This window comes from Schistocerca gregaria, chromosome 4 (assembly GCF_023897955.1).
Source record: "Schistocerca gregaria isolate iqSchGreg1 chromosome 4, iqSchGreg1.2, whole genome shotgun sequence".
Classification (NCBI taxonomy): domain Eukaryota; kingdom Metazoa; phylum Arthropoda; class Insecta; order Orthoptera; family Acrididae; genus Schistocerca; species Schistocerca gregaria.
The window spans coordinates 254,347,761-254,491,939 of NC_064923.1; the positions used below are offsets into that span (position 1 = coordinate 254,347,761).

Consider the following 144,179-nt stretch of genomic DNA (forward strand, 5'->3'; position numbering starts at 1 on the left):
TTCAAGCATTCTTTTTTTTAACGCTTCCAGGAGTACTGTCCCAGTTAAATTTGTATGAATAGAAAGGTTTGTGATTTTGAGATTAGTTTTATTGGTGTGGAGAAACAGCTGAAACTGATAAAACTGAACAAAGCTCCAGGGCTGGTGGCATTCATGTCAAAAGCTATATAGAATTTATGATTTTGTCATCCTCTGTTTTAACCCTTCTATACTAAAGGTCCCTCCTTCAAAGGAAAAAAATCTGTGTCTGATAGCTCCAAAAACAAAACAAACTCAAATGTAATGAGGTATCTCAAACAAGTAACATCTTCCACACCAACCAGCATGGATTATGCAGTGAACAGTAATGTAAAAATTAAAGCCACATGACATCCTGTAAGCTATAGGTCAAACATCATGTAGATACAATATTTATTGACTCCCAAACATGATTTGACTCAGTGTCACGATAATGTTTCTTGACTAAAGTATAAATGTACAGCATATCAAACAAAATTTATGATAAGGTTAACTATTCATTGGTAAGCAGAATGCAGCATATAACTTTGGATGGAGAGTTGTTTAAAGGAGTGGAAATAAGTTCAGGTGTGCTCTAGGGAACTGTGGTAGGATCCTTATTCATGCTGTATATTTCTGACATAGTAGATAATATTAACAGCAATCTCAGGATTTTAGCAGATAATGAATTACTAATTACTGCCTGAAAACAGATGCAAAGATATTCAATCTTTTGTTGATAAAATTGTAAAGGGCAGAAAGATTGGCAGTTTGCTTGAGGTGCTCTGGAACATAAAAATGTGCACTTTACAAAACAGAAAAGAACAACTTTGTAATCTATGACTACAGTATCAACAACTCACAATTGGAATCAGCTGACTCATACAAATACCTGTGTGTGACAATTGGTAGGGATATGAAATGGAATAGTCACATATGCACAGTTATAAGTAAAACAGGTGACAGTCTTTGGTTCATTAGTAGGATACTATGAAACTGCAACCAGTCTATGATGGAGACTGCTCACAAAACATCTGTGTGAGATATCTTACACTCTTGCACAACTGTGAGTGATATATATCGAATAGGACTATCAGAAATATTGAACCTGTGCTAAGAAAAGCAGCACATATGCTCACAGATTTATTTGACCCACAGTTTTTGCAGTAATCATGTAAACTTAAATAAAGATATCACAGAACTTTCAACATATTGAGCCTGGTTAAAATGGAGGGCCATCATAAATTATCAAAAGCTCCCTGAGTGCCAGTCATTACTTCTGTCATGTAAATCAGATTTTTAAGAAGTCATCATGACTGAATTATTGTGTCCTCAATAGATCTTCTCTTCCAGAAGCCATATTGATTGAAATTCAGTTGAGTTAGCTGTCTGTAGACAAGTGGCCACACACAGTCAAATGTTTCTTGGACTTACCCTGAATATTCAAGAGGCATTTTGGCTGGTAGGATTCTCACAAAGTAGGGCCTTGTGTTTTTTAGCATTAACCATTGTGAGGCTGTAGATTGGTCAGAGTCTTGTGAATAATCTCAATGATAGTATCATTAGTTCTAAACACTAGGAATGGAGCCTCTACATATTATAACTAGTAGGGATTACAGTATCTGACATGACAGCTGTAACACAATAGTGCAGAGAAGTGAAGTGTTTGGGTAGTGTTTGTACATACAGTGTCATGAAGTGACAGCTGAATCACAGCTGTCAATGTAGTTCCACATTGGTTGAGAGAGACGCTGTGTTTTCACATGCTATAAGTGAGTCACAGCTGTGAGTTCCACACTCGGATGCTAGGGGGTGCTGATTTTTCTTGTGTGTGCTTGTGCCTTCTCCATATGTGATGTTTATTCCTGTGTTTTTCCTGTTCCGTTATGTTTTATATAATCTATAATGTCACTCTGGATTACAGTTCAAATAGCTTCCTGCTCTCATTGAATAAAGAGTTTGTTGTTAAGTGTAATTCTTTGGTATCAGATTAATCAGTATTATTAAGTTTAGATTGTTGTTGTTGTTGTTGTTGTTGTTGTTGTGGTCTTCAGTCCTGAGACTGGTTTGATGCAGCTCTCCATGCTACTCTATCCTGTGCAAGCTTCTTCATCTCCCAGTACGTTCTGCAACCTACATCCTTCTGAATCTGCTTAGTGTATTCATCTTTTGGTCTACCTCTACGATTTTTACCCTCCAATACTAAATTGGTGATCCCTTGATGCCTTAGAACATGTCCTACCACCCGATCCCTTCTTCTGGTCAAGTTGTGCCACAAACTTCTCTTCTCCTCAATCCTATTCAGTACCTCCTCATTAGTTATGTAATCTACCCATGTAATCTTCAGCATTCTTCTGTAGCACCACATTTCTAAAGCTTCTATTCTCTTCTTGTCCAAACTATTTATCGTCCATGTTTCACTTCCATACATGGCTACACTCCATACAAATACTTCCAGAAATGACTTCCTGACACTTAAATCTATACTCGATGTTAACAAATTTCTCTTCTTCAGATACGCTTTCCTTGCCATTGCCAGTCAACATTTTATATCCATTCTACTTCGACCATCATCAGTTATTTTGCTCCCCAAATAGCAAAACTCCTTTACTACTTTAAGTGTCTCATTTCCCAATCTAATTCCCTCAGCATCACCCGACTTAATTCGACTACATTCCATTATCCTCGTTTTGCTTTTGTTGATGTTCATCTTATATCCTCCTTTCAAGACACTATCCATTCCATTCAACTGCTCTTCCAAGTCCTTTGCTGTCTCTGACAGTATTACAGTGTCATCGGCGAACCTCAAAGTTTTTATTTCTTCTCCATGGATTTTAATACCTATCCCGAATTTTTCTTTTGTTTCCTTTACTGCTTGCTCTATATAGAGATTGAATAACATCGGGGAGAGGCTACAACCCTGTCTTACTCCCTTCCCAACAACTGCTTCCCTTTCATGTCCCTCGACTCTTATAACTGCCATCTGGTTTCTGTACAAATTGTAAATAGCCTTTCACTCCCTGTATTTTACCCCTGCCACCTTTAGAATTTGGAAGAGAGTATTCCAGTCAACATTGTCAAAAGCTTTCTCTAAGTCTACAAATGCTAGAAACATAGGTTTGCCTTTCCTTAATCTTTCTTCTAAGATAAGTCGTAAGGTCAGTGTTGCCTCACATGTTCCACCATTTAGATTATACTGAATTATTTAGATTATACTGAACCTGACAAGCGGTAATCATGATGTGACCCTTTAGCTGAAGGAACTGAACTATATATATTTTTTACTATTCAGCTCAGGAGATGTCTGAAGAACACACTGCACCAAGACTAATGGTCTATTTGCCACCATTTTGTCCCAATAACCCCATCTAATCGTTCATGCAGGTGGAACCAAGTTTACGTTGTGCTGCAACTATGGCCAATACCACAAAGTTCGCACTCATTGTAAGACATTTGGAAGACTATTTCACAGCCGAGATGCAAGACATCATTACTGTATTTCCAGTGGCCAATTCCTATGAGACACTCAAGGTAGACCTAATGTGGGAGTTGCAGCTTTGCAGGAAGGTCAAACTCACCATGTTCTTATACAAGCAGACATGTTGATTGCAAGTCATCACAATACCTCAGGCATGTGTTCAGTGAAGTGAACACTATCATTGTACTAGACAATGTTGCATACACTGTGGAGCAGTAATTACCACAAAAAATTTAGGCAAAAGCAGCATCACAAACTAACATGCCATTGGAAGCCATAGTGGAATTGGCAGACTACGTACAGGAAGCCATCACACCTGCCCAGACTATCGTGGTCATGGAACAAAGCAGCAGTACAACAGCCTAAGCTATGGTCACACATGCCAATTATGACTCGCTTGCAGCAAAAGTAAATATGTTATGCTTACAGGTTATCACACTGTGTTGCAAGGTGACACCAGAAACAACAGAGGATGTTACTGTTCAGAGAGCCAGTCTTCAAGCAGTGCTGTATCTGTGCAAGGTGAGCAGCATGTGTGTCAATTCCAGTGCAGATTTGTCAAGAATGTACAAAAATGTATGTTACTGTGCTTCCACCCAAATGATAGCATCAGTTAATCGTAGGTGCAACTGACTGGCCGCACTGTACAAGGCCTGGTCATCAGCAACAGGGGTTTCGGCCTGAAATTCCTTATAGGCACTAGTTTGGACTTCAGTATCCTGTCACTGTTCTTTGATGTGTTGCTGTGGACCACCAACAGCCTTCTGTATATCACTTATTACTATGTGACTAAACCCAGCAAATGGAGCTGAATTTAGGTCCACATTGTCTGTTCTTATGGGATTTCACGGTTGCAGATGTCAAGGAAATGATCATCTGTGCAAATCTCCTGGCACATTAAAACCTCTTTCTGGCCAAGGCAAAGGCCTAATTGGTGGAGAGAATTACTGGTTTTGCTGTCAACAGCTTTTATCACAGTGCAACCATCCACACTGCGAAGCTCATGCAAACACCTGAGTGTGAATACACTTTGTTGTTAAAACAGTTTTCCCACTTGACCAGGCCACCCAGTGTATCTAAACAATTTCTGTGCAATATAGTGTAACACATCAATGTGATGGATGGTCCACCAGTGTCATACTGTCCCACACGTTTAACACCAGACCATCTCTCAATTGCAAAAGCTGAATTCAATGCCATGATGTGAGAGGGCATTATCAGACGGTCAAACAGTCCACAGCCTCCTACCTTAAACTTGGTGCTGAAAATAGTGGGCCTAGCATCCATGGGGAAACTATCATGTACTAAATGCAAGTAGAGTGCCTGACCAATATAATGCACCATTACAAGGGGACTACAACTTTGCATTATACTTAGATACCTGTGGCTAAAGAGGACATTCAAAAGACCATAACTATAGCTTGTTTGGACTGTTTGAGAGTATAGATATGACCTTCAGATCACAAAACACAGTGTAGAAATGGAAAAGATTCATTGATTCTGTTCTTTGAGGACTCTCATCCTGTTTTGCCTACTTGGATGACGTGCTCATGTTCGTGGAGACTGAGGAATAGCACTGACAACACTCACTGGAGATTTTCTAGCTTTTGGAGCATTGCAGTGTCACATTGAACATGCTACGTATGATTTTAGACAACCTGAAGTGACCTTCTTGGGATATAGAAACTCTACTGTGAGTTTTCTACTTCTGATAGAGAAGGTTGTCACAATTTTACAGTTACCTAGGCCAACCACAATGAAGAAATTGTGTCAGTTCCTTGGTATGGTGAATATCTTCATCACCTGCTTCACACAACAGAATTGCAGGAACCATTGACTACATCACTGACTGGGCCTAAGATGAAAGGCAACTCCCCAGTGCAGAGGTCTGAGGCTATGCATCCCACATTCAAGGAAGTGAAACCAAGCAAGACTAAAACAGAGCATGTAGCTCAACCTAAGCTCGATGCATCTCTTGCATTACTAATGGATGTAAAAAATGGCTCTGAGCACTATGGGACTTCTGAGGTCATCAGTTTCCTAGAACGTAGAACTACTTAAACCTAACTAACCTAAGGACATCACACACATCCATGCCCAAGGCAGGATTCGAACCTGTGACCGTAGCGGTTGTGTGGTTCCAGACTGTAGCATCTAGAACCGCTAATGGATGTAAACCAGATGGCTACCAGCATGGCACTGCAGCAGTGATCAGACAGTTCATAGCAACCATTGGCATACTTTTCACGAAAGCTTTCACCAACTCCGAGAAAGTGGAGTTCCTATGACTGTGAGCTCCGGGCAGCATATGAAGCAGTGAAATGCTTCCACCTTCAAGTTGAAATCTGAGTATTCACAATGTCCGTGGATCATTAACGGTTGACTTTAGAATTCAAGCAGAACTTTACCACCAGTTCAACCATCTAGAGCTCATAGCCCAGTTCACTACTGACATAACACACATTTCAGGAATCGGTAACATAGCAGTAGTCTTCTTTGATACATCAGCAGCATGAATGAGTCCTATTGACTTTTCTGCACTGGCCAAGCACAACAAGATGAGGATCTCTGAACATTCATTGACAAGGCTATGTTAGCAGTACAATTGCATCTCATAGACATTCTAGGAGAAGATGTCAAGCTCCACTGTGATGCCTGGTTCTTCCATCAGTGGTCAGAAGACAAGCTTTCCACAGCATCCATAACTTGTGCCATCCAGGAGTATGTCCCACTTTCTGACTCTCAATGTTTTGTGTGGCCAGACATGGAAAAGCACTGTCAAGAATGGATGACGACATGTTTGCAGTGCCAAAGGTGTAAAGTCTCACACCATGTATATGCCCCAGTTGCTGACTACCCAGATAAAACTGTATGTTTCAACCATGTACATCAAGATGTTGTGGGACTGCTTTCTCCATCAAACAGTCCACACTACCTTTTCACAATGAGTTATCATCTTACCTGCTGGCCAGAGGCAATGTCAATTACTAATGTTGCTGCCAAAATGTTAACCTCCACTTTTGCATCAGGGTGGTTAGCAAGGTGTGGGTTGCCTCAACATATCAATACTGAACGTGGATGGCAGTTTGAGTTGGATCTGTTTGTGCAGTTTTCCAAGTTTTCTGGGTATGTCCACCATGAGACCACCAGTTACCATCCCGCTAACAATGGCATTGTCAAACAATGACATCGTTCCTCCAAGGCGGTGCTCATGTGCCATGGAAACACATGGTCTTCAGCTCTTCCAGTGGTTCTACTTGGCCTACCAACAACTTATAAGCCAGCATTGATTCTTTAGTTGTGGAATTAGTCTACAGACAGATATTGCATCTGCCTGGGGAATTCATCAATGCTGATACACTGCAAACTTCCTCACAAGACCGGTTGAATTTGTTATGTCACCTGCAGTACCATGTCGCACAGAACCGTCATATCATGGTGTACCGCTTTGTTATGAACATCAAGAAATGGATCACTGCTCACATGTCAAGCTCCACACTCAAGGCATAAAACCACCATTACGACCTCTGTACATTGGTGTATTATCTGATGGACATACTAGTGAACAGCTACTCAGAAACCATTTATCTGAACAGAATCAAGCCTGCATATATTTTTCAAGATGCGGCACCATTTGCTATCCAATGGAGGCAACAGAACCAACCTCAACAAGACACCCAGCCACAAGTACCACCATCACCACAGATGCCTGCAGAAAGTCCACCAACACAGAGTACCAGCTCCAGATGTTGTGTCCACTTCCCTGTTCATTGCCTGAATACTGAGGGAGCTGATATAGTGCCCAGCATGACAGCTGATATGCAACAGAGCTGAGAAGTGAAGTGTATTGTCCATGTACATGCAGTATTGCATGGTATAACAGCTGAATCATGGCCGTCAATGTAATTCCACACCAGCCACTAGAGGTGCTGTGTTTTTGCATGTAATAAGTCCATCACAGCTGTCAAAGAGTTCTGTGTCTGGCTACCAGGGGGACTGGTTTTTTGCATGTGCTTGAGCCTTCTCCATGTTCAATGTTTGTTTCTGTGTCTTTTATGTTCCATGCTTTTTTATGTTCTATACTGTCATTCTGGGTACAGTTCAATCAGCCTCCTTCCTTCATCGAACAAAGAGTTTCCTGTTACGTGTAAGCTTTTGGTGTCAGAGTAATTATTATTATTGAGTTGATCAGTTTGAATTACAGTGATACAGACAGGATAAACAGAAATAGGTTGAATCTCTAGGTTACTCAATGAAAATTGTTAGAATTGTTTAACTAGACGGGCACTACACAGGGACGCTGGTATATAGTCTCAGGGAAGAGAAAAATAGTTGAAAGGAAACTGTACTCAGAAAAAAAACTGAAACATTGTAAACAGTCTTCACTAGTTTGCTGCCAGATCTTGTTGTGCAAATTCTACAATATTTCATTGGAGCATTTTCAGATGATTCAGCCTTGATGGTGGCTAGGTACAACTGATGCTATCTGCATGTCAACTCCCTGATTATAGAACACGCATGAGAAGAACACTCAGGTGCGGAAATCACATGTGCACTGTGATTTGCAGATAGAAGATGCCATACTCTAAGGCCCTCTGCCGAAAATCACAGAGTGGCTCTCCTGTGTGTGCACTGTATGCTGTGTTTCTTAACAGTGTGGCAAGAAGTTACTCACAAAAACCATACTAGGCCAATGCTGTGATGGGTCTGTGTCAAAATATTTTGATTTTCACATCGTGATTTAATAGCAGCCAATCCAGGGTTCCTGGGTGCACACAGTTGAAATCCCACATCCCTGTTCATGATATTAATGGCTGTACATATATGTATTGCTTCCTTAATGATGCAATCCCAGAAAGATGATGCCAGGGATAAAACTTAAATTTTTTTTTTAAATCATGCAATGTCCTACATTCAGACAGCGTTCTATAATTGCTGACTTTCTGGTTGACGAAGGCGTGTATGATGCTGATGTTCATTGGAGTATTCTTCTACCGTGTGACATGTCTGGCCTATATACACTGTCCCACACTGACAGGGAATCTTGTACACACCACATTTCCTCAGACCTTAACTGAACCCAACAAGTTTCTCAGTTTTGCAGGTGGTTGAAAAACACACTTAAACCGATATCTTTTGAGGACTCTTCAGATTCTTGATGATGTGGGACCAAAATATGCCAAAAAGGCCACAGTGATGAGTGTCTTCATATCTTCATTCTGCTCCATAGATTGAACTCACTTGGGCCTGAATCCATAACAGATGTGTCTCTCAGAATAACCATTTTGTTGGATCACCGTCTTCAAATGTGTTTCACTCAACAGGCTTTCAGCATCAGGTACCACATGTGCTCTATGAACTAACATACTTAATGCTCTATGCATTGTGCAGGATGATGGCAGCTTGTGGCCGGCAGATATAGATCTGTATGCATTCTTTTTCAGAAGACACTGCATGCCAAGGTTCCATCTGCTTTCATTCATGCCAAAACATAAAGTACCACCTTTTTCCATTTCTATTGTGAAGTTTATATTTGGATGGAGTGAATTCAGATGCTGAAGAAATGTAGGTAGAATATCAAGTCCATGTGGCCATACCACAAATGTATCATCCACATACTGCAGAAAACAAGAGGTTTGAGAGTGACTGACTGTAGTGCTTTTTCTTCAAAGTTCTCCATAAAATAACTGGCCACCACAGGAGACAGAGGCCATCCCTTGGAAACACCATCCTCTTGTTCAAAATATTGGTCATGAAATAAGAAGTATGTTAAAATAAGCACATTTTAAAATAATACTACTATATCCTCATCAAACTTGTTGCTAATGAGCTCTAAAGAGTCCTGCAAGGGCAACTTTGTAAATAAAGACACAATATTGAAACTTGATCCAACGATTGCAGTCTAAGAACTTTCGGCCAGATATTTTGCACAGTACAAGAGTGCTGTGATGGACATCAGTGTCATACACGCCTTGTCAACCGGAAAAGTTGGCAATTGCAGTACACTGTCTGAATACCGGTCATCATCACATGATTTATGAAAATAAGTAAGTTTTATCCCTGGCATCATCTTTCTTGGATTGCATCATTAAGCAATACATATCCATACAGCTGATAATCTCATCAACAGGGATGTGGAATTTCCCTGAGCACACCCTGGAACGCTGCACTGGCTGATATTAAATCACACCGCAAAAATCAAAATTTTTTGACACAGACCCATCATAACATTGGTCTAGTACAGATCTTAGTGGGTAACATCTGGTCACACTGTTAATAAATACAGCATACAGTGAATGTGCAGGAGAGCCGCTCTGCGATTTTTGGCAGTGGGCATTTGAGTATGGCACCTTCTATATGCAAATCATGATTTCCACACCTCCACATTCTTCACGAGCGTGTTCTAGAAATAGAGCATTGATCTTCAGATACTTTTGGTCGTACCTAGCCACCAGCAAAGTTGAACCACCTGAAGATGTCGGACAGTTGCTCTGAGGAAATATTGTGGAATTTGCACAACGTGATCTGGTGGCAAACCCGTGACAACTATTTACAACATATCTGCCAGGAAAGCCTGAAGAATCACAATAAAACTTTGGTCATAAACATTCTTATCATGTGGATTGAGATAATGTATTGGAGGAAGTCAAAAAGTTAGAAAATAAATTCCAAAAAGTAAATATGCTGTTGCTCACTGCAACTATATCAAGTAAAGAAAATGCTGCACCATGAAATGTGTTCCAAATTCTGAAAATAATTGCACACACCTATATGTCATGAACATCTGCACAATCTACATCTACATCTACATTTGTACTCCGCAAGCCACACAATGGTGTGTGGCGCAGGGCACTTTATGTGCCACTGTCATTACCTCTCTTTCCTGTTCCAGTCTCATATAGTTCGCGAGAAGAACTACTGCCTGAAAGCCTCTGTGCACGCTCTAATCTCTCTAATTTTACATTCGTGATCTCCATGGGAGGTATAAGTAGGGGGAAGCAATATATTCAATACCTCATCCAGGAACGCACCCTCTCAAAACCTGGCGAGCAAGCTACACCGCGATGCAGAGTGCCTCTCTTGCAGAGTTTGCCACTTGAGTTTGTTAAACATCTCCATAACGCTATCACAGTTACCAAATGACCCTGGGATGAAACGCGCCGCTCTTCTTTGGATCTTCTCTATCTCCTCCGTCAACCCGATCTGGTACGGATCCCACACTGATGAGCAATACTCAAGTATAGGTCGAACAAGTGTTTTGTAAGCCACCTCCTTTGTTGATGGACTACATTTTCTAAGGACTCTCTCAATGAATCTCAACCTGGTACCAGCCTTACCAACAATTAATTTTATATGATCATTCCACTTCAAATCATTCCGCACGCATACTCCCAGATATTTTACAGAAGTAACTGCTACCAGTGTTTGTTCCGCTATCATATAATCATACAATAATGGATTCTTCTTTCTATGTATTCACAATACATTACATTTTTCTATGTTAAGGGTCAGTTGCCACTCCCTGCACCAAGTGCCTATCTGCTGCAGATCTTCCTGCATTTCACTACAATTTTATAATGCTGCAACTTCTCTGTATACTACAGCATCATCCGCGAAAAGCTGCATGGAACTTCCGACACTATCTACTAGGTCATTTATATATATTGTGAAAAGCAATGGTCCCATAACACTCCCCTATGGCACACCAGAGGTTACTTTAACGTCTGTAGACGTCTCTCCATTGATAACAACATGCTGTGTTTTGTTTGCTAAAAACTCTTCAATCCAGCCACACAGCTGGTCTGATATTCCGTCACACAGCTGGTCTGATATTCCGTAGGCTCTTACTTTGTTTATCAGGCGACAGTGCGGAACTGTATCGAACGCCTTCCGGAAATGAAGAAAAATAGTATTTACCTGGGAGCCTGTATCTAATATTTTCTGGGTCTCATGAACCAATAAAGCAAGTTGGGTCTCACACGATCGCTGATTCCAGAATCCTTGTTGATTCCTACAGAGTAGATTCTGGGTTTCCAAAAACGACATGATACTCAAGCAAAAAACATGCTCTAAAATTCTACAACAGATCGACGTCAGAGATATAGGTCTATAGTTTTGTGCATCTGCTCGACGACCCTTCTTGAAGACTGGACTACCTGTTCTCTTTTCCAATCTTTTGGAACCTTCCGTTCCTCTAGACACTTGCGGTACATGGCTGTTAGAAGGGGGGCAAGTTATTTCGTGTACTGTGTGTAGAATCGAATTGGTATCCTGTCAGGTCCAGTGGACTGTCCTCTGTTGAGTGATTCCAGTTGCTTTTCTATTCCTTGGACACTTATTTTGATGTCAGCCATTTTTTTGTTTGTGTGAGGATTTAGAGAAGGAACTGCAGTGTGGTCTTCCCCTGTGAAACAACTTTGGAAAAAGGTGTTTAGTATTTCAGCTTTACGCATGTCATCCTCTGTTTCAATGCCATCATCATCCCGGAGTGGCTGGATATGCTGTTTCGAGCCACTTACTGATTTAACATAAGACCAGAACTTCCTAGGATTTTCTGTCAAGTCGGTACATAGAATTTCAATTTCGAATTCACTGAACTCTTGACGCATAGCCATCCTTATGCTAACTTTGACATCATTTAGCTTCTGTTTGTCTGAGAGGTTTTGGCTGCGTTTTAACCTTGGAGTGAAGCTCTCTTTGCTTTGACAGTAGTTTCCTAACTTTGTTGGTGAACCACGGTGGGTTTTTCCAGTCCCTCACAGTTTTACTCGGCACGTATCTGTCTAAAACGCATTTTACAATTGCCTTGAACTTTTTCCATAAACACTTAACATTGTGGGTGTCGGAACAGAAATTTTCATTTTGATCTGTTAGGTAGTCTGAAATCTGCCTTCTATTACTCTTGCTAAACAGATAAACCTTCCTTCCTTTTTTTATATTCCTATTAACTTCCATATTCAGGGATGCTGCAACGGCCTTATGATCACTGATTCCCTGTTCTGCAAATACAGAGTTGAGAAGTTTGGGTCTGTTTGTTGTCAGTAGGTCCAAGATGTTATCTCCATGAGTCGGTTCTCTGTTTAATTGCTCGAGGTAATTTTCGGATAGTGCACTCAGTATAATGTCACTCGATGCTCTGTCCCTACCACCCGTCCTAAACATCTGAGTGTCCCAGTCTATATCTGGTAAATTGAAATCTCCACCTAAGACTATAACATGCTGAGAAAATTTATGTGAAATGTATTCCACATTTTCTCTCAGTTGTTCTGCCACTAATTCTGCTGAGTCGGGAGGTCGGTAAAAGGAGCCAATTATTAACCTGGTTCGGTTGTGGAGTGTAAGCTCCACCCATAATAATTCACAGGAACTATCTACTTCTACTTCACTACAGGATAAACTACTACTAACAGCGACGAACACTTCACCACCGGTTGCATGCAATCTATCCTTTCTAAACACTGTCTGTACCTTTGTAAAAATTTTGGCAGAATTTATCTCTGGCTTCAGCCAGCTTTCTGTACCTATAACGATTCCAGCTTCGGTGCTTTCTATCAGCGCTTGAAGTTCCGGTACTTTACCAACGCAGCTTCGACAGTTTACAATTACAATACCAATTGCTGCTTGGTCCCCGCATGTCCTGACTTTGCCACACACCCATTGAGGCTGTTGCCCTTTCTGTACTTGTCCGAGGCCATCTAACCTAAAAAACTGCCCAGCCCACGCCACACAACCCCTGCTATCCGTGTAGCTGCTTGTTGCGTGTAGTGGACTCCTGACCTATCCAGCAGAATCCGAAACCCCACCACCCTATGGTGCAAGTCGAGGAATCTGCAGCCAAATGGTCGCAGAACCGTCTCAGCCTCTGATTCAGACCCTCCACTCGGCTCTGTACCAAAGGTCTGCAGTCAGTCCTGTCGACGATGCTGCAGATGGTGAGCTCTGCTTTCATCCAGCTAGCGAGACTGGCAGTCTTCACCAAATCAGATAGCCGCCGGAAGCCAGAGAGGATTTCCTCCGATTTATAGCGACACACATCATTGGTGCCAACATGAGCGACAACTTGCAGATGGGTGCACCCTGTACCATTCATGGCATCCGGAAGGACCCTTTCCACATCTGGAATGACTCCCCCCAGTATGCACACAGAGTGCACATTGGTTTTCTTCCCCTTTGTTGCTACCATATCCCTAAGGGGCCCCATTACGCGCTTGACATTGGAGCTCCCAGCTACCAGTAAGCCCACCCTCTGTGACCACCCGGATCTTGCAGACTGAGGGGCAACCTCTGGAGTAGGACAAGCAGCCATTTCAGGCCAAATATCAGTATCAACCTGAGACAGAGCCTGAAACCGGTTTGTCAGACAAACTGGAGAGGCCTTCCGTTCAGCCCTCTGGAATGTCTTTCGCCCCCTGCTGCACCTTGAAGCGACCTCCCACTCTACCACAGGTGAGGGATCAGCCTCAATGCAGGCAGTATCCTGGGCAACCACAGTCTGATCAGGGGATGCTTGTGACAAGCTGGCTGTCCCCGACAAACCCCCATCCGGACCCCCACAGTGATGCCCATTGGCAACAGCTTCAAGCTGTGTGACCGAAGCCAACACAGCCTGAAGCTGGGAGTGAAGGGATGCCAACTCAGCCTGCATCTGAACACAGCAGTTGTAGTCCCTATCCATGCTAAAAACTCTTGTGCAAAGAACGTCTGAGCTAATCTACAGAGAGCGCAAACAAATCAACATAAAATCATACCAATCACACCAATTAAGGAAACTCCATTAAAAATGATTTTCTGTACTTGGAAACTGAAAGAACTTAGAACATGTTTAAAAAGAAGAAGAAAAAGAAAGGGATCTATGTTTTAGGTAATATTCATGGCGATGAAATTTATACAGTGCCAATAGAAAAGTATAGGATCAAATGACATCTATAGAAACAAAATGTACAAAGCTACCACAAAAATGAGGAAATGTTTAAATAATTTTATCCATACAAATGTACTAATTGTGACTGTCGTGCATTGTTATGATTTACCATCCTGGGCAAGTGTAAACCATGAAATTAGTGTTGCAAACATGTGTACCACTGAATATATATTGACTTGAATGTTGATGTTATAGACATAACCAATGAATATTCCACACAGTTCATGGATGATGTTTAAATACACAAGGAAATGAGTTATCAACCTATAAAATATGTAATTGTATTTCAAGGCACTATCTATGAAATAGGATAAGTAGCAAACAAAAGTAGATTACTAAGTGTTTTAGTCGAACTGCAAACAAAGTCATCAGTCAGGTGCTAGTTACTAAGTGAATTAAAAAAAAAGAAAAAAAATAGTCATCAGTAAGATGCAAAGTGTGAATTGGTTTGGACCAAAAAGCAGAGGTAATTAAAGAACATTTTTTACACACTCCAGAAGTTTCACAAAGCTTAAACCATATTCATATCAAGCATAGTGAAGTGTCCCAGACTAGAGGAACAGCAGCAGAAGCATTAGCATCAGCACTATCACCAATAATACTATATGCAACAGTAAAGAGGTACTGCACTTTTGATTGTGAGTTACAAGAGAGAAAAACAATCCAAGCAAGATGAAACATATCTCATGCGTATACAAAATGAGCCCCCAGTGCCTACAGCAGAGCAACAAATATATGTACTAAAATAAGCTACTCTTGCACCAAACAAATATTTTAATGCAAATGTTACTAAGACTCAAACTTTGTCTGTATTGAATGAAAACAAATCTTCCTGCTGTAATGAATGGTGTAAAAATGAACAGAAAAGACCAATAAATTCGATTCATTTATAGACATACTGTAATATTTAAGAAATAAATTGCACTTGTTTCAGGCTTTCATGGCTGAATATACTCCAGATGTTCTAGTGGTAATAGAACATGATATTAAGCAGGATGAAATGAGATACATTAAATTAGAAGCTATTCCCTTGTAATTATATACTGCATGCATCAATTAGGGGTTAAGGTAGTTCTTTATGTTAATCAACATAATAAAGCAAAAGAACTGCTATTTCTTGAACGGCACTGCAGTGTTTGGCCACTTGAATTAACTGGGACTATGATACGTTATTAAGGCTTCAGAGAAAGCACTGTGAAACACAGAGTTTTAGGTGTCTATTGCACACCATATGGAGAGTTGGATGATTTCCTCAACAACCTCAATAATACAGCTGGTCAAGTCCGATGCAAAAAGCACACAATACTGGGTGATTTAAATATCGATACAAATTGTTGTAATATTAGTGATTTAAAATTATTAGATTTATAGAATTCACACAATCTTGTAAATGTGATAACCTCAGACACCAGAGTAATAGATTTAATTGCCAGTGGGATAGACTATTCAATAATTACCAAAGCTGATAAAGATTGTATTAAGTTCTGTAACATAAGATTCCAATTCTCTGATCATTATATCCAGCCAATTGATTATTTAAATGTGAATATTCCAATTCCCAACACATCAGCACCGGAGAACCTACTAAGATCACTACTTAAGAAAAGAGAGGAAGAACCAATGGAATTCTGTGGATCCGGGGCCATGACTGACCGCTCTTGGAAAGCGGCAAATTTTGAGATGAGACACGTACTTACAAGACTCGCAGTACACGAATTCCACCATGAAATTTGTGCAAATACAACATACCACGAACCGTCAAATCTTTACATGTGTACACTATGTGGACAGTCTTGTGAGAGATACCATATAGAAATATGCAACAAGAGGACCAGATCAATTAGAGACTATGCAATAAATGGTTCAAATGATAATCTGTTATAATACCTGCAATGAATGTAATCTACTACTAATAATTATGCAAACACTCAATACATCCTTGTAATTCACTCTCAAATGATTCTAATCTAATGTATAACCATAATGGCTACTTTGCTGCAATAAATCGTTTACTTAATATCCCAGAAATTGCAAAAATAATGCAGCAGAAATGAAGCTGAAGCACCACGATCATAACCAGGTTCAAAAAGACACTAGCTAGAGAAAATTGCGACAATGTCTATGAGTTTAAAGGATCAAATAATAAATGAGATGAATTCTACTCCATTCAGTTGAAGTATTTTAACACTTGTTGTCAAATTAAAACAAAAACAGTTATCAATAAGTGGGAAAAAAGTTAAACTACAAACCACGAGCTAAATTAGTCAAGCTTCGAGAGAATATCCATGAATTCTATATGATGCACAAGTCATCTGGGCTGCATGTTTCCAAAGAAAAATATGTCGGTACTAAACAAAGTTTCAAATCAGAACTTCTAAATCACTAGGAAACAAGTCCACAGTGAGGCAACAGCACAGTCTGTAAATGTAAGCCATGGCTCCTGGAATCTCATTAACAAATGCCATAAACACACAAATGAGGAAGCAGTAAATATCAGAAACGAATGTTAACTAATACAAGACCACACCAAAAAATCATTGCTAACATTCTTAACAAACATTTTATCTCCCCAACTGGAATAATAATTTCAGATGCAGATCTACTCAACATCCCAATACAATGCTACACAACAGATAAAGGTTTTGAATTTATGGGAGTAAAGGAACAAAAGATAAGAAAAATTATTTGATTGCTAAAAAAACAAACATTCGAGTGGTTGGGATGGTTTATCTAGCACAGTAATTAAAAAAATGTGCAAATGTTGTGATAAAACCAATTACATATCTCATCATTGGTAGCACCAATGTATTAAAAAGGAGCATTGTCAGAACAATACATAAAAAAGGATCATAGGAGGAAGCATCAGACAACAGGACATTATCTCTGATTCCTACATTTAGTTAGATTTTTGAATCAGTGATGCTGGCACAGCTTAAGGCCTTCTTTTTTACTAAAAACAGTCTCCTAGCAGAAACTCAACATGGATTTCAAAAAGATCACAGCACCTAAACAGAAATTTTGCACCAAATCTATAGCTATCTAGATCAAGGAAAGCATACTATAATCATATTTCATGGGATGTGGTATCGATAGATACAATGCCACAACATAGATCCGCTCTGCTGGTACTACCGACACCAATGACAGCGCTCTCTAGCTGGCGCTATGTAGCTCTGCAAGAGCCGCTCTGGGTTCAGCCCATTTGATTCTGAGGAGAAAACCTAGCAACATTGTTTCTACTTCATAGGGGGCTAGCCATTACAGACTTTGTTACTTCAGTTACTTCAATTATAGTTTGTCCAACTACTAGTAGCTATTAGCAGATACCTGTACAACTTCGCAACTATGTGCTCATCTCAGCCAAAGTTACGTAAGCAAATGCAATCCTAATTCTTCCTATAGTAAAGGTGATTTAAATTCACACTGCAGTACTGAGATTTTTACATCACCTTCTCCTACTCACTTCCTACATTCGGCCTACCCTTCAGTTTACAGGAGCAGACCCACGCGCTGCCTACCAGGTGGAATACAAAACAATGGTGATGAGCAGGGACCTAAATTTTATTTTCCTCTCTTACCTAGGTTTTTTGGTCAGTACTGCTTTATATTTTTTTTGTTATATCCCCATGTGACAGTGTGGCTGTATCTGCATGCTTCCCCCATTCACTATAAGACTTTCATTTGTGTAAGCCATGGCTTCACCACAGGAACAGGCTTCACTGTCCATCTTGTATGTTTTCAGGCTCAGCAAATGATGCAGCTGCTTGAATTCATAAATGGACTGGTCACACTACAAACTGCAGTTACTACGGCACCTCCGATGCCACCGCGTGTCGAACGCAATCGCTGATGGCACCACTATTTCGTGCCTTCAATCCAGACATTGAGTGCTGGCCAGAATATGTCGCCCAGCTCAAGGCACAATTCATAGCATACAACATACCAGGTACAGGGCAGCTTGCCTTCTTCATTGCCAATGAGGGGGTTGTGTTATACCGTGTGCTTGTGAAATTGTTTACCGCCACCTGCCCAGAAACTAAAACTTATGACAAAGTGATTGATGCTTTGAATTTCTATTTCTGTTATAGTGTCAATGTGGTAGCTGCATGCTACAAATTCTTTCATCTCTGGTGTTGCCCTACTCAGTCCAATAAATCATGGTTAGTGGACCTTCAGGGACTAACATCTGATTGTGACTTTGATTGCTCATGTGGATGCTCATATGGGGATTTCATGATTAGAGACACTATTGCATAGAATGTGGTGGATCACCACATCCACAAACAAATCCTATAATTTAAAAACCCATCTTTGCAGGAAGTAGTGGACTTGCTACACAGACAAGATACATTGGACATGGCTACTTCCATATTCGATGTGACCCTGCATTTTTGTACTGTTAGTGTGGCACAACATGTGCCCTCCTGCCTGGCCCCAACACAGCACGCCACACCATGCCACTTGCACACAAGTAAACAAGTTTCAAGCCTGGCACTCTGTAAGAAACTGAAACCATGTCTGAACTGCTTTTGTGCCCACCCATGGGACAGCTGCCCATCCTGTCAAGCAAAGTATTGTTTTTGTAAATATGAAGGGACATGTGCAAGCTGTTTGCAGTAAGAGAAACTCTACTTCACAACTTGTCTCCCATTTGCGTGACTCTCATGGGCATCACTACAACAGAAACCGCTGTGCTCATGATTCGCAGCAGCCTATGGACGTTAACGCCATTTTTTCAAAGTCTTATGCTTCACGTGCTTCTACAGCTTGTTGTGGGAATCAAGTTTTGCCAGAGACTTCCTCTTGCATTCAGCATGATGCGAAGAAACTTTTCTGTGACTTTGAACATTTGTGAATGTTCTGTTCGCATGCAGCTGGACACTGGTGCATCAGTTTCCTTACTGAACAAATAAATGTATGACTTGCTTGGTTCACCCCCACTTTGTAGTTCACATTCCACACTGACTGCATTTACTGTACAGGAAATCTAAGTGCTTCGTGTGCGTAGTTTGCTCGCCACTTGTGGTGCAACGACCCATACAGTGTCTTTCCATGTGATCCACTCTAGTGATGCTGCGAACATTTTTGGCATGGACACATTTGAACATTTTGGTCTCGCAATTCAGGACAATGTCCTTTGCATCAACGCTAGTGACCATGCAGACAGTGTTGCCATATTATGCGATGATTTTGCTGAACTCTTTTCTGATGGTCTTGGTTTATGCCATGGGCTTTGCACTGCATGTTGTAGTTAAAGACAATGCTTTGTCTATTTTCTGGTGTGCACACTCAGTACCACAGGTGCTGTGTGATGTCATAGCTGCTGAACTTAAGTATTTGCAAGACAGTGGTGTCATTGAACCTGTTCCTACTTTGATATGGGCTTCGCCTATAGTGTGTGTGAAAAACAAAACGGTTGTCTCCGTATCTGTGCTGACTTTAAGTCTACAGTAAATCTCTAGACAGTGGTAGCTATGTTTCCCTTACCATGTCCTGAAGGCAGTTTTAATAAACTTGGTGCGGGAAAATTCTTTTCAACAATTCACTTGTGGGACTCATACTTTCAAATTCCGCTCGATGAACAGTCGCTGTGCTATTTTTTGATCAACACCCACCTTGGATTGTTCAAGTTTTGCTGCCTTCTGTTTGGTTATGTCTCAGCTCCTGCTATTTTTCAGTCTTTTTTGCAGTAGTTGTGTGCCACTGTCCTTGGTTGCTCAAATTATCTGGATGACATAGTTGTATCAGGCTGCACCCCTGACAAACATTTGCAGAATTTGCGTGCCTTATTTACTGTACTTTTCCAGGCAGGACTCAAGTGTAATAGAGACAAGTGCAATTTTTTTCAAACTGAGATTCAATATTTAGGACATATGATTATCAGACAGGGTATCCACCCTTTGCCATCGCATCTCAGTGTGATTAGAAACTTGCCAGCACCCAGGAACTTGAAAGAACTTCAGTCTGTGTTGGGCAAAATTACATATTATATTCGGTTTATACCAAATGCAGCACAGATTGCAGCACCTTTGCATCACCTTTGGCCTAAGAATGTTCCTTTTGTTTGGTCTTCGGAATGTGATGTTGCTCTCCACAAGCTCAAATCTGCTTTGTTGAGTGATCACTGTTTGATTCCTTTCGATCCCTCCAAACCAGTTGTTTTGGCTGTCAATGCATCTTCTCAAGGCATCGAAGCAGTTCTCTTACACCGCATTAATTCTGTTGATTGCCCAATTCCTTTTGTGTCTAAGTTCCTCCATTCTGCCCAGCAAAACTATTCTCAAGTCAAGAAAGAAGCTTTAATGATTGTATATGGAGTGACAAAGTTTCATGATTTTTTGTACAGTTGGAAGTTCTATTTGGTCACCGACGATAAGCCTTTGACGCCTTTGTTTCACCCGTCAAAGCCAGTTCTGGCCCATACTGCACAAAATTTATGACATTGGTCCTTGTTTTTGTCTAACTACAATTACGAAATCTTGTTTCGGCCAACGGCCCAACATGGCAATGCTGATGCTTTATCTTGTCTGCCTGTCAGTCCTGACAAAGTGTTTTATTCTTCCAAACTGTCCTGCATGTTTATTCATTCGCAAGATGAGGAATTAGCTGTTGTGTTTCCGGTGGATTTTTGTCGCATTGCTGCCATGACAGCCACCAATGCTTCTTTGCAAATTCTTTTGCAGTATATTCAAACTCAATGGCCTCCATCTGTGATGCAGATTCATGATCCACTTGTTTGACATTACTTTGCACAACATCACTACTTGTCTGTACACCACAGTGTTATCTTGTTGTGAACTGACAATGATCAGTCTTGTGTGGTTGTACCTCATTCACTGGAGTTGGAAATCCTCCAATTACTGCATGCTGGTCATTGTGGTATAGTGTGGATGAAGCAATTAATGCATTGTCATTCCACTTGAGCTGGCATTGATAAACAAATTGAAAATTTGCTTGCTAACTGTCGCTATTGCACAGAGCAGAAATCTGCTCCCCGCCAGAGCTTCTTTGCCGACTCCTACTGCGCCTTGGCAGCATGTTCATGTTGATTTTGCGGGTTCTTTCTGGGACACCCCCTGGTTGATAGTTATTGATGCACATAGCAACTTCCCTTTTGTTGTACCTATGTCTTCTACTACATCTGTGAGTACTGTTCGGGCTTTGACATCTATTTTCTGCATTGAGGGCCTTCCTGAAGTTATTGTATCTGACAATGGTCCCAAATTCGTGTCCTCAGAGTCTGAAGCATTCTGTGCTGCTAATGGCATTCGCCATCTGACCCAGTCGAACGGTGAGGCTGAACGTTTTGTGCGTACATTTAAATTGCAAATGAGCAAACTGTGTGCCACGCACTCTCACGAGCACACACTATGGACTAGCCTTGTTTCATATCACTCCCAGCCATGCGGCACTCATTCCCCAGCAGAAGCCCACAACTCTGATGGCACCTCTGCCACTCGCACCTCTGCTGAGGGCACTCCTGCCAACACCACTGCTGCTGGTCCCATCACCTGACTGGCAGACACCTCTCCCTGCCACCACGGCCCCGTCTCAAGCTGCTGACATTTTCCTCTGTGGTGCCAGAATTTATGGATGCTGAGGTTGCCGTCACACCACCACCACCATCGCCCGTGGAGGTTGTTGCTCCGCCTCCTCATCTGAGCATACCCAGTGGCAGTGCGCAGCCTGGGCAGGTTTTCCATGAGGCATTTTCCTCACCCCCTCGCGAGCAATTTGGGGACATGGGTGGACAGTGCACCCCAGCAGTTCCGCTGTCTGCCCCCTCAGCAGTGCCACCCTGGGTCCCTCCATCTGCTGTCGGAAGCCATACTCAAATGACAGTGCATCGTTTTAGGTGGGAGGGATGTGGTATCAATAGCTACAATGCCTAAATGTTGGTGCACTCTTTTAGGTTGGCGCTACGACACCAACTCCAATGACAGTGCCCTCTAGCTGGTGCTGTGTAGCTCTATGAGCGCAGCTCCGGATTCAGCCCAGTTGATTCTGAGGAGATGACCTAACAACATTGTTTTTACTTCATAGGGGGCTAGCCATTACAGACTGTGTTATTTCAGTTACTTCAGTGATAGTTTGTCCAATTACTAGTAGCTGTTAGTGTTGATACCTGTATGGCTTCGCACCTATGTGCTCATCTCAGCCGAAGTTACGTAAGCCTAATGCAATCCTAATTCTTTCTATAGTAAATGTGATTTAAATTCACACTGCAGTGCTGAGATTTTTACATCACCTGCTCCTACTTGCTTCCTACATTCGGACTACCCTTCAGTTTACAGAAGCAAACCCAAGCGATGCCTACCAGGTGGGATACAAAATGGGATACATGAGATGACTAAATATCAAGTAACAAAGGTCTAAATGTAAAAACCATAGTTTGGAGACTATAAAATGCTATGAATTACAAGACACACCTTTAATTTTAAACAACTTTTAAAAAAATAACATTTTTACCATTGTTGTTATCATATTGCAAAGCCACACAAAAAATTCTTAGTTTGTAAAACCAAACTGACCTTTAAAATACCTGAAAATCATCATCTTAACCTTCCTCTTCTTCTCCTTTTCCTTCTTCTTACTCTTCATCATCATCATTGCCCTGCTCAGATATAAAATGGTCTTTGCTGCCTTCAAGAGCATGACTTATGCCACACTTCTTAAAAGATTTAACAATAATGTCTTCTCTCTCTCTAGACCATGATTGTTTTATCCACTGACAGACTTGTTTCATTGAAAATTGTTTTAAAGCTCCTTTCACTGTGAATTCATAATTGAATTTCATCCATCATCCATTTGTTCCATTCCTCTCTCATAAACACTTTAAATGCTTTATTTTTTAGGCATATATAAGTTGCAATTTGGAAGAAAGTCCTCCTGGAATAACAGTAAGCTCCATATTTGTCTGTCTCAATTTCTTTTCCACTGAGTTTTTCAAGTGACTGCTACACAGATCTAGCAAAGGAAGAGAACTATTCTTCAGTGAAGCATGTTTCATTCTCTCCCACACTCTGTTATGCCATATATTCATGCCAGCCTCATCCATCGAACCCTTGTCATGTACATGAAAAACACCTGACAGTTTTCGGAAGGTTTTGGCATTGTTTTGTGCTTGAAAATGATCATTGGAATTAAGTTTAGCACTGTCAGCAAAGCATGAAACGACAAAAGTGCATTGCATTTTTTCATTTCCACTTGTTTGTATAGTTATGGTTTTAGCACCTTTCAAGGCAACAGTTTTGTTATTTGGCACATGAAATGTCAGAGTTCCATCCATTTTCACTGTTTTGCTTAGCTCCACACTGGTTTTCTTTCAGTATTGAATAATAAAGCAATGGAAATATATTATTTTCTCATCATACTTTTGTGTAATTTTCTAAGATGTTTTGATCTCGGTTCACGTGCTAAGTCCATGATGCTTCATAAACCTATAGCACCAACTAACTCCTACCTTAAAGTGTGTTAAGTTCCACTGTAATGTTAGCTTACAAATATGTATTTAAATAATTTTTGCATTTATGCCAATGGCATTTTGATGGTGTCCTCAAAACCTTTTCAACATGTCACCTTCTAGTTTTGGCCATTTTGCATTCAGTCTTCTATTTGCACATTTAGCCTTCCTCATGTTTTTCATTTCTTCTTTACTAGCCTGCCAATCACGAAGGGTTTCTTCTATTGGTGGAGGGCTGAAATGCTGCTCATCTGCTCTGTCTCCATGTTCTTCTGGATGCTATTACTTTCAATTTATAGCCTGCATCATATGAATACCTTTCATTATTTTCCATTACAAAACTATCTACTAACAAAAATACTGTAGTGTTACTGATGACACAAATCACTTTCAATTCAAGTTTACTGTCACCATAGACTGCAATGACGCAACTTAGGCTAGACAGTGTTCTGGGTTTGTGATGACAGGGTGAGACGGAGACAGTTTTAGCAAACTTGTGAAACCCCGGAACTTACGTTCACTGCATCAGTGCACTGCTGCTGCCAGTTGAATCCAATGTTGCCAGATACAAGGTTTCCTGTGGTATTCAATACATGGCTATTTTTAAGACTGGTGGAAAATTTAAATCAAACACTGGACAGTTTTATATTAATTTCGAGTACAAGATACACCTGAATTTTGGAGGCCAATTTTCAGAAAAAATGAATATAGTATCACATAATTGCATGAAGTTCAAAGCAAGCAACTCATGCCACAGATGTGTAAGATATTTATGGAATATCATATACAGACAATAAAGACTGTAAATTCCTTCATTTGCACTTGGATGGCAGTCTTCAGTGGGAAAACCATGTTAACAATGTATTCAGGAAAATAACGAGTACACTGTATTTGCTCAGCCATCTGTCAAAACTGTATGTAATAAAACACTGAAAACAGTGTACTGTGGGAGAATTTTTCCATTTATAAGTTACGGGATAAAGCTGTGGTTGTGTGTATCACTGATGTGCACTTGAACATAATATTGGTGGTACAAAAGAGAGCTGTTAGGCTGGTATATGGTCTGGATACATAGAAACCTGTCGTGATGCCATTATCAAAAATAAATATGTGACTGTATACTCATGCACCCACTTCAGTGCATTAGTTGCTTTTTCTCTAGGTCTAACAGTCTTCCTGTGAACACGTCTCATAGTTTACTATCTGACGCATTCTGAATGGTCGTTTTGGTCGTAACTGCACCACTAAAATGACAATACCTAGCAGTGTACACTAACCACCTGACATGCTGCCCAGGAGAAATTCAGTATTAATTGCTTGTTCTTGCCATATGTACTTGGAGGTACTAACTGACCTAAGAACATCTTACTCCTGACAGCAATAATTACTAGTGTCCAACTAAAATAAATACTGATGTAATGTTGTTCATCACACTGTTCTCAGTTACCAATAAAAATATCTGCACTTACACACCTACCACCCTATATATAGATTTATCACTGTTTTGAAAGCTGTCAGGATGACATACCCAATTGCTATGATGTACATAATCACAACATAACAGATAAGAACAATTACTTCAGACAAAGAAAAAAACTAAAAGTAACCTACCACAGTGCATATATCAGTGGTTCAGTGTGCTACAACAAACTCCCAGAATCAATAAGATCATTCCTGGGAATCCATTTAAAGCAACATTAAAAACTTTTCTTGTAAATAACTGTGTGTGTTAATTTAAATAATTCTAAGCTGTATATATTATGTATTAAGCTTTATAGTTAATTATGTTATTTATTAAACCTTCTTACACAAATACAATATGTACTGTACCTCTGAAACAATGTGACATTTGCAACAGCTGTCATTTGATGACTATACATGAAAAAAATAAAAATAAAAATAAAATAAATAAAAACTGTGGCTCACTATCAAAGTAAGACTTCACTCCTACAGACATCAATAGAAAAAATCATGTAAAATCAATTTGGTATAGATAAAATCATACAAAAAACAATTTTGTAAACAGTCAGATGCCTGTATTTGAAGAAGTTGCAGAAAGGCTGCATCAGTTATTCAGTATTTACATCAAGTAATGAAACCAGATTTATGATATAAGGCTACAATAACAGCAACAAAAACAACATTAAAAAACGTACAGACAAATAAGAGATTTCTTTGTAACTGAATACCTGATCAACAAAAATTTATATGACGATTCTGTGCTTGCAAAACAGAATATAATAAAATTTCTAAACATTTTCAGCATATTACTGCACAGAACCTGAAAAAAGTTCATATTAAAATTAACTGTCATGAACAAACCTTTCACTTTTCACCACTATTGTTAGAAGCTGCTCCTGTAGACCCTCTATTGGGAGGTAAAAGTTCACAAGTGTTATTTTGTTGTAGTCATGGAATGAATAGCGCGGCTTTTGCAACTTTGTAGTTATGTAAAATCTGAACTTTGTATTATATTCAACCTCCTTACTAAGCATTATTTTGAGTGATCCATCTGGAACATTGGAAGAAATATTTCAATCGAAAAAATTATATATGCTTAAGATGGTAGATTATTTACAAATGAAAATGATTTTAATCATAAGTAAAAACTGTTGCATCTTAAAGATTGTTTTGATAAACTTAAGAGTATATTAGGTAATCTGACCCTTTAAATATATTCTTTTCAGGAGCACAGGATCTAAGGGTGGTTCAAGAGTTTCTCCAATGTTTTCAAGAAGAGCTGGTCGTCCAAACATTATGCAGTTTTCAATAGTACCCACATAAGTGGCATCTGTGAACTTTACTACTTCAAGACCATTTTTCTTTTCGACATTTTTGATCCATTTGTTACCTTGACTTTGAGGATCCACCATAATTGACCATCTGTAAAAAAAAAATACATACCATTTAAAATCACTCTTTCCTAGCTGGATGTCGACATTGTACCAATATACATTCATATAATTACGAATGGTCAAACTGTATAGGAAATAATTCAGTCCTAAATTACTGGAAAATCATTTCTGCTTCTTGCATAACAGATTATTTGTAAAGACTGGTATTGTTTTAACAGAAAACCATTGCCCTTAGTATACTTCTATTATTATACTTTGCCTTTGCATGAACAAGCAGCATATTCCTCAAATTTGAGCTGTTTCGCGCATGTTTATTTACTCAGTCAGGATTAACAAAGGCAATCATTACACAATTTATTAGTTAAGATTTCTTACAGCTCTATATTGAATTATGATACTCCTTATATATTTTCTGATTATATTATGCTGCATCACAAATATTATTGAGCAACTGTATGGCAGAGTTACAGTGTTTGTGTATGTCCTTCAGTTCACCCTCACAGCCTTGCACTTCACACACAAATAAATGGTCCATTGATTGGATTTCACCACACTCACATTCAGGACCATCTGACAGTCATATGTTCGTCAGCTCCTTACAAATACCAACACTTGTTCTGAAAGGGTTCAATGTTGTTGACAATTTCTTTGGGATATTGAATCCATCCCACCAAATTTTGGTTCTTCTATTCGCTTAAAACTCATAGTTCTTTCAAAGCTATCTTTGAGTCAAAGCCTTCTAGTTCTTTGTTGATTTTCCATAAAAGTGGTCTGGGTGTAAGTCTGTTTGTAGGTCCTAGGTCTTGGTGCATAGGAAATTTTGGGTTGTTTAAAGGTTTCCTGTATGCTCTTGTGGCTAACTGTGATCACTTAATTTTTTGGTGGTTCTATGTTTCCTAGGACAGGAAGCCTGGCATATGGGAAAGGCCCTGAATGTTTCAGAGATTATCACCATTGTCTGTTTGAGTTGGATATCCACTTTAGCTACAAGTGCACTTTTCATCCAGACTGGTGAACAGTATTCCACCAAGCTGCAGGCAAGAGCTGAAGACCTCGATGGGCTCACTCCAAAACACCATAACATTCCAGTTAGTTTTGCGAGGATAGATGTATGGAATTTTAGTTCCTGTTTTGTATCTTTTACATGTGAGTTATATGTTAAAGTGTGATCTAATTTCACCCCCAAGTATTTAGGCTTATTCTTATGGCTGATGTGTTGGACATTCATAGAGAGTTGTAGTTTTCTAGTTGTATATCTTTGGTTAAAGTGTGTTCTGATGCTGGTCATTTTATTAGGATTTGGAATAGTAAGTAGTCATCACTTCCAGGTCTGCATATTTTGTTGAGGATTATCAATTTCATTCTTTGATATTTGATGACCATGTTACCTGTGTACACAGTTTTACTTGATTTGGTGTCTGGCATCAGCAATATATAGACTGAAAAGGATAGGTGCTACTGAAAACCTCTGCCACTTCAAGCCATGAACTGAAACATTGATTTTTCATATCTATTAACATATAAATTTGGTTGCATTTGATAATTTTAGTTAGCTAAAACAGTAGCCCCTTAAACCATACCGTATCATAGGCTGATGCAAGATGAGAACCAGGCAAGTTTTTTTCTTGTTTTGGAAGCCTTCCTCAATATAGCTTCTGATGGATAAGATTTGATCACAACAGTTCTTACCTGTCTGAAAACTCACTTGGTATGTTGGAAGATTGCTTTTGATGTACAGAGTTAATCTAACCAGTAATATTCTTTCAAATAGCAAGGCATGGATTCAGTCCTAATTCAGTAATTAACAACATTTAGGGATACTTTGTGTTCAATGTTAGTGAATTCTTTGTCATTCTCACGTTTTGGTGGTACACAATTTATTGTCTGTAATGTAGGAAAAGGCAGATTGCTACTTACCATAAAGAAGACACATCAAGTCACAGACAGGCACAATTGAAAGACACTTACATAAAGCTTTTGGCCACAACCTTGATCAGTAAAAGAGAGACACATACCTTTCACACACACAAGCAAGCACACCTCATGCACACATGACCACCAAGTCCAGCACCTCAGGCTGGCATTCCAGCCACACCTCCCTTTCAATGTCTGCACATACAAAATGAAATGCCTGTGCACAGTATATGTTCTGCAACTTACCCCCTTCTTAACTTTATTCTGTCACAATCATCTTTCCTTGTACTACACAAGGAGTGTCAAATGCTTTTTGCCTAAATTGCATGTTTATACTTTATATTCCCCCCACTTCTAGGAAAGACGTTGGGACCTCTTTCTCCAAAAATCTCATTAACATACAACTATAAACAAATGAATTACTTTAAAACACTTGATATGATTTCCTTCTTTAAACAGGGATCAAATTTTATTTTTAAATTAATGTCTTTTCTACTTCATTGTTTCAATTTATGTAAATTGTGCTGAATGGTGTTAATCTACTTTGTGTATCAGCCTTTCTACATATCAAATATATCACTGTAATATATGAATGTGTATCATGTCAACTTACTTATGGTTTTTATGTTTATTTATTTAACAACATATTGCATTCATGCCAGTATACTCAAGGATTTCTTGTTTACTCTTGTATATTTACACACATTATTATTACCTAAGGAGTTGCTTGTCTGGTCTCTAGAGTCAAATTCCAGTACAGGCATTAGTCAACAAGGATGCAACATTCCTGCTCAAACCATTTTTCTATCTACTATCAGGAAGTCTATTTGATTATACAACTTGTTCAGAGAAAATTTCCATATTGTAACCACCAGTCATACAGCTTCATACTTTGTATTCACTCGCTTACACTCCATCTAAGGTTAGTCATTGTGTCAAACCTCTATACCATTATACATGTTAGAGTACCCTTATACCTCCATGGATTCACTTGACTCAAGTTATAGACCATTCCTTCTATGGGTCCATCTAACCTTAGCTACTTCCTACTTACATAAATGGTATAGGTCATGTCTCCCATGGATTCACCTGATGAAGGTATAGGCCATTCCTCCTACAGATCGCTAGCCTCTTCCTCTCCTACACCTTCTCCGCTATTTTGGTATGACCCATCATAACTTCATCTGAAAACTCTTTCTATTTTTTCTCACTGTAAATGATACATTTCTCCCATAACTGTTGCTTTCTCGTCACATTACCTGATTGCTCTCTGTCTAAATATCTTAGTTCCTCTCTTCTAACTTTTTTCCCCTTACTTTTGTTTATGAGATATATAGCATCACTACATACACAAACTTCTCATAATTATGTATCTTGCTTCTACTCACTGTCTCATAATTACTAGATTTAGTTAATACAAAAGAATTTAGTAAGGTTTTTCTTATGAATAAATTAGGATAACATTAGCATTTCATCTCTTGTTATTAAAATTTATTCCTCATGGACATACTCCTTGTTGAATACTAGTTATCAAACTTTCTTGCTCTTTTGTTAACTTGTAAGCTCTTGCTTCTTATTTGGCTATGTATGTTAGCATGCCATAAAAAAAAAAAAAAACAAAAACAAAAAAAAAAAAAAAAAAAAAAAAAACGTTGGTGGTCTTTTCAAGAGCACAATTGAAGAGCACTGGGGACAGTCCATCTCCTTGTCACACTCCTGTGTCTATTTCAAATTCTGTGCTCAATTCTCCCATAAATTTTACTTTTGATTTGGCCTCTGTGAGTGTTTCTTTCTGATGTTTGTTGCCTTTTGATCTATTCCAAATTCTGCTAACACTTCAAAAAGGGATTCTCGGTCTATACTGTCATATGCTTTTTTAAAGTTGACAAACGTGATGAAATGACTTTTGTTTGAAGTACTATGCAGATATTTCATTGAGTTTTTCAAGTTAAGGATTTGTTCTATGCATGATCAAACTTTCCTGAATCCACCTTGGTATTCTCCTAGTTTTGAATCCAGCTGAGGTTCTGCTTGGTTTGGTAGGGCTTTAGACAGAATTTTGTGTGTTATTGACAATAAAGAGATTCAGCAATAGTTGTTGGGGTCTATTTTACTTCCTTTTTTGTACAGAGTATGTATGATTGCTGTCTTCTAATATGTGGGGATTTTTTCAGTTTTCCAGATTTCATGTATAATTTCTTTGAGTTTTGCAATAAGATTTTCTCCTGCATTTGTCCATAATTCTGTGATGATTTGGTCTTCTTATCATGCTTTGTTATTTTTCAGTGGCTGAATTATCTCTTTAATCTCCTGTAAAGTTGGTGGCTTTGAGTCTGCGTTTCGTTATGTATGACAGAACTCAAATTTTTCTGCAGGCTTTCCACAATTCAGTAATTTAGAAAAGTGTGGAGATTACCCACATGTTGACCATATAAGATCTGTTTCTACACTACATGGAATGCATCGCCTCTATCTAGAGTGATCTGATGGTGCTGTTCAAAATCACATGTTTATTTATCATCCATTCAGAATTTTCTAACTGAGGTAATGATACTTTTTTATAACACTCATACCTACTGATTCATGATAATGCTTTGGGAACTATATTCTGTGGTCCTTTTATACAGTTAATATGTATATCATATTCTTTTAAATACATAGCTGAACACACGAGTCTTTGATGCAATACCTGTTTTCCATAAAAAATGACATACCTAATAGTTCAAATAGATAATAATCGGTGATCCCCGTGTTGGACCTGGAATTTCTTAATACTCCACACAATTGCTAATAGTTCTTCCTCTGTAGCTGTGTAATTCATTTCATGTTTTGTTAAAATTCTACTAGCAAAGACTATCATTTTTTGTTCCCCCACTTTGGCATTCCACTCCGCTTGGAATAATTCTGCTGTGATTCCATACTCTGAGGCATCTACAGCCAGCTTAAAACGGCTTGTTCATTACAGGATGATCAAGAATAGGGGCATCTACCAGTGACTGTTTCATATTTGTAAATGCTTCTGCTGCACCCTTATCCTATGACCAAACAGACCATTACTTTAAAAGATGTAGTAACCATGGATCTTTCAATACTCTCCCCTGAACATGTCAATTGTAGAATCCCACTACTCCTAAAAAGAAAGCAATCATCTTAGGTTTTGAGGTTCCAGGCAATTCTGTATAGCTCTTTTTCTGTCTGGGTCTAGTGTTATGCCCCTACCCCAACTAAATGTCCCAAAAATTTTAATTCCTCCCTTGCAAAATGTGATTTCGACCATTTTGTAGATACCCCACTTTTCATCCAATCTCTGCAAAGTTTTCATGAGTAAATGTCAATGGTCTTCCCAAGTTTTTGACACTAACAAAATATCATCTACATAAATAGTTAGTTCTTGTAACAGTTCTTTACTTAATGCTTCATCAAGCAGCCGTATGAAAACCAGCACTGAACTATTTAGCCCAGATGGTAATACTCTAAATTGGTAAGATTTTCCATCAAATAAAACTGTCGTATATTTTTTAAAGTCATTGTGTAACTTGATCTGCCAATAACCACTTTGAGATTCATAAAGGTGAATATATTTTGTCAGAATGTTACATAACTCTTGCTTTTGTTGTGTAGTTATCAATGGCGATTCATCAGCTTTCTTATATATCAACCTTCACTAGTTAGTACATCATTTGCCATTTTATCTTGAAAACCTAACTGAGCAGTTGAAAGTAAAATGTATTTTCTTGTTTAAGATAAGGGTTGATTTATCTCAGCAACTAACTTAAATGGTACTTCACCATTGCTTCAATTGAAAGTACAAAATAAAGTCTCGGTGTCAAAGGTTACAACTACTTTATCCTTAACAACCAATCAATACTGAGTAACACAGGTATATTTATATTTGACATTATTAATAAAGTTTGCCAAAATTCATGTTCTCCTATTGTAATAGATATTCTCGGTTCATGCTTTACAGGCTTACCTTTGATTCCAGTAATGCCTACTAAATATACTCCCGTAACCAGTAATATTCTAGATACAGATTTCGTTTACATAGTACATGCTAGTTCTTGTCAAACTAATGATACTTTACTATCTGAAGCAATATAAATATCTACAAAGTTTCCAAAGTTTCCATAAATTCCCCAGTTACTATAGGTTTTAGTTGAAAACTCCCCTTTTCTGTTTCTTCTCCTTCTAATAACCATTTCTTGTTGGTATGTTATGGGTAAAAGAAACTACTTTTCTATGTATGGGCCTAATAGCTGTTCATTATATGGGTTTTAGTGTTGTAGGACTGCCGAATCCAATGATGCACATTATATCACATGTAATAAACACGATTTTATTACTCAGAAGCACACATATACAGCAGATATATACATGATTCTCTGTACATGTATGTAAACTTTCAGGCACAGCTACAGACTGCTGCAAAGAGCTTGGTAAAACCAAGATATTACATGCGACTTAGTTGATAGTCACCACAATTACATCCTAGATGTTGGCCCCTGTTCCAGGACATGCTCCACTTTCTGTAATTATTATAGAGTAATGCTTTGCGATCACTGTATGCTCTGTTCCTCTTTGATTTCCCTGTATTCTCAATACTAGCTAATACTTTAGGCACAAATATTATTGAAGGTATATTGCTGTTTTGACACTACTAGAGGTATGAAATGGTTTGCCCATTCATAGGTCTATTCCCATTTTTGTTTCTTCTTTGTAGTTGGTAAAGATAAGTATTTTTTTCTTAATGAACTTGTTTGGGAATCATTTATTATCCACACTATTACTTCCCCTGTTAACCCCTGGTATATGTTCATTTTTCTTTGTTCAGTGAATCTAATCCCCAACAAAAGTTAATAAATCATTGACCATCATCCGGCATCTATATGCCACCTCCTTTTTAACATAATATGGTAACTTAAATAACAATATTTTGACTCTTTTGGCTTATCTAAATATTTAGAACAAGTCAAGTGCCATTCTATATATTTCTCGAAATTCCCTCAAGAGTTATTATAGAATTTTGGGTCTAATAACTCTAATGTAAATTTCCCTTGTGCATTAGTAGACCAATATTTTCTCTTAAACTTTTACTTAAAATCCTCCCAAGAGGAAAAGTCATCAGAATGGGTAGTACCCCATTTTGCTGCATCCCCTATCAAATAACTCAAGGTAAAATCTATCTTTTTTCTGTTCCCTCAGGTTTTTGGTAAAGATCTAGAAAATATACTAAATTGGGGGGGGGGGGGGGGGGGGGGGGGGGGAACTTCTCCATCAAGTTTGAATTTTAGAAAGTGCTTTGATAAATTCATGTTACTTCCCACTTCTAACTCCTCTAATAAACTACTTGATAATCCTCTGTTATTTACACCTGCTTTCCTATGAATTCCCTGCTTGGTACTCTTAGTAGCCTCCTATTTCATGTTTGAGATGTTCTGTTATCTCTAATTTTGGTTCTTCTTTTGTATTTTACATCTTGATAGATTGTTCATCACTTTTAGACTCTGCTTTGTTAGATAGTTCCATTTGTGATTTAATTCCTTAATAATTAATCTAATTTGTCAGATAATTCCTTATAATAATAATGTCTCTACTAATTCCTTGAAATTGGAATTCATTTCATCACACATTTGTTGCAAAAATCTTTCAACCATTCTGGAGCCTCCACAGCTGTTCTTTCAGTAATGTCTGGCATATAGTGCAAATATTCTCTATTATGTACCCTCTATTACTGCACCATTTTCTTAAATGTGAAAACACTGAAAAACTGTGTCACTGTCTAGCTGAATAAAAAAGGTTTCTAAGAGGACTTTTGTATTTTCTGAGCGACTCACCCTTTCTGATGAACTGCACTCTCTCATTGAATAGCTGATGCAACTTTGTGTATGTGGCAGTTTATCATGGTGAATTGCACCACCCAGCACAGCCAATGCCTCAAACACAGTGCTAGGTACACTGCACTGTGTTGTAGTAGCACTCCTGCATCATTTCTCAGCTACTACTGTATCCCTGCTCATGTTAGGGTTTCAAATCTTCTTCTCCATACCCACCAAATAATTCTTCTCCTCCAAACTCACCAAGAAATTGCTCTGACATAGTTAAAACATTCTTTTTTTTTTTGCATGTCATGTCAGTGTTGTTTACTTGACATGTAAATTTAACTTAATTTGCCTAATACTTGTACCACAGTTGTGTACGCATGATTTGTCACCAGGTTTTGTGACTTGTTCCAATATTTCCTTTTGATTTCTTCTTAACAGATTGTTACTGAGTTTAGACAACATTGTTATGTCCATTAACTTATAGTTTCCCCTTTCATTTAATCTTTGTTAGTCTTTGCAACAACATAATTCATCACCCATTCAGTTTCAAATTTTGCAAATTTATAGTGCTGTATTTTCTTCATTTTTGGTCCAATGCTCTGTGTGCTATACACTGGGAGCCAACTGAAGTGTCTTTTATGTTGGTTTAGGGTTTTATGTAGATATTGGATTCCTCCTTGTAGCTGAAGCTGAGTTAGAACACTTCATGCGATCTGTCACCTGATCCATCATCTGATGAATTTACCTTTTCATCTTAATCCAGTCACTGTAGTTGATTGTTTTGAAGCAGAGGTCCAGCTTTTCATTGTCTCTGAAATCCCTTGTGATGCCAAGGAAAGGCTTGCCTTCTTCACATTCTGCACCTGTTAATGGAGCAAAAAAAGAAAACTTCTACTCATATAATGACATATAATGATAAAGTATGTCCACTACTTTCCTTTTACAAATATATATTTCCTTGAATGGGTGGACAGATCGTTACAGTAATTTGTGAATATGAGTAGAACACAACTCTTTCATATGACATATGCCTCAAAGGCTCAACATGAGCATCAAGATTACAATAAATTTTGTTAGTCACAAAACCATCTTATATTTTATTTTCATTCCTGGAGAGAGTAGTTGCTCTTTGATAATCAAGCCACCACCATGCCATGATGCCAAAAAGTAAAAGACCCCACCCACAGCAGGTAAAGTCATTTATTTGTTGCTACCCTTTGCTGTTTTATCATATTTCACACCTCCCATTCCATGTCTGCATGTACAGAAACAAACACTGATGCACATTAGATGTTCAACAACTTACTCCTTACTTAATATTATTCTGCCATGGCCATCTTTCCTCACACTACACAAGGAGTGTGAAGTGTTGCTTTCCTAAATGGCATGTAACACTTCAAAATGCAATAGATTAACGGTAACTTCAGTGGTGATACTGATTTTATGAACACAATATCATATCAGTTTTATGGACACAGAGTACACATGTGTAAATTAAGCTGATAATGAAAAATGAGAATTTACAGACAACTACAACAGGAAGGAGGAAACAACGAAATACAAATCTCCCTGATCGAAATTTCACCCGAGACAGTCCATATCAGTGGCAGATGAGACACATTCCATCTGGTGAGAGGCACTCTGCTTACCACCTTTTCAGCCACAGGACCCAAAACCTTTTTTCATAGAAGTTGAAGCAAATTTTTTGTGTAGAGGAATAATGAATGATAAAACAAGCACATCTATGTGGTCAGTTACCTTACATCTATGGTGGAAGATAACATTGTTGCTCCACCAACTTCCAAGTTTATGTATGTAGTCAGCTAACTAGTTCAAACCTTACATTTACAATGGAAGATATCATTATTGCTCCACCAACTTCTAACTATTATGAGAACTGGAGGTAAGCATTGAATCAATGGTTTCCAGATGAGTAGAAGAACAAATTCTCCATTTATTATATCATGAAGAGATCTCACACAAAACCATGTCACAATACCTCTGGTGCATAATAAGTCTAGCATCTGACACAATAATGCCAACCTCTCTGCTTTAGGTGTTGTGCAAGTCACTTGCAGGTACCAGTCCGAATTATCATGAACTCAACAATGTAGGAAGAAATAGATTGCTACTTACTATAAAGAAGGCATGTTAAGTTGCAGACAGGCACAATTAAAAGACACTTACACAAAGCTTTCAGTCACAGCCTTCATCAGCAAAAGAGAAACACACACCATTCACACACACAAGCAAGCACACCTCATGTGCACAAGACTGCCAACTCCAGATTGCATTCTGGCCCGAGCTGCCACAGTTGATGTATGCTGGATGGGCATACTTTCTACTTTGCTGATGTCCTACTGGATAACATCTATGACACCCATTAAGAATGTATGTTGTATCTGCTCTTCTTGCAGGTAGAGTTTAGCAAAGAAGTCTGTCATATGTTCTTCTGACAAGGGGTGACAATAATACCACTTTTACAGGTAACTTAAATACAAATATTGTGACACATTATAGTATTAGAAAACTATATTATTTGTTTTCAATTGTAAGTGTCTCACATAGATACTCTTCCTGAGCTGCATTACCGTTTGATGTACTGATACTATACCTTCATGCTTGGTTGTTGCTTGTGAGGTCTTTCTTTCCCTTTTCCTGTTTTGTATGATAAACCAGACATACTTCTTTTCTTTTCCACCACTCTCTTACTAACATTTTCCCATTGTCTCCTCACTGCTTCTGGACCTTCATAGTATTCAGAGTCACAATGCATCATAACCTCAGCCTTCTTCACTAACAAATGTCAACTCCCAAACAGCAGAATAGGTTGAACGCCATGTGGGAGTGGCCCTAGAAAGCTAACAGGAGCACATATGGACATAGCACCTCTTGTCAGGCAATGCTCTTGACACGTACCTGCTATTGACAGCAAAATCTTGTTTTTCACAAAAATAGTACTTAGCCACTTCTGAATTTTTAGTTTTCAATTATGTTTTGCTTACACTGATGCTAAATTGAGTTTTTTCTGAACCAGCAAGCAAACATGCTGAGTATTTGAGACAGGTCTTGCAATGACACTGTGGCTGTCATGGAACCATCAGTTATAAGATGTCCCTTCTAGGGCAAAACCTAGTAGCCTTTTTGTGATATTTGCTTACAGCATCAGGATTACCTCCACTAGTAGAAAACATGCAGGCTATAAAGCAAGTGTCACTTGCTATTACATACCAACAATTACCATTCTTGAGAATCAGAAATTTTTACCATCAACAGCTATCAAGGCAGCAGAACTACCAGCACAGTAGCACTTGCAGGTACCAATGCCAAAAGTAAGCCTATTACTGTTTTGTAATCAGATATGCAACAGTGTTTCAAGGCAGTGAAAGAAGAAAGTGTAGTTCATGTGACACTTTTAGCTCACCCTGTTCTCTAACCACCTTTAGCTATTGTGGTATGCGTTAATCACACACCAATAGGCACAGTCTTGCAACAATTCATTAATTCTGCTGTCATCCCCTTGCATTTTTTCCCTACTGGAAATTGTGTTGCAAAGAGAGAGAGAGAGAGAGAGAGAGAGAGAGAGAGAGAGAGAGAGAGAGAGAGAGAGATAGAGAGAGAGAAAGAGAGAGAGAGAGACAATGTGTGTATTTGGGGGTCATTGAGGGCAAAGGATTTCACTACATTCACCATCCACAAGCTCCTAACATATGTTTTTGAGGTTTGCACTGAGCGCAGTTCTCCAAGTCATTACTAACAAATAGAACTGTCATACAGCATGTATCAGAAGAAGAGAAATTTGGCACCCATTTCCTTTCATACATAAGTAATAATTCACAGAGCACTGATTTTAATGAGTTAAGTTATTGTACAAGGCAACAAAATGCAGTTGCAAGATTTCCTTTCTGCTGAGATGACTGGCCTGCATCTAGTGCAAGTATGTGTGCCTAAATCTAGTCGGAAAATTTGGTGTGACATCTCTACAGGAAGACACTGACACTTATCGTGGTGACCTACTGCAGGAAGACATTTCATAGTATTTGTGCTCTGGCACACCTCGGTACTAAAAACAGGGCACATACAGTGGAATATTGATTTGTGTCGCTTGTTATAATCAAAGATTGTAAAACATGGGCACGGGAATGTTTGGCCTTCCTAAGATGTTAAGTGGGGTTTTACATCCACCGTCATTTGGGAAGATTCCATGACAGTTGTGAAGAATTTCTACATGTACATGTTGATTTGGTGGTGCCAATACTGCCATCACAGGAGCTCTTCTTTCTGTTTACAGTTGTTTATCAGTTTACACATTGAGCAAAGGCCATTCCTATCACTGATATTTCAGTCAAAACGAAACCAGAGACCTTTTTGAGGCCATAGGTAGCATGTTTTGGTTGCCTGATACATGTCACAACTGACAGATGATATGAGTAAATTCTATTACAACGGTTAAAAAAGATGTGTGGGATGGAGCGCCATAAAACTATTAGCTATTACCCACCAAGCAAAGAAATTGTGGGGACATGGCACAGGAACTTGAAGGCTGCTATAATGTATCATGTGGGGCACTTGGACATAGGGCCTAGCTTGCTTTTTCCATTGCTTAAAGTCTAACACTGGAGCGTCTGTTATGAAAATGGTATATGGCACCAAAATCTACACCCCAGCTAATTTCATCAAAGAGTTGATGTCCAGGACAATGGGGAATGACATCTTGCCGAAGTTTATAACTCAGTTATGATGATAGGTGTCTCACAATTTGAAGAATCATATATGGAACCTAAAACATAACCAGTTTATAGGGCTACTTAACTCTTTGATAATTAACAATCTTGAATGAAGTGTGTAACACAGATTTTTTGTATTTCCTGCACTGAAATAATACCTGCATCCACATACGTCAGGTGCTTTGCATCAAGTTAATCAAATAAATGGTGAATCTATGATTACAAAAAAACTTTTACAATGTGTTTATTGCATCACAAACTGACAAAGACTGACATGGGTTTTCTACCCAAAAAATGATGTAATAATACTGATGTACCATAGGTATTGCCATTGCTCCATATATAGCTTCCAACAAAAACAAAATTGTTTTGCACACTGTTTCAATCTTATGTCTCTGAGTGTACATTTAAGATTTCCATACTTTTGCAAAACTGGTTATGGAATTTGGCTTCACAGATCATGGCAACATTATGAAATACACATTGATACAAATGTTTTAATTATTTTCGTTAATAGTTTTATAAATAAAGAATGGTTTTTGTTCATAACATAAATCCTATGATTCTGTAGTTAGCTGTATCATAATTAATATTACTACTCCATCTACAAATTTTGTGAATGATAAACTAGACTTTTGTTTACATTGCTTGTGGCATATTTACAATTTGTACTTTATTATCTTTATAAATTCATTGCAGTTAATCTTAACTGGTCTTGATACATCTGACATTGACTTAATTTCATCAATAGAATAAGCCAGTAATGTTACAATACAAGCCCTTTCATTAACATAAATTTGCATAAACTTCGCAGCCTAGTATCACATACTATATTATTGTCAGAATCATAGCATTTATTCACTGTTGTCCTGTTATGTTACATTACAAACATCCCCAAAGCATCATTCGTAGGAAGTTTGGGTGCAACTTTGTCACAGCGTGTTTGGACTAGAAAAGGAAATAGCTTTAAAAAGATTAACTGAAATGTCTGTATCTGTTTGTAAAACAAAGTATTGAGAAATTCTAACCTGCTAATCATCATATATATCTTATATAAAACACAGTTTCAATTTATATCCATATCATTACAAAGAAGACTGATGATTGTTTATTTTCCACAAATGACTTATTGCATGTCCTTTCTCCACTTGATTAATTCATGAACTCAATCAAAAATTTGTATTTGAAGCATCATCATATGGTATCTCACTTCTCCTCAGTTCCATTCATATCCTTTGTCTTTCTCTGGACTAACAGACTGTCTCAACTAGAACAGTTTAATCAGAACACAACTACAGAAAATATATAAAGTTTTAACAATCAACGCATGATTAAGCCTGGAATGTAGTGGGGTTGGTTGCAATGTGTTCCACTCCATCTATGATCTGTCACCAGGTGGATAAGTGTGTGCCAAATTTTACATTTCAAAATTTTTGTGGTTGCCATTTTTGAATTTAACTGCTGTGGTGAACCTGCTATGCAGTGCCTCTAGACCATGCTGTTTAATTTTCTAGCCTTATGCATTTAGGATTGGTGCTGAAAGACAGCTCCTATTTATTCATGACACCAAGTCCCTATTCAATTGCTTCCTCAATCAAAATCACATTTCTTCACTGTACATCAACATAATAATTACCATTATAATCATCATATCATCAACATCATAAACCCTAATACATTTCCATTACTCCTCTCTTCTCACAACATGTTCTCCTTGCCTTACAGTTCACCACAAAACTCCGAACAGAAATAAACAGTCGCATAGCATTCATACTGCATCACTATATTTCAGAAACAATTCCAGCAACACCATCATTATTTTCTATGTCACCTCCCTGACATAAATCGGAACAAGAGCCTACTGATTTCTCATAAAGTTTTTGTTCTACAGTGACTGACAAATACTTCAGACCATATGTGGAATTACTTCAAATAATTATTACTCATGAAACACATGTCTATATAACTGCTTCCAGCATTATCACAAATAATTTTTGTACTGTTTCATTTATTACTAACTTACTGCAGCAGGCCAGTGGAGAGCAAGCTAACCAACTCCCTGTCTTTCCACTAATGATCATAGTTCTGCAAATTAGGCTACTTCAGAACAGCATCAACCTTTTTACATAGCCAACTACATCCACTCATTTGGAAAACTACACAGTACAGCTAAATAAAACAGAAAATCATTCCCAAAGTTCCAAAATCACTAATCAGTGCCAACAGAAGATAATATTAAATGTAAGGCAAGAAAATTTGTTCACTTGTGGAGACAATGTACATCACTTTCTTTTCACTACTATACAATTTTTCAGGTGGTTTCTTGAGCCTTTTAATTAATACATTCCACTTCAAACACAAATTCAATAATAATTTTACTGTCACACCATCCATAAATACAGCAGCGACCTGCTAATGTGAACCCCGGTAATCCAAATGTTTGGTTAATCCGCCATGAAAAATAGTTAGTCTAAGCATGAAAAACTGTGCAGTGAACTGCTCTACAAACACAGTATTTTAATTTACACAGTACAGAAACACATTTTAGAAAAAGTGGCAAGAAAACATTAGGTTTAAACAATGCATAACAATGAAAGAAAAGCTGTAATTCTTACTAAAATACAGCGGACATTTTATCCCTACTTTTTAGATGACAAAAACTCAGTCATTGTTTTTTGGCATAATGGAGACAGCCTGCTATATGACACATAATTGGTCCATCACCTCATAAACTTCAAATCAACAGGTGTAGCAGTGGGCTGTTGCTACAAATATATGTAGCACGAGGTCAAGGCTTCTGCTGTGCCATGGTGTAGCATCAGCTCTCCTTTGTCACTTTCAGGCTCATCGTCACTTCCGTCACAGCAGACCACTTCTTCCTGGTCTTGTGGCACAGCAGCAACTGAATCAGTATCAGTAAGGTTCTCCACACACACCCCATTTGCTGCCATCCACTCATCTACATATCCTTCACTAACTTCTTCACATCTAGGGGTTGTTTGTATCATTTGTAGTAGATTTTCCTGTTCATTTTCAACTAGGTTGTCCTGAAATTCAAAATATGTCCACAGTTTTCTCCAGAATTTTCTCAGAGTATTTTCTGAAATATTTTGCCATGCCTCAGTGGCCATAAACAACATCCTTCACATTGGTCCTTCTTATTTTGTGAACTAAAGGAATACTATCATCTTGGATCAGCATTCTTAAAAATTGTTTTCTGTAAATCAGTTTTAATGTTTGCAGTACACCCTGGTCCATTGGCTGTAGGAGTCGTGTAACATTCAGTGGCAAAAACTTCGCCACAATTTCTCCATCACATAATTCCTCAGTGCTGGGGTGAGATGGCGCATTATCACTCAAGAGGATTACACAGGGAGACAAATGATTTTCCTTACAAAATTGTCAAACAGAGGGAAAAAAACTAGCTGTGAAACCATTCTGTGAACAGCTTACCATCCATCCATGCTATTTGCTGGTTGCAATAATATATAGGCAGGGTTCTCATGTTGCAGTTTTTAAAAGCTCTGGGCCTAGCAGATTTGCCGGTCAGCATTAAAGGCAGCTTTTGATTACCAGCAGCGTTGCTGCACACTAATAAAACCACATGATCTTTGCACATTTTAAAATCAGGAGCATGGTCTTCTGCTTTTGATGTCAGGCTTTTTGTTGGCAATGCCCTAAAATTAAGGCCAGTCTTATCAGCATTACAGATTTGTTGGGAAGAATACTTCCCCTCTCTTATTATTTTTTCAAACTCATCCAAGTATTCCTTTGCTGCATCATGGTCAGAAGAAAGCTTCTCTCCAGTAATTGTTACCTGACAGATGCCAATATGTGTTTTGAATCTGTCCAGCCAACCGGTACTCCCAATAAAAGACTCATCACCATTCACTAACTTGTTCAGGTAAACAGCCTTCTCCTGAATCAGTGCTCCACTCAAAGGACTTCCCCTTTCTCTTTCCTTCATAAACCAAAGGGAAAGAGCTTCATCCACTTTATCGTACTGGTACTGTTTCAAAGTCTGCCAAATTTCAAGTGGTTTTACCAAAGACATTGCACAGGACTGTTTAAGTTTCACTTGGTTCTTTTCCCAAGCACAAATGGTTGCTTTTCCAACACCCAGTTCCATTGCCAGTTTAGATACATTCTCACCATTGTCTATCATCTTCAAATGATTCAGTTTTTCTTTAAGAGTTAATGTTGTATGTTTCCATTAACTCATGACAAAAATACATACACAAGTGCACCTGAATGAAAACAATGCAACTGTTAAGTATGCCAGTGATCGATAACTAACACAACCAGGCGCTTTGTGAGCCAACTGGCATTGCACTGACCTCAGACCCTACAAAGTTCTCAACAATGCACAACAAGGGCAGGGAGTGACACACTTGTTCCCATTTGTTACCATGGTGTACCTACTTGTCTGCTTGGTATACTTCTTTCTAGAAACTCATCACCATAATCCAAGCTAATCCGAACAAATCATTAATCGGTACAAGATCGGGTCCCAGTTAGTCTGGATTAACAGGATTCTACTGTAGATGTAATGTTACTGTTACAAATTGTGTACACTCTTTATTTTACACCTACTGGCAAACCAGAACTTGTAATTTTAACCAATTACTTGCAGCACTATTGCAAACATGTATGCAGCTGTTTAAGTATCATAACTACAACAAGGGAGAGAGATAGAGCAGAGATCAGTTCCATTACAAGACCATTCTTCTCGGATCTCCTCTATCAAGTCAAATATTCATCCTTTCATCTTCACATTCAACTTGGGAAAGAGAAAGAAATTGTACGAGCCATACTGGATGAATACAGTGTTGTTTTTACCAAAAACACTCATGATGAAAGCTATATGTGGCCTCACATTGTTATGATGAATGGCACATTTATTCCTGTGCCACTTTTGTGAATGTTTCCTTTTCACATCTCCATCGCACTTTAGAACATCACCAAACGTTGTGGATAGTCTGTCGAAGACCTATCACAACCAAATTCCAACAACACTGACATTGTCAGGTGTAATGCTGGCAGTTGGTAATCCTGAATGTTCATCATCACCAACAGATGTCTGGTCATTTTTAAAACATTTAAACCAGCCTTAAGTTTGTGTCTGTCCCAAAGCATTATTAACAAATGCTTGCACTAACATTTTGAGTATTTCTGTGGCTGTTTCTTGCCAAACAGAAATTGATTCAGGGACTCTGTACTCAAAATCACTAACGCAAGCAAACTTTGCAAGAGAAAACCGCCAGCCAACAATAAATATGTCCTCTCAGATTAAAGCCAGTAGATATACTGACAGCTGAAAGATATATTACACTGCTCCTAGTGGAATTTGGTTGTATTACTATTTATAAGCGCTGGTCATACAAATTTTGGGAACTTTTAGGTAGTATGTCATGTATATACATATTTCCTTCAAAACCACTACAATACACATGTCTAAATACTACATCTAAATCTACATATTCATGCCACAGAGACATACAGTTCAACATGGGAAACAAACCATACTGATACTCAACATTTTTCACAATTCCACGGCACTGCCAGATGTGAAAAAGATTTGAAGGATCAACCTGTTTCGAATCAGCTACCTTTGGAATTGAGGTGTGACATTTGTGCACTCAAGTACTAGAAGCACTACAGACTTGCTCACGTAAGTGCTATAAATCCACATCTAAAATATAGAAACTGTAATAAAACTAGTTATAGTGAGTACTATAACTATTAGTTAGTACTAACCAATGTTGGATGATATGAAGTGAACGATATTGTGGTGAAGACATAAAAATCAAAAATCCACTACTCCAAAGATAAGCAAAATTGTTTAACGGTCAATGTCTATAAATACTTAATATAAATACAATGATGATTATGGATTTCACAAAAAATATAATCAATTAATTGTATTTTTTATGAAATGTATGTCCAAAAGATTATTTTGCATAAATAGATCCATATGTGATAGTGATTTCTTTGCTACGTGTTGTTAGAAGGAAATTTTTATTCTTTTTGGAAAGTTGATTGTATGAGTCAGAAGTGCATGGATGGAGAATGTGTCATGTGTGTTTTATTGATTTGTATTGTGATGTGAAAGGACTGAAAATATACATGTAATTCTGCAGATAGTTCAGCAGATTTCACATTGTTATTGAAGCAGTAGCCCAATAATCCTCAAGACAATTATAGAAAGATGAACCACAGAAAGGAAGAGAGCAACAAGGCATCAGCATGCAACAAGGAAGAGTAAGAAACAAGATGAGTGTTTTTATTATTAACAGAACTGGTTATCAAAATTTGATTGTCCCTGTCACTCACTGCAGTGTGTCACTGTGTGGCAAAGGCTGTGAAAATAAGAACAGCTGCCCAAATTACTAACTTCCTCCAAACGTCAATAAGTTCAATAATAGGAAAAAAGAGAGTGGGGATGGTCAGGAAACTAAAATCAGTTTACTAACATGCAAAAATTTTCAAATCTGCCAAATTCAAAAAAGGTAGCAAGCTCTGGGTTGAGAAACTCATGCTAGTAGTTTAGATTAGATTTAGATTAGATTAATACTTGTTCCATAGATCATGAATACAACACTTCGTAATGATGTGGAACTTGTCGGTTAATAAAAGAGGCTTTTGATGCTGTTTGGTAGGTGACCAAAGACTTTTGTGGCAGCATAATTTACCCCTTTCTGTGTCAAAGTCAGATTTAACCCTGCATAGTGAAGATCATCCTTTCTCCTGGTGTTATAGCTATGCACACTGCTATTACTTTTGAACTGGGCTGGATTATTAACAACAAATTTCATAAGTGAATATATATACTGTGAGGTTACTGTGAGGATCCCTAGATCCTTAAATAGATGTCTGCAGGATGACCGTGGGTGGGCTCCAGCAATTATTCTGATTACACGTTTTTGAGGAATGAATACTTTTCTACTCAACGATGAATTACCCCAGAATATGATGCCATATGAAAGCAGTGAATGAAAGTAGGCATAGTAATCTAATTTACTGAGATTCTTATCACCAAAATTTGCAATAACCCTAATAGCATACGTAACTGAACTCAGACGTTTCAGCAGACCATCAATGTGTTGCTTCCAGTTTAACCTCTCATCAATGGACACACCTAAAAATTTGAAAGTTCTACCTTAGCTACAGACTTCTGTTCAAAGTTTATGTTTATTACTGGAGTTGTGCCATTTACTGTACAGAACTGTATATACTGTATATTAAAAACAAAGATTCCAAGACTTACCAAGCGGGAAAGCACCGGTAGATAGGCACAATAAATAAAACACACACACACACAGAATTTCTAGCTTTTGCAACCGACGGTTGCTTCTTCAGGAAAGAGGGAAGGAGAGGGAAAGACAAAAGGATGTGGGTTTTAAGGGAGAGGGTAAGGAGTCATTCCAATCCCGGGAGCGGAAAGACTTCCCTTAGGGGGAAAAAAGGATAGGTGTACACTCGAACACACACACATATCCATGCGCACATACACAGACACAAGCAGACATTTTTTTTACAATTTTTGCTTTACCTTTGTGAATTATCAACAATAACTGCACTTTCAAGTGTAAAATGGTCTCGAGGAAGCCCAGCAATTATCCATGAACGGGTTTTTAGATCGAGCCCCAGGGCTTGCACAAAATCATAGACAGCTGAACTTGGGATGCCACTTCTAACAATGTAGGCATGCCAGTCTTCAATGCATTTAGTCCTGGAAAAATAAAGAATGAAAAAAAAGGACAGCTTGTTACTAGTTACAATTGTGCAAACTGCACAGCTATGTATATTATAAATTCTTAACTTCACACATAATTACAGAGTTGCAGAAAGTATACACAATGGCAGCTGGTGTTATTGGCTCATTTATGGGTAATATATCTTATATTTTATACATTAATCCTTCCTATAACAGCATAGCAAGTATTGTAATCTTCTACTAACCAAATGGCACCAGGTAAACCACAAAATAAGCAAATACTATTACAACTATATCCTTTTAAGAATTGTGTTCTGTTAGTCTCACAACATGCATAATGTAAGGTCAGTTGATTCAGGAGCAGGTGACACCATAAACACAGAACACCTAATGCTAATATTGGCCTTCTAATAATAATACAGTTTTTTTGTTTACATATATACAATATAAATAGAATACTAGATGACTCTGCCAACAGGAAGCATGTCTGTAGCAGCAAAGAGTGCTTTTGACAATGTGTTATTTTGCTACACCAGGTCACATGCCCTCACAGTACCATGCAGATATCAATCTATTTAGGCCACTGTCAGACTGTGCAAAATCAGTTACAACCGACACGTCAAATCTGCAATAGCAGCAGTTCTATATGGGTGCATCAGCCTTTCACAGCCAGTGCTACTAGTTGGCAATAGTAGCAGTCTCATCTCAGCACTCCATGCCAGCAGACCTGGCCCATTGTGTCCTGGTCTATGCCAGCAGTATGTCAGCCCTTACATGCTGGCAACACCAGCCTACTATCACTACCCTGGGGTCATCGTATAGGCACTTCATAGACAATGTCACTGGAGAGATATTTCTGTTGTATGTAGCTGTGTGGATATTCATCCTAGGACATTATAACTGAGCTTTGGTTTTGTTAATAACAAATTAGTCTTTTAAAGTGTCTCTGATCACTCATCAGGATAAGTATACTTCAGAGCACTGGCCCAATAAAGGCAAAAGTCCTGGGTTTGAGTACTGACCCGGCAGACAATTCTAATATGTCAGGAAGTTTCAACCAGAATACACTCCATTGCGAAGTGAGAAATTCATTTATGAATTCTTTTTATTTCTTGTATTGTTCAATTGGCTAAAACGATTCACTACATAATTTTTTCCTGCTGTATATGAAGTTTATCTTTTCACAAAGATATAGGGAAGGAAGAGTTAGGATATTAAGTTTATGAAATAATGGGTGACCAGAGCAGCAAGTGAGTGACAATTTTCTTCTGCATCTTCAGTTTACAAGACACATTATTTGAGTTTCTATAGAATACTATACCATACCTAATGATGGATTGAAAATAACTATGATATGCTATTTATATGTATTTACATAAATAGAATTTATTAGTAATTTCACTGAAAACGCATACATGTTTAATTTGTGTGACTGGAAGTTAATATGCAGGAACAGAATTATTCAATGAATTGGCGGACTAGTCACCCAGCATTCCAGATGAAAGGAACCACAGCATTAAGCTACCATAGACATTGTTCCATGCATAAAGGAAGTTTCACAATGCTGTACACATTATACACCAAACAAACGCACGGAGAAATGATATTTAGTTCTGCCAGGACCTATCATAAACTGTGAGGATAACCCAGTGTACGTAATGTTGTAAGAACACTGGGAATGACATGTTTCATTTGTTATCAAAACATAATACACCTATGTCAGAGAAGAAGATTGGTATGTTAAGCCCAGTGTAACATTGTATAATGTTGGAAAGTTCTTTTGTTTTGTATGTGATGCACAATTTATTAAGATAGCTATACAGAAATGGTAACAGTTTTCTGAACCTGTCTGCCAGGGTAACTATGAGAATAGAATGCAATATATACACAGTATCAGTGTGTGTATTTTTGAAGGGGTATGAGGTTTTCTACTATTTTATTAGTAAGAATTTCAAAGAGCCATTTGATTCATATGAAAATCCTATACTAATTTCATATATAAATGAGCAAGATTTCAAAATTGTGCAGTTTGGTAAAGTTGAGTAGAAAAGTCATTCGGAAAGTTAGAACTATGATGTGTATGAAGGTTTGTTAATGAGTGCTTTCTATCATACTTGTACTATTTATTTTCACGAGGTATTCCTTATGGATTTCACGCAGTGATAAGAACTGTAGTACTGTGCTTGACATCATTACAAATACAGCAAAAAGATTGTTGTGTCACGCACAACTCCAAGGAATATCAATGTCTCTAACATGGTGTGTAATGATGATGTCAATATGTATATTGAATCTAAATGTAATAGCATTTTCTTTAGCTGGTTGAATGCCATAATGTTAATTGGATGTCAGTTTAACAAAAAGGTGCATGCTAATCTCTTGTCTGATGTATAGTCAACATGTAATAAAGTCTGATTGTATCTCCAAGTTGTCAGCACACTAATTTAGTAGGCATTGTAGTTGAATCAAGAGTTAAGAAGATTTCACCTAGTCAGAAGTTTGATGAGTGCTTCAGTGCTGATGTGCAGTTTAGTAGGAACACTTATATTTACTGAACTCTCATAGTGTGTCTGTTTTGGTAATATGAGGTTCAGGCTACACAGATTAGATAACAGATTTTAATTCAACAAATGTTAGCAGGTGTACACAAATAGAAATGAAAAATGGTACTAATGCTTTCTTTAAGTAAAACTGAAAGTGGACAAGGATTTCTGGAACTACAAAAATTGTAAAGTGTATGAAAAATAGGACATTGTGCATAGACATATACTTCCCCCTAGCAAAACACTCTGAACTCTAGTAAAGGATCATGTCATGGAGAGACATCATGGCCATACCTATGAAGGAATAGAAAATGTATGTACAGAAAGATGCACTTGATCTTCAAAAATATAGTAGAATAGTGGATGGTGAACTCTTATGCAACCTTATTTGTTCTTACATCTAATGAAGCAAAAGCACTCCCAGAGCACATAACAGCAAAACATGTTTGCTAAATGCATGGTCTTACACACCATCCCTGATAAATGAACTAAAATTTTGGTCACACTACTCAACCATATTAGAGAGAGGCTGCTTGCAGGAAATAAGATAAGGTTGGCTGTGACAATGTAATTTCCTTGTCTCCTCGAAGTGTGGCAATTACTCTGAGGATCAACCAGTCTGGATTACAACTGCACTGCATACCTTCAAGGAAAGAAGGTACAGGAGCTGAAGACTATTAGAGTCGACAGAGCACTAGAGAGGTCTATTATATTCCACATTATGCACTTTTCCCTTTCTGATACAATTTTCATGGCTTCTCTTGGTAAAATGGCATATATCTCCCCCTCCAATTTCCCAATTAAATATGCTGTTTTTTCATCCATATGATGAATTGTTAAATTTTGTTTTGCTGCCGAGGCTAAAGGATATCTCAATGAGGCAAACTTGAGTACAGGTGAAAAAGATTCTTTGTAATCTACCCCTTGTTTTTGCAACTAGCCTTAAGTTATGCTTTATATCTTGGTGATGAATTTTCAGGGATGTTCAAAGAAAATACCCATCTTGCCCGTAATGGTTTCTGATCTGCCAGCACATTTAACAATTCAAAGGTTTCGTTCTGAGATACAGATTCCAATTCCCTCTCCTTTGATTCTTTCCATTTTTGAGAGTTCAGGCCACTCATTGCTTCTTCTGCTGTTGCTGGGTCATCATTAAGAGACTGGGCTGCATACATTTCAAAATCTAGATACTCTGTCGGTTTTGGTACCAAGAAGAACACATTACATTGTTCTATTCATTTTGCTTGTACTCAAACTCATTGCCGTCATAAATAGTCTCCATCTGCCTTTGACTATCCTCTTCTTGTTCTCCGCTTTCTCTTTCTTCACATAAGGTTTCACTCTCAGAACTAGGTGCAGTTCACTTAGTAGTCTTGCTCTCTTCAGAGTCCTTTCTATTTACAAGGAATACTACATCTCTGCTTGTAACTATCCTTTTATCCAATGGGTCCATTAATTGGTAGCACTTTGAATTCTCATAATAGCCTACAAAATATACTCTTTAGCTTTTGGGTCCCATTTTCTTTTCAGCTGTTTTGGAATGTGCCATTGCATCACACCAAAAAACCAGCATATTGCTTAGTTCAGATTTCCTGCCTGTCCATATCTCATAGGGGGTTTTATTCCTTAATGCTTTTGTAGGTGATCTATTTTCCAAATATACAGCTGTTGATACCGCCCATGGACAAAAATCTTTTGATAATCCAGTATCCGTTATCATGCTCCTTGCTCTTTCGACAATGGTCCTATTGGCCCTCTCAGCAAATCCATTTTGAGATGGGTTGCACCTTATGGTAATTTGATGCCTGATTCTCATTTTTGCCACAAGCGTCTTCAATTTCTGGTTACCACATTCTCTCCCATTATCAGACCTGATGACCTTAATCTTCTTTCCTGTCTATCTTTCGACCACATTACAATATTCATCAAAAGTGTCACTCACTTGGTCTTTGGAACTAAGAAAATAAACATGTGTATATTATGAATAACGATCAAAAATGTAAGAAAATAACAACTCCCATCTATGGATTTGCATTCCATCAAGCCACATACATCTGTGTGGGTTAACTGTAAGACCTCTGTAGATTTATTTTTAACAATCTTAAAACATGGCCTCACTTGTTTTCCTATTATGCATATCACACAAGGATCCTTGGATACACTATAATTCTGTATTCCCTTTGCCATAACTCTTATTAAAGACATACTCTATTTAAGTGTCCAAGTCTGCGGTGCGATAAAAAACTTTCTGCTGAGTATACTAAATGACTAACATTTCTATGTTTACTGTCAATTGTATCCAACTTTAAAATACCCTTTCGTTACTTGCTGTGGTTATAACTTCACCATTTTATTCATTACTCTTGCTCCATGCATATCAAAAATGACTGCATTTCCCTTCTTGACAATTTCCCCCTCAGACAGTAGGTTAGTCACAACATTTTTTACATAATGTACATCATGTGCTGTAACCATATTGGGTTCACCAGTTACACTTACATAGGTCTGGTTTCCCAGACAAATATCTTTAACATCATAAAGATCAATATGCGCCGATGCACCTGAGTCTAAAATCCATTCCAGTTGACGATTACCCACATCTCCAAAAGAATAGAAACATGAGAGTGCCTTACCTTATTGGTTCCTCTCTCTGGGCTATCAGCAACATACCTCTTTTGCTGCATGTCTAACCTTGGGTTTGCTTTTTCTCTGCACTGAGATGCAATATGCCCCTTCCTCTGAGATCTGTAGCCCCTCAATGATTTTTTCCATTTGTTTTTTTAATAAAGAGCAGATGCAGTTTCCTTCTCCAATACATGACATCTTGAAGTACTCTTTACATCCTGTAGGATTTTAGCTTTAACACTGCCACCAGTGATTGGTCTCTCTGAGCTTTCCAGCCCCATAATCATACCTTTTGGGAACTCCTGCCAACAGTAGGGTCCCTATCCATTCATCAGCGATGTCAAACCCAATGTTTCTCAGTTGGTTTGGCATGGCTATTATTTTGTTGATGTATTTGTCTACACTCTTGCATTTGTCCAGCTGAATGGTAATTAACTCACATAATAATCCTATTTTCCTTGTAAGACTTCTATCCTTAAATGTATATCGTAATTTACCCCAGACTTCTTTCACTGTTACAACTTTTCAACGTGAACATAATTCACTGGGTCTACTAGCAATACGAAATTTTATTTTGCTTTCCTATCCTTACTTGAATAATTCTGATCTATGGATTTCATTGTTCCATCTACCACATCCCATAGGTCATCCAAATGTAAATACACTTCTGCTGCAAATTTCCACATCGAATAATTCTTGTGATCCATAAATCTTTCAATCTGCAGAATTTGTGCCTTGCTCATTTTAATGATAACTCTGATCTTTCCTGATGTAAAGATTAATACCGAAGAATAATACAAAAGAGTTGTGTTCATCTTGTAAGGGTAACTCATACTTCATGCAAGTGCACTACCTGGAACTTGGTCAATAGCTTCTCACTATTATATTATGTATACAGTTATTCCAAATGCATTGCTGGGCCCATAACCGATTAGCATCGACACAGTTGCATAAATAATAGCGAGTAATAGACATTTAGTCTAGTGTTGCATCATCAGACGCCAAATGCAGCGTATTGACACCAAATATTGTGGATGGGTGCCAGGAGGTGCTGTGTTAAAACTTGTCTGAGCTTTTCAAATGGTTTATTTTTTCCACTACAGAGCTTCATTGACCTCAGTCCATGTCAAAGGCCCCACATTGCTGAGGTAGCACCCCAGCGGCCTGTGCAATGCACTGTGTCGAGCCAGCCTTGTATGCCAGCTGCAGAGTTCCAATTATGTCAGGATGGGTGTGCTAACAACTGAATCAGTGGCCACCATCCCCATTGACTCCACACTGCTCCACTGGGAGCTGTAGGCCAGCCGCGCTGCTACTTCTTCCTTGGCTGGCGTAGCTGGGAATGTGGCGGCATGATTGCTCCCATTCCGGTGTCCGAACCTGCGGCCTTCGCCTTGTAAGTCTCCAGCGTGTGTTGAGAGACAAGACAACTACCTATGGTAGTGAGCCGAAGAGTGGTCCACTCTGGCTACCTGCGGACCCTACGTCGGCCTCAGTGGGTCAAACCAATGACCCGTTGTGGACTGGGACACTGTTGCCCCATCTGTTGCAGTGTGGTGCCAGTAGTGTGAGATGCCCCGCTGTCCAGGAGAGCTGTCACACTTGAATGAATCTCGTTAGAAAACCACACCTATTTATACTCGGCTTCATGGCTCTCTTTTGCTAATGCATCACTCTGAGTCACGTACGTCCCACATCCCGGTTACACCAGTGGCCCCTTCTGCCTACAGCTTGCGACATGCAAACCATTGCGTTTATGCTTTTCAGCAGTTTGATGGCCCCTGTGGCCTCCATTCCACTTTGCAACCGCTGGTCAGTGTAACTTACTGCAATCCGGCCCACACCTGGCTGTAACTTGTGCTCAGCTAAATTTCTCTATCCTAAACAGTGGTGCCACTACACTAGTAACTATATTTACACTTTCAGGTAAAATATATCAAACACAGCAACATAGAAAAACCATATTATATACATAAAACACAGAGTGTACAATAGCACCAGAAAGGTCTATTATAATCCACATGATGCTCTTTGTCTCTGTCTCACACTTAATATATTGTTCACACAATTTCAACAAATGAAAATAAGGCTAATTTTCCTCTGTTTCAAAATTGCAAATACTTCACATGTGTTAGGTCAAGTATATTTAGGAGAATGAAGTTATCTTCTAATACAAAACATATGATTCCTGTATATAACCTTGTAATTCTATGTAATATTTTATGTATATTAGAAAGACATACCTGAACTGTGTTAAGTGCAAAAAGTAATAAGTGCAGTTTTCTACCATGAATATAGCGAGTGCCTATAGCAAGGATAAAACAATTATAAACCTTCTATAGCAGCACAACAGTGCAGGACATGGCAATAGAATAGAAGTGATGAAAGAAATGGAGGTAACAAATTTACCTTATCCTCAACAGACATTCATTGCAGTGTCAACTGCACAAAGTGGCTTCTTTGGACTTTGCAGTGATGTAGGGTTTGACATAGTCTACGAACAAGTAGATGTGAACTGATATGATTCCTTCATTGTGACATCAGAAAAAAATGAGGACCTTCATCGTGGTGTCAACTGTGTGAAGTGCCTTCTTCAAACTCTGCAGTGATGCAGGGTTCATTGTAGTCTATGAACTAGTAGAAGGAAACTTATATGGCTCACTCATTGCAGCTCCGGTAGGAATGAGAGGCAGATGAGATCATGATGCTATGTGAACATACTAATTTACTCCAACACTGTGTGACGGTTATGCACTAACCATGTGGAGTGGAGACTGAACTTAAATAATCAATATACATAAATAAAAAAATAAAAACTTATTAAGTCTGGCCAAACAATGAAGGCTATTGAACCAACTAGGCCAAGGACCCAATATAGAAATTGTAATGCAATGTCTGCTCTGAGCAATGAATAAAAGAAATCCTAAACAACCAAAAAAGTTGCATCACTACTGTATACAGCCCTCAATGCCAGTATACAATAAGGGGAAAGTTGTAGTGTACCTAATGGGATACCTTGAAGACTAAAATTAATAGAAAGATAATGCTAACAAGATTACACTACATGCGGTAAAGACTCAATTTTATCTCAGTAATTTCAACTTTTAAAAAATGTTAACAGTTTTCTTTTATTAATCACCTCTCTTGTTACAGATATTTCCATGGTAGGATGTCCTGTGGAGATGCTCTGTCTTTTGTATGAAGAAAAAAGTGTTAACTTGTATCAAAAATTATTTAGTATAGTGTTTATTACAAGTTTAGAGTGGGGTTTTATTTAGTAGAAGGAAAAACCTACAACCATTATGATTACTGCCCCCAAAATTTTATATCACAAAGACAATGTCTTATCAATGTGATGTGGAAAAAGAAATTTATTTATCTAGTAAGGGGAAGGCCTCAGAAGAACATTCTGGAGGTGCCGCTATTATGAAGAAATGAAGTAAAGGAATAATTTCCATAGCCATTACTTTACAAGACATTAATGAGAACTGGTAGTGTCACAGGTGAACAATAGCAGCACTGTTATTAAGAAGAAACTAGGTGAAGTGATAACTTTAGACATTAATGAGAATTGAAAGTGTTACAGGTGAACCTAACAACAGCAGCCATTTGGTCTGCTGGCCTCCCCACATATCTTAAAAGACTTACCCTTATTTGTACAACTTGTAATAAAAAAAAATAACTAAATTGTGTTTCCCCAATTTCCCACCCAGCACCAAAACAGACTATGGACTCTGAGAATGTGTTTACTATTATTTATAAAAATTGTAAGGAAAAAAAAAAAACTAAATCTAATTGTTCCCAATTCACCACCCAGTACCAAAACAGACTCATCGTCATCAGCTAAGACCACTTTAGACAACAGTATACTATCTTCAATCTGGGACCACATGCAAGTTCTAATTGACCAAAGGTCTTGCCTGATCTTGTGCTATGGACACTTTCACTCCTAAAACTACCAGAGAACATTCAACAGTGATGCTGTCACATGAGGAGGCACCACTGGATTTTAAACTTCGAGTTGCTGACAGACTGCATGCAAACTGACTTTAGATGATTCTATTCAAACTGCTTCAACATTATGTGTACCTGCAGACCACCTAATGAGGGCTGGACTGACCTGTACCAGGACCACAGCCCCCTGCTTCTACTACCCCAAGTGCAACAGTCACCTACCGCAATAGCTGAGGTTCACACCCTTCCAGTTGAGCACCATCCTGGCTCTGTGTAAGAACAAAAGCCAGACTGACAACGTGCATTGCCTGCTTCCACACCCAACTCACAGCAACGTTACTGCTGGTTTTACACCAGATTTGGGCATGATGCACAGTGCTGCAAACAACCCTGTGCCAATTCAAAGGAGTACGGCACATCACAACAAAACAGCACTGATGCAGTGTTTTAATGGGCAGATAGTCCCTGACTATTCATTCTTGACAGGCACCTGCACACACATTTCCTCACTAATACCAGAGCCAATGTGAGCACTCTACCGCTTGCTCTCATGCCTGCTACAAGTTGCCATTGCTGCTGCAACTGTTCACAGCCAAAGACAGTGTAGCTGCACTTGCTGGAACTGCACACACCATGCTTGACCTTGGCATAGATACACAAATACCTTGGGCATTCCTAACAACAGACACAGCTGAACATATTATGTGAGCTGAATTCCTCAGGCACTACCAACTATGGGTGCATTTAAATCATACCCACCTATTACGACAGGTAGGTCAGCAGTCAATCCATGGTATGGTCAGTGATACACTACTTTCTTGCACTGCAATGTCCTCAGTTGCACTGCTGCTGCTCAACACACCATTTGACGTGAAGCTACAAAGCAAAGCACTTCTCAACCTGTAATACTTAAAGGCAGCCAAGTACTCACCATTACATCATGAAAATGGTGTCACATGCCTCACCAATGAACAATTACAAATACAGAATATGGATGCCAACCACATCACTAGATGCAGCCCAACAGCATCTTAATGAGCTTCATCACCTTAACACTGACCACTACTGTGGCTCTGCTACTACAGACACTTCTCAGATTAGTTAAGTGTCACAACCCCTTACTTAAGTATAATCTTGAGACAATTCCATGTGATGTTAACAGCAACTTTGAATCACATTGTGCCCTGCTTCCTGGACTTGCTCCACACTCCCTCATTAGACAACACACAATCTGTGTCAGGTGGGATGGTACAGTCCACCAAGTTACAACGACACCACGTCCCCTGTCCGTCATTGCTCCCATCATCTAGCTCCCCAAAGCGTTAAAGCAATTAAAGCTGTGGTGGACAAACTTTTGTGAGCTGGCATGGTCAGGCCATCAGACAGTGCTTGAGCATCCCCAATTAAACTAGTTCCTGAAAAGAATAGTACTTGGTGTCTATGTGGCGAGTACCACTAATGCAACACCTGTACAATCATCAACAGCTATCCTGTTCTGAACTTGCATGATTTTTCCCATGTGCTGGCCGGGGCAAAAATTTTCTGTGCCATTGCAAACCAATATACCTGCAAATTCTGATGGTAGATACAGATATACGAAAAACTGTGATAATCACATCAATCAGTCTCTTTGTGTTCCTGCACAAGCTCTACAGACTAGAAAACATAGCACACACATAATAGTGTACTGTTCAATTTGCCTTTTTGTTATGCCTATCTAGATGACTTCATAATCTTTTTGCAAAATGAGCAAGACCATGATGACCACCTACATATTACCCTTGGTAAGCTGCCCTTTCACAGGATCATCATGAACAGTGACAAGTGCCAACTTTGGCAACCCCATATGATCTTTGTCAGACACAACATTGACACATCTGGGGTACACCCCAGTCCGGAGAAAACTGTCCAGAAAAGCCTTCTCCCACCTTCCAGTAACTCCCAAGAGCTGCATAGGTTTTTTATCATTTGTGGGGATTTCAATGTTGATTCCCTGAAAGAGTGTAATAGGAAGAATGGCCTTTTAGTATTACTCAGTTCTTTCAATTTGAGCTCCATCATTGATTTTCCTACTCGGATAACAAAGAACAGCAGTACATTGATAGATAACTTTTTTATAGACCAAGATAAGTTTAAGGACATAAATGCTTATCCTGTTGAGAATGGTCTTTCAGATCATAGTGCACAGCTTGTTACAGTACATGACATAGCTCCATGCAGTATAATAAATCAGACTTTCAAAGCAGTGCGTTCAATTAACATTATAAATATTGCAAACTTTAGGGAAAGCCTACAGCAGCTAGACTGGGATGAAGTGTATAAGGAACCCGATGCAAACTTGAAATATAACTTATTTCACAATACATTTTTAAGGGTATTTGAAAATTGTTTTCCCAAGAAAATAGTTAAACATAATTCCAAGAAAACATATAAAAAACCTTGGCTAACTAAAGGTATAAGAATATCTTGCAACCGTAAAAGAGAACTGTATCTAACAGCAAGAGGGAGTACTGCCCCCGAAATTGTTCAATATTATAAAAACTATTGTGCGGTACTAAGAAAAGTTATTAAAAAGTCCAGAAGCATGTGTATCATGTCTGAGATCAGTAACTCTGATAATAAAATTAAAGCAATTTGGAATATTATTGAAAGGGAAACAGGGCAACCAAGAGCACAGGAAGACTTTAGTGCAATAAAACTGAATGACAAGTGCACTAACAAACAATCAGAAATTGAAAATATTTTGAATAATCATTTTTTAAATGTTGTGGAGAAAATAGGATCTAGATCTTCACTAGAAGAGGCAAGGCTATTAATAGAAGAGGCCATACCTGCGCAGTTTGAAACAACTGTAATTCCACCAACCTCTCCCTCTGAAATCAGTAAAATAATAAACTCACTGAAAAGTAAAAGCTCTTACGGAATTGATGGCATTTCCAGCAAAGTACTTAAAGCTTGTTCCCCACAGATAAGTAGGATTCTCAGCCACGTATGTAATAGCTCTTTGGAGCAGGGTGTTTTCCCTGATAGACTGAAATATGCCATTGTAAAACCATTGCATAAAAAGGGGGATACGTCGGATGTCAACAACTACCGCCCAATCTCTCTTCTGACAGCTCTATCAAAAATTTTTGAGAAAGTAATGTATTCAAGAGTAGCCTCCCATATTTGTAAAAATAAAGTACTAACAAAATGTCAGTTTGGTTTTCAGAAAGGCTTTTCAACAGAAAATGCTATATATGCTTTCACTGATCAAATATTAAATGCTCTGAATAACCGGACATCATCCATTGGTATTTTTTGTGATCTCTCAAAGGCCTTTGATTGTGTAAATCATGGAATTCTTTTAGATAAGCTAAATCATTATGGTTTGAGTGGGGCAGTGCACAAATGGTTTAATTCATACTTAACTGGAAGAATGCAGAAAGTTGAAATAAGTGGTTCGTGTAATGTTAAAACAACAGCTGATTCCTCAAACTGGGGTGCTATCAAGCACGGGGTCCCACAGGGTTCGGTCTTAGGTCCTTTACTGTTCTTGATATACATTAATGACTTACCATTCCACATTGATGAAGATACAAAGTTAGTTCTTTTTGCTGATGATACAAGTATAGTAATAACATCCAAAAAACAAGAACTAAGTGATGTAATTGTAAATGATGTTTTTCACAAAATTATTAAGTGGTTCTCAGCAAACGGACTCTCTTTAAATTTTGATAAAACACAGTATATACAGTTCCGTACAGTAAATGGCACAACTCCAGTAATAAATATAGAATTTGAACAGAAGTCTGTAGCTAAGGTAGAATTTTCAAAATTTTTAGGTGTGTCCACTGATGAGAGGTTAAACTGGAAGCAACACATTGATGGTCTGCTGAAACGTCTGAGTTCAGCTACATATGCTATTAGGGTTATTGCAAATTTTGGTGATAAGAATCTCAGTAAATTAGCTTACTATGCCTACTTTCATTCACTGCTTTCGTATGGCATCATATTCTGGGGTAATTCATCGTTGAGTAGAAAAGTATTCATTGCACAAAAACGTGTAATCAGAATAATTGCTGGAGCCCACCCACGGTCATCCTGCAGACATCTATTTAAGGGTCTAGGGATCCTCACAGTAACCTCACAGTATATATATTCCCTTATGAAATTTGTTGATAATAATCCAACCCAATTCAAAAGTAATAGCAGTGTGCATAGCTATAACACCAGGAGAAAGGATGATCTTCACTATGCAGGGTTAAATCTGACTTTGGCACAGAAAGGGGTAAATTATGCTGCCACAAAAGTCTTTGGGCACATACCAAACAGCATCAAAAGCCTGACAGATAGCCAACTAACATTTAAAAATAAATTAAAAGAATTTCTAGATGACAACTTCTTCTACTCATTGGCTGAATTTTTAGATATAAACTAAGTAAAAAAAAAAAAAAAAAAAAAAAAAAAAAAAAAAAAAAAAAAAAAAAACCTTAATCATTAGTGTCATGCAATATTTTGTGTAATGTAATTTCTTGTACAGACATCTTTTATTAACCTGACACGTTCCACATCATTACGAAGTGTCGTATTCATGATCTATGGAACAAGTATTAATCTAATCTAATCTAATCTAATCTTTCAGTCCCAAATTTATACACCAACAAATTGCCACACACTGCTGAGACTTGACTAGCACTCACCAGGCACTGAGCAGCAAGAATGGATCTGCTAAATGAGACCTCAAATGGGTACTGCAAATGCAGGCAGCCTTTGACAAAATAATTGTCATGTCTGATGCTTGCAGTAACATGTTGAGGGCTGCTTTACAGCAAGAGGTTGGTGGAATAACTCAGCTGCTCAGGTTTTTCTCGTGCAAACTTACCAACACCCAGAAAAATTGTCCACATTTGACCATGAACTACTAGCCATGTATGAAGCAGCTTTTCACTTTCATGATGTGTTGAGGGGAGACCCTTTACCTATGATAAGGATATATTGTAGACCATTGCCTATTGGCGGGCACATTCTGCAATCCATTGGTGGATTCTGCACCTAAGAGATTCCACCACCTAGATTTCATAGCACAGTTCACTACTGACGTACATTACATTAGAGTTGAGAGAGTAGTTAATGACAGGATTTATGGCCATATGACACAAAATGGCGTACTGACATCTATCTACACAGTTTGGCTTTCATAAGGAATTTCTCATACAGAAAGCTATATTTAACCTAACTGATGAAACTCTAGGTTATTTAAATCTCAGGAGGTATCCAATGGGGATCTTTTGTGACCTTACTAAAGTTTTTGACTGTGTAGATCATCACACATTGCCAAAAATGGTTCCACTCTATGGTAAATCAATGATGTGGCTAGAATTTTATCTACACAATAGGAAGCGAAGAGTTATCTTAATGGAGCAGGTTTAACAGTAAACTCAGATTGGAGAAATTTAAAATAAGAAGTCCCCCAGGGCTTGAGCATTGGGCCACTGATTTTCCTAATCTACATTAATGATCTGCCAGTTACAATAAATGATAGAGCAAAAATAGTCATGTTTCTGGATGATACAAGTACTCTGATCAAGGGTCCCAATCCTGAAATGCAGAATACAGGCTTGAAAGTCACTTAGAAAGCACACAAATGTTTCACAACACATAGCCTAACCCCAAATTTTTCATAACCTAACATTACACAGTTTCAGAGAGTAAATAAAATAGGCCAAGTTCCTGAAAAAAAACAAAATATTTATGAAACCAAACATACAAAATTTCTAGGCATCCAGATAGACAGGCAGATAAGACAGACAGAGCAAATTGATCTGCTGGTCAGAAAACTTAGCATAGCATGTTTTGCCCAGAGAGCTACTTCTCACCTTGTTAACAGAGAAATATTGCTTTTGTCATATTTTTCCATTCTGTAATCTCCTATGGTATTATCTTCTGGGGAATTGCTACAGGGGTTGGAAAAGTCTTCAAACTACAAAAACGAGCAGTGAAGTTGATATGTGGGGTCTTTAACAGAAAAACCTGCAGAGGTCTCTTTAAAACTCTCAGGATATTTACTGTTACAAATCAGTGTACAATGAAGAGCCAAAGAAACTTGTACAGCTGTCGAATATTGTGTAAGACCCCTGTGAGCATGCAGAAGAGCCACAACACGATGTGATATGGACTCGACTGATGTCTGAAGTAGTACTGGAGGCAACTGACATTGTGAATCCTGCAGAGCTATCCATAAATCCTAAAGGGTACAAGAGGGTGGAGATCTTTTCTGAATAGTATGTTGCAAGGCATCCCAGATATGCTCAATAATGTTCATGTCTGGAGAGTTTGGTAGACAGCGGAAATGTTTAAACTTAGAAGAGTGTTGCTGGAACCAGTCTGTAGCAATTCTGGATATGTGATGTGTTGCCCAAGTCCATCTGAATGCACGATGAACATGAATGGATGCAGGTAATCGGACAGCTGATATCAGTGATGTTTCAATGAATGGTTCACACACTGATGCTTGTTGATGGACCAACACTGAAATCTGCATAAATTTGCAGAAGGGTTGCACTTCTGTCACATTGAAGAATTCTCTTCCGTTATCATTGGTCCCGCTCTTGCAGGATTTTTTTTCCATACGCAGCAATGTCAGTGATTTGATGTTTTACTAGATTCCTGATATTCACAGTTCACTCACTTATGAAATGGTCATATGGGAAAATCCCCACTTCATTGCTACCTCAGATATGTTGTATCCCATCACTTGTGTGCTGACTATAACACCACATTCAAAACTCACTTAAATCTTGATAACCTGCCCTTGTAGCAGCAGTAACCGATCTAACTACTGTGTCAGACACTTGTTGTCTTCTATAGGCATTGCTGACTGCAGTGACATTCTGCCTGTTTACATATCTCTGCATTTGAATACAAATGATTTTACCAGTTTCTTTGGCACTTCAGTGTATACACTAACTGGTGATGTTTGTAGCCAGCAAAAAGGAGCTATTCCAGAAAATCTGTGACATTCACAAGCATAACACAAAATAGGGGAAAAATTTCCACCAAGGCCCTGCAACCCTAACAAAAGTCCATAGGGAAGTAACTGAGTCAGGAATAAAAGCATATAACAAGCTTCCCATCAGTACAAGAAAGGAAGTTGACAACACGTAGGTATTCAAAAGGAAACTAAAAACATTCCACAGGGAACAAACTAATTATAATAAAAAATGAATTGCTAGAGTAATAAGGCATCCTTCTGAGTAAAAATAGAGGAAAGAAAATCTTTACCTATGTCACGAGCACAAAACTGTGAACTTCTAACATAAATTATAGTGATAAATGTACATTTATTTATATAATAGGTTAAAATATGAACTACTACTTATTCTGCACTATTAAATATCCACTTGAATTTACTCATGTGCGGAAGATAAAAATGTGCATCTTAATTTAAATCATAATGAAAAATGTAATTCTCATTATTTCTTTGCAGCACCGGGACAACAATGTGTACGTCCATTCAACCTGCTATTTTAAGCATCCACTTGAACTTATGCCAGTAAAATGAAAGTTGTAATATTGTCTGGAACCAATCATTCATAGGAAGTAACTATTGGTATGATGTATAAAATGTTCACATAATTTTGTATTATTTCACTTCACTTGTAACAATATTGTGAAAAGGAAAGTTGCTAGTCACGTATAGTGGAGATGCTGAGGTGCAGAGAGGCACAACAAAAAGACTCTCACACACTCTGACACAAATGCAACTCTCACACACGACTGCAGCCCCAGGCAACTGAAACCACAATGCGAGCAGCAGCACCATTGCATGATGGGAGTGGCAACTGTAGGGGGGTAAGGAGGAGGCTGGGATGGGGAGGAGGAGGCATAGTATGGTGGGAGATGGTGGATAGAGAAGTGCTGCAGGTTAGATGGTGGGCAGGGGAGAGATGGGGGGGGGGGGGGGGGGGCAGCAGAGTAGTGGAAAAGGAGAGAAATAAAAAGACTGGGTGTGAAGTTGGAATGATGGCTGTGTGTAGTGCTGGAATGGGAACAGGGAAGGGGATGGATTGGCAAGGACAGTGACTAACGAAGATTGAGGCCAGGAGGATTACAGGAACTTTGAATGTATTGCAGTGAAAGTTCCCACCTGTGCAATTCAGAAAAGCTGGTGTTGGTGGGAAGCATTCATACGGCACAGGCTGTGAAACAGTCATTGAAATAAAGGATATCATGTTTGGCTGCATGTTCAGCAACAGTGTGGTCCACCCACTTGGTTCTTGGCCTCAGTTTGTCAGTGGCCATTCATACAGACAGACAGCTTGTTGGTTGTCATGCCTACATAGAATGCAGTGCAATGGTTGTAGCTTAGCTTGTAGATCACAAGACTGGTTTCACAGGTGGCCCTGCCTTTGATGGAATAGGTGATGTAAGTGACTGGACTGGAGTAGATGGTGATGGGAGGATGTGTGGGACCTGTCTTGCACCTAGGTCTCTTACAGAGGCAGGGGGGTTGGAGCAGGTGTTGTGTAAGGATGGATGAGTATATTAAGTAGGTTCAGTGGACAGTGGAATACCACTGTGGGAAGGGTGGGAAGGATAGTTGGCAGGATATTTCTCATTTCAGGACAAGATGAGAGGTAATTGAAACCCTGGCAGTGAATGAAATTCAGTTGCTCCTATCCTGGGTGGCACTGGGTTATGAGGGGAATGCTCCTCTATGGCTGGGTGGTGGGACTTTGGGAGGTGGTAGGAGATTGGAAAGATAAGGCACAGGAGATTTATTTTTGTACAAGGTTGGGAGGACAATTACAGTCAGCGTAGACTTTAGTGAGACCCTCGGTATGTTTTGAGAGGAACTGTTCATCTCTGCAGATGTGACGACCACAGGTGGCAAGGCTGTACAGAAGGGACTTCCTGGTATGGAACAGGTGGCAGCTGTCAAAGTGGAGGTATGCTCCTGGTTAGTATGTTTGATATGGATGGAGGTAGTGATGTAGCCATCTTTTGAGGTGCAAAACAATGTCTGGCAAGGTGGATTGTTGGGTTGAGTAGGACCAGGTCAAGCATATAGGGGAGAAGTTGTTGAGATTTGGGCGGAATGTGGATAGGGTGTCCTCACCTTCAATCCAGATAGCAAAGATGTCAGCAGTGAATCTGAAACAGGTGAGGGGTTGAGGATTCTGGGTTTTAGGAACGATTCCTCTATATGGACCATGAATAGGTTGGCATAGGATGGTGCCATGTGGGTGCCCACAGCTGTAACCTGGATTTGTTTGTAGGTAATGTCTTCAAAGAAGAAGTACTTGTGGGTGAGGATATAATTGGTCATGGTGACTAGGAAGGAGGTTGTTGGTTTGGAATCTGTTGGTTGTCAGGAAAGGCTGTGTTCAATAACAGTAAGGTCATGGGCATTACGAATGTTTGTGTAGAGAGGTGGCATCAACAATAATGAGCAGGGCACCATGTGGTAAAGACACAGGAACTGTCAAGAGTTGGAGGAGGAAATGGTTGGTATCTTTTACATAGAAGGGTAGGTTCTGGCTAATAGGTAGAAGATGCTGGTCTACAAGAGCAGAGATTCTCTCAGTGAGGGCACAGTACTGGCCACAATGGCGCATCCTGGCTGGTTAGGTTTATGGATTTGAGGAAGGATGTAGAAGGTAGGAATGTGGGGAATGGTAGGGGTGAGTAGAGAGATGGACTCTGGGGAGAGGTTATGGGATAGGCCTAAGGATTTGAGTAATGACTGGAAATCCTTCTGGATTTCAGAACGGGGTCACTGGGGCAATGTTTGTAGGTGGGAGTATCTGACAGTTGGCGGAGTTCTTCTGGTAGGTAATCCTTGTGGTTCAAAACAACAGTGGTGGAGACGTTGTCAATAGGTAGGATTATAAGGTTGGGATTAATTTTTAGATTGTGGACTGCAGTTCTTTCTGCAGATGTAAGGTTAGTTTGCATGTTGAGAGATTTGGGGAATGATGGTGAGGCAAGGTCCGAGGTTAAGAAATTCTGGAAAGTTAACATGGGGTGATTTGGGGGCAGTGGGTGTGGATCACAGTTGGATAGAGGAGTGAACTGTGTTAGGCAAGGTTCATATTGATCTCCGGTGGAGTCTGATTGGTAGGGTGCATGGCAAAAAAGGGTTTCCACTGTAGGGACTGGAAGAAATAGAGAAAGTCCTTAACAAGTGCTGCATGATTGAATTTGAGAATGGGGCAAAATGTGAGGCCTTTGGAAAGGACTGATATTTCTGTGGAGCAAAGACTTCTGAAGGAAAGATTCATGACTGTGTTGCAAGTCTGCTTAGGTTTTGGATTCTATGTGGTGGTGGGAGGGAGTTTTGGAGGATGGACTAAATCCTCCAAAACTCCCTCCCACCACCACATAGAATCCAAAACCTAAATACTAGGTCTGTGAGACAAGGTTTTTCAGTAATGAGGTGACATGGGGGAGGTTTGGAGGTTGTTGTAGAGCTGGTGGACTGTGGTGCTCCAAGCAGGAGTAGGAAGTGAGCAGGAAGGAGAGCTTTTTGGAGGTGGCATTGTGCATGTTGCTCAAGTACCTGCAGGACAAAAGTTTCAATGTGTGTTATTGGTTCCAGGAATTTGGGATTTTGTAGCAGGAGAAGGTACCACAAGGAGGCTTGGGCTTGGTTGACATGGTTTTGCAGGACGATGTTGGTGAGGGCTAAGAATTGGCAGAACTTGAACAGGTAGAGGTCATTGCGGAAGGACGGGTGGCAGCGAGAGATGGGTAATTTAATGGTAAGGCCATTATGGAGGATTCTATGAGCCAAACAACAATACAGGAACTGTATGTGGGACTGGGATCTGGCTAGGGTTGCAAAAATACACACAAATACAGGTGAAAATTCGAGAAAAGAATGAAGTGGATGTCAAAGGGGGAAACAACGTTAAGTCTCAGGGAGTCGACGATAGCGAAAGTATTGGCTCTCTGCAACAGTCTGAATTAGAAAGTTACTGTTAATATATGTGCAAGTTTTTGGTAGAAAAAAGGAGAGGCCGCCAAACAAGAGATAATGTGGATGTTTTCACATCTATTTCTCCTTAGTATAGTCCATTGAAGGCAGTAGCGAAACTGGGTGGAAATATCTACCTTACGTTAAATGCAAGAATATTTATTCAATTATTTTTCTGGTATGCACAAGAACAGAAAATATTTAAGAGTAGTTGCAAAAATTTCATGGACTCAATTTCTTTTGAGCTCTGAGCTGAAAGTTCACACTGGCAAGTACACCTGTTGCATGAATCAAGGTTATATACTACATTTATACTTGGCTGCAGAAGCTACCAATTTTGCTTACTGTCATTTGGCTTGAAAATGAGCTCTAGTTTTATTACAGCCTTGGACACAGTATCAGCAGCTGATCTGTTAGATAGGTGATAGTATAAGTGGTTGATATTTTGATAGCTACCCCTACTTGGTAGGGGCACATTGAATTATTAAAGCAGACATTACAGAAATTTCTGTCTGCAAGTGTTGGTACCATCTTACAAAAATCAAAATTTTTCAAAGAAAAGATTAAACTTTAAGATCATATTATTACATGTACTGGTATAGCTCCAGACCCAGAGAAAGAAAGTGCCATAGAGAATTTTACTGTTCCTAGGACAAGAAAATAATTAAAGGCTTTCCTGGGGTTATGCTTTCTTTTTGACATTTCTTGCCAGATCTGCTACAAAATAGCAAGGCTGTTAAATCTGTAAAAAAGAATGCCATGTGCATATGGACACTAGATTGCCAGAAAGATTTTGAGGAAATTAAACATGCACTTGTACACTCTAAAATTCTACAACTTCCCAAAATGACAATGGATTTTTACATTTCAAGGGATGACTCATTTTATGGGTTGGGGGTGTTTCTTTTCCAGATCCATGGAAAGGAAGACAAACATGAAATATGGGTAGTAACCTCTGCCAATAGATCTCACTCAGAAAGTGTTGTTATGTTATGGAAAACATGTGAAAGTTTATTGCAGCCAGCAAGTATTAAGTTTCATCTTGACCTGTAAGTTCTTATACAAGGTGAGTCACTAACTATTGCCACCAACTCCAAAAGTACGATAGTAACTGAAAAGTTGGTGGAACAAATGTTGTATGGGACAATAGGGGCCATAATGTAACATTGGTTTCTGTTGCTAGTTTGGGTCTCCCCAAAAATATGAAGGTCACCTTTATATTTTTAAAATGGGATGCTATAGTTTGGTGCTTATTTTCTGATACCTGCTATCAAGACAAATCCAATGATGTATGACAGTAAGGTCTCTGAAGGCCACCAAAAGTCACAAAAGTGGCATGAATATCCATTTACAGAAGGTTTTTGAAGTGATGACCATTGGTATCAATGCTGTGTTGCTGTCTTCTTATCATGGATTGAGTGGTATTCCTTATCACATTGGCACTTATCTAAGTAGATGCTCTGACAATTCACTCTCACATATCATGAAATAGTAAATATTCACTGAATACGGGGTATCCATCTAACGTGCCATTGACATGTAAACACCATTCAATGGTTTCACATTATATCGCTAATAGAAACGGTAAAACTAGTATCATCAAATCAAGCAAATGTAAATGGTGTATTCCTTCAGACAACAAGTTGATATGCTACTCTTTTTGGAGAATGCCAACGAAAGTCAGTGAGAGCTAGAGACTTATACATTGAAAGATATCCTCAGAGTATTGACCCTACACATCATACATTTAAATATGTGTATGATAAATTGAGAACAACTGGATCTTTACTGCATCAGAAACATATCCGGCAAAGGAAAGTTACTAATGAGGAAATGGAAATTGGTACTCTTGCCACTGTGGTTAAAGAGGCTTGTGTTAGTTCACATCAAATTGCAAGGGAATCTGGCATGAGCCAGAGTAGTGTTGTTCATGTTCTGCATCACCATAAATATCATCCTTACCATATGAATCTCCACCAAGAATTAACTTGCATGGATTGTATGCATCACATTGAATTCTGACGATTGCCTCAGCTTCAGATTCAGAGGGATGACACATTTATTAATTTGATTTTATTTACTGATGAGGCTGCATTCATGAACCATGGAGATGTTAATTTGCATAGCATGCATTATTGAGCAAGTGAAAATCCATGTTGGCTGTGGCAAGTTGCACACCAAAAACTATGGTCTGTGAATGTGTCATGTGGAATTCTGAAGGAATGTATTATAGGTCCCTATTTCATTGAAGAAAATCTTAATGGTAGGAAGTATTCCACATTCTTGCAAGAAACATTAGGTCTGTTCTGGAAGAAATACCTTTAGGAACAAGGAACAGAATGTGATATTAACATGATGGGTGTCTGGCACTTTTGAAATTAATTGCAGAGACAATTCCCAAATCATTGGATTGGACAAGGAGGAGATGTGTCATGGCCGCTCATTCGCCAGACTTGACACCTCTGGATTTTTTCTTGTGGGGATGCATAAAAGACATTGTTTATAAAGATGTTCCAACAACACCGGAAGATAGGTGAGAAAGAATTGTCAGAGCATGTGCTTCGATGAGTGCTGATGTGATAAGGAATACCGCACAATCCATGATAAGAAGATTGCAGCACTGCATTGATACCAATGTTCATCACTCTGAACACCTTCTATAAATGGTGTTTCATCCACCTTTGTGAACTTCATTGACCTTCAAAGACCTTCCTGTTACACATCATTGGATTCATCTTGATAGCTGATATCAGAAAATAAGTGCCCAACTATAGCATCCCTTTTAAAAAGGCTAAGTTGACATTTCTATCTCTGTAGCAAACCTACCTAACAATAAAAAACTAATGTCATATTATGACCCACATTGTCTCACACAACTTTTGTCCCACAAACTTTTCAGTTTCTGTCATACTTTTTGGGTTACTATTGGTGGCAATAGTTAGTGATTCACCCTGTCTATTCAACAGTCTCTCTGGACAATGTATCTACAGGAATGTGGTTTTGAAATTGTACATTTTAATGGAGAGGACAATGTCAAAGCACATACTTTGTCCTGTTTACTACAAGGTTTATCAGAATTCGTACATTTATTAGAGCCAACATCAGATTACAGAATATTACTAATGAAAGACAGTAATTATAAACAGTATTTCTCAGATATGTGTAGAAACATGGAAGTACTGGAGGATGGTCGTCTTAGATTGAGAAAAGTAAAGCTACTCATTACACAGAATCAGAACAAAAGGGTGTTACAACACTATACGTTACAGGATAATGTGTTGTTCTACAGACAGAATGTACATATGCATACCTACTACATGTCAAGATGTACTAAGTTGGTATGCATGTCGTGTGCAGTGGCAGTTTGGTTCTTTAAAATTTTCCTGGAAGTGTATTATATATTATTATTAGCCTAACATGCTAAGGTGTGATCAACAGCTGTTAAAAAATTGTCTACTTTGTCACAATGATAAACCTACAAACAAATAACTAACCAGCTAGAACATGAATAAAACTATATCTAAAGAACATGCATGTATTATTATCATACTGCTATTCAGTTGAACACTGTTTGGTGTCGTCTCATATGTGCAAAACTTTTGCCACTTAATGTGAGGAAACCAGACTTGTAAAGGCCAAGGGAACCATCTTTAATATGTAAGAAATTCGAAGCAGAAAGCAAATCACAAAGTTATACATACAAGTAAACTAGTTACCACTATGTGTATACATGCCCTGTGTATGTTCAAATGGTTCATATGGCTCTGAGCACTATGGGACTTAACTGCTAAGGTCATCAGTCCCCTAGAACTTAGAACTACTTAAACCTAGCTAACCTAAGTACATCACACACATCCATGCCTGAGGCAGGATTCAAAACTGCGACCGTAGCGGTCGTGCGGTTCCAGACTGTACCACTTAGAACCGCTCGGCCACCCCAGTCGGCTTCCCTGTGTATGTCTTAGGAAATTTTAACTCTCTATAAATGTTAGCATATTGATGTGTTTGTCTTGAAACAATGAAAATTTTACATTTGGTACCTGTACACTGATGTGAAAGGTGAAAGGTATGCCATAACTCCACAAGATACTAAAACATTGCCAGGCAGGTTATCAAGCGCGAGCTGCAATGAGTCAGATGCTTCTGTCCAATGAATTCTCTCTCCTTCAAGGCTTCCTAGCAATAAAAATTACAATGTTTATAATTATATTCTGAAAAAACATAAATTTCATCTATATTGCTCTCTTTTTAAGTAACTGTTGGCACTGGAAATCCAGAAAAAGCTGAATACAGGGATCATTTTCAAAAAAAAAAAAAAAAAAAAAAAGCCAAAGAAAATTTGTGGACTAATGAAAATTTACATTAATATCTTCCAATCAACTACACTTAGAATGTATTCATGTACACTGTTTAAATTGATAGGCTTTACAATATATATTTCAATGAGAAGCTTGTACAAGAACACTTTGCAGGGTATCTCTCCACTTTCCCAATAATGTCTGTAAGTAATATCTTAGATCTGTTTTTGGTAAAAACATATCTTAGTGAAGCATACCAGTGTACAATTTCTGTCCCACTTTACTTAAATGTAATTAAGGCATTGTATCCGTTTGTCGGAAACAAACTGCTCCATAACTTCAGATGCAGTACTTGATTTCTTCACTTTTTTTGGGATAGAAATATCATTAGGAAATACTCAGTCTCTACATCATTGGGTTAAACTGGTATGGTCACTTTTTGAACTAAACACATGCATTAAACTACTCTGCTGAAAATAAACATATCAGGGATGGGCTACACAACTTAATATGTTGTACTTTCTGTTATGCTGTAGTATAGTGAATGCAGAATGTTGTGGCTGCTTGGTGCTCAGATGGCAAGGCACATGTGGGGAGAGCAGTAGAAGTGGGAGATATGGGCAGGCACTGTAGGGGAAATGTTAAGCACTGGAAGGGAAGTGCCATTCTAAGGTGGAACCTACACTCACAATTTCTGTAAATATTAAGTGGGGACCTTCCATGCCTAGACTTGCATGGTGATCATTGAAAACCATCTACTGCAACCTCTGTTTTGATTAGTATCTAAAAACAATATCACTGAAAAGTCGTCAATTTATTTTTGTCTGGCTTGTTAACAATTTGTAACTTCCAGAGAAGCATCATGAAAGGCAAATTTTACCAAAACACAGCAGAGTTTACACAGTCTTACATAATTCATGTGTTGTGCAGATGCAGTTGCAAAATAATTCTGAAAAAGTGGTTTATTAAGTTTATTCATTGCGTAACTGAGAAAAGTAAGAACAGTAGCTTACAAAAAAGCACATTCCCAGTACAAAATAAACATATAGTGTGTGCATTTATGTTATTCCAAAAACCATAGCATTTCTCATTTCACAAGCTATCAATGGCCCTTAAAAATTGCATTCTTGCATTTAAAAAAATCTGTATTTAGTGGAATAACATGGTGGATAATGAAGTTTTGCATTATAACTGTATCACAAAATGGTCTCCTGTTTGCATACTATTATTTGCCAAAATCTCATTTTGATATCAGAAACCATTTATGAAATATGAGGATGTGGGTATTTAACAGTGGCTATATTGTTGGTATGGCATGATTGAAAATGAGGGTGCTACATCATATCAGTTTTCTTTACATTGGTGACATATATAGACTTCCAGCCAAGTCTAAAGAAAAATTCAATATGTTACCTAAATTTCGTATGCTGCAACATATTATGTATTATGCACCAAACACAAAATCATAGTGACCTCTATTTTTCATTGCAAACTTTTTTGAATTTCCCACTGTGTCTTACTTCCACATAAATATAACAATAACAAAATGATGGGAATGCCATTATGAATCTGAAATATAAAGCTATAAGTAAAGGAAAAATGTTTTTTTTTTCACTGAATAGTTTTTATAAAAATGTTCGAGAAAGATTGTAGGGTGTGTACATCAATTCTGTCATCGTTGACTGGCTGAAAGGTATCAGGTACTGTTGGCCTCCCGTTCTGAACAGATGATTGAACTTCACCCAGCACTTTGGATGAAAATTGTTCACTCACATCAGTCACTGTATCCTGCATGGGCTGTACCCACTGAGCTTTAATAAATGAAGACTCTTGTACAATATATGACTGGTACCTTCCTTTTGCACCTACAGGTGCCACCCACTCCTTCTACAAGTACATTGGAAGACCACTCTTTCAGTTTGCAACTTAGTGCCCTATTTCACTCAGTGTCTTCCCATCTGGCATCCACAATGGTACTCTGCCCATTTGCTTCTTCATTCTCATACTTTGGGTTACATCTCCACAGTCTGAAGCCAATAGAGTGAAATGTCGAAGGCTATTTTAACTTGAATGGAATATTTTATGGTGGATTCCTGGAAGTTGGAGGACTGTTTCAGCAGCTTTGGTTGAATTTCATGGAGTGTCCTGTTTCTAGGCAGTACTCAGGGACCACTGACCTACCCCAGTTGTTCTATACATATGTGATGTTGGTGTTCAGAGCTTCATTCATCCAGGAATCTGACTCTTTGATCCACTTACGACAAATCACTATGGCAGAGGCAATAGTACACTTCACACTTGTGGAGGACTAAATCATTTTTTTTGCTGCCTAAGAGCAATTTAATTTTGGTAGGGGGCAGAACATGAGTTGCACTTTATGCTTCTTCATAATGTGACAGATCCATATTGACTGAGTGACAGCATATGGAATGGAAACATTTCCTCTTTGACTTTCTGTTTTCTCACAAGAACGTGTCTGGGATCAAGACAAATTTGCTGCACTGTTTAACCATTTTAGCAGAATACCAATTTCAGATGAGAAAAATTTGTTCTTAACCTATTCTGATTAATCAAAATTACAAACCATTTCAATGACATAAAGTATCTGCCAAAAAGTCAACATTAAGTTTATTCTAACTTGTGGCATTTATTGATTGTCTGCATTTTTATAATACTAGGTGAAACAAAATAAACAAAAAGAAATGGTTTACATTAATTTTCAGGCCATTTTCTTTTCTACTGTTTTTCCTTACTAATGCTGCAGTCTGTGGTATCATTATTTTTTTTAACCATTGTCATCATAATCTTCATAACAGCGCAACATTGAAATTTATATCTTCATTATCACAAATATTTGACTGTTTCTCCCAAAAATGTTGCTATTTCTGAGATTATCATTATGATGGGACCTGAGAATACATGTTGGATTTATCTTCTGTACTGACATGCGATTGTCACAATGTCTCTTGCTTCCAAACATAAATCCTACCCATCACTCACTGTATAGAACCAGCTGATCTACTGCCTTTCATACTCATCATACAGCATGGTGAATGCTGACAACATTGAAGCAAGAAACAGGAAAGCGCACAACTGGCCACTATGTAGACTTTTACTGTCTCCTCCAGAAATGAATACTAATGTTGAAAATTTGTCTAACATTGAAGTCAGTTTGATTCCAACTACAAATGGATTTAGTTGAGCTGCAGTTTAAATGTGGTGGACATTCAGAAAGAGCCAAAGTATGTGGTATAGATACCCATGGTTGGCAACATTATGAAATTTGCTGTTTGCTCACTGCTGCCATCTCTGCAATCATTATTGCCATAGTGAAGCTGGTGTCACTGTTCCCCGTCCAACCATTAGATAATGCTGAGCTTGTGAAACTGTTAAAAATAGACTGCAATAGCTTTTGGCAGGTAGGTCGTATGTAACAACACCAGCTTATATATAAATGAAAGATTTCAATTATGATTCAGCTCCATTCTTGAACTTTTGCCTGTACGGTGATCTAGTGACATTTGTCAGTGCTATTTCCATGAATGTCTTGCTGCTATAATTTATTCTCACGAAAGCAATTACAGACAGTTTAATATAATTTATTTCCTTTGTTAGACACTGAATTCTATATTAATTTTCCTTCTTGTTTCAACTGAATGTTACCATCATATTCTACAACTGGTAGCGTGTTTACCCTTACATATGAACAATGACTTAATTTCTCTTGTGCAATCCACTTATAAATCATTACAGTCCCTCATAAGCAAATAAAATATTTGCCTGTGTTCTGAATCAAGTAATGGTTCTGAAGAAAAACATTTCAGCTTTTGAATGTTACTTTTACTTAAGAAAGGGCATTAACTTTTGTAAACATTATCCATACATGTATGAGAATATGTATTGCAAACTGTTCAAATACAGCAAATTTTTGTAAGATGATAGAATTTAATGGTTTTCCTCCTGTGTATCACAAATTGTCGAATTTTAATCAGAGCACTAGACTGTTGTACTGACTAGCTCAAAGTTTCTCAAGTATCTCTTGCACTAGGGAATGTCACATGATTGTTTGAGCAATGTCGATATTGTATCGAGTGCTTCAGCTTATTGGGAAATCATGAGCCTGTTGGAATGTGAATGTCATTTGCTGAGGCCTGCCCTTCCAAATTCTTCAAATAAATCTGCATGTGACTTCAACAGCTAAAATTTCACCTCTAAATCTAAGAAGACCCCAGTAAATGTAAGACTACCCCTATAAATGTAGGACTACTCGTATATCCCCTTCTAAACCGCATAAAAATATTGACCTCAGCAGGAATAGTTTAATCTGTGAATATAACATAACTCTAAATTTTCTGAATGATGGATTGGGTAAAGAACCTCATCTTACAACTGGGTAAATACAACATTGTAATTCACCTGTTAAAATTTTCAGCCTGTGGTACAGCATGAGTGTTCTGCAGAACACCATTTCTCTGCTTGGATGCTGACTATCCAAAGGCAGATATATGTTCAGAACACATGTTTTACAGTGAACACAATACCCCAGTGTGTCATCTACTTTTCTCCTAACCAGTACATCCCAAAACAGCAGACTCATTCCACTTCCACTACCATTACAAAGGTATGTTGAAAACTCCTGAATTTAGACATTGTATGATTTCTTATAGTTTGTCTTTCTAATGTGGCTAAATTACAATTGTGTTGTCTACATAGAAAGAGAATACAGTTGGCTTTCAAGTAGCAGATATCAGTGCAGCTCCTTTGTGGTGTTCTGTATACAGGTTGTGATGTAACATACCAAATGCCTACCTATGAGATAAATGATGATAGCCAAAGTGGAAGTATTTTTTTATTATTAGCTTATTAGCTCAGAACTGAAAACTGTTGTCTGTGCATGTATCCTTAGATGGATGGCTGCCAAGTGTCTCATAGTTGGGATGACAATAGGAGTTGTGTTATGCACTGTGACAACTGCTAGCTTATTCAGAACTACTATGTCTCAGCTTGGAAATATGTTTGAAGATTCTCAAATAAATGACATTGGGTCTGTTGTTGTATAAAGAAAATGCACTTACATGAACAACATGTACGCAAATACAAGTTGCTATTTTACACTGACTGTGAATTTATTTGTGTAATATGTACAAATAAACATTTTCTAAGTAATATTTAGATAACTATAGAGAAGATTATGTTATTTACAACTGAGCAATTACTCAATACTCATTGAAGTTCTTGTAATTAATTGCAGCATAAATAGATGACACAATGCTTATTTCAATAAACATGTGATCAGAAAGATTGTAGACGCTGGACAGATTCTCTCAGATGTTTCTTGCCATTATGTAGACAAATACAACATAAGAAATGGCAATGAAGGTCACTTTGTACTTATTATAGTGTAAGATTACAGAGGAACAGTTCCCCAGTTTCTTGCTATGACTAAACATACTGCTCTATACAGAGCCCTCCCTTTTTAATTTGCCAAAGACAGTTAATATTTTCAGAGTAGAATTTTTTTGTGTTTAAGTTGTTATCATATTTGCATCTATTAGAATATGAGTGAGTGTTCTGGTTATGCATACATTAATGTGATGTTAATAAGAGTGTATTTTGAACTAGGCAGTAATGATATGTGTATAAGGACTTATAAGATGCACTTACAGTAACAATCTGGATTAACCGAGAAGATTACATAATAAACTTATAGAATGTTGAGGTTACTAACAAAACAAGAGAAAGGTACATCACCTAGAATTTTATTTTATTTTATTTGTTTTATTTTATTCATTTCTTTAATTGAGAACCAGCATTGTTGATGCTAGATATTAGCAATGTCATTTTGAAAAGGAAAACAAAATGAAAAGATGAAAGGTATGCTTATAAAGTAACTGAATTACATTATAACATCACAGCAAGATTCCAATGAGATCCACATAGGGAAATTCAGAGCCAAGGAACACAAAATGTTTGCAATAAATAAAAATTATCATATGGTCACAGCAAATAAAATGTGCAATAGTATACTTGTGAGACATCACCTGGAGGAAGTTCAGAATTTGGGCAAGGATTCTAGATGAAGTAGGAGTAATTTACCTCAAAACATATGAGAAGAAAGTAGTAATAAGAAGCAGGATACTCTGCCCTTATACATAAATTATGTAATGAATAGGGTGGACACACCAAAGAAAGGAGCACCGACACTTGAATGAAATGAAACTGAGATTGATATAGCTACACTATACACTATCAGCCAGAACATTATGACCTCTTGTGTAAAGCCTGTATGTCTACCTTGGGTGGTGATGCATCATTGCATGGAAGCAATGGGGCCTTGGTAGGTTGCTGAAGGGACTTGGCACCACGTCTGTATACACAAGTCGCCTAATTCCCATAAACTCGAGGGAGGAGGGCAATGAGCTCTGACACCACGTCCAGTCGCATCCCAGATATTTTCAATTGGGTTCAAATCTGGCGGGTTGGAGGCCCAGCACATTAGCTAGAGCTCACCACTGTGTTACTTGAACCACTCCATCACACTCCAGGCCTTATGACATGGTACATTACCTTGGTAAAAAATGTCACTTCTGTTGGGAAACATGACTGCCATGAAGAGATGAACACTAGCTGCAACCAGTGTACGATATTCCTTGGCCATCATGGTGTGTTGCTTGCTCCAATGGACCCATGGATGCCCACATGAATGTTCCCCAAAGCACAATGGAGCCACCAGCAGCATGTCCCCATTCAGCAGTGCAGGTTCAAGAAGCTGTTCTCCTGGAAGATGACAGATTCATGCCATCACATTGGCATGATGAAAAAGGTATCAGGATTCATCAACCCATGCAATGCTCTGCCACTGCACCAAGATCCAGTGCCAATGGTAATGTGCCCATTTCAGTCACACTTTCTGATGTCATGATGTTGGTACAAGCATGGGTTGCCAGTTGTGGAGGCCCATTGTTAGGAGTGTTTGGTGCACAGTGTGGTCAGACACACTTGTACTCTTCCCAGCATTAAAGTTTAATGTTAGTTCATCACAGTTGGCCACCTGTCTCTTCTTACTAGTCTGCCCAGCCTACAACATCCAATATTTGTAATAAGCAGTTGCCACCCCACCCCACATTGTCTGGATGTAATTTCAGTTTGGTTTTCCCACATGTTGAGGACACTCACCACAGCACTCCTTGAACAGCTGACAAGTTGTGCAGTTTCTCGAATGCTTGTGCCAAGCCTCTGGGCCATCAGAATCTGACCTCAGTCAAATTCAGATTGATTATGCACCTACCCCATTCTACACATGAACAGCATGCTTGTTGATATCACATGCGCCAAGTGTGTGTCTGACTAGCAGTCATTCATCGCCAGGTAATGCTCCTATTACTTGGGTGGGTTTATGTCAATAATAGGTTGGTGATTATAGTTTTCTAGCTGATCAGTGTATCTGTGGAAATTTAATGGCAGTTAGGAGATGGCCTTCTGTGGAAGGAGGTGTCATTGAGAGATTCTATGGAGGTTGAGTAGTCTTGGTTTTGGGGCTTACTCCAAAGCTGTGACATGGGGGTACTACCTGACTTGTAGTGGTATAATTTATATATTGATTTAATAAAGGAAAAATAGTGATATAAGAGTCTCAGTTTTGTGTGCTGTTCATAATGTAGATAGCATGGAGTAAGGACATATAAAAACGCGTGTCAGCAAAACATTCTTAGTTGTTCCAAATTTGTAACTAATCTTGCTTGATGGTAGTGCCACAAAGAATACATTTATATGTAGTGGTAAAACATGAAATGTTTCTTGAGAAATATGATTAACATTAAAAAAACATCGGGTATATCTAAAGACTCAATTTGTATGTATTTCATGCAAGCGTACTGTAGTATATTTTTTACAGGTTTTGTATGCCTCTCGAATGGGTGAATTTTGAGGAAGAGGAATTTGTACTATTTGCAATGCAATATGTTCTATGGTTGGGTTTGCACAGATTTCGTAGGGCTTAAGTTAATATGAATGTGATAATCATTTACCTACCTTACCTAACTTAAATGAAGAGTAGGCCAAATAAGAAGTGAGCTCACAAGTTTGTTTGGTACTTTAGTCAATAACTCGTTACTATCAGTGTTGCTACTCTCATCATAGGATGCCAACAGTAAGTTGTGAGAACCAGTTTATTGGGACTGTGGATGTGAAGCAGGTGGTGTCTGTTTTGCTGGATTAGCAAACATCAACGTCCTCTGGCCCACCAGTGATGTATCTCTCAGGGAGGGATCCAGGGAGTAGGGGGTTTGGGGGATGGGCATCTGCCTTTGGGGGTCTGTAATCTTTACATCTTCACTTCTAACATTCCTAGTCTTTCTTTATCTGTCTTTCTTCTCTGCCAGGACCACCTTGTCTATTTTACTTCTTTTCACATTCCGTAGTTCCCGTTGTCGAACCCTCCTATTATCCAGATACTTAAACCTATTTTCACAAGACTGACAGAACTACTGTTCTCATACAACTAGCTTCTGGATGAAGTTAGTCAGTGTTAAGTTGATAATAAAAAATGAAATTTACTTGTACACAATGGGTGTGTTTAAGCAATGAATGTTTATCCCAGTATAACGATAAAATTTGAGTATAAACTAGAAGTGCAACTGTCTTACTAGCACTCTTCAAGGTTAGTCCAGAAAATGGAGACAATGTATACAGAAACTGTTACTTCGTACAAAGGCTTTATGCTGATTACTTTCATTTCTTGCAGATTAAAATCAATAAGATAAAAGAGATAAGTTGTCCAAACTGTAATCTTAAAATGCTGAAGAGTGTCTGTAACTACAAATATTTTATATTTATTTATTTAATGGTGTTGTAATGACATCATTCATCTGATGACAGTGATATGTTGCAAAACATATCACTTTCGATGAGGAAATGTGTTATCCAAAATTTACCAAGCTGATGAATGATGATCACCACAGTGAAAGTATTTCTTTTTATTATATAATTAGTTTAGAATTGCAAACTATTTGGAGTTCCATTATTGTTTGTGCATGTACACTGGGGTAGATGGTTGTTGCATATCTCCAAGTTGGCATGATGATGTTGTTTTATTACACATTGCAGTAGTTGCTGGATTTGCAGTTATTCCATGCTATGATGTCTCAGATCAGAGAAGCAGGATGCACCATAGAATAATGAGGGAACCTTAACAATGGTGATTATTTTGGAGAACATATGACAGTTCTGTTCTATTTATCAGGTTTTTATGTAATTGTCTTTAGTACTATCAGGTAAGAGTTTAAGTAACTTCAGCATGAATGTATGAACATAGACTGTAGATGCGGTGTTCCCTTATACCATCAACTGTAACAAAAGACATAATATAACAGCTGCCAGAAGGAATTTTTCTATACTTTAGTAGAATATGAGAATTGATTAAATCTTCCAGATTCCAGCCCAAGAACAACTGCAGTGGTGAGGAGGTCTATATTAATAACAACTACATGGCTTGTCTGAATATTCCAGAAGCAGCAGTACAAAATTTGAAATCAATAATGTTCACAGTCTGAACATAAACACACTATTTCAGACAGAGGGAATACTTCTAGGTTTGAAAGGGAGTTAGACTTGGTTATCCCATCCATCATTCAAATTAGTCTCCATCAAAGAGAAAGTAGGTGGCGGTAAGGAAATTAACAAGCCTAAATAAGTCCATTCTCTTGCCATTGATGTATTAGCTGATCATCTTCACAGACTGAAGGAAATCATTCTGAAGCCAACAAGAATTTTGGTTCACGTACTTTGAACTGAATGAACAGTTGTACAAAGCTCCAAGAGTTGTGAAAGTGGTATTTCCATTTGCCAACAAACCTGCTTCAAATTATCTCTGTAGGGAAGATACATACACAACATGAGGAAACTTATAATACCCAGCTCATAAAGGGTGATCTTTTGGTGCCCTATTCTTTCTTGTAAGGTACTGTGATGAACAAGTTGTGACAACATGCCACATTACAAAGACAACATGCCACATCGACATGGCAGAAGCAGGGTGGAATAAGCTGAGGGTGCGTAAGGTACTGGTGAGAGAGAGGATACATTATACTTGTAATGAGAATGAGAGAAATTCCAGGGAAATGACCAATGCCCATTCAGGTTGGTCAAAAGATTGAGTCCAAGAACCTGGAAATGAAAAGATAGCATCACATGGTCCAAAGAAGAATTGAACAAGAATAAGGTCACAGAAGGACAATTTCCAAAATTCTCATGTTCTCTGAATACTACACAGCTGAGAGAATTAAGCAGGATACTCATCAACCTAAGCAACAAGTATCTTAACTTTTCTCCAGTGCCAAAGGCAGCACCTACTTACAGTTTCATCAGTGTAGTGGAAACTTGAAATCAGTCAAAGATGTTGATTGGAGAACATGCCATGACCTTATATACCCACAACTGTCAAAAAACTACACTTCAGGAAAAGAGAAGGCATGCAACATCTTAACTAAGAAAAGACTGTGTGATATTGCAAGCACAGGAAAAATAAATAAATAAAATAAAAATACACCTTACTTGTTTTCAAAAGAACACTATATCAAAAATATGTAACACTTTCTGACCAACCATGTAGACAGAAGACTACAGAGGGATCTGATGAAAAACTCAATGAGAAGATGATGACATGTCCAAGGATGTGACTTTCTGGAAGAGACAACAAAGAATTTGCATATGCTAAGACTTATGCTGTGAAGTTTGCCTGAAATTTCTTGTCCCATTGTCAGCAACACTAGAACACCAATATATGATTTTGCTGGGTACCTGAAACACAATTTTTAAAAGATGTCTTGCCAAATGTGAATACCACATTTGACACTCAGAGTCTTTGTACAGTGGCAAAGCCAATTCAAATTCTTGTCAGCTGCAGTGACATTTCATTCTTTATGAGGGTCTCTCTAAAAGAAACCTAAAGCTCATCAATGAAAAATTCATTTACAAGACAATGGGTCTATTTAGACATGTCTTTGTGCCTATTTTTTCTCAGATAGAAACTATAATGAGCAGAGCAGATGGGGTATCCATGACTGGCCCTCTTTCCATGTCAGTGAAATCATGTGTATGGAACACGTCTAAGTAACATCTGTTAAATCAATCAGGAAATTTATCACAGACTCAAATCTGTACTTGCAAGTGCAAGACACAGGGCTTGAGGAGGCAAAAAGCCATGACAAAGCCTTAAGACTACTGATCTTACTTTGCTTTCAATGTCATTTTCACTTCTTGTTTAGCAGAAGAACTGAGAGCTGCTTAAATAATTTTAAATAATAAAGACCGCTTTGCTGAAATTAGATTCCAATTAAAGCACATTTATTGTGAAATGTGACTTATTCATCTAGAACATACAATTTTCAAATCATTTGATTTGGTGTATAGGGGACATGTCAAGATTTAAAATAAGAAGCATTTTTAAGAGAAGCACAATTATCATCATTGGTCAAATTTATGATGATTAATTGGTTGATACTATGTTTCATTCTTAGTTTTACATAAAGTGTCAGCAGTCTAAACACTACATTGAGTCTAACTTCAGTATTATTCAGTAATTCCTCATTAGTTACATGATTGACCCATCTAATCTTCAGGATTCTTCTGTAGCACCACATTACAAAAGCTTCTATTCTCATTTTATCTAACCTGTTTATTATCCTTGTTTCACTTCCATACATGGCTACACTCTGTACAAATACTTTCAGAAAGGACATCCTAATACTTAAATCTATATTTGAGTTAAGAAATTTTTCTTCTTCGGAAATGGATTTCTTGCTATTAGCAATCAATATTTTTATGTTCTCTCTACTTCAGCCATCATCAGTTATTTTTTTGCCCAAACAGCAAAACTCATCTACTACCTTAAGTGTCTCATTTCCTAATCTGATCCCCTTCCTACCTGATTTAATTTGACTATGTTCCATTATCCCTGACTACAGCCCTGCCTTACTCCCCTTTCAACTATCACCTCCCTTTGATGCACCTCAACTCTTATAACTGCCATATGGGTTCTTAACAAGTTATAAATAGCCATTTGTTCCCTGTATTTTACCCCTGCTATAAAAACAGTTTTGTCTTTCCTTAAACTAACATGTAAGATAAGTCATAGAGACACTACTGCCTCGTGTGTTCCTACACTTCCATGGAGTCTGTAGTGGGACTTTGAATTTCTCCGTGCTACACTCATTCCCTCAGATATAAATTATACCATCACAGCTGTATGAACGCTCGATGGCAGAGAAAATATATAAGAAAAGGAAAGTACAAAAAATGTAACTCTTTTTGTTTTCTATCCGTCTTTTGTCTCTTGAGAGCGAAAGCTTAATGCAGACGTAAAAACTTATTAGCTAGTCTTGGTCTGATTAAGACGAAAAACAACTTATTTATGTGCAGACGTATTGTGGAAATTTGTATGAAATTCAGAGGATGAAAGTAGCAACATAAAATACATTGCATTTAATCTCAAGACGATTTTGATTTGAATAAATTAGTGATTCCTGGACGACTGCAAGATTTCAGAGCAGCTACTACTATTCACACAGAAACAAAGTAGGAGATTTTTGAAGAACTGGATGCCGCATGAAAGAAGATATGTTAACATGGTAAAGGATGAACTCTTATCTACGCCATTTCCCCCTGTTAATCAAGTTTTGTTTGACTTTTGCTCAGAAACGCCACAAGGACCACCCCAACAATAGCTTTTCCGAATCACAAAGTCCGATAACTTTTCTGTAATACATAGTCCGATTTGCATTTCATTCTGTCCCTTTTGCATGGTCATTAACTATTTTAAAAACCCCTTTTTATTCACCATTTCTTCCCACATTTTCAATCTTTTCTTTTCTTCTCTTTTTCTTTTTTATTAACCATTACAAGTCCAAACTGATCTTCCCTGACGTCCATTTCTACCAGTTTTCCATTCATTTGTAAGGAATTCATGTTAGTATTTTGCAACCATGACTTATTAAACTGATAGTGTTGTAATTTTCACAGCTGTCTGCAACACATTTTTTTGAATTGGAACTACTACATTCCTCTTGAAGTCTGAGGGTATTTCACCTCTCTTGTACATCACCCATCCAAGATGGAAGGATTTTTTCATGGCTCTGGCTACCCCAAGACTATCAGTAGTTCTTGCGGGACATCATCTACCTCCAAGAGTCTTGTTGCGACTTAGATCTTTATAAGCTTTGTGAAATTCTTCCTGCAGTATCATATCTCCCATCTCATCTTCACTTAAGTCCACTTTTCCTTCTACATTATTGTTTTCAAGTTCATCTCCCTTGTATAGGCACTCTACATATACTCCTTCTTCCACCTTTCCCTTCTTTGCTTAGCACTGATTTACCATCTGAGCTCTTGATATTCATGCAGCTGCTTGTTCTTTCCACAAAGGCCTCTAGTTTTCCTGCAGGCAGTATTTATCTTCCTCCAGTGAAATAAGCTTCTATGTCATTAGATTTGTCCTCCAGCCATTCCTGCTCAGAGATTCTCCATTTTTTGTAAATCTAATTTTTTAAACCTTTTTATTCCCTTCTTCCTGCTTTATTTATTGCATTCTTAAATTTATGCCTTTCATCAATTAAATTCAATACCTCTTGCATTATCCAAGGATTTCCACTAGGTTTGTCTTTTTACCTATCTGATCCTGTACTACCTTCATTGGTTCATGTGTCAAATCGACTCATTTGTCGTCTACAGTATTTCTTTTATCTTTTCAACAACACACAAAAGACAGGAATCAGAAGCAGTGAACTTAAACAACTAACAATCAAGTTATTTCAATTAATTATTGTTTACATATTTGTTAAAAAGCATTAATATTAGGTTCACTCTTCCTGGAATGGATTTTGTTATAACGTCAAGTTGAACACATATATTTCAAAATGACACAACACATATAAGTCACTGAGCAAGTTGATAAAGCAAGACGTGAGCACAGTAACATTCAAATGAGCACTGCGTCCAAGTCTAGTGGCCACTGGCTGGCTGGCCGCTTAGGTGGCGCAGCTGCTGCATGGCTGGCAGACAGCGCCGCATGTAGAGGATGCACGTAATTGTGCGGCGGCGCTTTGAATGATCGGCAAGTCACAACACTTTTCCCCCCTTTGAAATTTATTCACTGGTCTTGATGGAGGTGGCCTGTAGATTGCTAACATCCATAGGTGTTGTGTGACTGCCCGTAAAGTCTTGAGGAGGAGGCTCCCCATACTGACGGAAGTGTCCCCAATGATAATGGGTCTAGATGGCAGGAGACACAGCAGTCAAATCTGCTAGGGCCCCCTGTGCCAATCTGCCAGTTGCAGCAAGTCCTGTTGAAATAACAGGAGACATGGGTGATGTGTCGGTGTCCGTAGGAGAAGGAGGCAAGTAGATTGGCTCCGACAGATAATGGTCATCTGGTTCCTGCATGGGCACGTCTCCTGGTGGCGTCCGTTATTGTACTGGGACCGAGATGACAGTGAAAGGGCTGTGTTGTGAGTAGTGAGAGCTGTCAAGATCCCGAGCATTGGGTAGAGCTGAAGGTGGTGTAGCGGCATTCGGAACAGGCGTTGCTGGCACATGAGGCCGAAGCTGGTCCGAATGACGCACTGCAACACCTGTGTCCATCTGGATTTCATACAGGCATTGGTCATGGTGTCGTAAGATGCGACCCGGACTCCATTTTGTCCACCTGCCATATCCCCGTAACGAGACTAGGTCGTCAGTGGTGAACCGGCCAAGCGAAGACACCCGCAGCCGTGAAATGGAAGGCCACAGAAGATGAAGTAGCGTGCGGGCTGTCGGTCATGTAAGAGCTCAGCCGGGCTGTGGTCGCCCATGGGGGTGAAAGGGTAAGAAGCCAGAAACTGGAGAAGGGCATCATCAGCAGAAGAAGAAGTCAAGAGTTTCCACATCAGCCTTAAATGTGTGGACCAGTCGTTCAGCCTCACCGTTTGTTTGTGGATGGAACGGAGGGGCTGTGACATGCATAACGCCGTGACAAGCACAAAACTCCACAAATTTGGATAAGGCAAATTGCAGACCATTATCAGTAACAAAAGTAGAGGGAAGGCCTTCCAAAGAAAAAATGCGGGCGAGAGTACTTGTGGTTGCCGCGGTGGTAGCAACGTGCAACAGACAACGAAAGGAAAGTTAGAGTAGGTGTCAATTATGAGGAGCCAATAAGTACCTAAAAAAGCTCCAGCAAAGTCAGCGTGAATGCACTTCCAGGGTGTCTCGGGCGAAGGCCACGGTGACAAAGATGACTTCGGGATGGCCGCAGCCTGTGACGCACAAGGGCCGCAGACAGCGACCATATGTGCTATTTCAGAGTCGATGCCAGGCCAGTACACATGATGACGTCCCAGAGATTTTGTGTGAAAGACACCCCAGTGCCCTTGGTCAAGCAGGCGCAAGACCGAAGCATGCGAAAATGCACGTACCACCACACGCAGAGAAGCATTGTCAGTGGAAAGGAGGATAACACCATCGTAGCTGTGATGCGGTAGCGCAAAGCGTAGTAGTTCCGCAATGGGTCAGAAGTCTTAGCGAATGGATGATCTGGCCAACCCTTCTGAATACAGCTTAAAACCAGGGAGAGGGTAGGATCAGAACCCTTAGCAGCCGCCAGTCAGTGTCCGGTGATGGGGAATCCTTCCATAACCCGGTGCTCGGCAACATCCAGGTGGAAACACAAAAGTTTGTCCCTATCGAATGCTAGATCAGGACCCATGGGAAGGCGAGAGAGTGCATCAGCATTTGCATGTTGAGCCGTCGGCCGGAAATGAATCTCATAATTGAAACGAGACAAGTAAAGAGCCCAACGCTGGAGGCGGTGTGCAGCCTTGTTGGGAAGTGACATTGATGGATGAAACAAGGAAACAAGTGGTTTGTGATCTGTAACAAGATGAAATTTGGATCCATAGAGTAAAACACCAAACTTATGAAGTGCATAAATAATGGCCAAAGCTTCTTTTTCCATTTGAGAATACGTTTGTTGGGGATCCATGAGTGTTACGGAGGCATAAGCAATGGGTTGTTCAGAGCCATCAGAAAAACGGTGCACAAGGACTGCACCGACCCCATATTGGGAGGCATCCATGGCAAGAACAAGATGTTGGCAAGGTTGATAAGAAGCAATGCATGGGGCCTGTTTCAGCATAGTCTTCAATTTATGGAAAGCCGCTTCTCATGACTTGAACCAGTGAAAAGTCACGTTTTTATGCAACAGGCAATTCAATGGCTGATCCACTGATGCAGCAGATAGTAAAAACTTGTGATAGTATGCCATTTTCTCCAAGAAGGCCTGCAGTTCCTTAACAGATGTAGAGTGAGGAAGGGTATCGATCGCAGCGACAGCTTACTGAACCGGATGAATACCATCCCGAGAGAATTGAAACTCCAGGTACGTGATGGATGCCTGAAAAATTGTGATTTCAGAAGATTACACTTAAGACCGGCAGTCTGTAAGACATGAAAAAGTTTGTGGAGGTTCTGAAGATGTTCTTCAGTGGTGGAGCCAGTGACAACAATTTTGTCCATGTAATTTATACACAGGGACAGGGAGCAATAATTGTTCCAAGAATCGCTGAAAGAGAGCACGGATGCTGGCAATCCCTAATGGCTATCGTTGGTATTGATGGATGCCGAAAGGCATATTAAGGACCAGAAACTGCCAGGAAGCAGCATCGAGAGGAAGTTGATCATAAGCTTCTGACAGATCAATTTTAGAAAAATACTGGCCTCCCACAACTTTAGTGAACAATTCTTCAGGTCGGGGCATACGGTAAGTGTCGTGAGGCGTTGCACATTTACAGTGGCTTTGAAATCGCCAAAGAGACGAATATCACCATTTGGCTTAGCAACGATGACAGGAGAGGACCACTCACTGGAAGTGACAGGAAGCAAGACCCTTGAAGCAGTGAGATGATCCAGCTTCCATTTTACTCAAACACAAAGGGCCACAGGAATGGGCTGTGCTTGAAGAAACTTAGGCCGAGCAGTGGGTTTGAGCGTGATATGAGCTTCAAAGTTGTTTGCACAGACTAACCCAGGTGAAAAAAGGGACGAAAATGTCGTCAACAAGGAATCCAATTGAGCATAAGGAATAGCATCAGAGACAAAATTGACTGAATCATCTATGGAGAACCCAAAAACGTGAAAGGCATCAGAACCAAAAAGATTCTCTGCATTACTCTGGTCGACCACAAATATGGGAACAGCGCGAACAACGCATTTGTAAGATACCTCAGCATTAAATTGTCCCAATAGAGAAATCTTCTGTTTATTGTACGTCCATAATTGCCGAGTGACAGGTGATAGGAGTGGAGAACACAACTGAAGATATGTTTGAGAATTAATTATAGTGGCAGCAGAATCGGTATCCACCTGCATGCTAGCATCCCGCCCAAGGATATGGACAGTGAGGAATAACTTCCCTGAAAGGGAAGAAATGCAATTGACAAACAACACAGAAGCAGAATCAGTGTCATGGTAATGAACATCATGTATGCGGTCAGATTTGAAACGGCAGACACATGACCCTTCTTTTTGCAATTGTGACACATGGCCCAACGTTGGGGACAGTCCTCCCATGAATGTTTCGTAAAACACATGAAGGAAGAAGGCGGGGATTTTGCTGCAGTTTCTTAGAAGGTTGTTTACGGTTAGGCTGAGGCTACGCATGGGAGTGTACTGCAGCCACGTCGGCCAGCGAGAACGCACCCCATGCGACGCCAACAACACACAGAGGCTGTATTTCCCCGACGTCACCCCATGCCTCTATTTGCACCCCAGCAGCACGAGAAATTTCAAAAGACTGCACGATGGATAGGACTTCATCTAGAGTCGGATTTGCCAACTGAAGGGCATGTTGCCAAACTTCTTTGTCGGGTGCCGACCGGATAATAGCATCTCTTACCATGGAATCGGCATAGGATTCTTTGTGAACATCAGTAACAAATTGAGACTTTCGACTGAGGCTGTGAAGTTCAGCAGCCCAAGTGCAATAGGATTGATGCAGTTGTTTTTGACAACAATAAAAGGCAACACGAGAGGCTACCACATGCGTTTGTTTGTGAAAATAGACAGACAGAAGTGAGCACATTTTAGCAAAGGACAAAGATGCAGGATCTTTCAAAGGAGCCAATTGCGACAACAACTGATCATTTGAGGTGAAATCCATGAAACGAACATAGACTTACATGTTTGTTCGTCCGTGACATGAATTGCCAAGAAGTGCTGTTGAAGACATTTTTTGTAATCAGACCAGTCTTCTGCCATCTTGTCATAAGGAGGAAAAGGAGGTATACACAACGATGAGAAACGCCATGCATTTGATGCTGCAACGAAATAGCAAATCGCTGATGTTAGAAGCATTTGCTGTTCAATGAGGTCTTGCAATAGTTGCTCGACAGTAGCCAGGGAAACCTGTGGGTCAACAATGAAAAGGAAAAATCCAGTACCTTGTCACCAATAGTTATAACGTCAAGTTGAACACATATATTTCAAAATGACACAACACATATAAGTCACTGAGCAAGTTGACAAAGTAAGACGTGAACACAGTAACATTCAAATGAGCACTGAGTCCAAGTCTAGAGGCCACTGGCTGGCTGGCTGCTTAGGTGACGCAGCTACTGCATGGCTGGCGGACAGCACCACATGTAGAGGACACGCGTAATTGCGTGGCGGCACTTTGAATGATCGACGACTCACAACAGTTTTACTAGCAAATACTTTTCAATTCATTAAAGTTCATCAAAGAATTTGCATAAAACTAAATTTTTATTTCTTAAAATTTTTCAGTAAGTTAAATTTATTTCTACTTAAATTATACTTCTTTGGATAGAGAAAAACTTCATGAAATTGATTCTGAAACTTTGTACTTTCAAGTTTGTATGATAATGCAACAACATATTTAATAGTACTATTTCCTGAATTACAAAGCTTAGAAAAAAAGGAATACTTTTCTTTACATGTTATAGATGTAGAGATTTCAAATGAGCTATGTCAGTCATAGAGCAAATAATTGTTAGTGATATTCGACTTTGAATATTTCCTTTGACAAAATATTTCTACATGATGTATTTATGTTTTCATTGGCTACATGTAAATTATGTTCATAACAATAAAGTTAACAAAGAATTTACATATTTTATGCATATATGGCATACGTATCAGACAAGTAAATGAAAACAGAAAAGACAAAAGTATACATACTAAGTATGATATCAGAGCATGTGGAGCAGTTTCACATTGCTATGTTTCAGATTGCTTTACTTTCACTCACTTGCACAGTTTTGTGAAGGATCTGTCTCATTATGAAGAATCATTAGCTGTGATGCATATTCCACCAAGACACTGCTGGGCAGTGTGAAAGATGATTTAGGCCTCCACAAATTCAGGGTTGTATCAGATCTCTTGCTAATGGGATCAGTCTTCCAATCATCAAACTGACAGAATAACACAAAATAGAACACAAATTTAGAACAACCAGGCAGAGTATGACTTGAAGACAAGTCATTCCATGATTTTTGACCAAATGAAGTCACTAACACAAGACTTCAACTTCTATGATTCCATCAGGAAAGAATCTGTGAAATTAAAATTTTACTTTATTAATGATCACTCAGGTTACCATCTCCCTAAATCCAGATCTAAGCCAGAATATGAGAATGATAAAGCAATGGTCAAAGAAGAGGATGGAAAGTAACTCTGGAGAAGGTAGATGGAATGACACTGTGGCAAGTATGGCACCACAACATGAATCGAACACGGAATTTATGGCCCTTGGTGGTTGTGCAGAAGGAATAGTGGAGATGGGCAAGTAGGGGTCTGCAGGAATAAAAGGAGCCTTCTGTTATTAGTCAGTCAGCATACTTGTTGATAAAAACTCATTCTGTTGCTGCACAACTGTTGTTTGCCAGAAAATACACAAGGAAAACTGTAGAATCATACAATACAAATACTGGTACATGCTATGAGTCTTTCTCTTCAATTACTGTTGTTATTGCCTTTTTTTAGTATCTAAATAACCACAAAAATTTATTTAATCTTGGAATTACTTAAACCCATTATCCAATTTATTCACATGATGTTCGGTGTCTTACAGCACTGAGTATCACTTTAATTATGATGACAGGTATCTTTTTACCACTTGTAATGGTTGCATATTATGGCAGTTTGCAATAAAAAATGAAACGAAATATAATGATTATGACTGTATCATCTATCTGTCAAGTGTTTAGAATTTTCAAACCTACCAATGTGAATGTAACAGAGCTGTAAGTAAGAAGGAAGGCTTGAGAAAACTGGAGACACAATGACAAACAAAAGGAAACACTTCATTTTCCAGAATGAGAAGAAAGAGTATCAAACTCTCCTCTATCTTAGTTGTAGACGTTTTCATTTCTTTTCGCAATATTTGACACAATTCTTGTTTTCTCATTGATGTAAAGTAATGGTCTATGTTTGCTATGATTTTATAATGTTACATTTAACTGCTAGTAAATAATTTTGTCTTTAAAGTGGTACAATTTTATATAAATCCTTACGAATAAGTCTGTCAGCTCGCTGCCACTTGCTGTCTGCCTCAGCTTCTCTAGCTTCAAGGTCAGCTTTATGATCAGCAGTTTCCTCACGCACTCTGTTCAGTTCTAATAATTTAGCTTCAAGATCCTTCTGCTTCTCTTCTTCGCCAGATAAAACAGTGCTGAGTTCTTGTAGGACTGCTTCAGCTTCTGCTAATACTACTTTTTTTGGTTCTAATACCTAAAACAGACAGTGAAAGAACAACAGTGAAACTCAATCTGTTCAGAGACCAGTGGTTCCTGGCCCATTTTCTAATGAACAGATATAATGCAGCTATAAACTAACAGTCTAGAAGCAACACCCAAAATCTTAGTTCAGATTAACATAAAAACTATTATTTTCCTGACTTTACATCTACTTGTATATCTACAGCCATACTCTGGAAACCAACATAGGGTACATCACATTTTACCAGTTATTAGAGTTTCTTCCTGTTACATTCACATATGTAGAACAGGAAGAATGACTCTTGAATGCCTCTGTGCATGCAGTAATTATTCTAACATTATCCTCATGATACCAGTGTGAGTGACACATACGGCATTGTAGTACACCCCTAGAGTAATCGTTTAAAGCTGGTTCTTGAATTTTTTTAACAGATTTTCTCGGGATAGTTTATGCCTTTCTTCAAGAGTTTTCAAGTTCAGTTCCTTCAGTAGCTCTGAGACACTCTCCATGAATTAAACAAACCTGTGACTATTTGTGCTGCGCTTCTGTGTATACCTTCAATATTCCCTGTTACTCCTATTTGGTACGAGTCCAAGACCCTTGAGCAATATTCTTGGATGGGTCACACAAGTGATTTGTAAGCAGTCTCTTTTGTAGACTGATTGCACATCTCCAGTATTATACCAATAAACTGAAGTCTACCACCTGTTCTACCCATAACTGAACCTATGTGATCATTCCTTTTATATCCCTACAAGTGTTGCACCCAGGTATTTGTATGAGTTGGCAAATTCCAACAGTGACTCACTGATATTATAATCATAGGATATTATGTTTTTTTCATTTTGTGAAGTGCAAAATTTTACATTTCTGAACATTTAGAGTAAGTTGCCAACCTCTACACCGTATCAAAATCTTATCAAGATCAGACTGAATATTTATCAGTTTCTCTCAAATAGTACTTCATTATAGATACGGCATCACCTGCAAAAAGCATGATTTTGCTATTAATATCACCTGCAAGGCCTTTAATATACAACATGAGCAACAAGGGTCTCAACACACTTCCATGGGGCACATCCAAAGTTAGTTATTTATCTGATGATGACTCTCCGTCCAAGACAATGTGCTGTGTCATCTCTATCAAAAAGTCTTAAATGCAGTCGCAAATTTCACTTGATGCCCCATATGATTGTACTTTGATAAATAGTGTAAGTGTGATACTGAGTCAAATGCTTTTCAGAAATTAAGAAACACTGGATCTAACTGGTTGCCTTGATCCAAAGCTTTCAGTACATCATGTGAGAAAAGTGCAGTTGGATTTCACATGATTGGTGTTTCTGAAAACCATGTTAGTTGGCATTGATGAGGCTATTCGGTTCAAGATACCTTGTTAATATTTGAACTCAGAATATGCACTATAATTCTGCAACAATTGATGTCAAAGATATTGGACGGTAGTCAAAGATATTGGACAGATACTGGACAGTAGTTTTGAGGATCACTTCTACTACTCTTCTTGTAGGCAGGTGGGACCAGTGCCTTTTTCCAAGAAGTGGACACAGTTTTTTGTTTGAGTAGTCTAAAATAGATTAAAGTGAGAAGAAGGGCTAACTCAGCCACAAATCCAGTATAGAATCTGGCTAGGATTCCTTTGGGGCCTGGAGCTTTGTTCAGTTTTAATGATTTCAGCTGTACATCAACACCACTGACAATAATACTTATTTCATTCACCTTTTCAGTGGTATGACGATTAAACTGGGGCTATTCTCCTGGATTTGTAAAATGTCTGCTTGTGTCTGTGTATGTGCAGATGGATATATATGTGTGTGTGCGAGTGTACACCTGTCCTTTTTTCCCCCTAAGGTAAGTCTTTCTGCTCCCGGGATTGGATTGACTCCTTACCCTCTCCCTTAAAACCCACATCCTTTCGTCTTTCCCTCTCCTTCCCTCTTTCCTGAAGAAGCAACCGTTGGTTGCGAAAGCTAGAATTGTGTATGTATGTTTGTGTGCCTATCGACCTGCCAGCGCTTTTGTTTGGTAAGCGGGAAAGTGCCGGTAGACAGGCGCACACACACACACACACACACACACACACACACACACACACACACACACACACAGAAATCCATACATACATATATAGACACAAGCAGGCTTGAAACTCTTTGCCTTTAAATATGTCTGCTTGTGTCTGTATATGTATGGATGGATTTGTGTGTGTGTGTGTGTGTGTGTGTGTGTGTGTGTGTGTGTGTGTGTGTGTGTGCGAGTATATACCTATCCTTTTTCCCCCTAAGGTAAGTCTTTCCACTCCCGGGATTGGAATGACTCCTTACCCTCTCCCTTAAACCCGCATCCTTCCATCTTTCCCTCTCCTTCCCTCTTTCCTCACGAAGCAACCGCCGGTTGCGAAAGCTCAAAATTTTGTGTGTGTGTGTTTGTGTGTTATTTTATGGTTACAAGGATGGTTTCCGGGGGTAACAGACTGGGTACGGATTCCAGGCGTTCGAGAAAGTGGTTGGTGTCTTTGATGAAGGATGGGAGACTGCATGTAATGGGTTGAAGGTGTTGATCTACATAGGCAGAGGTACGTTCTGTGGGAGCTTGCAAGCCAGGCCTCAATCTCCGCTCATTTCAAGTTGCCGCCACTCATACCTCACCTGTCATTCAACATCATCTTTGCCTCCACACTTCCGCCTCGACTGACATCTCTGCCCAAACTCTTTGCCTTTAAATATGTCTGCTTGTGTCTGTGTATGTATGGATGGATGTGTGTGTGTGTGTGTGTGTGTGTGTGTGTGGGCGCGCGAGTATATACCTATCCTTTTTTCCCCCTAAGGTAAGTCTTTCCGCTCCCAGGATTGGAATGACTCCTTACCCTCTCCCTTAAAACCCACATCCTTTCATCTTTCCTTTTCCTTCCCTCTTTCCTGACGAAGCAGCCGCTGGTTGCGAAAGCTCGAAATTTTGTGTGTGTGTGTTTGTGTGTTATTTTATTGTGCCTGTCCACCGGCGCTTTCCCGCTTGGTAAGTCTTGGAATCTTTGTTTTTAATATATATATATATATATATATATATATATATATATATATATATATATATATATATATATATATATATTAGAGGGAAACATTCCACATGGGAAAAATATATCTAAAAACAAAGTTGATGTGACTTACCAAACAAAAGCGCTGGCAGGTCAATAGATACACAAACATACACACAAAATTCAAGCTTTCGCAACCAACGGTTGCTTCTTCAGGAAAGAGGGAAGGAGAGGGAAAGACGAAAGGATGTGGGTTTTAAGGGAGAGGGTAAGGAGTCATTCCAATCCCAGGAGCGGAAAGACTTACCTTAAGGGGAAAAAAGGACAGGTATACTGAGTCTTGCCCAAACAATCTCACCTGAAGCTTCGATTTCTATCTCGGTGGTGCTGCTACACATTAATTTTCTCTAAACATTTCACTACCGTCAATTTCAGGTTTCAACCATCTTTTTATACCTAGCATTATGTGAGCTTCACTGCTTTTCATGAGCCTTTCAAACACTGGAACTTTGTTGTGAATGATTCAGCAGTTTACCATTAGGATTTCAATATTCTCACCTGTGGGAGGCATTTCTTTCAATCTTACACTGATACTTTTGGGTTTCCTACAGCTACTGTTATGTGGTTCAGATGGAGAGTCACTTAATCTAAAAAAACCTTCACACAGCCAGGAACCCAAGTAGCAGCCTCGTATGTGTAATGCATACCTGACCTATTTAAGGGACCCTAATGTTCTCTTCCCTATGGCACAAGCCCAGGAAGTCGCAGCCTAGCTTGTCACAGAACTCTCAAAAGTCTCTGGTATAGTTCTTCCACTCAAGTCAGAATGAAAGAGTCACAATCAGTTCTGGAGACAATGATGCAAATTGTGAGCTTTGTTGAAACTCCTTACACAAGGCTGGTCTTAACAACATTCTGTGCCAGTCACTGGAAAACTTCACATTCTATCATATGTAAATGTTTCGCACTAAGGTTTCTGCCTCTCCCAGCAAGTCATAAGGTGTTTTGTTGTTGTTGTGGCTGTTTCAACACTATTTCTTGTGTATACCACAGTGTTTATCAGCTCAGCCCAAGAACTATATGACAAATTGCTTCCCAGAAACTGTGACCTTATTGCATCCATTAATTTTCTATTGAAGCATTCAGCTATACTGATTTTCTGCAGTGTATAAGTATAGTTACTTTTGGCAAATCCTTTCAGATTCACAGAACTGTGACCATTTTGGTGAACAGAATTCTAAGCTGTTTTAAGTGTGGATTTTCTTCAGGTATTTATTGCCTGAAGAACTTGAAACGTCAGTAGTCCCATGAAAACACAAGGAACAAGTCCAAACTGGTTATTTGTTCCTTCAAATTTTGTGATACAGTTTTTGGAAACAGTTGTTGTGTCAGTTTACCTACCAAACAGTTATCAGACATGTTTATATCACCATTTTAACAGTCTAATCTCAGGACTGCTTCCATTTCTGTTATGTTGTTAATTTTCCTCTACTGATGTGCATAATTTAATGATGCCAAAAGTCCAGTGATTTTTTGTTAAATTCATTATTTCTCAATACATATTTTATTGCTCTGTCATCTGGAAATGACTTAATACATATATAATATAAATGACTTTTCTGCTGAGTTTTAATGTACATTGTTTCAGATACATCACAGATCTTGCAACCTTATTTATAGAAAATAGCATGTCTATCATTTTCAGTGACCTTCCTCACAAATAAGGTTGGATGGTCTTTCTCCAGCACAAATAGTATATTTTTATCCCCCATTTCTTCATTGAAACTTTCACTGTTAATTATCTTTGCCGTTACAGTCCTTTTCCCGAAGGGTTTCTGTTTTTGTGCCATCAAGTAACATAATGCAGCTAAAATATTTTTATCAACTGGTGAAATGAAATTTTAATTTGGAACCATGTAATGAGTTGCCCTAGAATACACTATCCAGTTATCACTATTCAATGTAACTGTGCAACACGAAGCACTCATACTAATGGCTCTTTATTTCTGTTGCTCTTTTTGTAACTTCCCATTTCCTGGATATGTGACTGACTTTGTAACAGTTGGAAGAAACAAAAGTACTTTTTTGTTGCTAATTTCTTCATTTGTCCCCAGCCTGCTGTTCCATAAGTGGCGTATTTCTGTACCTTTGCCTACTAGTATTGGCTTGCAAGGACATGCAGAATGTTTATCTTCATTATACATATGACGTCTAGTGGTTTCATCAGGCAGATGTCTTTCAATTGTAGAAGACTTGAAATCATTATCTGGCAAACTGCACAAAGCTGGAACTACTGCATCACATTCATCTGTTAGTCTGCAATGGAATAGTCACTGCCAGATCTCGATCTTCAATTTTGTCACCAGTGTTTACTAAAAATTTCTGTCTCAGCCATACAGTGCAAAATTTGTTATCCTGAGAGGGCAAATAATCTCCCTAGTTCATTCCATATTGATTTTGGATTTGTTAAATTTCATAAATACATTTGATGCTTGACACAGCTTTTGCTAGTACCTTATCTTGACATGACATATATGTCTTTTTATCAACAGCTGATGCATCTTCATCAGATTCCTTCTCATAATGTTCAATTATGGTCCACAAATCAGGATCTATTAGTATTATTTTCATTTGGTATGAACAGGAAGCATAAATCACTCCACTTAGTTTCTCAAAGATGTCATGTGCAAATTTCACTGCTAGTCTTACTGTTGTTAAAAATAACACTAAATACTTAGTTGGTATTGGCAGATGTTTCATCCTTGACACATGTAACAGTTTTAGATTGGCTAACTGACAGTAAAGCAGTTTTCTATTTTTTTTCTTCTTATTAGTACTTCTGAGGCCTTAAAATTCCTGGAGTAGAATATAGTGGTAATAATTTACCCACTAATACTTATTGAAAAAAAGTTGATACAACAACAAATAGAGAAAACTGAAACATCTTTTTGACATACAAACTTAGATTATGTAAGGATAGTGTAATCAATATCGTTACCAGGAAGCTACAATAGCAGCATGTACTCCCTGGTGAGCTTTAGTCTCCTGCCTTTTCTGGTAGACAGAGCACTACTGTGTTGCATCAACTATGAGAGTTAGCAGGAAGCGTTCAAGGGCAGTAATGTGAGGGACTTTTTGGTGATTACGTATTAAAAGAGTTGTGAGCCACCAAAACAAGAAGTTGAATTATAAAGCATTGTAACACACTGAGGGAAATATTTCATCAGAATATGAATAGTGAATCACCCATGGCTGTTTTGGAGTGCACAAACTTAAAAAGTTGTCAGTTTTAACAAAGGGATGAGTGTGATACAGTTACCTGTGTTTGAAGATGGATAAATCAAATTAAAGGAAATAATCTTTTACTACAGAGGAACTTTACCATTTTTATCATTAATTTTGTTGTAAATAATTACAATTATGCCACGTACATTTAGCGTACAATTTAGTTTTTCTGTGTGATCATGGCTGAAGTAGGTCTCTCAACCTATAACCCAACAGACAACCATCAGGATCATCATCAGTCAAAGATAATTGAGTCACCTTAGAAAACAGAATAAATAAACAAGATCTTTTTCATTTGTTTAACTCTCAACATAGAAAGTATGCAAAAGTTTAAGATTTGTAAGTCATAAAAATGTAATTTCACAAAGTTAACATTTTATAAAAAGACATATTAAGAAAATACATGAGATATTTCTCTTAAAATCGAATAGAACATTTTTTATAGTCAAGCAATGCAATGTCAATGTGGAAAGTACATTAGTCTCACCTCATATATTTGTCATAAATTTTTTAATGTAGAGACAAATAACTTTGTAAGAAGTAAAATCATAACAAATATGTATTACTATTAGAATCATTATCATTGTGATTATGTTTCATTTTTCTATTTGGAGAATATATAGTGATACATAAAACTCCAGGGGAGTGGGGCATATCCCTATTATGTTCATAACAATTAGCAATACTTGCAACACAAGTAATTTACGTAGTACAAGAATAATAACATAAAATAATATATCTCTTATAAATGTGAAGAAATTGTCTGATACTTGTTTTATTTTTGTTGTTTTTGTTATTGTGTGTGTGTGTGTGTGTGTGTGTGTGTGTGTGTGTGTGTGTGTGTGTGTGTGTGTGTGTGTGTGTGTTGTGTGTGTGTGTATGTGTTTGGGTGTGTGTGTGGTGAGCCATATTGAGGAAAAAACGTGTCTTCAGCATGGAATGCCAGTCATAGTGACATAGTGAGAGGAAGTACATGCTCAGACATGACAATAAGTATTCTAAGGATCACCATCCTGCCCTGGAGACGCACAGACTTTCTAAGAACTCATACAACAACAAGGGGTAGATGTTAAAATGGAAGATAGATGATCTTTTGAAATTATATTAATATTGTTTGCAGAAGACTTAACGTATCCCATTAGTATGAGTCATCAATAATCTAAATCTTAGGAAAATATATAGCATCTTAAGTTGCAAAGGAAGTGGGAAGCTTCTTCCATAAAATGTGGTGTAAATGAGATAACTTTTTTCTTATTTGAAAGAAATATTACAGCTTTGGTGATGACATCTGAGAGCTCAATGTGGAAAATACACTGTCAAGCTACTGCTATACAGGTATAACAACAACCTCACATTCAAAGAAAGAGCAACACCAGATGCATTGTAAGCATTTTTATATCATGTCATATCTTTATTCTGCAGTTTATATGGCTTATTTTTCATTTTTGTATGTTTTGGGTGGTGCTGAATAGCAGATGAAGGAAGACAGCCAGTACCTGGCTGTACCTGTTAATCAGTCGGAAACAATGGTCTAACAGCAAGAGGGCTTCCAAGGCATGGGTGTTGTACAGTTTGTCAATTAACTCTACATTCTGTTAATTTCAAACTGATATATTGAATTTATATTCTATACTTTTTGTATATTAACCCCTTAACATAAAATCATGAGTAATCACATTTTTATAATTTTGACAGAAAATTAAACTCCATAGTATACTTGAACAACTCAAGAAAAAAGCTTTGAAAAAATAAAATCCTGATATATTCATTTTAGCACTGATAATTATTTGTTCAACTACTAGAGAGCACCTAGCACTACATTTGTAAACTAGATGTCATGATTTTGTTGAGGTGGTTGCCACTAGGCAAAGCTTTCAAAGGATTACTATAGCGATCCCGAGTTTTACAATGAATTTAGCAGCTCAGAAAGTGAAGAAGAATGTTATATACATTCATTGGAGACTGAAAGTGATGGTAGTTCATCATTTCAGTGACAAGTGCTCACCAGTGGTACAAGATTAGTACATCCACTGTGCTCCAGCCAACTGCTCCAAGATTTATATTCACAGGAAACCATTGTGAAATTCATTGTTAGACCTCATAGCTACACCAAAACTAAAAAATGAGTTCAAGTCTCAGGTTATTATAGTCAACGTCCAGTACAAGAGTATACTTGAGATTTTATTATTGGTGATTTTCAAAATTTTGTAACTCATTATTTTCAGCATTATAAGCCATCTTTATAGGTCTATATGAGATGTCATTCATTATAGGATGTTTTTATTTAATAAAAAATATTGTTTTCTGAACATAATTTGAACAAAAAAATTGTTAAGTTAAGGGGTTAAATGTGGATATAATTTAAAGAGAAACATTAATGCGGTAATATTTGACTGTCACTAAACATTTCATATTTCTCCTTTAGTACATAATTATTGTCGCTGAGCAACAAGATCACCTTTTGCTGCAGTTTAAACTACTTGTGTAATACCTTGAACAAAAAAATAACCTGCAGTGAACATCAGCAAATAGCAGAACCCTAAGTAATTTTTCTGCATTTTAAACTGCTTGTGTAATACCTTGAACACAAAAATAATCTGCAGTGAACATCAGCAAATAGCAGAACACTAAGTCACCTTTTACAAAATTATGAAAGTTGTTTATTGTTCAGGTGGTTGATGTTGCTGAAAATATGGCACTATAATAATAAAGTGAAATAATACAATGGAGCAAATTACATGAATATTTTTCCTAACATAAACTGCTCAATAACAGCTCTTATGATTTATTAAAAATTGTAATTATTACCTTGGAAACACGCTCATATACATCCATTGCTGTCACCCACAGACATATTGCTTCAGCAGCCTTTGATGCTTTTGCTATAGCTTGAGCATTAAACTCTGGTTTTTTTATTTCAGCTCGAACTTTCTTCATAACGGCGGGAGATATATTGTCTTTGTCAAATGTTTTAAGGTTGAATAGAAAGCGAAAATCTGCAAGAAGCTTTTTAGCTGGTCCCCAGTAGTCATTTGACTGCAAAATAAAAAGATTCACTGAAAGTGAAAGTTGCATAATGAAATGTTCGAATATTTTTAAAAAAAGGAAACATAAGACTAACTGTACTTTTCAACAAAGTTCTTAACTTTTTCAATACCAGTATTCAACATTAATTTTTCTGTATATGTCACAGAATTCTTACAGTTAATTTACATAAAAAGTTTCCCTAGATTAATTTATACCATACAGGAACAATTTGTTATTATTATAAAAAGACACAGTAAGATCATACATGAGGTATTTCACTTAAAATTCAATAGAACTTTTTTTAATTATATGAATCTTTGCTATGCAAGGAATCGTAATACTGAAGAGAGTATATGGGAATACTGATTGTAGTTTTCTTTTGTTTGGAAGATTTAAAATAGTACTAAGCAATATATTTGCTCATTTGATACATGCATTAGTGAAGTGGCTACATAGAATTCTTACCTGTTTTCGTTAATTTACTACACTGCTGGCCATTAAAATAACAATACTGTGAAGGCAGCATGAACCAAAGAACAAATTGGTATGAAGTGTACTACATGTTTGGATATGCAAACCATTAACATTTTAGCACAACTGCATGATGTAGTTTGGAGCAGCACCATTTACATTCTGCATATAAGGGAAGATTATACAGTAGTGTTCCCATTCAGAAATTGCAACTAAATGTTGGATACTTGTGAGAAGATAGTGCTATACTGCCTGCAAAAGAATAAATATCTACCAGCATGTGTCAAAATTCAACAGCAGCAGTATCATCAGCTGTTGAAGCTGTGGTTTATTGTTCTGTGATATAACTGCTTGCATTTATCAGGTTCCTAAGACTATTAAATGAGTATGAAACTGATAGGTTCAAAAGGGCCATATTCAGTGTCATGCACAGGATTTTGGTAGCCCACACAACTAGCAACTGAGAGGACAGATATATTGTTCACTCAGCTATGCTGAATTGTACAGACACATCATGTATTTTGGGTCAGAAAATGAGCTTTTTTGCAGCAAGCCAAGTGCTAACACAAACAGTATGATGATGTTTAGAGCACCACAGACCATTAGCATGAGGCTAGAATAATGGCTTCCATTTATGTGGTAGCAAATAGAGGAATGCATTAGCAGTCTACATCAATATTTGAAAACTTTTCCCAGAATACAGTTAAGAATCCTTATCATTACAATGCCTTCTTCTGATTGGTGGTCCCCATCTACAGACAGATTTAAGTCTACTACATTCTGTTAATGTCCTATGGAGAGAATAATGACGACAAAAAATACATAATCTGAGACAAAAAAAAGCGAGGTTTCTGTATCATTTAACTATCTGATGCACTCATCCAATTAGGCTTACGAGCATGTCAGAGTAATCAGCTGCTTGTGTAGTTGTAAATGTACTGCTTGTGTAATATAAGTGTAGTACTAATTGTTATGTAATAGGCAACCAAAAGCTACACTTCTCTTTTGTCAAATGATTTGATGGCAAACACTGTATGATCTTACATAAATTGAATCTCCTAATTTCATATTCTCCTTTTGTTTTATTGCATCTGTAATTATGAACAGTACTACATGAAAATGTTCTGTGGTCTGAAACCAGAGATACAAGTATGCTCCCGTGTACATCCAAATGCATCAGTATTACAAAAAACATTACTTTTATTATTATCACTTTTTTGTGAGATACAGTCTCCCTTACCAATTAATAACTCTAAATTTTTATTTTGGCACCTTGTTTGACATTTGCTGTCCACCACGTCCATCTATCTAATGCACTAATGTCCTTGAGCATTGCTGATGTCTGAGTTCATTCCCAGCTGTTACTGAGAGAATGCTGTATTATTATTAGCATGGACAGTTTGTGTGAAGCACCTCACAAGCTACATTACGTCAAGTGGAGGTAAGCCCATGCATAGCTGTATTCATCCAAATGATCCAGACTTTGAGTCTGTAATGCAATTGTGGCTACATCATGCAAGTGAGAAAAACTTCTGCCTGGAGGTATGTGAAAAATAAGAAAAAAAGGAAAAGAAAAAATAGTTTCACATGGTCTTCAGTGCCTTTTGTTAAAGGAAGCAGGACACAAAAACACAATACTGTTTATCAGTCATCTGGTGTGAAAGATCAAGCATGAACACCAGAAAATTCAACTGATTCTGAGGTAGTATGGAACTTTTCACAACCCCCCCCCCCTTTTTCACCCAGGAGAAATGCTACAAGAAATGGAAATTCAAAGACAAAAATATAAATTTCCATACTGATATACATGACATAGACATAACAGAGCTCTGCGCCCTTTGCTGGGTTTTTTATTGTATTCTGCAGCATTCAATTAGAATCACGAGCATTCTGGTAGAGATATTTTAGTGTGTTATGAGCAACATCAGTTCAATATACTTCTTTCAATGGTACACTTTGAAAGTGCTACTACCAGAGGAGAGAGAAAGAAAACAGATCCTAGAGCTGCAATTTCAGAATTGTTTTTGAAGCTAGTGTATAACTGCGAAGCTGCATACATCATTAGTACCTCATCTTGTGTTGATGAGAAGCTCATAGGCTTCCATGGTTGCTGCAAGTTCAAATTATACATGCCTTGGAAACACACAAAATATGGCATAAAACTAATGCTCTATGTTAGAAATGTACATTTCCTGAATGTATGCAGGCAAAAATTCAGATGGCGACATGCTTTCAGAAGAAGAACAAAAGTTCTCAGAACCAACACAATCTTTAATATGCTTATTGAAACCTATACAAGGAACAATAATACAAGGAACATAATGATGGCCAAAGGGCTGACTTATGTTGCAACAATGGGGAAAAACAAGAGAGAGACACCCAGTGAATTCCTCCTCAGTAAAATCAGAGAATTTGGTTCCTGTCTATCTGGATTTACAAAAGATAAGACTCTTGGTTTGTATATGGCAAAAAAGAACAAGGCAGTGATGACAGAATTTGATAACCTCACCAAGAGGGGAGTAGATTCTCTGCATGAGAAATGCACCAATTATGATAGTGGTCAGTATACCAGGCAATGGCCAATGGCAAATTTTACCAGATCTTGAACATCAATGCTGTCAGTTCCTATGTAGCGTACTTCTCATTCAAACATAACCCACAGATGAACAGATTTGATTACTCGAAGAACTTGGTCAAAGCTCTCACCATATCTTAATTTGAAAGAAGACTGAATGAGATGAAAATAAATTGTGAACTCTGTACATGTATTCAAAGAGTTCTGGCGGTATCAGAAGAGGTGGTTGCATACAGTAGAAGAAATTCTTGAAAAGAGGGTAACCTGCTCCTTGTGTGAACTTCATAAGAAGAGGAAGACATCTGATATTTGTTTTCTGTGTAAAAGTCTAGTGTGTCTTGAATGCACTAGAAAACTTTGCTAACAATGTGCAGAGCAGTTTTAAAGAGCAAGCAGTTTTCCTTGTTGCAAAAATATCTGTTGTTCTGTACACAGAATAATTGTATTTTTTCTCTGAGTTGTTTGCTATACATATTGAGAAGTAAAATTTCATGTTTTCTTTTTTATAACAGAATGATACCTGTGGATATTACACACATGGGTTTTTCTTTTCTTATTTACAAAACATGGCTGTTGTGCATCTTTAACAACAAATACTTCCAATACTGCAAAATTGTAAAAAAGAAAAAAAAGCAGAATACTTTATCTTTCATTCAGTTTTTAATAGTTTACTTACATATATTCATTTCTAAATATGCAATAATTGCTTATATTTTTAGTAATCACTTAGAGCAAAAGGTTGGAAGCAGTGTTAGCAATTTTCTCTTAATGTTTTAACTTGAATTATGGCAATTTGTATAAAGCATACATACATACAGTTTAGTCAATGTATATTATTCTATACAATAAATGAATATAATCAGTGTTTGATAATATGATGTAATTGTATAGACAAAAAAATGTACTCGGCAAGTGGCGGCAGCAGAAAACACATATAAAGATATTGAAATTTGCAAGCTTTGAGAGCCAGTGGCTCCTTCTCCTGGCAGAAGCATTAACTCCTAAACAATTAGTCTTTCCTTCTCATCCAACCTGGTAAGTCTCCCCTGCCCTGATGTTCCAGAAGACTTTTCAGATTCTGTTCCCATTTCCTCACCAGTTCTTTTCCTTCACCTCTCTCTCTTATCGTTCAACCCTTCTGCCAGAAGAGCCAGTGGCTCTTAAAGCTTGCAGATTTCAGTACGTTTATATGTGTGTTCTTCTGTCAGCACTTGGTGAGTAGTTTTTTTTCATTTTTTTATTTATCCAGTTAAAATGTTCTGTACAATCAAGATTTCAGAATTGAGATTTCTATAAACCTGAGGAGAAAAATAAAGCAAATTGGAGTTGTACACCTCGCCTCACAAACTATGTCACAAGTTAAGGGTTGTTTTTGTTGTTGTTGTTATTATCAATATTATTTCCTTCCTTTCTCAGACGTTATGTCTGGTTAAAAATGGAAAGTGATGCAGACCTTGATCAAGTGTGACTTCCTTTTAACTGTACGGTTATTATTATTATTATTATTATTATTATTATTATTATTATTATTACTATTGTACCTCTCTGGAAATGGTACATTGGCTTGCTGAAACATGACTATGATGATGCATGGAGAACAGTATGGTGCTGCACATGCATAACAGCAACAATACTAAAAGCACCTATCTTATAAAGGAGTTCAGCTGCTTTCTCCCCTGGGATCAGTATAATTTATTACTCACCCCCAGAAAAGTAGTATTTGGACAGATTTCAATGAATTTAATATAAGGAGCAAGGAATTTAATCTCATTGCCTCCTAATAGAGGTTTCATCAATTTGTGTTCCTTTTTCTGTAGTTTGAATAAACATTGAGCAACAATTGGCAGTATACTTCCAAATTTTAAGGAACTTTAATGCAATATCCCTATATTGTGAAACACTTTATAACACTTGTTTCCTTAGTGCTGTGATCAACAATTTTATAAACACAGTTACAGATATATTTGTACCTAGAGGCAGTACAAAGAAATTTTAATATTTGTCTTCAAAGAAGACAGAAATGTCCAGGCATAATTTTTAGTGAACTTATGGTTGACAGTATCCAGGCATGAGGCCCATGGAGCTGAGGTAATGGTCCACAGAGAGTTTAGCCGATCCTTCATATCTACTGGTTAGACATGTTCTATCTCAATAACTCTTATTTAGATTCGAATCATTTACAAGAATCCTGAATCTTATATCACTCTTCTTTCTTCACTATTGTGAGATGTTTAGTATAAGAATTTAGGGTACACTCAATCCCCCTGCCTCAGAGCAAGATAATTGCATTTTGAAATTAACAGTAGCAATCATTTTACATAGTCTGTAAATAGTAAATATAATGAATGGAAATCATAGTGAGACCCAGTAGAACTGTGGCATATTGTACTACCAGCCCTGCATGACAATGACAGTTAGCCTATGTGTAACAATTGTTATAAGAGCAAACTGACTTCTATGATTTTACAACACATCAAAGAGATGAATAAATAGCAATTTAATTGAAAGAATAACAAATAAATAAAAACTATATTACAAAGCTAAGACTTAGTAAAATCAGGCCCTGAAGTGAGGTCCACTCTATTCTACACTATGCCCAACACACCTAGAACAGCTTTTCATTGCTATCTCATTCTCTACATTATTGTAGTCAGACCCTGTGCACCTTCTACACCTATTTCCCTATCCTATGGCTCCTATCCCTGTGACTGTCCCTGCTGTAAGATTTACCCTGTGCACCCTTCTACCACCACCTATACCAGCCTTGTTGCCATCCCAAACTCTGCATTATTGTTTTCAGACCCTGTGCATCTTTACACCCATTTCCCTACCCTATGGATCCTACCACTGTGACTGTCCCTGCTATAAGATATACCCTGGGCACCCTCCTACCACCACCTGTACCAGTGATATAAGAGGCAAAACATTTACTGTAGGAAGAAGATCCACCTGTACAACAATTAATGCTACATATAGCTGTTATGTAAACACATGAACAACAAAAAGTTATCTATCAGGATGAATGGCCATAGGTGGAGGGTGCATAGTGACAGCATGCAATATCCTGTTCAGAACATTCCCTACAACATGACAGTTGTGATCTCTGTGCCTATTTCACATATGCCATCAGGCTTCTTCCCACAAACACCAGTTTTCAGAACTATGCAGGTGGAACTAAATTACGGCATGTTCTTGGTTCTTTCCACCCATCTTGCCTTAATTTACATTAATTTCTTCAGTATCAGCATTTATTCACAATAACTCTACCTGCCCTCACTCACTTCTGGTTTTCTATACCTTTCAATTTTTGACCTGTCAGTTGCCCTCCTGCCACCTCTATCACATGCATTGCACTTGGCTTTTTGCTTCTATTAAATCATGTATGATATTTTGTCAGTAATTTCTGTCTTGCACATTACCCTATCTTCCATCTCATATGGTGCAGTCTCCAACAATCAGTCGTTACTTCTTGTCCTGTCTGGTAAGTCTCATGTGACATGAGGTTCTGGGCAACTTTATCATCTCTCCTCATTTCCTACACTTCACTAGTCATTTTTCTTCTCCCCTCTTCCTTTCCCTTCACACCTTCCGCCAGAACAAGAATCCACTGGCCCCAGAAACTTACAAATTTTAATATCTTCATATGTGTGTTCTCCAGCTACCACTTGGTGAGTAGGTCTTTTTATCAATCCAATTCCATTATGTTTTCAAAAGCTGCTTATTTTTGTTGATAAAATAATTACTAAAAATGTAAAAATCAGATCACTATGATTTGAATGAGTAATATGTGCACAATAATAGTGTAAGTAGAAATAGCAAGAAAAGCCATCATCTTAATACATTTTTGCAGTGACATACTTTCTTTCCAGAGGCTGGATCAGTAATTCTGTCAGGTTTCACATCTTTCAATAGACAAACTGCAGTCATGACCACTCTTACTCCATCTGGGGGTTGCTTCATTCCCTTCAAATTTGTCATGTCAGATGGTTTTAGTGCATTCAATTTTTCATTTGCATCTGGAAACAATATAGGATTAGTAACAACTGCACAAACAAACAGAGAAGTAAGGAAGCAGTTGCACAAAATTATCTTCAGCAGGCAATGGATTTTATTGCTTCCATATAAAATATGGTAGGCAAAAATACACTCCTGGAAACTGAAATAAGCACAGTGTGAATTCATTGTCCCAGGAAGGGGAAACTTTATTGACACATTCCTGGGGTCAGATACATCACATGATCACACTGACAGAACCACACGCACATAGACACAGGCAACAGAGCATGCACAATGTCGGCACTAGTACAGTGTATATCCATCTTTCGCAGCAATGCAGGCTGCTATTCTCCCATGGAGACGATTGTAGAGATGCTGGATGTAGTCCTGTGGAATGGCTTGCCATGCCATTTCCACCTGGCGCCTCAGTTGGACCAGCGTTCGTGCTGGATGTGCAGACCGCGTGAGACAACGCTTCATCCAGTCCCAAACATTCTCAATGGGGGACAGATCCGGAGATCTTGCTGGCCAGGGTAGTTGACTTACACCTTCTAGAGCACGTTGGGTGGCACGGGATACATGCGGACGTGCATTGTCCTGTTGGAACAGCAAATTCCCTTGCCGGTCTAGGAATGGTAGAACGATGGGTTCGATGATGGTTTGGATGTACCGTGCACTATTCAGTGTCCCCTCGACGATCACCAGAGGTGTACGGCCAGTGTAGGAGATCGCTGCCCACACCATGATGCCGGGTGTTGGCCCTGTGTGCCTCGGTCGTATGCAGTCCTGATTGTGGCGCTCACCTGCACAGCGCCAAACAAGCATACAACCATATTGGCACCAAGTCTGAAGACGACACGCCTCCATTCGTCCCTCCATTCATGCCTGTCGCGACACCACTGGAGGCGGGCTGCACGATGTTGGGGCGTGAGCGGAAGACGGCCTAACGGTGTGCGGGACCGTAGCCCAGCTTCATGGAGACGGTTGCGAATGGTCCTCGCCGATACCCCAGGAGCAACAGTGTCCCTAATTTGCTGGGAAGTGGTGGTGCGGTCCCCTACGGCACTGCGTAGGATCCTACGGCCTTGGCGTGCATCCGTGCGTCGCTGCGGTCTGGTCCCAGGTCGACGGGCACGTGCACCTTCCGCCGACCACTGGCGACAATATCGATGTACTGTGGAGACCTCATGCCCCACGTGTTGAGCAATTCGGTGGTACGGCCACCCGGCCTCCCGCATGCCCACTATACGCCCTCGCTCAAAGTCCGTCAACTGCACATACGGTTCACGTCCACGCTGTCGCGGCATGCTACCAGTGTTAAAGACTGCGATGGAGCTCCGTATGCCACGGCAAACTGGCTGACACTGATGGTGGCGGTGCACAAATGCTGCGCAGCTAGCGCCATTCGACGGCCAACACCGCGGTTCCTGGTGTGTCCGCTGTGCTGTGTGTGTGATCATTGCTTGTACAGCCCTCTCACAGTGTCCGGAGTAAGTATGGTGGGTCTGACACACCAGTGTCAATGTGTTCTTTTTTCCATTTCCAGGACTGTATCTATGGTAGCATCATTATGACAGTTAGAAAATTAAATATACTTCTGTTCATTTGCGTGTTCGAAATCATAGAACATATTGCTTACTTGTTTTCCAAATTAAGTTTCATCTCCACTATATTGGCTGTTCTGGTTATTTAATGGTTGGTATTTTGTTAGATACATTATAAAAGATATTGTCCCTTTTTTAGAACAAAGTGAATTATCTGAAAAGCTGTAAAGATTATTTGTATAAGAGTTATTTAGACTATTTATTTATACTAGCCCCATAGAGTGTCATTCTATCAGAGCAAAATATCTTTATGTTGCTCCACATTGTGACAGCAATAAGCATGTGTGATATTCTGTTATTTGTACAGTAGTTGCTCACAGTGAAGGGGTCTCTGAGGTGGAGTCGGGTGCTGTTCCCAACCTTGTGTTTTTTTTTTTTCATGATATTTCCCCCTTCATTCTTCTTTTTATGACACTTTGAGTAGAAATTTATGGATCTATCTTTCCTTACCTATGTCCACATTACATAAACTTTTCTCAAATTTGTGTTTGCTGTTTTGTTAAGACTATCTAAAAACTCTTAAAATACAGTGTGTGAATGGAATCAAATATAACACTAACCCAAAAGAAACTATATTAGGACCATACTCTTAATTTGTAAATTTGTGTTATTGATGAGATTATGCTAAAGAGGTATATTACAACTTTATGAATCTATTTTAAGAGTAAAAGCAATAATTTAATGAAAGTTGCATAATTCAAATTACATAAATGAAAATTCTGTCAGCTTCACTAATGTGAGTTATGAAAGTAGATGAGCGGGTTTAATATGTCTTTTGATGTTCATTAGTCATAGTTCATTAAAAAGAATTATTGATATTATATTAATGATGAATGATATCAGGAAATACTGTTTGCCCTGTTTTTTGTAGCAATTGCAAGGTATGGTTTGTAGTAAAGATTTTTAAAACTAGATGTTTTGAAGTAATTAAGTAGAATGTAAATCTGATGTCAAATCTGTAATTAAATAGAAAATTATCGCTATCATCTTACACTGATATATTTTATAATAATAATGTATAAGTAAGTCAGCTGGAGCATTTATTACCATAAATTATTTAAGCTGACACTTAACCAATGTCCAGGCCAATATCTATCCATCAGTAGTATGAGTCAGTCTGTAGTACAGCTCAGAGAGTACTAATAATATGAGTCTGTGGTAAGAGACAATCAGTTTGTAAATAGTATAGTCATCAAGTTAATTAATTGATCATCTGGCTACTTCTGACATGCTTGCCACATTCCAAGCTGAGTGCTATGTCATTAGTAGCTAACGCATCTACCTACACTACGTAGCCTTGGGTCTGGGTTAACTGAGTGGCCTACTTTGGCCTATGTAACATATTTCTGGGGTATTTCCTGTGATGTTGCATTCTGTCAGTCTCAGATACGTCTCCATCAAGATAGTCAATAGTCCTGAATACAGAATTAGTAAGAAACTTAATAGTCTAATAAAAAATTTAAAAGATATTACAGTTTTGAAACAGACTACACAGTTAAAAATGCCACTGATGTAGCTACCCAGACTAAAGCTGTACCTATACCAACAGAAACAAAATTTGTCTCTTGTGATCTAGTCAACCTATTCCCCAACATGCTGATAATTGAAACCATTGACATTTTTAAAAAGGATGACCTCAGACACAAAAAACTGGAACAGCTGACACTGATGAAATTATTGAGCTGCTGCACTTGACCTTATTTATTGTGAATCACATACAAAATCATTTCTTGGAATTTTTTTCTTTAATAACACAGTTGCTGAAATCAAAAGCATACTTTCACAATTTAACAACGTTCATCCAAAAATTGTTTTCAGTATGGAACATTAATTTTTTAAATTTGGTGATAAGAAATGATAACGGCAGCCACAAATTTGGAATATTTTGGAATGGAACCTGGACTGATGTCATAAGCAACAGCATTTTTTACCACTCAGAAATTCATAAGAAAGTCTTTTTTCATGGCATGACCAACAGAAACATTAAACAGCCATTAGAAGAAAACAAAATTACCAAGCAGTTATGTATACTGAAACATGTAGCAAGAAATAATAGGTATAACAGGTGACACTTGGTGAGTAGATATTTTATCTACCCAGTTACATTGTGTGATACTACTATGGCAGACAAAATGTATGCTACAAAATGACACAACAAAAGTAACCATACAGATAAAGAAATAACACTGACAACAAAAGCAGAATTAGAAAAAAGAGAAATACAGTCAGATAAAAAGAAATACATTGCTTTACCTTAACATGGTGCCATATCAGACAGAACAGCTGATAATTTCTCTAAACCTAATGTACAAATCAGATTCTGAATAAACAATAAAGTAGGGGTATTAGTCAGACACATCTCCCACAAAACAAAACCATTTACACAATCAGGAGTCTAAAAATAAAAAAAAAAATAAAAATAAAAAAAATTAAACAATGTGATGAATGTGACAATTTTGATTTGGGGCAAACTGATTTCTCCATCCAGTTGAGACAGCAAACAAAAATAAATGAGAACTGCAAATCTTCATTTAGTGCAAATCTATGAAACTGCAATCATAATACCAGCAACATCTAGAATTTACATTTACACAGAGTATCTCTTCAGATAGTGAAGGGAGATGAAAATTTAATAGTCATGGGTGACTGGAATTCAAGTGGAAGAAAAGGGAGAGAAGGAAAGGTAGTAGGTGGATATGGATTGGGGCTAAGAAATGAAAGAGGAAGCCGCCTGGTAGAATTTTGCACAGAGCACAACTTAATCATAGCTAACACTTGGTTTAAGAATCATGAAAGAAGGTTGTATACATGGAAGAACCCTGGAGATACTAAAAGGTATCAGATAGATTATATAATAGTAAGACAGAGATTTAGAAACCAGGTTTTAAATTGTAAGACATTTCCAGGGGCAGATGTGGACTCTGACCATAATCTATTGGTTATGACCTGTAGATTAAAACTGAAGAAACTGCAAAAATGTGGGAAATTAAGGAGATACGACCTGGATAAACTGAAAGAACCAGAGGTTGTACCGAGTTTCAGGGAGATCATAAGGGAACAATTGCCAGGAATGGGGGAAAGAAATACAGTAGAAGAAGAATGGATAGCTTTGAGGGATGAAGTAATGAAGGCAACAGAGGATCAAGTAGGTAAAAAGACGAGGGCTAGTAGAAATCCTTGGGTAACAGAAGAAATATTGAATTTAATTGATGAAAGGAGAAAATATAAAAATGCAATAAATGAAGCAGGCAAAAAGGAATACAAACGTCTCAAAAATGAGATCAACAGGAAGTGCAAAATGGCTAAGCAGGGATGGCTAGAGGACAAATGTAAGAATGTAGAAGCTTAACTCACTAGGGGTAAGATATATACTGCCTACAGGAAAATTAAAGACACCTTTGGAAATAAGAGAACCACTTGCATGAACATCAAGAGCTCAGATGGAAACCCAGTTCTAAGCAAAGAAGGGAAAGCAGAAAGGTGGAAGGAGTATATAGAGGGTCTATACAAGGGCGATGTACTTGAGGACAGTATTATGGAAATGGCAGAGGATGTAGATGAAAATGAAATGGGAGATACGATACTGCGTGAAGAGTTTGACAGAGCACTGGAAGACCTGAGTCGAAACAAGGCCCCCGGAGTAGATAACATTCCATTGGAACTACTGACGGCCTTGGGAGAGGCAGTCCTGATAAAACTCTACCATCTGGTGAACAAGATGTATGAAATAGGCGAAATACCCTCAGACTTCAAGAAGAATATAATAATTCCAATCCCAAAAAAGCAGGTGTTGACAGATGTGAAAATTACCGCACAATCAGTTTAATAAGCCATAGCTGCAAAATACTAACACGAATTCTTTACAGACGCATGGAAAAACTAGTAAAAGCTGACCTCGCGGAAGATCAGTTGGGATTCCGTAGAAATACTGGAACACGTGAGATAATACTGACCTTACGACTTATCTTAGAAGAAATATTAAGCAAAGGCAAACCTATGTTTGACAGTTCTTGGTCACAACAGTCAAGATTAGGTATTTTGTGTATAATAAATTTATTAAAAGTGCATAACTATGTTTTGTTCTGACACTGTATTAATCCTGTGAATATTAGCAGTTCCAGCTTACTGTAGCGTATTCACCTATTTTGACCATCTCCTGACAAATGATCAGGGTAGTGTTTTATGTTTTTTATGTTATATTTTCTGACATGTTCCACATCCACAAGAATCATCTCATTTTTGGGTCAATGGAACAGAAACAGGATCTAATCTAATCTAATCTGACCACCAGTATTGACACAATATACAACGATCAAATGTGCCTGTTTGGAAAGAATAGTCTTTTGTCGTCTAGTCCACTGTTACTTTTGTATCTCATTCTATGTTTATAATCTGTGTAGAACAGCTGATAAACAATTTATGGCTTCTGTACTTCAGTATCATCTGTACTCACTGCTACATGTGACCCTCGACAAATTTGTTTGTCCCATAAAACACACTACATGGTTTATCAATGAGACAATGGATACTGAACTGCATCAGAAGCTATTAGGGCATTTTGCCAATTTTGACCACATTTCCCACCATTGAATAGTACACAAAACTCTATGAAACCACTCAAGTACAAAAAAGTGAGTGTCAAGTCACTAGAAACAACTTCCCAACAGTATTTTTGCACAGGCTAATGCCCCGTAGCAACATTCAATGCAACCTTCCAGTGACCTGATTGAGTTTTCTTTGATAAAAGAACATGAGTGTTTTATATCCAGAGAACATGAGCTCAGTACTGGTATGTGAGCACAAAGCAATGCCTTAGTCCTCCTACAGCAATGTGTGCTACTATTCTGAACATTCAGTTGATGAATCCAATTTTAGCTGGCAGTGACCAACAGGGGCACTGCCCTCTAGCAGCCAGACACATCACAACCAGCTGACAACAAACCCACTTGCACTGCCTACCTCTCAGAGTATGGACAGTGACCAACAGACTGCACACAGCTCTTGGTTCCATGGACACCTTGGCATAGCCGCACATATGTGCGTTCTCCTTACATTTACCCAAACATCACCCGTAACCTTCACTAGGCATCAGAGGTCACAACACTGCTAAAGCACATTGCAGAACGACCAGTGTGAACCAAATGAGTTTGGTCCCATTGTCTGCCATCAGCAGTCACTGACTCTGTTTACAAGACCATCATGCAGCCGACATTTACTGGTAGACTCTGGCTCTGAACTCACCACTATTCCAGTCCTCTCTACTATTCAACCATCTATGGGCTAAATGTACCAAAGTAAATGATCAAACAGAACAACTTCTGTAGTGTTTGCAGTAGATTACTGTAGACTGGGTAATTGGTTAGAGGCTTTAGTGTAGCTTTGTAGTAGTGGAAGTAGTTGTAGTTTTTTATCTTCTTTTAAAATCAAGTATCAGGAATAAATGATTTACACATAATTCATTGCTATCCTACAAAATGTGATTTTATGGCCTATATGTATATATTTTCAACCTACTGGAATCGGAAAACACTGCTAAGCTCAGTTACAGTGCAGCCAAGTGTGATCTTCAAGTAATGTGGATGCATTTTTGGCAGAACAGACTAACTCCATCCATGAACAGCCCTGGCCATTTGCTCTTGATGGCCTCTAGACTACAGTGTGTCTCACAGTACATCTCACTGTCAATGAGTTTCCTATTCGGAAGGAATTTGTTGAGTATCAGATCTCAGACGACAAAAAAATTGGTGAGGTTTGCCTTGCCTGCTGAGGGAAGTTTTTTATGGGAAGTGATTATGCTACAGTTGTGTCACTAGATGTCTCACTATATTATCCCTAAGAGGCATATGCAAATTTCAGCTGGTTAATTTGTTATGACATTTAGTACCTTTCATTCGAACATTCCTTACATTATATCACAAATTTAGTTTATGTTTTACAACAAAAAATTCTACTCTTTCTTACTTGATAAAACAAGGTACACCATTAAGCAATATTTTAGTTTTACAATTATTAAATCTGTAAATACATTTGCCACTAAATAGCTTTTTATCTTTGTATGTAATCATGAAAGATTTCTGTGTGAATCAATGTAATACAAGACATTTGTATGTAAATAACACAATGTAAATGAAAAAGATGTAAACATGTAGAAACATATTTTGACTCTTTGCACATGAGTGCATCTACATGTGCTAAAGGACATATGGAACAGTTACCCAAAATAAAAATTAAAAACCAATGAAAGTGAGATAAATCCTTTAAAATTTGAAATCTGATTTATTTATTTTATTTATTTATTTAGCGACTGTATTATCACATTCATGATGATAAAATACCTTCAAGAAATGGTGTTGCTTCACTCATTATTTCATCACAATTATCTTGCAGCCCTTTGGTAACTTCTCTCTGTTTCTCAGTAATATCTCGTTGCTTTTCAACTTTCTTGGTTTGAGCAGCATGTTGCTTTTGTGTATAAATAATGTTTAGCTTCGTTTGTTCCAATTTTTTTGTGGTGTCAGCTAGTTGTGAACGCAAGTCCATGAGATTATCCAACAGTTTTTGGACCTATGACATTAAAAGCAAATTTATATTTGAACATTTCATAATATTCAAAAACAATTTTAAGTAGTCAAATAATGAGACGAGATAACCATTACAACACTGAAATATCATGAAATAAATCTGGTTATGAAGTTGCCTATGGAGGAATCTTACATCTACATCTACATTATTACTCTACAATTCACAATTATGTGCAGGGCAGAGGGTTCACTGAACCACCTTTGAACTATTTCTCTGTGGTTCCACTCTCAAACAGTGCACTGGAAAAACAAGCACTTAAATCTTTCTATGCTAGCTCTGATTTCTTTTATTTTATCATGATGACCATTCTTATTATGTAGGTAGGAGCCAACAGAATATTTTCCAAGTGAAGTTATTTGTAACTGTGATCTTCAAGTACTTAGTTGTATTTTTATGACCTTTAGATTTGTTTGATTTGTCAAGTAACTGAAATTTAACGGATTTCTTTTAGTACTCAAGTGGATAACTTAACACTTTACATTATTTCAGGTCAATTTTCACTTTTTGCACTGTACAGATTTCTTGTCTAAATCATTTTGCTCTTGGTTTTAATTGTTTGATGACTTTACAAGACAGTAAATGACAGCATCTTCTGCAAACAATCTAAGTGGGCTGTTCAGATTGTCTCCTATGTCTTTTATGTAGATCAGGAACAGCAGAGGGCCTATAACACTTCCTTGAGGATGCCAGATATTACTTCCATTTTACTCAATGACTTTTTGTCAATTATTGTGAACTATGATGTACGGATCAAGAACTCATGAAATCAGTTGCACAATTGAAATGATACTCCATAGGCACACAGTCTGATTAGAAGACCCTTGTCAGGAACAGTGTCAAAAAGCCTTCTGGAAATCTAAAAATATGGAATCCATTTGACAACCTGTGTTACATCATGAGAATAGAGAGCATTTTCTTTGAGATAATTCATTATGTTCAAACACAGAATATGTTCCAAAACCCTACTGTAAATTGACATTAGTGAAATAGGTCTGTAATTCAGCCACTGAATGCAAAACAGGGTGTCAAAGGGAGGGTGGTTTTGTTTCTAGTGAACATATTCAGTTATTTTCCCTCAATAAAATGTGTAAATCTATCTACTATTTTGGAGTAATATTCTGATCAGAGAAATTTATGACCTGCTAACAGAAAAAAGGTATGTTTAAAGATTACAGTCAGTACCAAATATGTTTTGTCCTGTGAAGTCCAACCACAAAATAAGCTACAATAAGCAAATTTTGTTTTACTTTTTGTTCATGGAGTCATCAGTAAGATGACTTTTGCAAATGCCTTACAAGTAATTTTTAGATTTACAAATATTAGGAATTATAATGATCAATTATACTTTTAAAGATTGTTGATCTTGACTGTAATTAATCATAAATATTTTTAAGAAGCATGACCAATTTCAGGCCATTATGACCATTTTCAACTGAGTATGCCCATTTTAGTACAGCATTGGATTTGTGAGTAACATGTCACCAATGCCCTGTGAGGCCATGCTCTGTAGGTGATAGGCAGTGGTGTGGAATTTTGTCAACACTATAGAGTTCACAAAGTTTGGTAAACAATGAGGACTCAAACTGGTGGTCCTGGTCAGTAGTAATGGAGGAGCAACTAGAATTCTTGGTCCTCCATTGACAAAAGCATGGGTGACTATGTTAGCTGTGAAATCAGTTAGTTGGTTAGCTTTGACCCACCTCGTAACTCAGTTGTCTAGTGAAAGTATACTGTAAGCCATCAGAGAGAGGCAGTGGGCCAATGATGTTGATGGGTATGTGATGCAGGCATCCTTTTGGATTGTCAAATATTCCTAAGGGGGGTGTATATGGATGCTGACTTTACTCAGCTTGCAAGGGACGCAAACATGCCTCCGTTTGTGGCAGTCACTATTGACCCCCAGACAGATGAACTGTTCAGTGACTAATTTGGTAGAGGCTCTGATGCCACAGTGGACTAGGTTGTGTAGTGAAGCAAACACTGCCTGTCAAAGAGGTGGGGTGCTACTGGACGAAAGATACCAGTCAAGATGTCATACACAATAGAAGTAGGAGAAACATGTAGGACGTGAGGCTTGAGAGTCAATGAGAAATTCGTGAATTTGAGCATTTCTGCCAACTTGGTGTCATTGGTTTGTAGACTTGCCAATTCATCCATGGTGGTAGGGGATGTCATAATGTTCACCCTGGACGATAATCAGCAACCACATTGTCAGAGCCACATATATAGAATTCCTTGAATACTGGCAGATTAGGTCCGTGTGGTGCAGGTGGCACAAGAGGGGGTGGGTGTGATGTGTGGTGGGGTTGTTTGTCCTTGCCAGAACTGCAAATGGTGTCAGCAAGTAGATTGTGATTGGTACAGATGGTGAACTCACACACCTTGATATCCTCACAGAAATATTTGACCACTTCCTCAAAAAAGGAGTTCATGGTCGAATATTGATAATTCACACTAGGTGAGTGAGAATTTCTTGAAAGAGAATCTCAGAGGTTCAGTGGTGTACTGTTGCAGCACCACACCCATGGATGTATCCCTCATTTGGTGATTTTTGAGATGCGGGCATTGGGTATCGGATCCAATAGTGTATGGCTCAAGTGAGTGCAGACTTAAAGTTGTCAAAGGCTCGAAGCATTTTATCTATCCATGGCTTTTTTTCACACTAAAGGTGTTTTTTCCAATCAGAGTGTTGGTGAGAGGATTTCATATGGAGGCAGCATGGGCAAATGTCAACAATAGAAGTTAATAATGACTAGGAATCTATGCAGCTCATCATAGTCCATGGGTAGAGGGATGTTATGAATAAATTCAGTGAGGCTGGGTGTTTATCAGATACCTACAGCTGATATGGTATGGCCAAGGAAAGTCACACTGTTGATACTGCACTGGGATTTACCACATGTGATTTTGACATCATTGTTACAAAGTGTGTCCATGACTTCAATGAGGTGCTGTTAGGGTTCCTCATCAATGGATGAAAATATTAAAATATCATCCAGGTATACATATGCAAATGGAAGTTAAACAGTATTGAATCAATAAACTATTGATATGTCGGAGTAGTGTTTTTGAGGCCACACAAAATGAAATGGTATTCAAGCATTCCAAAAGGGTGATTGTGCCAGTGATAGGAATGTCACCTTTGAACATAGGTATTTGTTGATAGGCACTTCAGTAATCAAGCATGATAAACACTTGTGCACCAGTAAGCAGTTGAGAGTAGTCCTGAATAGAGGGATTGGTTTATTGGCAATCATAGTGTGGGTGTTGAGGGCTCTGTAATCCTGACAAATGTGCAACAATCCATCTTTCTTTTGAAAACAAGTGAATGGGGAATGACAAATTACTATCTAATTGGTGAATGATGTCTGCATATAACAGCTCACTGCCTATAGCCTTAGCATGGGGAAGATCTTTGCATTGAGGTGTCGAGCCTTGTGTCAAATGGGGGTCCATGTAATATTGATCTTGTGACTAGTACCATTAGTAGTAGTACTAGCTACCAGGGTGTCATATGGGTCCACTTGATTAACAACACTGTCTGTTCAAAAAGGCAGATTGTGCTATACAGAAAAATTGGGAGGCAAAATTACACTGACCTGAGACACTTGAGCAGAAGGTGGCACCGCAGGTGTGGAGAGTGGCTGATGAAGTATCATCTGTGTATACTGAATCTGCATTGGACATCTGATGTAATGTCAAATGAGCACATGCCAGTTTTGGGGACGCTGAATTGAACTATTGGTAAAGAGCATCATTGAGGGCTTATAAAGTGTGAGAAGCAGAACACTCGAGTGTAAGCTCGACCAATACAGTGCTAAGTTTAGCCATTAGAGAGAAGCATTCAGAAAGACAGCTGAGGAGGGTGTACTTTAAGGTGGAGGGGGGGGGGGGGGGGGAAGAGGAGCAAGAAGGGCTGAATGGGCCTGGGATGAGGAAGCCAAAACCATGGTGTAGTAATGCTACATCCTAAATGTTATGAAAAATCCAAAATGTTTAAGGAAATCAGTGCCTAACATGGCTTTGTCAATATCTGCAATGTGGAAGGTCATTGTAAAATGAGACCAAGCTTGAGATGCATTTGAATGTCTGTAGCAACCTGAATGGTGAGTCATTCATGGCATGGAAAGTCAGGTTGGTCAGGGATGTGTGAACTGGGGCCAATGCGATAGGAAAGATGCTGGCCTCTGCACCAGTATCAATCAGATATTTAAAGTCTGAGGTGCAGTCTGCTACATGTAGATGATTGAGTGGCACAAACATTGCATACTCTGACTCTTGCTTGGTGGAGCGCAATGAGGAATGGGCATGGGCCAGTGCACATAAACCTGTCCGCAGGAAGAGTTTGGGAATGTGCATGGAGGTCAGCAGTTTTGTGTTGCATCACCAAACTTGGTGTGAAACCAGCACAATGGTACACAGGGTATAATGTATTCCATGCTGCCTGCATGCCATCTGTTGGGATTTGAGTGGATGTTGCTATGCAGTCAGAATAAACTTCATCCAAAGACAGTGGCATTGTGTGCTCAGTGCATGTAGTGCACAGAGGCTGCTGCTAGATGGCTTCATGTAATTTTGAAGTTGAGCACTCATTATTGCATGGCCTTTGCCTGCCAGCTGAAAAGGAGGTGGGCCACGGAGGTGGTCAGTCACTGGTATCAACCCTACCCTCCTGACTGGCACCCATGTTGGAGAGTGGATGCCAGTGATGAAACTCCCATAAGCTAGTTCAACGAGACACAGGTAATCGTCCAATGTATCTGAGGCATGAGATAGTAATTGTGTTTGTAGCTTGTGCAGAAGTTTGACAAGCCATAAAGTCCATAGAGCATTGTCCAGCATGAATTCTACATTGTGATGTGTTACCAGAGGTGGGTCAGGGTCCACAATCCCAAGTTCTCTCCATGAATTATGTGATATAACACCTCGGATGCAGAATGTGATAAACACTCAATGATTGTGGTTTTTGAAACAGAGTACTTGTGGTGTGTGAGCAGTCCCAGAAAAAAATCACTGATCGAGTCTGTCTTTTCACAAAGATGGCTGATGAAGCAGATGGAGGACCAGTCACCATCCACAATACCATGAAGGCCGAAGAGATATTGTTAGCTAGGGTGAAGCAGGTTTGAGGGTTTATTTTGACAGGGGAGAAATTTTGGAAACCAGCCCATCAGCACCTATTGTTTGAGAGAAAGCTAAGTTGGAACGCATGAAAGCTGCATGATGAGTGAGCACCATTAAGGGTCCTACAGTGTTGTCATCCAAGGTTGATGAGGAAATGGCAAGGTGTTGATCACATGCAGAACACAATACACTAGATGCAGCAACACAGTTGACTGGTGTGGCAGGGACAACCAATGTTGCCAGATGTGACCATGAGTGTGTATGGGTGGAGTTAAGCCACTGAGTGATGTGATACTGAGGCTGCTGTGTGTGTGTGTGTGTGTGTGTGTGTGTGTGTGTGTGTGTGTGTGTGTGTGTGTGTGTGTGTGGATATTGCAATGTGGAAGGTGTGGGAGTGCAGTCGAGCATTACAGATGGAACAGTTGTGACTACGTGTAGAATGCACGATCAGACGATGTACAGTCTCTTGTGTGGTATGCTCAGATAAACAGTTCACTGTTTCATAGTCACTGAAAGTCAGTGGTGAATTATGAAACATACTTGTTCCACACTGAGTAGTGAGACCCCGTCTAAAACACTCATGAGCAGCAGGTTGTGGAACTTGAGTGGTGCTGAGGTCAGTGTGATGTGACATAAGCCTGGAAGACAAGCACTGGGTTTGGGTCAGATTAGAGAGCTCAGTTGTGTCACATGAAGAGGAAAGCCTCCTTGTCCCATTTCACCAGCAGTTTGTAGAGGGTAAAACACTTGAGCTTCACTGTCTGAAGAAGGAATGTGGTGCAAGAATACTGGAAGTGATGAGTTCAATGGCAGTTGGCTTATTGTTCATAAGATGCAGCACTATGCAGTAAACAGTCACTGAAATAAAAAGCTGGGAGATAAAATGAGTCTGGGGTCACCAATGTGGCAATTCCAATCCCTTAGACATGTGTCGAAGGAGTCATAAATCACCAACACCTGCTTAATACTAGAACACATTTATTCGTGATAGACAATAACATCATGACCAAAAATGTGAAAACCTATGAAAGGAAGTGAAGCAAATACCACTGGCCATATAGAATATAATTCAAACAACATAGCTCATGTTATTGTGGTTGATAGTCACCACAGAGAAATAAAATAAATTTTGCAAAGAATGGGAGCAGATACTTTAAAGGTATAACATTTGGTTAGGTAAACTGGCAGTAAAGCAGAAAAATGTGGCATCTTTGATGTAGTTATAATGTAATGGATATTTATACTACTTTTATGCTATAGCAATTATATGAGAAATATTTATGATGAAACACAGTGAACTGTTAAGATCTAATGAGGATTATTACGAAATGAAATTATGATATATACTGACAGGACTACTGGTGAATAATGAGGATAGTAATGATACTGATGATGAAAAAATAACAATGATGATAGGTTAGGGATTGTTTGTAAGAAGTAATATGTATTTTGAAAAATTTGATAATGAAGTTATACTTACAGGTTTTTCTAGCTTGAAATGTATTGGAGGTTATTCATGAAACATGGACAAAATAGTTTTTCTGTGTGATGAAGAAGCAGTAACATTGGAGGTATTTAGTGAACGTCTTTTTGAGGAAAGAGATGTGGAATAATAACACTAATTGTCTGCTAAGTTAACCAGCCAGCTTATGAAAATGTGATGATTTAAACATCAGCAGTAATAAACACTATGGATTATGTAGTAATGTGTTATTGCTACTATAATCAATAAAGGTTGATGAGAAATTGAATGTATGGGGAAAAAGTTGAAACTTATTATTGTACATGACACACATTACAGACTTCGAAGAATTTTCCAGTGTCCCATAAAAGTCATTTATAAGGATCAGTGATGTATAATTGTTGTAGAATCCTAGAACGTGTTCTAAATTCAGACATAGTGAAGTTACTCCAACTGAATGATTTGCTACCTGTGAACCAACTTGGTTTCCAAAAATATCAGTGATGCTAAACCAAATTCAAATTTTGTCACATTATATCCTGATAATCAGGGATGAAGGCAGTCAGGTGGATGCAGTATTTCTTGATTTCCAAAAAAGTATTTGACTTGGTACCACATCAACAGTTATCAACAAAAGTAAGACCATATTGAATATTAAACAATATTGATGACTGAATTCAGAATATGTTGGTGAGGAGAATGTAGCTTGTTTTTTTGTTGGCTGGAGGGTCACCAGCAGGAGCAAAGTATCATCAGGAGTGTCCCAGGGAGATGTACTGGGACTCTTGGTATTCATTTTATGTTAATAGTACCACCAAACATTTTGAAGATAAAGTAGTTCTCTATAATCAAGTACTAAAAAAAAGAGCACAAATATCCAATCTGATCTTGATAACAATGAAGTGCAAAGATTGGCAGCCTGATTTAAACGTACTGTAATATGGACCTGTGCACATCACATAAAACAGAAAAGTAATATTTTGTGCTTCTGTCTCATATTCTATGCTACTATCTCAATGAGCATTCACTCCACTCATGTAGAAACCTGGATTTAACAATTTGCATGTGCATGAAATATAACAATCACAATGACTGAATGTAGGTAAAGCAAGTGCAAAACTTTGGTTCATTGGAAGAGTACAGGGAAAATACAGTTAGCCTACAAAAGAGACAGCTTACAAAACCCTTTATCAAGCTGTCTGTGGGAGCCACACCAAACAGAACTACCTGGGTTATTTTACATATTCAAAGAAGAACAGCATGTTTGCCGGAATCATGAAAGAGCATTATAGAAATGATAAAAAGCCTGAATTGGCATACATCAGAAGACAAATTCCAAGTATCCAGCAAAAGGCTACTTATAAAATTTCAAGAACCAGAATTCTAAGTCACTCCAGGAAATTGGTAACATGGTAGCTTTGAAAAATTGCATGCCAATTTCCCTCTCCATCCTTCCATAATCCGGACTTCTGCTCCATCTCTAATGACTGTGACATAAGAAAGCACCTACAGAGACTGTAAAGACAAAATAAGACTAATTAAAATGTACCTGAAGGTATTTAAGCAGTTATTATTTGCAAGCTTCATATGAAACTGGAATGGGAAGAAAGTTTCTGACATGTAGTACAATGGCAATTATCTTCCACAATACACTTGCTGGTACAGTGTTCTGCAAACTGTTGTGGCATCAGACACCAAATGTGGCATGAACACACCAAATGTACTGTGTGGATGTAGGAGGTGCTGTATTAAAACTTGGCCGAGCTTTTCAAACGATTTATTTGTTTCCACTACAATGCTCCGTTCACCTCGGCCTGTGTCACAGGGTCCTGCAATGCTGAAGCCACTGCCCCAGCGATGCAGTGCAATGTGCTGTGTTGAGCCAGACTTGTACACCAGCAGAGTGCTTTGTTGTCAGGATGCGCCGGTTGAGTCAGCGGTCTGCATCCCTGCCAACTCTGCGCCGCTCGGTGTGAGCTGAAGGCAGCCAGCTGCATCCTCCTTCTCGCTGGCACGGCTGAGAATGTGGTGACCAACAAGCGCCTGCTATACTGCATCCATATCTGCAGCCCTTGCCTCAGAAGTCTCTGACATGTGTCGGGAGCCAAGACGACTGCCTGCAGTGGTGAGCCAAACAGTGACCCGCCGCTGGCTGGCTGCACACCTCGCATTGGCCTCAGAAGGTCAAACCAATGTGACACACACCGCCGTCCAGGAGAGCTGACACTCTTGAATGAATCTTGTTAGAAAACAACACTATATATACTCAGCTGCATGCCCCTGTTTCGCTCACGCACCGCTTCAGGTCATGTACGCATAACACTTAGGTTGGCCACTGGCCCTCTTCTGCCTGTAACTTGTGCCATGGAAACTTCTGTGTGGCCCCTCTCTGGCAGTTCTATGCCCTATGGCCTCCTTTTTCATTCTCAATGGTTCGTATACATAACTTACTGCAATCCGGCCCGCAAAAGGCTGCAACTCGAGCTCCAAATATCGCACAAAACTAACTTTGCCTATCCTAAATGATGGTGCCACTACATTATTCCCCTCTTCAGAAAGACATGGTCCTCAGGTCGTCTTTAACTAACTCTTAAAGTGGTTTTGAATGGCACTTATGACATACTTACTTAGTATTAGAAAATTTAGATGTGGTCTAGTGCTTCTAAGTACATGACATGAAACGAATACGTAAAAACTCCATTCTGGATGACCACTGCTCGATCAACCCCTTACCTACTCACCTCATGCCCTTGGTACCCAATCCATGGGGACTTGGACTACCTTCAGATCCCTCCGGGAATTGGCTCTCTGACTGATCAGAAAGAAAACAACACATAACAAAGTTAAGGCTGCGAAGACACTTGGCACAGATGTGCTCAAAATGATCATTATTTGCTGTTGCCTTTCCCTATTCTGAGTGACATGTTGAACAAGCTGTTCAGCTGATATGCACCCCTCCTGCTGTAAAATGAACTGATTTACGGATCTCAACAGACCTGGCTCCAGAGTTTGATTTAAAAAGATCAGATTCTGCCTTGGCAAAAACTCTAAAGTAGCTTGTGGCCAGTACAGCTGTGGCTGTGTAACATCCAATTGTATGACTTCTGAAATTGATGCTGGCAGATGGAACATTGATCCTACTATGTTACACTTAGTTCCATTGATTAAAATGTCTCTGCCGGCTGGTGTGGCCAAGTGGTTCTAGGCACAACAGTCCAGAACTGCGCGACCACTATTGATGCAGGTTCAAATCCTGCCTCGGGCATGGATGTGTGTGATGTCCTTAGATTAGTTAGGTTTAAGTAGTTCTAAGTTCTAGGGGACTGATGACCTCAGATGTTAAGTCCCATAGTGCTCAAAGCCATTTGAACCATTTTTAAAATTTTGCTCACCTTGAGCTCTATACGATTCACTTCTGCAAATACTCCCTGCTCAAAACAGCTTGCTACTACTACCATTCTCGTAGGTGGAGAAGATCCAATGCATTCCAACCCATTGCATGCTCAATTTTGGCTCCATGATTTCCCTTGGACATCTATTCCTTTCCCCTCTGGCTAAAAATAACTGCACAGTGCACATGTCCAATATTTGTAGCTTCACAGATTTTCCTCCAACATTAACTATTTTTGAACCAAACTCAACACCGATTGTGTGACTACTTTCATCCTTAAATTTACATTATATGAACTAATGAAATGAACACGCCTTTCCTGACCCAGCACTGATGATAACCAAAAATTTAAACAGGAAGCATCGTTCAACACATACTTATTAAGGCTTTGCCATATAATTTACTCCAATGCATCTATTTCTCCAGAACAGCGTTAAATTTTTTCTACAACAGCACTCTGCATACATCAGGTGCTACACTTCACTTTTCAGTGGCCTGAGGACAGGGATAACCACCACCCTGCCTCCCTAATCAAAATGACTGTTGCCCCTGGCAGTCTACCAATACTCGAAAACACATATAAAATACAATGTCCAATTACTCTTCGCTAACCCAATGATACATGACATGAAAACAAAGAAAAAAAATGCTACAAATACTCTACTACTTTCTAGACCACAAAGCATATGATACTTCATGCTGTACTCTATCTTCCTTGTTTTCTCTGCGCTTAGCCGCTTAGCACCTCTCTTCACTCTCTCTTTGTTCCTCTTTCCTTCCTGTGACATGTCTGGAATCACATCCGGGCAACCCTCAAATGGCCATAACTGCCCAATGTGTATTATCGCCGATCTAGTAGGCAGCTGAAGCTTAACAGTAACGGGAGATGTGGTTTCAACAACTTGGTATTGCCCTTGATACCTCGTGAGGAACTTCTTCATTTTCCATATTTGAGTATAGGGGCTGGACAGCATTACTCATTGCCCCTTTTATACTGCGGTAAACTTCCTTTCCGCTTTACTGCATCTTCCTGCCTTTCCAAAGCCTTTGTACTCACGTTTTGTACCCATTTCCAAACATCCCGAATTGTTCTCTGACGTACAGATTCACCAGTCCTTCCTTTCCGTAGCTTCACTAGATCGAAAGGTGACAGCATTTTTCCCGCATACACTACTTCATATGGAGACGAACCGGTATTTGTATGGCAAGCAAAGAAAATGAACATGTTGCTTCTGGTAATTGTTATAGCTGTATCTGTTTCCAACTCAAATCTGCTCTCTGTGCACATGGTATACAATTCTTGACATACTGATCCACATCTCCTTTCCTACCTCTCCACCATTACCTCTCTGTCACTCTCCTATTTGTCTCTCTACACCCTCCATGACCAGATAACATGTGATCATGTGCTTCCTTTAAATCCTCATTCCTCAACTTCACTGGCACTACCACTCTTGGCCCTAGCTTCGTTTCCCTGCACAGAAGACCACCGTACACATTAAACGGTGGCAATTTACAACTGTTGTCAGCATCCTGTAATTCTTGCCATACTGCTAGGTCATAACCAATGACTTCTACTTTTGCCACCTTCCTACTTAGTGCATCCGCATTACCGTGCTCCTTTCCAGGCTTGTGCATCATCTCATAGTCGAATTCAATAAGCCTCACAGCAAATATAACAAGTCTAGTGGACAGATCCTTCAACCCCAACAACCACTTCAATGCAGCATGATCTTTCACAACCTGAAATCTTCTCCCATATAAATAACATTTAAAATAAGTGATTCCATAGATTACACTAAACATCTCCCTCTCTGTTGTTGAGTAATTCCTCTCTGCTGCATTCAACTGCCTACATGCATAGGCTGCAGAATGTTCTCTTTCCCATCAATTTCCTGACTAAGAACACACCCTAATGCTTGATTTGAAGCATGACATGCTAGTATAATCTCCTTTTAAAAATCTGGAAACACAAGAACCATGCTTGATGTTAACACTTCTTTCAGTTTGTCAAACACTTTCTGACACTCTTCTGTCCACTCAAATCTCACACCCTTCCATAACAATCACGTCAATGGCTGTGCTAAATTAGTAAAATCCTTCACGAACTTTCAACAGAAATTGCAAAGTCCGATGAATGACTGCACTTCCGTAATTGTTTTTGGTACCCGAAAATCCCTTACAGCCTGTACCAACCTTGGATCTGTTGGCACTCAAACCTTACTGATAATATGACCAAAATATTTTACTTCTTCTAATGCGAAATGACACTTCTACAGGCTCAATGTCAAATGGGCTGATCTTAACCTCATAAAGACTTCCCTTAACCACTGTCTATGTTGCTCCATACTACTTGAAAACACTATAATATCATCCAAATAGACAAAACACTGCCACGGTTTTGAACCCCTCAAGACACTGTCTAGCAACCTCTGAAACGCTGATGGAGTGTTTTCAAAACTGAATGGTATTCTAATGAACTCGTAATGACCTCCAGGTGTAGAGAAAGCAGTTTTTGGACGATCCTCTTGAGCCACCTCTAACTGATGATAACCACTTGTCAAATCCATCGTAGAAAAGTAGTGGCACTGTCCTAAGTGATCCAAAGTCTCCGATATGTTTGGAATGGGGTATGTGTCCATTACTGTCTTATTATTGAGGTATCGGTAGTCACAACAGAACCTGTATTTCTTAGTTCCATCCACAGATTTTTTAGCCACAACAACAATGTCTGCTCCCCAGCAACTATTACCATGATCTATAATACTGTCCACAAGCTGCTGATCAATAAAATCCTCCAGAATTGCCTGCAAATACCTTGGTATTCTGTATGGTTTATGGTAAACAGGTGCTTCATTCCCTGTTGGTATCTTATGTTGAACTAATGGATTTGCTGGTAATGGCCCTTGTGGAAAAAACAAATCCTTAAATTCCCGCAATAATTCTTCCATGTGCTCTCTTTCTGCTCCTTTCAAATGTTTAAGTTTGTCACACAGTGCACTTCTATCAGCAGTTAGTGGTTGATCAATTCACCTACATCTCAAACACCAATCTTCATCATCTGGTACATCCAAATTTGCTACTAAAACTCCTTTCCTCAAATTCGGGTCTACAGCGCTAAAATTATCCATGTTGATGGGAAATACTCACCCATTGTTTCCCTCCTGTATGCGTACAAAACTATGTTTCACAAAACAACCAAATGAACCCAAGCTTCATTATCCTCCAATAGTTCAATAACATACTGTATCCACAGGTAGATTTGATTCCACAGTTACCCAAATTGACTTCCCAGTGCCACTAGACACACACTCATGAATTAAGCCTTAATGCTAATGTATGAGGTTCAATTGGTTTGTTCATTATGCTGAATGTGTCCTTGTGACAGCTCTGCATTGACAGCAGTTTCCCGTAGCAGAAATAACATTCCACAAAGTTCCACAGGTCGTTGTCCAAGGTCAATTTTGGCATCATGATGATGCAAGAAATCTACTCCTAGGATCATGTTGTAGCCCTCAATCACCCATGGAACCACCTCCATGCATGCATTAAATCGGACTTTCCCGTTGCGAAAGTCAACTTTCATCGACCCCAAAGGTGTGACCTCCCTATCCCCCTCTCCACGCAACCTATTACTTGGTGGGCCTAACTTCCTTCGTCCCATTATATTCTTATCAGCCATTGACACTTGTGCCCCTGTGTCCAACAAAATCTTAAACTTTTTAGTTCCTATGGGCCCTACCACTGAACACTCCACCTCTGCGAGCGTATTTGTAGCAGTGAAATTAAACCGGACCTCCCTCAGGTTGGTCTTGGGCCCCCTCTGCCATTTAATGCTTGTCCATCTCTCCTATCTCCACTTCTCCATCCTCGACACTGCTGATTTCCACCCCTTCCTCTATTCCTCAATGACTGGGTACATTGCCTCTGCACATGTCCCCTACAACCACACTTATAACATTTCAAACCAGCTGTAAACACTGTTTGCCTCTCGTGTACCCCTGTTGTCATGTCTATTTCTTCACACTGAATTGCCAGCTGAATGGCCAAATACAAATCTTTCGGAGTCCCTTCACGCACTTTCCGTGACATATCCGCTGGTAACCCTCTCAAAAATACATCAAGTGCCCTTTGTTCGACCTCCTGCAATAGAACACTATTCGCATCATCGCTCTGACCCAACACATAAGTATACTCATTAATTTCCCTTACCCTGTCCACAAATTTACTCACTGTCTCACTTAACCTCTCTCTAAAGTACCGAGAGCTATTCTGTTTATTGTACCTTTGTAAAAGCCCTTCCTTTAAGTGCTTAAACTGTCCTGCCTTCCTTAAGGCCACAGAACACCTTAAATATGTTTTCGCTTCACCCATTAATCTAATCTTGGCTATATGTAAAAACTGCTCATCAGAACAATCATTCATCACCGCTGAAGTCTCCAGGTCCTCCACAAACGAACGCACATCCTCAGATACCTTGCCAGAAAACTGAATAATCAGACTCGCAGCAGCTGGATCAGTCCCCTGCACCCTAGGCAACAACAACTGATCAGATGTAAAACTTCCTGGCAGATTAAAATTCTGTACTGTACAGAGACTCAAACTCGGGACCTTTGCCTTTTGTGGACAACTGAGCTACCCAAGCATGAGTCACGCCCCGTCCTCACAGCTTTACTTCTGCCAGTACCTCATCTCCTACATCTACATGATTACTCTGCAATTCACATTTAAGTGCTTGGCAGAGTGTTCATCGAACTACAATCATACTATCTTTCTACCATTCCACTCTCGAACAGCAAGCGGGAAAAACAAACACTTAAACCTTTCTGTTTGAGCTCTGCTTTCTCTTATTTTATTTTGATGATCATTCCTACCTATATAGGTTGGGCTCAGCAAAATATTTTCGCATTTGGAAGAGAAAGTTGGTGACTGAAATTTCATAAATAGATCTCGCGGCGACGAAAAACGTCTTTGCTTTAATGACTTCCATCCCAACTCACGTATCATATCTGCCAGACTCTCTCCCCTATTACATCATAATAAGAAAACGAGCTGCCCTTTTTTGCACCCTTTCGATGTCCTCCATCAATCCCATCTGGTAAGGATCCCACACCGCGCAGCAATATTCTAACAGAGGACGAACGAGTGTAGTGTAAGCTGTCTCTTTAGTGGTCTTGTTGCATCTTCTAAGTGTCCTGCCAATGAAACGCAACCTTTGGCTATCCTTCCCCACAATATTATCTATGTAGTCTTTCCAACTGAAGTTGTTCATAATTTTAACACCCAGCTACTTAGTTGAAATGACAGCCTTGAGAATTTTAATATTTATCGAGTAATTGAATTCCAACAGATTTCTTTTGGGACTCATGTGGATCACCTCACACTTTTCATTATTTAGCATCAACTGCCACCTGCCACACCATACAGCAGTCTTTTCTAAATCGCTTTGCAACTGATACTGGTCTTCGGATGACCTTACTAGACGGTAAATTACAGCATCATCTGCGAACACCCAGGTCATTTATATAGATCAGGAACAGCAGAGGTCTTTTCTTTCAGGAGTGCTAGTTCTGCATGGTTGGCAGGAGAGCTTCTGTAAAGTTTGGAATGTAGGAGACGAGGAACTGGCAGAAGTAAAGCTGTGAGGATGGGACGTGAGTCATGCTTGGGTAGCTCAGTTGGTGGAGCACTTGCCCGCGAATGGCAAAGGTCCCGAGTTTGAGTCTCAGTCCAGTACACAGTTTTAATCTGCCAGGAAGTTTCATATCAACCCACACTCTGCTGCAGAGTGAAAATCTCATTCTGATCAGATATTGTTTCCCGCTCACTTCCAGATGCTAATTCACTTCTCAACTCCATATTGTCTGCTGTCAATTGTGCTATTTTTTCCATCAAAATGTGCAATGCTTCTGCTTCCAACACACCTTGCATCCTTGACTCTGCCATTGTGTTACTTTCGTTCTCAGTTAGTTGTTTTGTTTTGGGACTAAGTACAAGAATAATCTCACTTCCTACAGCTCTCTATCATCATAAACCAATACAAAATTAATCAAATGCCATGAAGAAAAGTAAATATTACTGCCCCAAACACACTAACACATACCCTGACAACAAAAAATGCACCACATCTTGTGACTGTACTGCAGGTGATGGGCTCGAATGTCGTATTGGACAGACGACGTCTGCTATTCTGACACCAAATGTGGTATCAGACACCAAATGTGGCGCGAAGGCACCAAAAGTAGTGGGATCCATACTAAAAAAAAAAAAGTCCAACATGCATAAAGAACCATTTTGTCAGCACGCACCACATCTTGTGACTGTACTGCAGGTGATGGGCTCGAATGTCGTATTGGACAGACGACATCTGCTATTCTGACACCAAATGTGGTATCAGACAACAAATGTGGCGTGAAGGCATCAAATGTAGTGGGTGTATTAAAATTTGCCTGATCTTTTCAAACGATTTATTTGTTTCCTCTACAATGCTCCGTTTGCCTCATTCAGCATAACAGGGTTTTGCAATTCTGAGGCCACTACCCCAGCAACCCAGCGCTACGCGCTGTGTCCAGCCAGCCTTGTATACCAGTGGAGTGCATCAGTGTCAGTATGATATGGTTGACTCAGCGGTCTACGTCCCTGCTGATTCAGCACTGGTCGGTGTGAGGTGCAGGTGGCCAGCTGCATCCTTCTTCTTGCTGGCGTGGCTAAGATAGTGATAACCAACAAGCACCCACTATCCAGCAGCCGTATCTACGGCCCTCGCCTCGGAAGTCTTTGGCATGTGCCGGGACCCAAGATTACTGCCTGTGGTAGCAAGCCAAAGAATGGCCCGCCGTTGGCTGGCTGCAAACCCCGCATCAGCCTCAGAGGGTCGAACCAACAACCCACCATAGACTGGAATGCTTGTGCCCCATCTGTTGTTGTGAGTAACCTGGTGGTGTGACATGTGCACCTGTCCAGCACAGCTGCCACACTTGAATGAATCTCGATAGAAAACAACATCTATTTATGCTCAGCTGTGTGCTCCTGTTTTGCTAATGCACCACTTCATGTCATGTACGCATAACACTTAGGTCGGCCAGCGGCCCTCTTCTGCCTGTGACTTGCACCATCGAAACTGCTGTGTGCGCCATCTCCTGCAGTTCTACACCCGGTAGTCTGTATTTGCCTTCACAGCAGCTGGTATGTGTATCTTACTGCAATCTGGCCCGCACCAGGCTGTAACTCGTGCTCCAAATATCGCACAAAACTAACTAATAGCATAGTGAACGCATTATTGTGGCCAAGATACACATGAAGCCCACACCTACTACAGTAGTACAAGTTTATATGCCAACTAGCTCTGCAGATGATGAAGAAATTGAAGAAATGTATGACGAAATAAAAGAAATTATTCAGATAGTGAAGGGAGAGGAAAATTTAATAGTCATGGGTGACTGGAATTCGGTAGTAGGAAAAGGGAGAGAAGGAAACGTAGTAGGTGAATATGGATTGGGGCTAAGAAATGAAATAGGAAGCCACCTGGTAGAATTTTGCACAGAGCACAACTTAATCATAACTGACACTTGGTTCAAGAATCATAAAAGAAAGTTGTATACATGGAAGAAGCCTCGAGATACTGACAGATTTCAGATAGATTATATAATGGTAAGAGGAGGAGGAAATCAGTGTTTAATGTCCCGTCGACAGCGAGGTCATTAGAGACGGAGCACAAGCTCGGATTAGGGAAGGATGGGGAAGGAAATTGGCCATGCCCTTTCAAAGGAACCATCCCAGCATTTGCCTGAAGTGATGTAGGGAAATCACGGAAAACCTAAATCAGGATGGCCGGACATGGGATTGAACCGTCGTCCACCAGAATGCGAGTCCAGTGTGCTAACCACTGCGCCACCTCGCTCGGTTATAATGGTAAGACAGAGATTTAGGAACCAGGTTTTAAATTGTAAGACATTTCAAGGGGCAGATGTGGACTCTGACCACAATCTATTGGTTATGAACTGTAGATTAAAACTGAAGAAATTGCAAAAAGGTGGGCATTTAAGGAGATGCGACCTGGATAAACTGACTAAACCAGAGGTTCTACAGAGTTTTAGGGAGAGCGTAAGGGAACAAATAGCAGGAATGGGGTAAAGAAATACAGTAGAAGAAGAATGGGTAGCTTTGAGGGATGAAGTAGTGAAGGCAGCAGAGGATCAAGTAGGTAAAAAGACGAGGGCTAGTAGAAATCCTTGGGTAACAGAAGAAATATTGAATTTAATTGATGAAAGGAGAAAATATAAAAATGCTGTAAATGAAGCAGGCAAAAAGGAATACAAGCATCCCAACAATTAGATCAACAGGAAGTTAAAAATGGCTAACCAGGGATGGCTAGAGGACAACTGTGAGGATGTAGAGGCTTATCTCACTAGGGGTCAGATAGATACTGCCTACAGGAAAATGAAAGAGACCTTTGGAGAAAAGAGAACGACTTGTATGAATATTACGAGCTCATATGGAAACCCAGTTCTAAGCAAAGAAGGGAAAGCAGAAAGGTGGAAGGAGTATATAGAGGGTCTATACAAGGGCGATGTACTTGAGGACAATATTATGGAAATTGAAGATGAAGATGAAATGGGAGATATGATACTGCATGTAGAGTTGGACAGAGCACTGATAGACCTGAGTCAAAACAAGGCCTTGGGAGTAGACAACATTCCATTAGAACTACTGACGGCCGTGGGAGAGCCTGTCCTGACAAAACTCTACCATCTGGTGAGTAAGATGTATGAGACAGGCAAAATACCCTCAGACTTCAAGAAGAATATAATAATTCCGATCCCAAAGAAAACAGATGTTGACAGATGTGAAAATTACTGAACTATCAATTTAATAAGTCACAGCTGCAAAATACTAATGTGAATTCTTTACGGGCGAATGGAAAAACTAGTATAAGCCAACCTAGGGGAAGATCAGTTTGGATTCCGTAGAAATGTTGGAACACGTGAGGTAATACTGACCCTATGACTTATCTTAGAAGCTAGATTAAGGAAAGGCAAACCTACATTTCTAGCATTTATAGACTTAGAGAAAGCTTTTGACAATGTTGACTGGAATACTCTCTGTCAAATTCTGAAGGTGGCAGGGATAAAATATAGGGAGCAAAAGGCTATCTGCAATTTGTATAGAAACCAAATGGCAGTTATAAGAGTTGAGGGGCATGAAAGGGAAACAGTGGTTGGGAAGGGAGTGAGGTAGGGTTGTAGTCTGTCCCCGATGCTATTCAATCTGTATAGTGAGCAAGCAGTAAAGGAAACAAAAGAAAAATTTGGAGTAGGTTTTTAAAATTCACGGAGAAGAAATAAAAACTTTGAGGTTCACCGGTGACATTGTATTTCTGTCAGAGACAGGGAAGGACTTGGAAGAGCAGCTGAATGGAATGGATAGTGTCTTGAAAGGAGGATATAAGATGAACATGAACAAAATCAAAACAAAGATATTGGAATGTAGTCGAATTAAATCGGGTGATGCTGAGGTTATTAGATTAGGAAATGAGACACTTAAAGTAGTAAAGGAGTTTTGCTATTTGGGGAGCAAAATAACTGATGATGGTTGAAGTAGAGAGGATATAAAATGTAGACTGGCAACGGCAAGGAAAGCGTTTCTGAAGAAGAGAAATTTGTTAACGAGTATAGATTTATTTGTCAGGAAGTCGTTTCTGAAAGTATTCATATGGAATATAGCCATGTATGGAAGTGAAACATGGACGATAAATAGTTTAGACAAGAAGAGAACAGAAGCTTTCGAAATGTGGTACTACAGAAGAATGCTGAAGATTAGATGGGTAGATCACATAACTAATGAGGAGGTATTGAATAGAATTGGGCAGAAGAGGAGTTTGTAGCACAACTTGATGAGAAGAAGGGAGCGGTTGGTAGGACATGTTCTGAGGCATCAAGGGATCACAAATTTAGTATTGGAGGGCAGTGTGGAGGGTAAAAATCGTAGAGGGAGACCAAGAGATGAATACACCAAGCAGATTCAGAAGGATGTAGGTTGCAGTAGGTACTGGGAGATGAAGAAGTTTGCACAGGATAGAGTAGCATGGAGAGCTGCATCAAACCAGTCTCAGGACTGAAGACCACAACAACAACAGTGAGGCACTTGGAGAGCAAGGGGAATGGAGGGGCTGTGAGGGACTGTTGATGAGGAATCTAACTCCACGATGTCCTCCTTATCAGCCAGAAATGTCAGAATGAAGTCTGATGGTGCCCAAAACAGCATTTGACATAAGTGTCATCACCCTTTTCCTTCCCTTTCCCCTTAGTGGGTGATGGTGATTGAAACAGTTGAGAGGCACTCTGATTTTTGAGTGCCTTCTCTAAGTTCACTGTGGAAGTGTTGCCTTTCTCCTGTATCATTGCTGCCAGTATCATTACACCTTTACTCTCTTTGTTTTGCCTCGTACAGGTGCAACCAAAGGTGCTGGTAGTGAATAGCAGTTCACTCAAGGCCCTCTGTGCTAAAGCATCTACCTCCTGGCAAATTTATTTACCAAAGAAGCAAAAAAATGTATCGAGGGCAGGGGATTTCATCATCTTTTTTTTTTTAAATTTTTTTTTAATTTCCATGTAAGGGATCTGATTGGTCACATTTACTTTCTGAATTGTTCATCCCTCAGCGAAAATTGGAAAGTCTCAGCTACAGACTAGGTGACTCCAAGAGTAGTTGATGCATATCAGTGGAGATGAACAATCAGTGACTGAGTCAATGGCTGTCTTTCCACATTTCCCACCAGTCACTTCACCTTTGCAACTCAGCATTGTTTGGTCAAATTGCTGGCATCTGAAACACCTTATCTGGTGAAGTACATAGAGACTAACTCTAAGTTGCCATGAGACGTTCAGATAGCATCAGGAAATTGAAGGCCACAATGAAGATAGCAGTCTTCTCAATCTCTCTATTATTCCTTTGCATTCTTTGTTCCAAATTTACTATCCCCTATGATGCCCATTCTTTTTTTAGTTATGAGGTGTCTATTTCCATAAAATCACAGCATGTGACAACACCTTAGCTTGATTTGATGTATTTCTGCAACTAACAATTATGTCACATTAAACCAGTTTTTGTGACTTCCTAACCTGTTCCACCTGCTTTTCCCTGTCAATCGCAAGTGGGAAGTAGCCATTTTGTAACCATTTAATAGAGTTTAAGGTACCAACAAGCACTTCCAATCCTCTATGAATGTAGGAAGGGACACTATTTAAAATGCCCCCTCCATCCTCTTGCTCATTAGGAACACATTCTGTTTTATGACTCCTTGAGCTCTGTTACTAAACACAATCTAATTTTCAAGACTAGCCTCATTCAATCATTTTGATGAGTTAGAGTGAACATTCCCAGATGCTACATCAATCAAGTTGGGATGTAGTTAGTAAACTGATTTTCCATGGTGTTTCCGTGAGCAACTAGAGACACATAGATCCACCCAGAGCCCTGCTTACCTCAGCAAGTCTCAAGCAACTTAAATGCGGCAAGTTCCCCAGAAGATGCCCTCTGCAGACTGATACACCTCTCAGAAGCCATGCGTGTCAGCAGTGCACAGCACACCTTGAGAATGAGGTTTCTTTATAGAGGTTTGTGCCCTGTCACACACTGCTTTCCATTTACAAACTGCCTGGTGATCATTGAAGCATCCCCAGAGTTTACAGATAGAGTATGAATGGCACTACCCAATCTGAAGCTCAGGAAACCCATGTTTTCCAAGTCCATACCCAGCAATGAATGCTCACCGAGTTTTTCATCATTTAGCACAGCCCGAGGGGTACATGTGTCTTAACAGATGCCACAGACACAGCAAACAGTACCCTCTGGTTGTCATAAGAAACCATGTGGGGCACTGCATATATGCAGCAATTTCAGTATAAAAATTTGCAGTAACATAATGAGTTATTTAATGTAGTGCAACTGAACTGGCCAACATGCAAATTAGATAACCACAGTTTCCTGTTTTAACCAGATGCAGAGCACATTTTGTTTTAATTAGGTTTGCTTAATGTGGTGACCATCACTTGAATTCAGTGCTGTCTCCACAGCACACAGAAGCAAAAGGTTCCTAGTGTATGCTTCTGTTCTCTGTATGCGCTTCTTTGGTGCACTGCGAGTATGGCATGAAAAAAACATCTCTGTGAGAAGAATGTAGTGTGATGGTAATGCCATTCTGTATATTGTATTTGTGTGTTTTCTGTAATACATTTATCAACAGTGACAATGCATGCATTTTAATTCAAAGACAGTAGGTACAAGAACTGATGATGACAATGGATCTGACATTCTATCCTAGCTGATGATGAAGGAAACAATTCACAATGATGGAACTATCTGTGAAGATTGATTGCCTGCACTGTAATAACTATTTCACATGGTAAATTAATGTTCTTTCACTGAAACAACATAGAGAGGCATGGGTTACCGTAGAACCTGGATTTGAAACATGTTAAAATCAGTTAAACATGGAGAAAAAGAAGAAAAATGAGAAGGCCTTATCCATCATTCTAATGTTAGTTGAAGACTGCTACCTAGACATGACTGGCACTCTAAAACTAGTGAAGGAAGCATGGGACAAACTGGACAAAATACCCTGAAACAACAGCCTACTTGACACTATATCCAAGATGGGGGCTTAGTAAGTATGAAGAAAGAAGTTGATTATGACTATGGATGACTATGTAACTGGCTGCCAATAGATTAGTGAAGCATAGGGGCTTTACCTTTGATGACAAAACAGTTGCAAGCTTCATGCTTCTAGAACTGCTTTTAGAGAAGTATGAAGGCCTCATTAGAAGTTTAGAAAGAGATGAAGACAGATTGACCATAGACTTTGTCATCAACAGACTAGAATTAGAAGAGAAGAGCCTGGAACCAGACTCGAAGGCTGCTAAGAGCTGAGAAGAAGCCACAGCACATGCAGTACATGGTGGAGGTCATAACCAACACAAGTCTGGTTCAAGCCACTATAAAAATCATAAACAACAGTACATGGTGGAAGTCATAACCAACACAAGTCTGATTCAAGCCACTATAAAAATCATAAACAAAACCAAAAAAGATGAGAAGAACACAGCCAGCATAAACAGACTATGTTTCTCTTGTGGTGAAGCAGATCACGTTGCCAAGGAATGCCCACATTTCCATGGAAAGGGAAGTGTTGTCTTGAAAGCAGAATAGTCATTTGGGATAAACAATCCACTTAACAGAAGTGCCTCTGATGAAAGAACTGTATGGGAACTATTGTCTGTGAAACAAATGAACAAGAAATGAATGTACTTTAGATTAAAAATGGTGATGTTAATGCATGTGTTGGTGAGAAGAAAGTATTGAGAGAAAGATCATCAGGCATTGATGTCTTTTTACTGCACTGTGAATATTACAAAGAGAATAACAGTACGGTGATGCCCCACAACAACAAAACACATCTACAAGTGGGAAATGAAACAGCAGCCAGACAGCCACAAATTTTGTGGCACTAAAGACTTGGACACGGAGAAGTATTACCGAAAGTATGAGAAGTCACTAAGAATGAAGTAAAATGTGAAGCATGTGTGCAAGGAAAACTGAAAAGACAGCCTTTCAAACCAAGCCATACTACTAATTAAGATGTTATAGAATTGGTATAGAGGGATATGGGCTATATTAGACAGACCTCCTTAGATGGAGCACATTAGTATGCTAGTTATCTGGATGATCAGTCAAGATATCCAGTAGTGAAATTGCTAAAGAAGGAAAGTGAAGTGTTTGATTCATTTTTAGAGTTTACAGGATGTGTACAGTGTGAGAAAGGGAGAAAACTGCAAAGTTTCCTATTGTACAAGGGGTCTGAGTGCATCAACAGAAAATTTGAACATTTGTTCAAGAAAGAGGACATATTACATTGGAAACGCATGGCTTACTCTCCCCCATCCAATGGAGAAACAGAGCACCTGTATCAAACCCTTATATCTTGTGCGATGTCTACTATTCCAAGGTGGTCTATTATTCCAAGGTGGCTTGATAACAACTTATGGGGGGAAGCTATGAATTGACATGCTACACCCAGAATAGATGCCCAACGAGATTCCTTGGTGGAAAAATCATGTATGAAATCTGGAAGCAGAAAGGTCATATTAAAGTTGGCCTTATAACACTCAAAGTGTCTGACCGCAGAGAGTGGACAAGCACATTGACATTACCAAACATGGGGAACGGGCATAAGAATATGTTTCTGGGGGAAGTAATCATGAAAGAGATGGCAACAGCTGATCCACACAGCAATGAAGTGACAGCAGACGATATCTATATGGTGAAGTTGAGCTTTCCTGATCTATCAACAGACAGTGACAACATATCGCCAAGGAGTGTGGAAATGGTAGCAGACAATGTGATTGAGTCAACAGGTGACCAAGGAGATGGCAACCAATTCCCGGTTGGAGAAAATGATGGATATGATTCTGAATCCAAATAGTGAAGTAGGATTATGACCATCTTCAAGTCTGGCAAAGCTGAAGAAATGTGGCTTGTGTCTCTTTGCAAGCTTTTTTTTATTTTTTTTTATTTTTTTTTAATGTGAAACCATCTGATCAAACATCATTAGAAGAGACTCAAGCCTCAATTCACAGGGACAAATGGTGTACAGCCATGCAGCTGGTGATGAGTAGCCTAAAACTTTACAATACATGGCAACTTGTTGACAGATCAAAAGCTGGTCATGTCACAGGAAGTAATTGGGTGTTTGGTGCAAAGAGAAACAGAGAAGGTGAGATTACTAAATATAAAGTAGGATTAGTAGCTTTGGGTTTTATCCAAATATTTGGAGTTGCTTACTGGGAGAGCTACAGCCCAGTAATGAGACAATGTAGCTTGAGGATTCTGATAGCAAATACAGTACTTGGGCAATGGAAAACCAAATACAATGATGTAGAAGCCCCTTATCTCAGTAAGTGGCACCATTTTCATGGAGCAACCAAAATTGTTTATTGTGAGGATTATAGTGTGTTTATTTAGTAAGAGTTTGTATGGGCTTCACCATGCAGGAAAGGACTGGAATGGTTTTTTTCTGGTTTGTGATGATAAAGTTAGGTTTGGAACAATGTGGGAAGGATCCTTGTATACTCTTCTCTCATCAAGTGATCATTGGGGGGCATGTTGATGATGTTGTTGTAATACATAGGTGAGGAAGACAGGATTGAAAAATTGTAGAATGTTTTGAAATATCACATTAGTGTTAAAGAAATGGATGAGAAGTTGTTATTTTTAGGACTTAAGACTGAGCAATCAAAAGGGCAAGTGAAATTAAAGCAAACTAGCTACAGTCATTCAGCAGACACTGCAAGAGTTTAAAATGCATAACTGCAAGGGCATAGATACTCCATGTAAGGAGAACCATTTTGGTGAAGATGAGAATGGGGCAAAATACAATGGGTTCTTTCTTGTATATATCCACATGTACTCAAAGATTCCAAGACTTACCAAGCGGGAAACCGCCGGCAGACAGGCACATGAACAAAACACACAAACACACACACAGAATTGCTAGCTTACGCAACCGATGGTTGCTTCTTCAGGAAGGAGAGGGAAAGACGAAAGGATGTGGGTTTTAAGGGAGAGGGTAAGAAGTCATTCCAATCCCAGGAGCGGAAAGACTTCCCTTAGAGGAAAAAAAGGACAGGTGTACACTCGCACACACACACACATATCCATCCGCACATACACAGACACAAGCAGACACAAGCAGATATATTTGAAATATGTCTGCTTGTGTCTGTGTATGTACGGATGGATATGTGTGTGTGTGTGCGAGTGTACACCTGTCCTTTTTTTCCCCTAAGGGAAGTCTTTCTGCTCCCGGGATTGGAATCACTCCTTACCTTCTCCCTTAAAACCCACATCCTTTTGTCTTTCCCTCTCCTTCCTGAAGAAGCAACCATCGGTTGCGTAAGCTAGCAATTCTGTGTGTGTGTTTGTGTGTCTTGTTCATGTGCCTGTCTGCCGGCGGTTTCCCGCTTGGTAAGTCTTGGAATCTTAGTTTTTATTATATTTTTCCCATGTGGAAGTTTCTTTCTATTTTATTTACATCCACATGTACTCAATGTGATATTTCCTATATTGCAGGAAGGTTGAATCAGTTCAATTCTAAACCAAGAGTTTCTCATTGTGACAGAGTAAAAAGGGTGTTTCTTTCCTGCAGCAAACTAAAGGTTTGAGCTTATGTTTCAATGCCAGTTGTTCTGATCCTAGTGCATTCAGTGGTTCTGACTGGGCAAATGACCCATCTGACAGTAAATCTATAACAGGATACACAATATTGTTAGGTGGAGCAGCAATCAACTGGAAATGTAAAAGGCAACCCACTGCAGCCACCTCCACACTAAAAGCTGAATGCATTGCAATGTTCAAGACATACGAGGAAGTGGAATGGTTTGTAGGTTTTTCAAATGAGATCAACTGTTCTGAATTTGTTGGACTTCTCCTGCAGGTCAGTGCTGACAACACCGGTGATACTGACATTACCAAGACAAAAGGATGTACCAGAAAGAAACCAAAATTTTAGTGTCTTCTATCATAAATTCAGGTAGACTTTAATTATGTGTCAAACGATAACAACACCGCAGACATTTGAACTAAAGGTCATAGCGGTATTAAAACTGAGAGATTCAGAGACATGTTAGGATTAAAATAAGTATCATTTCATGCCGGACTACCTACTGTTAAATTTTGTCTCATCTGTGTTCTAATGTTTAATAATGTATTTCTGCAATGTGGACTGGATTAGTTATTCTCTTATGATGCCCACTGGGGGGAAGTGTTGTAATTAGGTTTACTTAATGCGGTGACCATCATTTGAATTCAGTGCCACTTCCAGAGTACTCAGAAGCTAAGGGATTCTAGCATATGCTTCTCTTCTCTGTAATTGCTTCTTTGGGGCAGTGAGATTAGGGCCTGAAAAAAAACATCTCTGTGAGAAGAATGTCGCGTGACAGTAGCGCCATGCTGTATATTGCAGGTGTGTGTTTTCAATAATGCATTCATTATTGGTGATGATGTGTGTATTTTAATTCAACTGCCCACCCATGTCCATATGTCAATACTCACAGCACACATAAAAATTACAGCACATTTTCTGTGAAGTACGACTAAAACCAACTAAAATATGAATCAAAGCCATACAGAAACTTCAGGAACCCACAAATTTAATTAAGCTGCAGTCTGTTTTAGGTAAAAAAAAAACTTTTTACCAGACTGTTAAGAGCTAGTATTACCCAGTTACTAAACATTTTAATGACACAGGGAAAATGTGAAAAATTTACTTGCATCTCACTATGCTTACAACTTAGACCGTTATTAATGACTTTCTTCTCAGCAGTACTTTAAACTTTAATTTCTCTTGCTTTCCTCCTTCTGTAGCATTTATACATATTTATGGCAATATTATTTACCATGGTGTGCATTATAGTGTAGTCATTATGACGAAGGACGAATAAATTATAAGTTAAATAAAAATTAACAGTTACAACAAATGAATGAAAGTGAGCCAGAAAGGAAAAATGCATAAATGTATA

General features: G+C 38.8%; 1 protein-coding gene across 1 annotated transcript; it reads right to left on the minus strand.

Moving 5' to 3' along the window:
• Positions 1 to 46,725: 46,725 nt before the first annotated feature.
• LOC126267677 (dynein axonemal heavy chain 7-like) lies at positions 46,726 to 116,436 on the minus strand. Its single transcript, XM_049972979.1, has 6 exons — positions 116,383 to 116,436; positions 108,306 to 108,463; positions 101,183 to 101,410; positions 91,836 to 92,052; positions 71,017 to 71,152; positions 46,726 to 46,909 (listed from the first exon to the last, which is right to left on the minus strand). The coding sequence occupies exons 1-6, from the start codon at positions 116,408 to 116,410 to the stop codon at positions 46,726 to 46,728; spliced, it is 951 nt and encodes a 316-aa protein (XP_049828936.1). The 5' UTR covers positions 116,411 to 116,436.
• Positions 116,437 to 144,179: the final 27,743 nt, after the last annotated feature.

Excerpts from the sequence above, each read along its gene's own strand:
- LOC126267677 (XM_049972979.1), bottom strand. The coding sequence starts at position 116,410 with ATGAGTGAAGCAACACCATTTCTTGAAG. Across the intron at positions 92,053-101,182 it reads TATATGAGCGTGTTTCCAAG|GTATTAGAACCAAAAAAAGT; the intron begins GTAATAATTACA and ends TGTCTGTTTTAG. Across the intron at positions 46,910-71,016 it reads CCTTTCACATCAGTGTACAG|GACTAAATGCATTGAAGACT; the intron begins GTACCAAATGTA and ends TTATTTTTCCAG.